The sequence below is a fragment of the Rhinatrema bivittatum genome, chromosome 2, assembly GCF_901001135.1.
Source record: "Rhinatrema bivittatum chromosome 2, aRhiBiv1.1, whole genome shotgun sequence".
Lineage (NCBI taxonomy): Eukaryota > Metazoa > Chordata > Amphibia > Gymnophiona > Rhinatrematidae > Rhinatrema > Rhinatrema bivittatum.
In genome coordinates this window covers 246,070,537-246,182,230 of record NC_042616.1, presented here as the reverse complement: position 1 = coordinate 246,182,230, position 111,694 = coordinate 246,070,537, and the positions used below count along the sequence as shown (strand labels likewise).

The following is a 111,694-nucleotide window of genomic DNA, read 5'->3' as shown; positions in this document are numbered from 1 at the left end:
CCGACTGTTGCGTTCATGCCTGTTCTCGCCCTCGCTCCACCCTCTCTACCTTTGTGGTGACTCCCTTCGGCTCTGATGGACAGATACTGCCGCGGCTTCTCCTCACCGTTTCTCCCCGGAATCCCCGGGCTGGCCTGACGCTGCGTATCCGCCATGTTCCTGATGACGTAAGGGTGTGCGCGCGCTCCAGAGTTTGTACCGGCAAGGGCACGAACCTCGGGGGCATCCCCCTGTAGTGACGTCATCCGCTTCCAACTTTAAAGGTCGTCGTTTGCTACTATGAATCGAGTTAGCAAGGAGGAAACTTCTCTGCTGCTCTGCCTCCACAAACTTACCAAGGGGTACCCGCTCCTCGGGTGCCCCGCGCTCTCTTCTTGATTTCAGACTGCTAGACGGGATCCGGTACTCGCTCCTCGAGGGCCTACATCCCTGAATGCTCAGAAGACTCCTTACTGCCTGGAAGCAATTGCAGACGTGAACACTGTGAGTTCTATTGCAGAAAGGAATCGGTACTCACTCCACGAAGGCCTATGTTCCTAATCTCTGTAGACTCCCTTCTGTCTAAGACATTATCGCAGGTACGGAGATCGTGAGTTACTATTGCAGATAGGAACCGGTACTCGCTCCACGAGGGCCCATGTTCCTAAAACCCTTCATAGACTCTCTTCTATCTCAGAAGCTATCGCATACCTATTTCTGGTACATTACTATTTCATATTGCAGATAGGAACCGGTACTCGCTCCACGAGGGCCTATATTCCTAAAACTCTCCAAAGACTTTCTTCTATTCCAGAAGCCATCTCATACACAGATATTGTGAGTTATTTCAGACTGCATATAGGAACCAGTACTTGCCTACGGCTCCTGTTCCTGAATATACTGAAGACTCTCTGTTGCATAGAAGCCATTACAGATATCTACAATTGTGAGTGTATCATCTACTACTGGTTATGTATCCAGCATACCCTGTCTGCTCACTACCTATAGTTTCTCTCTACAGCTCAGCAACCCAGAGATCGCAGTTCCAGTATCTGAGGGACTTCAGCCCTGCCGGGCACATCAACTCACTACTGCCACCTCTGGTGGTTCTTCTTCCTGTCTAATAAAGAACTATCTGTGCTTGTCTCCATACTCCAGCCTAGCCGGTGGTCCCCTCTCAGGATATCCTCTTGGGGGCGCTGTCATCTGCCATCGGCCCAAGGATTCACCAGTTTCCACTAAGTGTTTATTCCTTACACTACTAGAGCCAAAAGGTCGCAAGGCTAGACCTTTTGGTGTCATTAGACTGTCACACTGTGGGAGCCAACCCACAACAGATCATTGACCCCACCTACCGAGTATTATAGATTGCTAGCTCCTCCCCTTGAGGGAGCAGCATTGATCAGATTACTCACTCCTCCCCTCTGGAGGAGGTGATCCATAACAGATTGCTAACTCCTTAGCAGATCAACAACAGATTGCTAACTCCGCCCCCCTGGCGGCGTGATCACTAACACCGACCAGCATCGACGACTCCACGGCTGTCGACCCCCTCCGTTCCTCCTCAGGAAAAGGACCGAGGAGATCGTTGAGGAAAACATCGATATCGACACCGAAAACCTCAGGCCACTGAATGGGGCAAGCCCTTGACGTCGCCATCGTCTGAGCTGCCGCCGAAGAAAGCCTGTCCAGAGAAGGCACCATCCCTCTCTGAGTCTGGGTCACAGAGGGAACCCTCACCTGGACAGATGATGGGAGCCGCGATTCCACCTTCAATGGTGGTCCCTCCGGCTATGCCGCCGCCGCCTCCTCCTCCTCCAGCATCGGGGCTTCACATTCCAGGCTTCACACTCATGGATTACATGATTCAAGAGGCTATCAGCAGAGCGATGCAAGGCTTCAAGATTCCTCTGATACCGGTGCCGATTCCTGAACCGGCCACCAATCCAATTCCTGTAGCGCTGGCACCGCTACTAACAAGGATGGAAGCGCTACTTGCCGCTTTTCCTCCGATGGATCCGGGGGCACAGATGGCCCTGGTGCCCTCCTCCCCAATTCCTCTCATCGACAGAAGAAGGGGAAACACCGTTATTACTTCCTCCATCGGGAGTCCTACCAATGCCTCAGCCATCGATGTCACCGATGGCATCTTTGCTGCCATCGGTGCCTCCAATCTGTCCATCGATGCCCTCAGTGCCTCCAGTGACTCCCTCGCTGCCTTCGGTGCCTAAACCAGGACCTTCACGGATGCCTACATTCCGTCCTTCTGAGGATCCTAGGGGAGCCGGTGATGAACCCTATGATCCATGGACCGATGACTCATCCCAGGATACCGATGAATTGCCATCACCACCCTCTCCTACTGAAAGCAGGAAGCGTTCTCCTCCAGAGGACTTGTCCTTCATTAATTTTGTGAAGGAAATGTCTGAATTGGTTCCATTCCAACTTCAGACAGAACAGGATGCTAGACACCAGATGATGGAACTTCTACAATTTCTGAATGCTCCTAAAGAAATCACATCTATCCCTATCTATGATGTCCTCTTGGATCTTCTAAAGAGGAATTGGGAGCATCCTGGTTCGGTAGCACCAGTCAACCGAAAAGCAGACACCACATACCTAGTCCAGTCAACTCCAGGTTTCCAGAAAACTCAATTGGATCACCATTCAGTGATTGTTGAGTCAGCCCAAAAGAAGGCCCGACGCTCCCAGCCTCATTCCTCTTTCCCTCCAGGGAAGGAGCAAAAGTTTCTGGATGCAATAGGTCTGTGTGTCTTTCACGGTTCAATGCTTATCTCCCGCATTGCCTCTTACTAACTCTATATGACCCAGTACAACAGGGTCCTCTTTAAGCAAATGCAGGACTTTGCTGAGTCTCTACCTCAGCAGTTCCAAGAGCAATTACATGCCCTGGCTCAAAAAGGATTAGAAGAGGGCAAACATGAAATAAGATCAGCATATGACATTTTTGACACCGCTTCCAGGGTATCAGCAGCAGCTATTTCTGTGAGGAGGTGGGCCTGGCTAAAGTCTTCGGACCTATGACCTGAGGTCCAGGACAGACTATCCGACTTGCCTTGCACTGGTGACAATCTTTTTGATGAACAGATACAGCAAGCAGTGGCACAGCTCAAAGATCACCATTAGACTCTTCGCCAACTCTCCTTGTTGCCTTCTGAATATTCTGCTAAGCAAACATTCAGAAAGGATTCCAAAACGTCTTTCTACCACTAAAGGAAGTCATATCCTCCACCATCCAAAGGTTGCTCTACTAAGCCTTACCAGAAAGGCCAGTCCAGGCAACCTCGTAGGCAAAAAACACAGACAACCCCTCAGCCAGGTTCAGCATCTGGTTTTTGACTCTTTCCTAGAGAGCAGCATTCAGCCTCCACTATTGCATGTACCAGTGGGAGGTTGATTGTGCCACTTCAGGAACATATGGCACACAATCACCTCAGACGAGTGGGTGCTTACCATAGTCACTCAAGGTTATCATCTCAACTTTTTCTCCATCCCGCTGGACTCCCCACCTCGGCTGATGTGGGGAACATCCGATCACTCACCACTCCTGGATCAAGAAGTCTCCCTCCTCCTCCGATCCAGAGCAATTGAACCAGTGCCCTACTCCCAACAGGGCCTCAGATTCTATTCTCGGTACTTTCTAATCCCAAAAAAGTTAGGTGGCGTTCGCCCTATACTAGACCTTCGCGCCTTAAACAAGTACCTACAAAGAGAAAGGTTCAAGATGGTAACCTTCTGTAAAGGGAAGACTGGCTCTGCTCTCTAGCCCTCCAGGACACTTACACACACATCACAATAACTCTGTTTCATCGCAAATTTCTGTGATTCCTGGTAGGCCCAAAGCACTATCAATACAGAGTGCTACCATTTGGCCTGGCATCTGCACGAGTCTCACCAAGTGCCTTGTAGTAGTAGCAGCATTCCTCAGGACTCAAGATGTCCACGTCTACCCCTACCTCGATGATTGGTTGATCAGGGCTCCCACCCAGCAAGCAGCTCTGACGTCCCTAAGTCTCACCTTGCATACCCTGATCTCCCTAGGGTCTCTCATCAATTACCCAAAGTCCAGCTTAGTCCCATCACAAACCCTGTCATTCATAGGAGCAGACTTGGACACCTTCAAAGCAAAAGCATTTCTTCCTCGAGAACAAGCTCTCACTCCTCTTGCCCATCAACTGCAGTCTCGACAAGGCTCAACTGCACATCACTTCCTAATTTGGCTGGGACACATGGCATCCTCGGTACATGTCACTCCAATGGCTCGTCTCGCCATGAGAGTCATGCAGTGGACTCTAAGGTCATAGTGGCTTCAATCATCTCAACCACTGTCAGCCGTTGTCCACATCACCAACCCACTTCGCCTGTCTCTGGATTGGTGGAAAAATCAGTCCAATCTTCTCCAAGGCCTTCCTTTCCAGGCTCCAGATCCTCAAATAACCCTTACAACCGATGCCTCCAACCTCAGCTGGGGAGCACATGTTGCCAATCTACAAACTCAAGGGACCTAGTCTCCAGAGGAAGCCAAACACCAAATAAATTTCTTGGAACTATGAGCAATCAAATATGCTCTCAGGGTGTTTCAGGATTGCCTTTCCAACCAGGTCATCCTGATTCAGACAGACAACCAGGTGGCCATGTAGTACATCAACAAGCAAAGGGGAACGGGCTCCTACCTTCTGTGTCAGGAAGCTGCGCAGATATGGGCGGAGGCCCTTTCCCATTCAATGTACCTCAAGGCCACCTACTTGCCGGGAGTGGACAATGTGTTGGCAGACAAGCTGAGTCGCACCTTTCAGCCGCACAAGTGGTCCCTCAACCCCACAGTAGCGGACTCACTATTCCAACGTTGGGGTTACCCCTCACATAGACCTCTTTGCGTCACCTCAAAACTGCAAAGTAGAGAACTTTTGCTCTCTTACTCGCAGCCAACACTCACTACCAAGAGATGCGTTCTCCCTCTCATGGGCCACTGGTCTCCTATATGCATTCCCTCCACTTCCACTTATCTCAAAGATTCTTGTGAAGTTACGTCAGGACAAGGGAAACATGATCCTAATAGCCCCTCACTGGCCAAGCCAAGTGTGGTTTCTGATTCTTCAGGACCTCTCCATTCGCAGGCACATTCCCCTGGGGAAGGACCCGCTTCTGATCACTCAGAACGACGGTTGCCTACGCCACCCCAATCTTCAGGCCTTGTCCCTGACTGCCTGGATGTTGAAAGGTTAATTCTTCAGCCACTCAACCCTTTGGAGCCAGTTTCCCGTATCTTGATTACTTCACGAAAGCCTTCCACAAGAAAATCTTATTATTACAAATGGAACAGGTTTAAGTTATGGTGTTCTTCCCTGTCCCTTGATCCTTTCAGTTATTCCACCACGAAATTTCTAGAATATCTCTGGCACTTGTCAGAATCAGGTCTAAAAACTTCTTCCATCAGGGTGCATGTCAGTGCGGTAACTGCCTTCCATAAAGGTGTTGGGGATGTTCCCATTTCAGTACAACCCCTTGTAACACGCTTTCTGAAGGGCTTGCTCCACCTCAAGCCTCCACTGCGCCCTCCGGCCCCTTCTTGGGACCTCAACCTGGTTTTGGATCGGCTCATGAAACCACCATTTGAGCTTCTCCAATCCTGTGATCTTCGCTATCTCACATGGAAAGTGATTTTTTTTTTTTGGCAATCAAATCCGCTCGCAGAGTTAGTGAGTTACAGGCCCTAGTCACCTTCCCGCCTTACACTAAACTTCTGCACGACTGGGTAGTACTCCGCATTCACCCTAGGTTTTTGCCTAAGGTAGTATCGGAGTTTCACATTAATCAATCCATTATACTACCCACCTTCTTTCCCAGGCCCCAATCCAATCCAGAACAGGCTCTGCATACCCTTGACTGTAAACGAGCTCTAGCATTTTATCTAGACCATACAGCTGCCCACAGGAAAGGCATTCAATTGTTTGTTTCTTTCGATTCCATCAGACTGGGTCAACCAGTGGGTTAGCGGATTGCATTTCCTTTTGCTATCAGCAAGCAGGCATTCCACTTCAAGACCGTGTTAAAGCACACTCTGTCAGGGCCATGGCAACTTCAGTAGCACACCTACGCTTGGTGCCTCTTCATATTTGTGGGGCTGCTACCTGGAGTTCTCTCCATACCTTTGCAGCCCATTATTGTTTAGACAAGGCTGGAAGACAAGATTCCATCTTCGGCCAGTCTGTCTTGCGCAACCTGTTTGCAACTTGATGTACCAACACCCTTCCACCTCCCTGTTAGAGTTCAGGATGCCCTTTACCAAATTCCGCCCCAGTTTTTGTGCCTGTTGCACATCTTGGGTACAGTTGGTGCATTCCTCGGACATCCTCAGCTCGGTACTTACCCATATGTGATGACTACCATCTTGCTTGTCCTGTGAGAAAGCAGAAGTTGCTTACCTGTAACAGGTGTTCTCACAGGACAGCAGGCTGTTAGTCCTCACGAAACCCACCTGCCACCCTGCGGTGTTGGGTTCGTTATGTTTTCTTATTTTATTTTTCGCACTTACTTTAGCTTTTAAACAAGATTGAAGGGGGACCCCTGCTGGCTGCAGGGTTAGTGTTCCGTGATTGGGCTCCATCCTGTGATGTCACCTATATGTGAGGACTAATATCCTGCTGTCCTGTGAGAACACCTGTTTATAGGTAAGCAACTTCTGCTTTCAGCTTGCACACGCACCAGTTGCAGAGAGGTGAAGGGAGGTAACCCATGCAGATTTAGGAAATGGTGAGGTTTGAGTGTCCCTAAAGGTAGGCAAGCACCCTGAAGCCTGACATGCCCTGAGTGAGCAAGTGTATGAGTCAGTGAGCAAATGAGTGAGAATGAACGTGTGTGTTGTGGCCCAGCCACGCGTGTATCTGCCAGTAAATACACGCACAGGCCTTTTAAAATCGGGCCGTATGCGAGTAGATTTTGTATAGGGGTCTATAGCAGCTTGGCTTATTTTGTTTTGCTAATAGGACGGGCAAAATTTGATTTGGTGTACCACAAGGTTTGAGCAAACTTGAAAGTGTGCCATGAAATAAAAAAGGTTGAGCCACATCATTACTTTGTCTGTTTTGAGTTGGTCAGTGTTAATTTCATTGGCAGTGCCTAAGGGCAGCGCCAGAGCATCCCAATAGGTGAATTAGACAGTTGCCTAGGGCATCAGCCATTAGGGGGTGTCAAAGAGCAGCCATATGCCCACCCCACTCATAGGCCAGAGAAGTAGAGACTCTTCACGCCTCTTGTGTGTGAGAAGAGAGACAGCCTATGTAAGAGTGCCTGCGTGAGAGAGACAAGGAACCTCAGTGTGTGGGTGAGAAGGGGGTCTGTCTGAGAGAATGAGGCCGGGGCAGGCGCAAGGTAGAAGGATCGCCTAGGCCGCCTAATTTTCTTGCCCCAGCCCTGCCTGGAGGTGACAAAAACCCTAACTCGGTCCCTGGGCTCTGTTTTAAAAAAAAAGTTTGCCCACCCATGCTGTAGTGAGGCAAGGCACAAGAAAAGACAACCCGTGCACAGACAACAGAAGAAGCTCGGCGGACTCGAAAAGGGAATTGCCTTCATCTCCCGGCCAAATAAAAGTGGTGCAAAAACATTTTTTTTTAGAAAGATTCCTCCGAAAAGTCGAACGCTTGCGGGCAGAAAAGAGGAAGTCTCCTAAAGAAGCGAGGGGTGTGGACCTTTTCGCTGCCGGCGCCGCGTTTCCGAGAGAGAAGGCCGGACGAGCGCTAAAGCCTGGCCGGGGGGCGGGGGGGGGGTTGCTGCACTTGACTTTTTCCCCAGAAGCGGTGGGCGGACTCCTCCTCCCCGCCTCCACAAGTGCAGAGCGGGCGGGCGCCTTTGCAGGGTATCGGGAGGGCGATAGGGCAGCTTTCCTCCGGCGAGAATGCGGTGAGTACGGCAAGGAGCAGGGCGGGGTGAGCGCAGGGCAGCGCTCCCTCCTCTTCTGCATCTTAAGAGGCAGGTCGCCGATGTACTAAGAGGTTGCGCCCACCTCCCTGGCCATGGGAAAGCGCTCGGTGCCTGTGGTCAGCAGAACTAAAGTTCGGTTCTGGCGCCCTTTCTCAGGACGGGAGGTTTGTGTGCGTCAGTCCGGCCCTGCAGGCGAGCAGAGGCGGCGGGCCCGCTCACACTTGGTGTGAGAGCAGGGAGGGATAACTGCGGCACCCGTCCGGCCGGCTCTGCCGAAAAAGAAGCAGTACTGTTTTATTTTGTAAACTCACGTTGCTTTGCTTTGGATTACGGGAATCCGAATTTATTTTTTTTTGTAGCAAAACGGGGCGATTGCTCTTTTAGTAGAATGCAGGGCTTTCCTCCAAGGGAAGAGCTAGGATTTCGTGGGCGGGGAAAGGAAGGAGCGCATCCTCATGCCCCTGTGGACTTCTACCCCCTTTCATTCGCCCTCTCGTTACAAGGGATCTGCCCAGCTGAATGCGTTTGCTGACTTCTGGCTTGGCTCCAGGTGGGCCCCCGGAATCCAGACCCCATAGGAGCTCGGTCCTGCTGCAATCTGGGTGGGGGTCCTTTGATTTTTACTTTAGTCTTTACTAAATATAGTAATAGACTTTATATAGGAGAGATCGTCTGGTGTCACGTTACTTAAACAAGAACAAAGTGCACAATTGGCCTATTTTCCAATCTGGTTAAAAAAAAAATTAATTCTTGACATGTGGACAAATGATGCCATATACATCATCATTCCCCTATTCTTTCCCCTCTCTGGCTCTACTTTTTTGTTCATTCTCTCCCTGTCTTCTGCTGCTTCCAGGTTCTTTCCTAACTACTCCCCCCCAGCTTCCTCTCCACCCCTGCGCCAGATTCTTCACCATCTTACCCTCTGGCATGTCTTCATCCCCCCCCCCCCCCTGTCCTTGGACTCCTCCCCCCTCCCCAGGTTCCCATCCATCACACCCCCCCCCCCCCCTTTTTTTTTTTCCTCAGATTTTCTGTCATCCCACTCTCAAGATTCCTCTCCTACAGGTTCCTCTCAGTTTCTTGGAGCAGAATAGAAGCAGGCCTTAAGATTGGGGACAAGTAAGTGGGTGTTCCCTCAGCTGATCTTCCCCCATGGTTTGTACTTTCTTTGGGGCTGATGCAATAAAGTGCACCCTGCCTAGCGCACAGGTTTATACGTGGTTGGGTGTGTGTTTTGGATGTGCTAGACTAGCACCCGATGCAATGAGATTAGCGCGTCCAAAACGTGCACCCAAACAAATGCTTAGCTGATAGCGCTTGGCACGTGTAAATTCCATGTAGTTGAGGCTGTTACCTATAACCCCCCCCCCCCCAATGCAGAAAATCACCGAGTGCCCAATGCACATTTTTTAACATAGCAAATTTAACTCCAGCCCCGGAGGAGACGTAAACTCGATCTGTGAGTCAAGGGCTCATGAGAAATTTAAAAATACAGTCCTCTGTGGTTCCTTCTACTTAGTATCATTGGGACACTTAAATTTGCTGCTTGCGGCATTGAAAAATAAATGGATATTGGCTTGATTTAAAAAAATAAATAATTCTTCTGGACACACAATTTAGACGCCCTTAGCAAGGGGCGCTTAGCTATGGGTGTATTCAGCAACTTCAGCAAAATTGGCCAGAAGAAGAGGGATAAAAATGGATGCTCGTATTGATCGCCTGTTGCAATTGTGGGCACCGATGCATTTGAGCACTAGGGACACACAATTCTTCCCTAGTGCATCACACAAAGGGTATTACCTGTAAGTACTTAATAAGAGCTACACCTGATTCATCAATTGTTTATACTCTTTGTTTACTGCCTTCTTAGGCCTTTCTTTCCAGCTGTCTATGCTTCCAAGTTTACTATCCTTGTTGAATGTAACTTTGCTCTTCCTGTTCAAACAATTGTTTTTTGTTACAGTTCCCCAATTCGATGTAAACCGATCTGATATGGTCATTTAACCATGAAGGTCGGTATAGAAAAGTGTTAAATAAAATAAATAAATAAACCATTCTTCCCTAGTGCCTCCTTTTTTATGCAGCCCCTCTTTTAACTACTGCTTCGGTCTCCCAGGGGATGTGGCTGTGTGAGCATTAGGAAAACGGTCGCTCAATACGAGCACCCATTTTCAATGCATGTCTTATTGCATCAGCCCTTTTGGGATCAGGAAGCATAGAAGAGGAGGAGGAGCAGCAACTGCAGAGACCAGGAAGGCTGCTAGTTTGCCATCACTGCCACATATCAGATGCAGGGGAAAAGGGGCTGCAGTTCCCCAGAAGCTAACCATGTCAGTGGTGGTGGGTTGTTGGTGGCCAGATACCCTCCAGTTGAGTAAGTCCATGTGGACCTAGAAGGCCAGATTTAGGGCAACAGATGTGCTAGTTTTAGCAGTTTTTTAAATTATTACAAAGTTTGCTGATAAGACATTTGGGGTGAGGGAGAGGCAGGGGGTTGAATGTGGGATTAAGCATGGGATCTTGTATTCCCATTTAACAAGGATGGTAGAGAACACAGCGATAACTTGCATGGAGCAGTGGTTACAAGCTTAAACTGCAGTGGAACCACCACGTCAGTAACCTGCATGGAGTGACCAGGGTAAAAATCCAAACAAATGAGCATAGGGAGGCTGGATGCTTGGGATGCTGGCCTCAATATGGATTATTGGTAAAAAGATAGGGAAGGGGGAGCTGGATATTGCCTTAAGTACTGGTCTTGTAAGAATTGCAGAGAAAGATATAAAACTTGTGGTGCTGGATTTTAAACATGCTTAGGTCAGATGTGGAGGGCAGTGGTGAGAGAAGGATTGAGGGCTCAGATGGAAGACATTGGTGGTGGGGGTGAATTTATATGTGAATTTATATGCTCATCTACCCAGCACAATAGAAAACCAGAGATAGAATCTCAGCTGGGCAGACTGGTTGGGCCAATTGCTCTTTGTCTGCCATCATTTATTATATTACTGGGAGAGGAATTGGAGGAGGTCAGTCTTCTAAGTATGGTATTGTTTGGTACAGCTTTTACTAAGGGGACATCCTGTATTGGATGTGTTGTGCTCCTCTTGCTGTTTCAGTGGATGTGCTCGATAAAACACGAGCCGTCAGAGTTAGGACATCATTATATCTCAGTCTAACCACAGTGCCCAGCAGGTAACATAAATTTAAATTCAGAGATCCTCCTCCAAAGATATAGCATGGTGCCTGAATCAAACAATCAGCTGTTCTGTGCCCCTTTCTTCCTTAGGCCATAATAATATGCAAGGTAACATAGTATTGATGGCAGAAAAAGACCAAATGGTTCATTCGGTCTACCCAGCAAGTTTCTTATGGTAGTAACTGCCGCTCCATGCAGGTTACCCCCATGTTACTGTTAAGGGTACTAACTGCTGTGCCCTGCAGGTTACCCCCATGTTACTGTTAACATAGAAACATAGAAATGACGGCAGAAGAAGACCAAATGGCCCATCCAGTCTGCCCAGCAAGTTTCTCACTTTTTTTTCCCCTCATACTTATCTGTTACTCTTGGCTCTTAGTGACCTTTTGGTTCTGTTTCCCTTCCACCTCCACCATTAATGTAGAGAGCAGTGTTGGAACTGCATCTAAGTGAAATATCTAGCTTAATTAGTTAGGGGTAGTAACCGCTGCAATAAGCAAGCTACACCCTTGCTTATTTGTTTACCCAGACTATGTAATTCAGTCCTTGTTGGTTGTTGTCTGTATATAATCCACTTTTCTTCATTCCCCCTGCCGTTGAAGCAGAGAGCTATGCTGGATATGCATTGAAAGTGAAGTAGGCTTATTTGGTTTGGGGTAGTAACCACCGTAACAAGCAAGCTACTCCACGCTTTTTTGTGAATGCAAATCCTTTTTTCCACATTTCCTCTTGCCGTTGAAGCTTAGAGCAATGGAGTTGCATTAACAGTGTGTATGTTTATTGAATAAGGGTATTATCTCCATGTAGTTTTCATTCCCGCGAGCCACCCACTCTTCATTCACATCCTCTAGACTTTATGGATCCACAGTGTTTATCCCACACCCCTTTGAAGTCCTTCACAGTTCTGGTCTTCACCACTTCCTCCAGAAGGGCATTCCAGGCATCCATCATCCTCTCTGTGAAGAAATACTTCCTGACATTGGTTCTGAGTCTTCCTCCCTGGAGCTTCAAATCGTGACCCCTGGTTCTGCTGATTTTTTTTCCGAAGGAAAAGGTTTGTCATTGTCTTTGGATCATTAAAACCTTTCAAGTATCTGAAAGTCTGTATCATATCACTCCTGCTCCTCCTTCTTCAATCTCTCTTCATAAGTCATTTGATGAAGACCCTTCACCTTTTTGGTCGCCCTTCTCTGGACTGCCTCCATCTTGTCTCTGTCTCTTCGGAGATACGGTCTCCAGAACTGAACACAGTACTCCAGGTGAGGCCTCACCAAGGACCTGTACAAGGGGATAATTACTTCCCTTTTCTTACTTGATATTCCTCTCTCTATGCAGCCCAGCATTCTTCTGGCTTTAGCTATCGCCTTGTCACATTGTTTTGCCGACTTCAGATCATTAGACACTCACCCCAAGGTCTCTCTCCTGCTCCGTGCACATCAGCCTTTCTCCCCCCATGGAATACAGTTCATTCGGATTTCCACTCCCCATATGCATGACTCTGCACTTCTTGGCATTGAATCTCAGCTGCCATATCTTCGACCACTCTTCCAGCTTCCTTAAATCCCATCTCATTCTCTCCACTCCTTCCGGCGTGTCCACTCTGTTGCAGATCTTAGTGTCATCCGCAAAAAGACAAACCTTATCTTCTATCCCGTCCGCATTGTCACTCACAAAGATATTGAACAGGACCGCTCCCAACACCGATCCTTGCGGTACACCGCTTAAAACCGCTCTCTCGTCAGAGAGAGTTCCATTTACCATCACACATTTGTCATCTGTCCGTCAACCAGTTTGCAATCCAGGCCACCACCTCGGCACTCACTCCTAAGCTTCTCATTTTATTCACCAGTCTCCTGTGCGGGACTGTATCAAAAGCTTTGCTGAAATCCAAGTAGATGACATCGAGTGTTCTTCCTTGATCCAATTCCTTGGTTACCCAGTGAAAAAAGTCAATCAGATTTGTCTGACAGGATCTTCCCCTGGTGAATCCATGCTGCCTCTGGTCCATCAATTCTCCCGACTGTAGATAGTTCACTATTCTCTCTTTCAACAGTGACTCCATTACTTTTCCCACCACCGAAGTGAGGCTAACTGGTCTGTAGTTACCAGCCTCTTCTCTGTTCCTACTCTTGTGAAGCGGGACCACCACCTCTCTTCTCCAATCACTCGGACCACTCCCGTTTCTAGGGATCTATTGAACATGTCATACAGTGGACCCGCCAGCACATCTCTGAGCTCCCTCAGTATCCTGGGATGAACTTCATCAGGCCCCATGGCTTTGTCCACTTTCAGTTTCTCCAGCTCTTCCCATACATTTTCTACTGTAAATGGAGTTCCCTGTACGTACCCGGATCAGTCCAGACACCTGGGTTGTGACTCCGCACCAGCAGGTGGAGACAGAGCAAAACTTGTGAGGCTTCCCTACATATAGTAAGGTGCCACCCACAGCCCCTCAGTCTTACTCTGTCTCCAGCAGGTGGTGCAGGGTCAATAGCCTCTGGGATCCCTGGGTTTTTTGGTATAGATAGTCAGGGATTAGTTGTTTTGTTTGGAGTTTTGGTGTTCAAAAAAAAAAGAAAAAGAAAGAAGATTTCAAGAAGTCAGTCAGCAGTCTCCCGAGTCCGGTCGCCTCCCAGGGGGGTTCCGAGGTTCTGAGGGGACCATCTCCCCTGGTCGAGGCCGCTGCTGGGGTCCTCGGTCACAGGCAGCAGCGTCGGGGGTGACACCGGGGAGCCCGGTTCACTCACCCCCGCGGGAGCAACACCTCAGGACCCGGGACAGCGCAAGTAAAAAAAAAAAAAAAAATTGACAAACACACTGTTTGATTTTTGAGCCGGCTCTCCGTTGTCTGCGTGTGCCGCCGTGGTCGTCTGCGATATTTTGTTTTTTTTTTTTTTGGCTGCTGCCGCGGGCGGGACACGGTCGGGGATGCCGAGGGCTGCCTCTTGCCGCGCGTGCGGTTCCGGGCGCGCGCGACGGTCTCTGTTCCTCCTGCGTTCCCGGGGGCGAGGGGTCGTCCGGAGGTCAGGGGGCCCGATTCCGGCCGGAGCGATCGCCGCCGCGGGACAGCCAGAGGCAGGAGGTGGGGGCTGACCCGTTCCCGCTCAGCGCGGGAACGGTGGCCATTTTGGAGACAGTGCAGGAAGCCACGAGGAGGGCTCTCAGTAATGGCGCCCAGCCTCCTGCACTGTCTCCACAGCAGCGCCCACCCGGGGGAAGCCCGCAGAGAGGGGGCGAGTCCCCGGATGAGGAGAGCGTAGGGATGACGTCATCGGGGTCGGGGGCGTCTTTTTCGGCGGATTTTGCTCTTCTTTTGAGAAAAGTCCTCAAATGTAAAACGGCTCGGAAAAGAAGTAAGGCAGTGGGAAAGACGGCTCATAGGCCTACTTCCCGGAAGAGGAAGGCTGCGGAGGGGTCCAAAAGTACTTCGGAGCCCCCGGCAGGGAAGCGCCCAGTACGGGGCGTCCCTCAGGATACAGACAGTGAGTCCACGGGCTCGGAGGACGAGGACCAGCTTCCTGAGCCCCTGGGGGGGCCGGAGGACCCGGATGCCGCGGGTCAGAAGCCGCCGGCTGCCGGTAAAGGGACACCGGCAGGTGAGGGGGATGATCCGAAGGTAGTCCGGTTGTTTCAGAAGGAGGAGCTGGCCCCTCTGATTCCCGCCATCCTAAAGGAGCTGGGGATAGAGGCTCCGCCGGTGGAATCCAGGCAGGGAGCCAACATGGACCCGGTGCTGTTGGGCCTTGCGGGGCCGGCCGTCGCTTTTCCTTTTCATTTTTCTGCGTCGGACATCCTCTTCAGAGAGTGGGATACCCCGGAATTGGGCCTGAAGGTCAGCAAGACCATGGACAAGCTTTACCCGCTCCCTGAGGACACGCTGGAACTTCTCCGTCTTCCTAAGGTGGACGCAGCGGTCTCGGCGGTGATGAAGAGATCCACGATCCCAGTCACAGGAGCCACGGCCCTTCGGGATATCCAGGATAGGAAGCTGGAGATGCAGCTCAAGAAGGTGTTTGAAGTTTCCGCGCTGGGAGTGCGTGCAGCGATCTGTACTAATTTTGCCCTGCGGGCAGGTCTACGCTGGGCACAGGTGCTTCAGGCTAATGCTGGTCTCTCGGCGGAGGAATCAGCGCAGGCGGACCAGCTGGAAGCGGTCATTGCTTATGGGGCAGATGCGTTACATGATCTGCTGCGCACATCGGCCAGGGCCATGGTCTCGGCGGTTTCGGCGCGCCGCCTCTGGCTGAGGAACTGGGCGGCGGATGGCTCCTCTAAGGCTCACCTGGGGGCACTGCCCTTTAAAGGCAGGCTGCTGTTTGGCAAACAGTTGGACGACCTGATGCAGTCCATCGGTGAGAACAAGGCTTTTCGGCTACCGGAGGACAGGCACAGGGCCCGATCGTCCTTTTCCAATCGGTCTCGTTTTCGTGGGCCTAGAAGAGCGCGACCACAGAGATCATCTGGTTCCTCCTACCGGCCTGCCTCCTCTGCCAGGTCTGCCTCCTGGACCCCGTCGTTTCGAGGGAAACGCTTTGGCAGGCAGAGTGGATCCACGGCGGGGGCAGGGTCCAAGGGCCCACAATGAAACGAGGTCGGTCCATCCCTCGGGGCAGCATTTCGCGGGCGTACCTCACGTGGGCGCCCGATTAACACTGTTTGCCGAGGAGTGGGCCAAGATAACGTCGGACCAGTGGGTCCTCAGCGTGATAAGACACGGTTACGGTTTAGATTTTGCAAGAGTTCCCTTCGACAAGTTTCTGGTGTCTCCGTGCAAGGGGAAGCTCAAACGCGCAGCGGTCTGGGACACAGTGCGACGGCTGGAGGCCCTGGGCGCCATCCGTCCCGTGCCGCGAGGACAACAACGGCAGGGTCGGTACTCCATTTACTTCATCGTACCAAAGAAAGAAGGCACCTTCCGTCCCATTCTGGACTTGAAAGGGGTAAACAGGTGCCTTCGCATTCCCCGCTTCAAAATGGAGATGATCCGGTCGGTGGTAGCGGCGGTGAGACCAGGCGAGTTCCTCGCGTCCTTAGATCTCACCGAGGCTTATCTGCACATAGGCATTCAGCCAGCTTATCAGCAGTTCCTCAGATTTTGCGTACTGGGCAGACACTACCAATTCCGAGCCCTTCCCTTCGGTCTGGCTACTGCTCCCCGGACGTTTACCAAGGAGATGGTAGTCGTGGCGGCCCAGCTCAGGAGGGAGGGGTTGCTGGTGCACCCCTACTTGGACGATTGGCTCATTCGGGCGAAGTCAGCAATACAATGTCAGCGAGCGGTCGACAGAGTCCTACAGCTCTTACGCTCCCTGGGATGGGAGGTCAATCTAGCCAAGAGTCGCTTGGTTCCCTCTCAGTCCTTGGAGTATCTGGGGGCACTGTTCGATACCAAACGCGGCAGAGTCTATCTCTCCGAAGAGCGAGTCTGCAAGCTGCAGGGCCAGGTGCGACGTTTACTGGCCCTCCGTACGCCTTTGGTACGCGATTACCTAATGGTCCTGGGCTCGATGGCGTCGACCCTGGCTTTGGTCCCCTGGTCTTTTGCACATCTACGGCCATTACAATCGGCGTTACTATCCCGCTGGAAGCCGGTGTCGGAGGCGTTTCTGCTTCTGCTTCCTCTTACAGACATTGCGAGGGACAGCCTTCGCTGGTGGTTACATCCCGACCATCTCCGGTGTGGAGTGTCTCTGCTCACGCCCGACTGGACAGTGGTCACGACGGATGCAAGTCTCTCCGGCTGGGAAGCAGTCTGTCTGGGGCGCTCGGTGCAGGGACTGTGGTCCAGGGAGCAGTCACGGTGGTCCATCAATTGTCTGGAAACCAGGGCGGTAACGCTAGCACTGCAAGCTTTCCTTCCGCTGATCCGGGGAAAGGCGGTCCGGGTGTTGTCGGACAATGCAACGACAGTGGCGTATATCAACCGCCAAGGAGGAACGAGAAGCCGACTGGTGGCGGAAGAGGCCCGCCGCTTGATGTGCTGGTCGGAGCGGCACCTCTCCAACATTGCGGCATCGCACATCGCCGGGGTGGACAACGTACAGGCAGACTTCCTCAGTCGCCATCATCTGGATCCCGGAGAATGGGAGTTGGCGGAGGAAGCTTATCAACTCTTCTGCAGGACGTGGGGTCAGCCACGCATGGATCTGATGGCGACCGCGCAGAATGCGAAGGCTCCACGTTTTTACAGCCGGAGGCGAGAGCGCGGAGCCGAAGGGGTCGATGTGTTAGTGCTTCCGTGGCCGACGAGCGTGTTGCTGTACGTGTTTCCTCCGTGGCCACTGATCGGCAAGGTCCTTCGCCGGATCGAGTTGCACCCGACGCCCGTCATCCTGGTGGCGCCAGAGTGGCCAAGGAGACCTTGGTTTGCGGATCTTCTGCTCCTGGCGGACGGTCCGCCTCTCCGATTTCAGGGATCCGCGGCGCTCCTCCGTCAAGGCCCCGTTTGTTTGGCAGAGGCGGATCACTTCTGTCTCGCGGCATGGCGTTTGAGAGGCGTCACTTATTAAAGAAGGGTTACTCTGCTGCGGTGGTGGCTACCTTGTTGAGGTCCAGAAAGCAGTCGACGTCTTTGGCCTATGTGCGCGTGTGGACAGTTTTTGAGAACTGGTGTCGGGACCGCAGGGTAGATACTATGCTAGCTCCGGTGTCAGAAGTCCTTGCTTTTCTTCAGGCTGGCCTCTCATCCGGGCTCTCTTGCAGTACCCTTCGGGTCCAAGTAGCGGCGCTCTGGTGTCTTCGGGGCAAGGTTCATGGGATGTCTTTGGCCCTTCACCCGGATATCGCCCGTTTTCTTCGGGGCGCCAAACATTTACGTCCTCCTTTGCGTCACCCTTGTCCGTCCTGGAACCTCAATTGGGTCCTTTCCGCTTTGTGTTCGCCTCCGTTTGAACCTCTGAAGCGGATTACGCTAAAGGACCTTACCTTGAAGACGGTTTTCCTTGTTGCGATAGCCTCGGCGAGACGAGTCTCGGAGTTGCAGGCGTTGTCGTGTAGGGAGCCGTTCTTACGCTTCTCGGATTCGGGTGTGTCCTTGAGAACTGTCCCCTCCTTCTTGCCGAAGGTGGTGTCCAGTTTTCATTTGAATCAATCTGTGGAGCTTCCGGCTTTTCCGGAGGCGCGAGGTTCGCAGGAGTTGCGAAAGCTAGATGTTCGTAGAGTGCTTCTCCGCTACCTAGAGGTTACGAACCCTTTCCGTTCCTCAGATCACCTCTTTGTGTTGTACGCTGGTCGCAAAAGAGGTGGGGCAGCGTCCAGAGCTTCGATTGCTCGGTGGCTCAAGGAAGCTATTGCTTCGGCCTATCTTTTGCGGGGTAAGCCGGTCCCGGTGGGGCTTCGAGCTCATTCCACGCGGTCGCACGCTGCGTCTTGGGCAGAGTCCTCTCTGGTCTCTCCTCAGGAGATTTGCAGGGCGGCGACTTGGAAGTCGCTGCACACTTTCACGAGAAATTACCGGGTGGATGTCCAGGCGGCAGACTCGGGGGGTTTTGGAGGGAGAGTACTCCGAGCGGGACTCTCCGGGTCCCACCCGTAGTTTGTGGCTCTGGTACATCCCAGGTGTCTGGACTGATCCGGGTACGTACAGGGAAAGGAAAATTAGTATCTTACCTGATAATTTTCGTTCCTGTAGTACCACGGATCAGTCCAGGGACCCGCCCAGGAAATACAGCGTTGTAAATACGGAATGTTTTTCGGTTTTTCTGCAGAACGGAGAGTCCGCTCGGTTCCTTCAGTTGCGGTTCAGTTTGTTTTCCATTGATTAGCCTCCGGTTCCGGATGTGGTGTTCCGGCTGGGGGGGTTTTTTGTGGAACCGGCCCGGTTTCGGGCAATCTAGTTATGTAGTATGGTTGCAGTTTTGCTTGGACATTACGTAAGACTGAGGGGCTGTGGGTGGCACCTTACTATATGTAGGGAAGCCTCACAAGTTTTGCTCTGTCTCCACCTGCTGGTGCGGAGTCACAACCCAGGTGTCTGGACTGATCCGTGGTACTACAGGAACGAAAATTATCAGGTAAGATACTAATTTTCCTTTATATCTACTCCACTCCCCTCCAGTTTCTTGTTAACTAGCGACGGTCCTTCTCCAGGGTCCTCTTTAGTGAACACAGAACTGAAGTATTCATTTAATATTTCTGCCATTTCTTCGTCTCTCTCCACACATTGATCCTTTCCACCTTTCAATTTCACTATACCACTTTGAACTTTTCTCTTTTCACTGATGTATCTGAAAAATGTTTTGTCACCTCTCTTACCTCCTTGGCAATCCTCTCTTCCGCTTGACTTTTTGCCGTCTTGATTAATTTCTTCGTCTCCCTCAGTTCTACCAGATATTCTTCTTTGTGCTCCTCCCTTTGGGATCTTTTATATTTCTTGAACGCTGTTCTTTCAGCCTTTATTTTGTCAGCCACCTCCTTTGAGAACCAGATAGGTTTCATTTTTCTTTTGCTTTTCTTTACTTTTCTAACATATAGATTAGTTGCCTTGGTAATTGCTCCTTTTAGATTGGTCCACTGTTGATCCACATCTCTCTTTCTCCCAGCCTTTTAGTTCTTCCTCCAGGTACTTCCCCATTTCATCAAAGTCCGTGTTTTTGAACTGCAAAACTTGGGTCTTTCTGCTTTTTTTCCGTATCCTTTTTGTGATATTAAACTATACCGTTTGATGACCACTTGTGCTGAGGTGGGCGCCCACCTGGACATCAGATACATTATCTCCATTAGTGAGCACTAAGTCGAGTATAGCTCCTTCTCTCTTGGGTTCCATTACCATTTGTTTGAACAAAGCTACTTGCAGGGCATCCACTATTTCTCTACTATTATTAGATTCTGCAGATGGGATTCTCCAGTCTACATCTGGCATATTAAAGTCTCCAACGATCACCACTTCTTCCTTCTTTCCTATCTTTTGGATGTCTTCAACCAGATCTCTGACCAGTTCTTCCTTATGGTTTGGAGGCCTGTAAACCACTCCAATAAAAATGGATGCCCCATCTTTTTTTAGGTCGGCCCATAGTGCTTCTTCATTGCCCCATCTTCCTTGCAGCTCAGATGCTTGGATATTGTTTCTGACATAAAGAGTATATACGTATCTGTTTCACCAACCACCAATTTCAGGGCTCTTGTTGGTAACCGTTTGATTCAGGTTTCCTGCCATCCCCTGCCATTGATGCAGAAAGTAATGTTGGAGTTGCATCAAAGGCGATCATAAGGCTGAATGGTTAAGGGTAGTAACCGCCGCATCAAGCAAGTTACCCCAATGCTTGTTTACCTAGACTGCACAGATCATTGCCTTGTTGGATGTTGTCTGAATGTAAATCCTCTTTTCCACATTTCCCCTTGCCGTAGAAGCAGAGAGCAATGTTGGAGTTACATTAACCTTGCGAAAGCTTATTGAGTAAGGGTAGTAATCACCAAGTAGCCTCCACTCCAGTAATCCACCCCCATTGGTTCTGAGTCTTCCTCCCTGGAGCTTCAAGTCATGGCCCCTTGTTCTACTGATTTTTTTTTTCCAACGGAAAAGGTTTGTTGTTGACCATGGATCATTAAAAACTTTCAAGTATCTGAAAGTCTGTATCATATCACCCCTGCTCATCCTCTCCTCCAGGGTATATATATTTAGGTTCTTCAATCTCTCCTCATAAGTCATTTTATGAAGACCATTCACCTTTTTGGTCACCCTTCTCTGGACCGCCTCCATCCTGTCTCTTTGGAGATACGGTCTCCAGAACTGAACACAGTACTCCAAGTGAGGCCTCACCAAGGGCCCTGTACAAGGGGATCATCACTTCCTTTCTCTTACTACTTAAGGGTAATAATTTCCACTCCCTGCAGGTTACCCCCATTTACTATTAAGGGTAGTAACTGCTGCTCCCTGTAGGTTACCCCCATGTTACTGTTAAGGGTAGTAACTGCCGCTCCATGCAGGTTACCCCCATGTTACTGTTAAGGGTAGTAACTGCCGCTCCCTGCAGGTTACGCCCATGTTTCTGTTAAGGGTAGTAACTGCCGCTCCCTGCAGGTTACCCCCATGTGTCTGTTAAGGGTAGTAACTGCCGCTCCCTGCAGGTTACCCCCATGTTTCTGTTAAGGGTAATAACTGCCCTCCCTGCAGGTTACCCCCATGTTTCTGTTAAGGGTAGTAACTGCCGCTCCCTGCAGGTTACCCCCATGTTTCTGTTAAGGGTAGTAACTGCCGCTCCCTGCAGGTTACCCCCATGTTTCTGTTAAGGGTACTAACTGCCCTCCCTGCAGGTTACTCCCATGTTACTGTTAAGGGTAATAACTGCCGCTCCCTGCAGGTTACCCCCATGTTTCTGTTAAGGGTAATAACTGTCCTCCCTGAGCTCGGTGCAGTGCAGGGGCTGCTTGAGCAGAACTTACCCCACTGTGCACAGCCTTGCTGGAAGTACTGTTGGGCAGTCTCCACACAGGTCACCAGCTGGGTAAGGATTTTGAGCTCCTGTCAGGAGAAAATTCACTGCTCATTTCCTGGCCCATCCTTGCCTTGTACCTCCAGGAGCGGGCAAGCTGCTCTTTTCATGCATCTGGGGTCCTGGGTGTTGAAGAACCACTGCTGTTAGTCTTCTTTTAGGGGCAGGACAGACCATGTCATCCCTCTCCCTATCTCACGTCCCCACTGCTCTCCAGCTTTGCCCTAAATCTCTCAGCTTTCCCAGCCCTCCATTAACTCCTTCTCAGCACCATCTCCCCTTTTTTTTTTTCTTTCCTCTTTTTTTTTTTCTCTCCTCTCTAGTCTTTGTGTTGCCCTCTCCTGCCCTTTCCTTCTCTGCTGTCTTTCCTCTTCCCTTTGTCATTTTTTCTCTCCTTCCCCTGTTTAATGTCAGCCCTCTTCTCCACACAGTTTTTGTTCTTTCCTTCCATTTCCCTCCAGCATTGATTAATTAATGCCGCTGTGGTGCTGGAATAGCATTTGTGTTCAGGTCGCTGCTCCCGCTTTTTATCCTCAGCCTATTACTTAGTGTTCACCCACTGAAAACCAAAGGGCCTCAGGAGCGGCAGCGCTGGACACACAAGCCTCTACCTGTGAGCCGATGGCTGTGCGGCACTAGAGAGGTTAAGGAGTCGCTGTCTGCGCCAAAGTGTATGTATGCGTTTGGGGGGGAGGGGGGGTTGTGTCAAGTACAGCATTGTAAGCCTCCGGATCTGCTATTTGTTTCCCCCCAAAATAAGGACAGCTGGCAAAGTGAATTGGATTAATGAATTGTTAGGTAGTTCTGTGCATGCCAAATTAACCTGAGAAACACAAAACCATGAATCATTTATTTAGTAAATGATCAAACCAGTAGGTCTTAATTCTGACTCTGTGCTTGTATCATCGCCAGTAGAAGTCAAGATGTGTACAGCTGCTCTGCATTTTTTAGCCTGATGTACAGAAAATGTGTTCTGCTGTCATGCAGGATATGGACGTTTTGTTAAAACAAATGGTACAAATACTTTTCTGTTGAGTCGGGGGCTTCCTAAACTTCTCCTGGGGACCCCATAGCCAATTGGTTGTCAGGATTTCCACAAAGAATATGGATGAGATAAATTTGCATACACTGAGTCTCCATGATGTGCAACTTTATCTCGTGCATATTCATTGTGGATATCCTGAAAACCCGACTGGCTTAGGGACCCAGGAGAGGTTTGGGAAGCCCTGGCTTAATGTGCATGAGTGTAAATACTTGCCACAGGAATATTAATGTATGTGAATTTGGATATTTTAGTCTCAGAAAGAAAATAACTTCTATTGCATTGTTTTACAACTAGATGATTATATTCTAGCATTTTTCTTTCTTAATTGAGGAATTTAGCTAATGCCTAAGGTCAGGGGTGGCCAACTCCAGTCCTCAAGAGCCACAAACAGGCCTGATTTTCAGGATATCCACAATGAATAAGAACATAAGAACATGCCATACTGGGTCAGACCAAGGGTCCATCAAGCCCAGCATCCTGTTTCCAACAGTGGCCAATCCAGGCCTTAAGAACCTGGCAAGGACCCAAAAGCATGAGAGATATTTGCATACAGTAGAGGTAGTGCATGCAGATATTTCTCAAGCATATTCATGATGTATGTTCTGAAAACCAGGCCTGTTGTGGCTTTTGAGGACTGGAGTTGGCCACCCCTGCCTTAAATAGAAGAGCCTTATTAAAAAAAAGACTTTAATCTCCATTCCATGCTTTTTGGGGAGGCAGGGAAACTTTTGTTGAAAGACCCCAAATCATCACCATCTGATACCTATTCTGTGTTTTTTGATGAAAAGAGCTGCTGGTCTTGATTAGGTTTCTAGTGCACATGCATTCACATCCCAAAAGTCAACATCCCCATTCAGTCCTCTCTCTTAAAAGGTGACAACTGATGAACACTAAATTGCCCTTCTATCTTTTCTTTCATCGGCAACACATGAACTTTCTTAATTTGATACCTATGGCCAATGCTGCTTCATTTTACGTAGGAAGTCTCATACTAAAGGAGTATGTAGCAAATTTCAAATGCAGAAATACATTACAGAGTTGGCCACACCCACCATGTGAACATTCTCTTAGGAGCCAACATGCAAGCAGAATGAAACAGCAATTCAGTATCTGAACACCACAACGTAAGGCAGCTTGCAGTTCGTCTGAATGTTTCTTCAGGTTACCCAGTCAAGTGCTGTGCATTAGACCTTCTCAAGCAAGCCATGGTCATTAGTTATGAAACAAGTCTGTTTCTTTGAAGTACTTTTTCTTCATGATTTCATATGGCACTCACTCAAATGGTTTTAGAAGCCGATTTCATTACAGATACATCTGACATGTATTCAATGTCTTTTTTTTTTTTTTTTTTTTTTTAAAGAGTCCCTACTGTATTTCCTAAGAGAGATTTCTTAAATCTTAGCTGATTGATCTGTATGACACAGGATCACCTGTATCTTCTGTTTTAAAACCTGATGCTATTTGACAATCAACAAGAATGAGGTGTGTTATGAAGTCTGGTGACTTTATTGATCCACGGCATGGGGCCACTATTCTACAAAATTTCCCAAACCCCCAAGTGGTTCATTACTGTAACTTTTGACAGACTGATCAAGGACAGAACCTAATATGTGATATTTCTGGTTTGAAAACTACTGCTAGGAATAAGAGGGACTTCTGAAATGTTACACAAAAATAAATGGTGTGCGTGCTTTTCCTGCAGTAGAACTCCTCTCCATAATCAGTAAAACTATATTTTCATCATTTTGCCAACTGGAAATTGTCTAGCTTGATTAGGAATAACTGTATATTTCCCCAAAGTAATTCTTTATTAAACTTAGTAACTGAGGAGGTGAAGACCAATTCATCCATCCTGTCTGCCCGGTTTTTCTGGTCTGCACTGTCAGCTATTGGAAGCTTGACTGCATGTGGGATATTGTTTTTTATTCAAGCCAGCTTTTGTTTTCTTCCTGTTTGGCTTGCTACCAACCTGGATGGTTGAGCTCGCAAGTTCTTATACTTAATCCAACACCCAAGCCTTCCTGGCCCCAATTTCTTACCACCAAGCTTTTGTAATGATTTAAATGGCTACTAAAACTGAGGCTGCTGATTCAAAGGAACTGAAAAATCTCAGTAAACCTAGAAGATGTATTAGGGCAAATTGACAAACTAAAGAATAGCAAATTACCTGGACCAGATGGTATACATTCCAGAGTACTGAAAGAACTGAAAAATGAAATTGCAGAATAGCCTCTTGCACCTCATCTTTTAACCATGCCAGCAGTTGTCTAGCCTTCCTTCCAACTTTTTTAATGCATGGCACATATCTGGTCTGGCTTCCAAGATGGTATTTTTAAACAAGGTCCATGTCTGATGTAAACTTTTAACCTTTGCAGTTGCTCCTTTCAGTTATTTTCTAATCATGTTCCTCATTTTATCATACTTTTCCTTTTTAAAGTTAAATGCTGTCATAGTAGATTTCCATAATATCCTCCCGCCAGTTACCAAGTCAAATTTGATCAGTTGTGATCACTGTTGCCAAGTGGCCCCAACACCATTACCTCTCACACCAAATTCTGTGTTCCACTAAGGATTAGGTCTAAATTAGCTCCCCTTCTTCTCAGTTATTGTACCAGCTGCTCCATGAAGCAGTCATTTCTTTCCTTAAAAACTTTACCTGTTTAGCATGTCCTGAAGTGACATTTACCCAGTCAGTACCATTGGAATTGAAATCATCCATTGTTACTGTTTTGCTAATTTTGTTAGCTTCCCTAATTTCTGTTGGCATTTCATTCTCTGTCTATTTTGGCCAGGTGGATGGTAGTGCACCCCCACTGCTATTCCATTCCCCTTCTTAGATGGAATTTCTATCCATAAAGATTCTACAGTGCATTTTGCTTCCTACAGAACTACTATCTTGTTTGACTCTATGCCCTCTTTAAAACACAGTGACATCCTCCAATTTGATCTATCCTATCATTTCGATATGTTGTACCCTGGTATCATGAGTGTCCCATTGGTTATCGTCCTTCAACAAAGTCTCTGAGATGCTATCTACCTCTTCATTCAGTGCTATGAATTCTAATTCTCCCATCTTATTTACTGGACTTCTAGCATTTGTATATATACATTTCAAAAAATGCATTTTGTTTGAATTAACAACATGCTTATCAGTTGATTAGGAGTAATTTGGAATCTCTATTTGTTTTTTACTTAAAGGCACCTGGGCTACTTTAGCATTTATTGCAACCTTTCTATCAGGATGCCCTAACTTCCCTGCTTTTTTAGTATCTTTCAAAGAAACATCATTCCAGACCATGCACTTCTTACTGACTATCTGCTTTTCCTACATTGTCTAGTTTAAAAGCTGCTCTGTCTCCTTTTTAAAGTTTAGTGCCAGCAGCCTGGTTCCATGCTGGTTAAAATGGAGCCCATCCCACTGGAATAGGCTCCCCCTTTCTGTTCCCTGGTTCTTAACAAACCTTAAACCCTTTTGCTTGCACTGTCATCTCATCCATGCATTGAGACTCTAGAGCTTGGCCTGCTTTTGAAGTCCTAAGCATAGAATGGGAATTAGGCAGATGCGAAAAACATGTCTTGGTTATTACTGCTGCATTTGCAAGAAGAAATTCACCACACCCAGTCAGCATATTCCAAAACCAGGATACATTCATTTATACTGGTGTCATTTAAAGCAGCAGGAATGGCTAGATTCTGTAAAATATTAATTTGCCTGTTTCTTGGCACTGGACATTTGGTACTATTCTTGTATCACATTAGGAGTCACCACTCCGAAAAAAGATCTAGGTGTTATGATTGAAAATATGTTGAAATCTTCTGCTCAGTCTGCAACATCAGCCAAGAAAGTAAATAGAATGTTGGGGATTATTAGCAAAGGCATGGAGAATAAAACAGAGAACATCATAATGCCTTTGTATCACTCCATGGTGTGACCTCATCTTGAGTACTGTGTGCGGTTCTGGTCACCACATCTCAAGAAAGATATAGCAGAATTAGAAAAGGTACAGAGAAGGATGACCAAGATGATAAAGAGGATGGAACAATTCCCCCTATAAGGAAAGGCTAAAGAGGTTAGGGCTCTTCAGCTTGCAGAAGAGATGGCTGAGGGGAGATATGATAGAGATCTATAAAATAATGAGTGGAGTGGAACAAGTAAACGTTAATCAGTTGTTTACTCTTTCGAAAAGTACAAAGATTAGGGGACACACAAGTTATTAGGTAATACATTTAAAACTAATAAGAGAAAAATAACATCTTTATAAAAAAAATGGAAATGGGATCTGAATGAAGAAAACAGAAAACAGCATAAGCACTGGCAAGTCAGATGCAAAGCATTGATAAGGAAGGCAAAAAATTTGAAAAGAAACTTGCTGTGGAAGCAAAAACTCATAATAAAAATGTTAATGTATATTCAAAGCAAAAAGTCTGCAGAGGAGTCAGTTGGATCATTAGATGATCGAGGGGTGAAAGGGTCATTGAGGAAAATGTAAGGTAGATTCCCATCCTCAGCACATAATAAAGCTATGGAATACGATGCCAAAGGATGTGGTGAAAGTTATTAGTATAGCTGCGTTTAAAAAAAAAAAGGTTTAGACAAGTTCTTGGAGGAAAAATCCATTAACCATTATTAAGGTGGAGTTGCAGATATTTGCTGCTTATTCTTGGGATAAGCAGCTTGGAATCTATCTACCTCTTGGGATCCTGCCAGGTACTTGTGACTTGGATTGGCCACTGTTGGAAATAGGATACTGGGTTTGATGGCCCCTTGGTCTGACCAAGTATGGCAAGCCTTCTGTTCTTATATTCTGTCATATCTTAGTATATTTTGTCTTCACATTGGTTTTTGTGTAATAAAAGCCTTCATATTTTTATTATGGTGCCCTCTTTTTTTTTTTTTCTTTCTTTTTTTCCCTCCTGCTTGCTCCAAGAACATGTGCTCTGGTAGCCATGCACGCTTTCAGCTATATTGCAGGAGGGCAGCTTTATCTGAGTAAATATCTTTGAAACATATCCTCTGTATAGTTCCATGCGAGGCCTCCATCATTTAGATAAGGATCAGCAGAGCAGTACCCTCATTAAATTCCTTCTAATGGTGGGAGCGGTTAGGTAGAACCTTTTATTAAAAAAAAAAAATGCTAATCTAAATAAAACCCAAAACAAAAATGTTCTAGTAGATTCAGTTTCTATTAATTGACAGCTGTAGTATCAGGCTTTACCCCCAATAATACTGCTTTTATTTTTTCCAACTCCTCTCTCCGCTCCAACCCAAGAGAAATTTGGCCAAATGTCTGACCTGATAAAATAAAGTTAATGTAAAACCCTAAATCAACAAATCTGGTCATACCCACCCACCTAGACAGGAGTGTCTGCGAAGGATGATGTAATCGGTATATCATTCTGCATGCACATTTGTGTACTTGGGGAAAATTGGTTTTTAACCTCTTCCAGGATGAATATTTATGATGTATCCTCTTTGTCTACAGCTTCCTAAGCAGTAGCAATATGGAGATGGATATAATTTGACTTATCTTGATATTCGATGTGTACCTCTCTCTGTTTCAATGTTCTTATGCACTTTGATTTTCACGTCCTTTAAATTCTGTTTTTCATATAGTTGCTGGGAAGAACAAGTCACGTCACTGAAGTAAAAGTTGAATTCTGTCTGGTAAACCTACCAAGAATGCAGATGCCCAGTGAATAATTGGAAAGGAGGATAAATTTACTGCTTTGACAATGGAAGACCAGTGTTCTAGTAATACAGGGAGCATCCAGACAGCATCCGTTAAACCAGAACTTGGATCCTTCATTACACTGCTCAGAAGGAATCGAGAAATTTTAGTTAGCAAAATCAGAAACACCCAGTCATTAATTGACAACTTGGTTCAGAATGACTACTTCTCCAGTGAGGATGTAGACATTGCTTCCCAGTTTTGTACTCGAGCAGATAAGGTACGGTATTTTGACTTCTTAACTCAGCAACTAGTGTACAGCTTACTCCCTCACATCTACACAACGCACCTCTGTATTGCTTCCCTTATGGCTTCCAGTAGAGAGTTGTCATCTGCAGCCTCCAGTATTTGGTCTTTTCTCCCTTCCCCCATGTATAGAGCCTTATATACAATGACCTTCTATAGCTGAAGATGCGGAAAGTGACTCCAGATTTCCTTTCATTACTCTGCTCCTCCTGGTTACCGGATATTCTTGTGAGTGCATTGCTAGAGTCCCCTCTCACTCTGATGGCTACCTCTGTATTATTGCTAGGCCAAAAGAGCAGGAGGTGGAAAGTGAGTCAAGCCTCTTGCTTAACAGTACTTAAACCCTGACTGTTAGGCCATCTAGCGGGCATCAAGCACAGCTTTTCTTACACATGGAAGAATGTGATATAAGTGAGTAACATATGTTTAAATAAATAAATGTGTAAAAGAGGGAGCAAACCATAAAACGGATCCCTATTTTATTTCTACTGTGATTACAGTACCATACAAACATGAAGCTTTATATAGAATTATTTTTTTTTTGGAAGAGAAAATATTTTCTTTTTTTCCTCTTGTGTATAGATGTTAAATCAGATTCACAAAAAAAATTTCAAATTCTACAATGTATACATTTTACTAGGGATGTGCATTCGTTTCATACGTTTCCTATACAAGCATGTAATATGAAACGTATGAAACAAATGCACATCTGATTGGCATGTAATGGGAAGCGTATGAAACGAATGCACATCCCTACATTTTACAGCTGACATTTCCTTTCTGCAGCCATACGTATACAAACGAATCACCTCATTGTAAAATTAAAAGATCTGTCTCTGAGGCTTTATTTCCTTTTATAAGTTTCTATTCTTTGCACACCTTTCTTTTTTAGCCTACTTTCCCAAGGGTAAGAAGGCTAATGAGATCACTGATTGTGTGTGTGTCCCTAATAACTTCTGTATTTGTTGCGCTATCCCACAGTAAACTTTCAGGACATCAGGAAGGTTATGAGGCTTGTGACAGGGGCTGCTTTTTTTTTTTTTTTTTTTATAATCTAAGCATATCTGTGTGCATGCATCCTGGAAATTAGGATGATTTTTTTTTGGTTTTGGATGGAACTGCTTATCTAGTTGCATTGGTTTTGTAAAGTGCTCATTTGCTCCTTAAGCCTGTGATATTGCTGCTACCTTGACATGTTACTTGGAGGACTGGTACAATTTTTACAAGAAAATAGCCTGACTGTGCATTACAGGTTTCCAAGTTTTAAATGTGGTATTTAGTAGAGAAGTTATTTTAGTAAGGGTGTACTATGTACAGCTCCTTTTGATTCAAACAGTATCCCAATAGGCTTTTCAGACACAGCGTTCCAGGAGCATTCCTCTGTGCAGTCGCTTCTTGTTAATGGCTGGTAACATGGGTTTTGGTGCCTGACAGTAATGGCTGTCAGAGGGGAGAAGAAAGTGTTGTTACTACTCAGGAACAATTGGTTAAATAAAGGCACTGGAAATTTAAAATTACTTAAGGTCAGGGATTCAGATGAGCCTGGCAGGAGTGCCCCCTGACTCTCTTAAACCTGTCCTCTGACCAATAAAGCACTGTCAGTTTTAACTGAATGTTTTCTTAGTTCTCATTAGTTTTAATTAAATCTGCCACCATGAGTTTACATAGCATTGTACAGGAAAAGTAAGACAAAACGAGGTACAGCAGTTGTACGCTGTAAATGAATTATGAATGGGGACAGGTCACTATCTCCCGAAGAGTTTTTACAACCTGAGTATAAGCAGATTAAAAAAAAAAAAAAAAGACGACTTCACAAACGTACGTGTGTGTGTTAACCAAGTGTAAAATTGTATTAATTCTCTTGATAGGGAATGGAGCTGCGACACTAAACAGCGGATTTCTTTCTCTTTCTCCTTTTTGCAAGTAAGCTGTCTGCAGCAGATTTTGAGAAGTGTTAACTACCCAGTCCATAACTAAAGGTTATGCCAGTTTTGGAGACATTCTTTATTTTCTCAGTTTCACGCGGCACTTTCAGTGTTTCCTGCAGATCTGCCGACATGAGAGAACGCCCACACAGGCATTCCTGATTCTCCGCTGTGCTTGTGGGTTAGAGTTCTGCTTTCAGATTAAACAAAAAAAAAAAAGAATTGAACCGTGACTCAGATGACTCAGTTCAGTAATTGCACTAGCATAAATAATTGTATATTTTTTTGCTTTTGTGATGACGACTGATATCTAATTGCCAACGATTTTACCTGATTTTTTTCGGAGCGACTGTTCTCACTACAAACACTTCAAAATGCCTCCCAGACTGTCTGGTTTCAAGTTCTGCCAGTGCAGGAAAATTATGTCCGTCGCAGATGGACATGATTATTGTTACATATGCCTAGGCCTGGAGCACAATCAGGCATCCTGCAGGAATTGCGGCCGCATGCCCCCAAGGGCCCAGCCCCAGCATGCCACCAGATTAGCCCAGCTAAGAGATGAGGGGTCCTATGCCCCCTCATCTGAGCGCCTGTGGGCCTGTTCTTTGCCTGGGCTGCGTCATATCGGCCTGAAAAACCTAAGAAGGCCGCCTCCTTGGGACTGCCAGATAAGTGGCCTGGACAGGTGGGTCAGCCCCCTGCCGTGCTTCCTCGCCCCCATGCCTCATAGACGTGGAGCGCATCGGGAGATATGCTGCCAAGAAAATCTGCAGCATCCAGCATCGATGTCTCTGTAGCCGGCGAAGATGCCGCTTCCAGCCGATGCAACGCACAAACCAAGGCACCGCGCACGAGATGTGCTGTCGACTCAACGCATTGAAGCCGAAGCCCCCCCATGCAAGGAGATATCACAGCCCGGCGCACCGACGCACCATCACCTTGCGTCATTTGGCTCGACGCAGGACGACCCCTTGACACAAGGGCCGCAGCAGGGGCGAGTAGCGTCAAAGTCCACGATGCAAAAAGCGTCAGAAGTCTCACCAGGAATGTACAGATTTCAGTTCCTCAACCGGGCATCCTTCCAAGCAGCTTCGTCAGGCTGCAGACTCCCAGGTGGTCTTTACCCCAGAAGAGTTGCTTGAGCTGGGGTTTTGCGATGTGGAGGCTACCTCCTGAGTACATGTCCACCGGCTCCTCAGAGACCTCAATGCGGGTCTATTCAGATCTGTCCTCTGTATCCAAGAGGAAGAGTTCTTCGCAACAGCTGCAGGAACCCCTTCAGAAAAGACATAAGAAGTCTTCCAAGATGCAGCGGTTGCAACTGCAACCCAGAGGTCCTGACTCTGACATCCTGTTGGCAGCCTTGCCCCAAGGGATTCCTCCGGCGGGGGAGGGGGGTGGAAACGGCTTTCCACCAAGAGAGAGGAAACCTAGCCTCACAGGCAGTATCGCAGATTTCTTGGATTCTGTCACAGTTCTTCACCTCCGTTGAGGATCAAGAGAGTAGCCTGTCTAGCCTTACCCCATGTGAGGCCTCACCCCAAAGAAGCCACTTTCTCCACAGTGAGGAGACAGCAGCCCAGATCTTCAGCCTAACAGTCCAGCCCCTCACCTCTCTCCACAGCCGGACATCTCTCCGCAAATTTCACCACCTACTTTGCCAGGTTCCCGTCTAACCCACCAGAGGAGCAGCCTGAGCCATCCTCACCTCCAGAGGATCTTTCCTATTCTAAGTTTGTGGAAAAGGTGGACACTTGACTTAACATCAAAATATGGAAGCTGCCAGACCTGCGGGCTGAGGTGATGGGGATCCTGAAGATTTTTGAATCTCTGGCTGAGCCTACCACTTTGCCATCCCACGTTGTTCTGGACTCGGTAATGACGACAGCTTGGAAGTCCCCCTTTTCCAGGCAAGCAATTTCGCGGAAAACAGATCTAAAGTTTAGAATTCATGGTCCAGCTCCCGAGGCCTCAGTGGTGGTCGAATCTGCCATGAAACAAGCCAAGAAGTCTCGCCACCATTCAAATACCCCTCCGGGCTGCAACTACAAATATTTAGAAGACATTGGCAAGAGAGCATTCCAAGCAGGCATGCTGAATGCAAAAATACAACATCAGTTCTACATCACGCAATACCTGTATGAGTGCCTGTAGTCTTTGAAGCCCCACTTTGCAGCTGCTTTGCTGAATGTGGTGATCACCACCAATCATTGGGTGCTAAACATTACAAGAGAAGGGTACCCTTTGAACTTCAAGAATATCCCAGATCTTCCACACCTGGTGCAATCTCATCAGCCAAGCTTAGAGAATCAACACCTGCTGTGGGAGGACATCAACAAATTGCTCCACCAACAATCCATTCAGTGTATTCCTCACAGCCAGCTGAACCAGGGATTCTATTCCCAACAAATTCCTACAGGAGAAGTTCAAGATGACATCTCTCAAGTCCATTCTACCTTTTCTGCAACACAACGATTGGATGTGTTCACTGGACCTCAAGGATGCATATTCACCGCTCGTCCTGGTGCTGCCTTTGTTTCTAAGTCAACAGGCACCGTTATCAGTACAAGGTTCTACCCTTTGGTCTATCGTCTGCCCCGAGGGTCTTCACAAAGTGTTTAGTGGTAGCAGTCGCCCACCTCAGAAAGAAGGGAATCCAGCTATTTCCCTACCTGGACAACTGGTTGTTAGTGGCACTGCAACCAGCAACTCTGCAGAGTGGCTTAGAAGCAATGATCCATTGCCTGGAGGGCCTCTGTTTCATTATCAACTACGAGAAATCCAGTCTACAACCCACACAGAATCTGCAGTTCATTGGAGCCCGAATAAGTACCTGCTAGGAAGGGCATTCCTGCCGGCAGACAGGGTCCATACACTGCGCACCCTGACCGTCCAACTAAAAGAGTGTGCTCACACCTCGGCCCATTGGATCCTGACCCTGCTGAGCCACATGGTAGTGGCTATCCATGAGGTGCTGTGCACCCGCTTGCACATACGGCACCTGCAGTGGGGGGTTGAAGGTGCAGTACACTCAGTTCTCCCAACGGCTATCCAAACAAGTGAGTCTGACCCCCCAATCATGAAAAGGGAATTGGAGTGGTGGTTGCGCCCCAAAGTTCTTGCCCGCAAGCGCAGTTTTGCCCCCCAGCTCATCAAGTAGTCCTTACCATGGACACCTTGACAAGGAGTCAGGTGCCCATCTGGGACAGGTACAGATGCAGGAGCTCTGGTCAAGCTGGGAGAGAGACCAGCAGATAAACCTCTTGGAGCTCCGGACAATGGGGAACGCTGTACACACATTTGAGAAGTTCCTACGGGGACGGACCATCATGATCCATACGGACAATCAGGTCACCATGTTCTGCATAAACAAGGAAGGAGGGTCCGGTTCCTGGACATTGTGCAGGGAAGCAATCCGTATCCTGGAATGGGAGGAGGAACACTCCATCACCCTCCAAGTGATCTAAATACCGAGGGTGGAAAACACAACCACCCACAGACTAAGCAGGAGGGTGGGAACTTCACCAGGACATGGCGGACGAGCTCTTCATGACGTGGGGCCTTCCACAGAGTGCAATAGCAGGGTGGAGAAATTCTGCTCCATCTATCCCAGCAGGAAGTGACTTGCTCAGGATGCATTCCTCATGCCGAGGGCAGAGGGCTTCTCTACGCCTACTCCCAATCCCACTTATATTGAAACCGGTGCAGAAGTGTATTGCGGACGTCGCAGACCTCATTCTGATAGCTCCAGCTTGGCCCTGACAACTGTGGAACACCTATCTAGTGCGAGTCTCCATCACCTCGCCTATTCCCCTGGGCCAAGTGCGGATCTCTTGACACAGGACAATGACACTCTGCTTCACCCCAGGAACTCCTCACTTCATCTCACTGCATGGAGGTTGAAAGGACAGTATTAAGCCATTTACACTTGCCGACGGAGATCCAGGAAGTCTTAGTGTCGTTTAGGAAATCTTCTACCAGGAAAAATTATCAAGGCAAGTGGCACTGATATTCGGCCTAATGTAGCAGCAGGGACATAGACTACCTCCTCCTGCACCCCAGAGTTGTTGCTAGAATATCTCCATTCCCTGAATCTAGCGGCATTGACGACTGCTTCAGTGAGGGTCCATGTAAGTGCCATCGCAGCCTATTATTTATTTATAGAAGGGCAACCAAAATGATAGAGAGGATGGAACTGCTACCCTATGAGGAAAGACTAAAGAGGTTAGGGATGTTTGGCTTGGAGAAGAGGCTGCTGAGGGGGGATATGATAGAGGTCTTTAAAATCATGAGAGGTCTAGAACGGGTAAATGTAAATCGGTTATTTACTCTTTCGGATAATAGAAGGACTAGGGGGCACTCCATGAAGTTAGCAGTTAGTGTAGCTGGGTTTAAAAAAGGTTTGGATAAGTTCTTGGAGAAGTCCATTACCTGCTATTAATCAAGTTGACTTAGGGAATAGCCACTGCTATTACTGGCATCAGCAGAGTGGGGTATACTTAGTTTTTGGGTACTTGCCAGGTACTTGTAGCCTGGATTGGGCACTGTTGGAAACAGAATACTGACTGGGCTTGATGGAGCCTTGGTCTGACCCAGCATGGCAATTTCTTATGTTCTTATGATGACACCGAGCAAAGAAGATCTGCTCTGCTTTCTAATCCAACTCCTGCCCTGTGCAGGGAAGAGGAGGAAGCGGGTGAACTGGAGTTGACAGAACTGGTGAGAGCCTCTTGATAAGAAATTGGAAGCATATCACTGATCATGCAATCTCCCTAGGTAGCCCAAACCTCTGGAACTCCCTCCCAACTGAACTCAGAACTCAAGAAAACCCAAAAACCTTCAAAAAAGATCCAAAGACATGAATGTTCACCAAAGCATACCAACTCACCCAAATGAACAACACAACGCCAACCCCCTCCTATCTAACCTGAAGAGAAATGAAACTCAACACAACTATGTATTATAACACAGAATTAAAATGTAAAAACTGAACAACTAACTTCTATATGATATCCCTATGTTAACAAGTTTTTGAACTTTTTTGAAACCCTTGTTATCCTCCTTAACCTTGTAACCTTTGTATTTTTGTAAACCGTTATGATGGTGAAACCGAATGACGGTATATAAAACTCGATAGATAGATAAATAAATGAAAGAATTAACCAGTATGGTTATCCCTTTTACTCTTCAGGTGCAGTGTGTTGGCCTTCGCACACTTGTTACATTTTTCACATTCTACTGTCTAAAAAATACAAATTAAAATGCATTAAAGTAGGAGCTTGTCTCACTAATGTACATAACATACTCTCCACTTTTATCATGAAAAACAATTATAGTAATATTCCAAAAGTAACCAAGAATTAAAAAAATCAAAAAGCCTTGCTTGCATACATCTTCACACCCCTTGAGTAGTAATTGATGGAAGCCTGTTTTTGCAGCAGGACCAGCCATGAGTCATTAAGGATAGGTGTCTACCAACCTTGCACAGTGGAATGAGGCACTTTTTGCCCACCCTTCTTAGCAGAAGAGCTCAAACTCTTTTAGGTTGGCTGGGAATCGTCTGTGGACTGCAGACTTCGTCTTGTCACAGATTTTTAAATATATGTTTTTAAATATATGTTCTCTGTACAAGGTTACCCTATTTCTCCCTGATAGCTATTACTATATATTCGCCATTTCCTAGTTTATTGTAAAGCCTGTTGCTGCATTCTGTTTTATGTAAACCGATGAGATGTTCACAACGACTGTCGTATATACAAATATTTAAATAATAATAATTTTCTATTGGATTCAGGTCTGTGCTTTGGTTGCAGCCACTCAAGGATGTTCACTTTCTTCTTGTTGAGCCACTCTGTTGTTGCTTTTGCCTTCTGCTTAGGATCGTTCATCTTTCAGCAGTTCAATCTGGTCCCAGGTCTGTGGCAGAGTGCAACAGGCTTTACCTCCAGAATCTGCCTGCATTACCCATTTTTCCCCTCAATCCTCAATCTTCACCACAAGCCTCCCTGTCGCCTTTGTTTTGTTACAAAGCATCCCCACAAAATGAATGCTGCCACCACCATGATTCCCTGCAGCGATGGTGCTAGCAGAGTGGTAAACTGAGTTGCTTTACTCCCCGTATATCGCTTAGCATTGAGAGAGAAAAAAATTCTACCTTGGTCTTTCATGATAAAAGAGTAAAATATGTTGTGTATATCAGTGAAACAGATTCCTGTATTTTGATTTTGTATTTTTTAAGCAGCAGAATGTGAAAAATGTTCAAGGGTGTGAAGACTTTTTTTTTTTTCCAAGGCAGGGTACACTGTTCCGTGTTTATACAGGATTGTTCGGGGGGGGGGGGATGGGTTTATTGTGATCAGGGCTGGCTCTCTTGTTAGGCAGGCTAGGCAATAGCTTAGTGCTGCAATTTGAGGGGGGGGAGGGGGAAGCAGGTGACACCAGGGGCTTCACTAAGCATGATCACCCACACCCACACACTCATCTGCTCAATGACTCTGGCCAGCACCCAGAATCCCAGGCAACAGAGAACAGCCCTCTGCTTCCTGCTCCGGCTCCTGCCCTCTCAGGGGGGAAGTGAGGCTGAAATAGAGAAGAGCCACTAGTTCAGCACTTCCCTTCTTGTCATGCAAGGAACAGGGCAGAAAAGATTCAGATAACTTTATTGGCATGGCAATGGTTTACATGTGCTACCAAAAAATAAAAGGGAAAACAGTAAATGTACCGATAACTAAATTTAAAATTGTAGGGCACAGAAATGACGAGGACAATTCCTAGGTTTTGCTGCTGGTCTCTATTGTCCCTGATTCGATTTAAGTTTCTGGCCTGGAGGCAGGATACATATTTTGCTGCTATAAGCTGCTGTTTCTGCTCTTTCCTCCAGGATTACAAAGAGATTTTCCTGTTCATTCTGTTCTTGGAAGTCTTTGATTTTTTTGTTTGTTTGTTTGTTTGTTTGCATAGGAAAATGTGCCTCTTTTTGTAGTTTGCACAATACAGGAAGAATTGTATTTGTTTCTGTTTCTCCGTTACATTTTCATTTCAGTTTTTGTGTGCATATTTCTTTTTCTAGTTTGTGGCCATGTTTTCTGTATTTACTGGGGATCTTTGTTTTGCATGCATGATCAGGGTGAGATATTCTGCTAAGGCATTGCTTTTCAGCCACTGGTCCGCAGAGTGGCAGTTTTATTGCAGGAGGATGGAGACCTGTGCTGCAGTCACCCAGGTACTGAGACATTAGGGCAATAGATAAACTACCAGGTCCAAGTGCCCTGATAGCAGCTTCACTCCAGGCCCCACAGCGCTGTACACTCCTGCTCCCAGGTGCAGGGACAGACTGCCAGCCCTTCTCCTTGCAGTCACTCGCACTTGCACTGAACAGCTGATCGGGTCAGCAAACCAACGATGATGACTGGGTGCAGCTGAGACTGTACCCTACTCCAGCTCTGTAAATAAACAAAATCCTAACAGGTTGCTGGCTGTGCAGCTCAAAGGCTGCAGGAAGCATCCGACTTTCTCTGGCCCAATGTATTTTTAGCCCTGTATGCACTATCCCCTGGCATGCGGAGAACTAATTGTTATCCCTGCTCTGGGTGCATGAAGCACAGCTTCTTTGTCATAATTCTTGTAATTAAAACATTAGGGGGTGGCTTAGTTAAGAATGGGGAGACTCCTGAAGCGGGGGGGGGGGGGGGGGGGGGAGAAGAGTGTGCATGTTCTCCTCCCTGTTGCACTTTAGCCATGGAGGGGACCCACCATACGAAGGAACTCCTCTCCCCCTTCCCCCACCCCCCACTCTTCTGGAGTCTCTGACTCTACCTGCTATCCAGTCCACATCAGTTTAGGTGGTCAACCAACTGGTCCCTGGCATCAAAAAGGTTGAGAAACAATGTATGAAGGTGAAATTCTGCATAAGGATCTGTAGCAGTCTAACTTGTTCTGGTTTTTTTTCACCCAATCTGCACCTCTTAACAGTTTCGATATTTGCACTGATGCCCCTTTTGGAGGCTCGGTTGTTGCTGAAGAGCCATGCCACTCCTGTTTCACCTTCTCTGATGTCTTGCAGAAAACAGATGGGGTGAGGCTGGAGTGGATAAAAGTTCAGGTCTTGTCTGCATATTTCTCTGTATCAGTGGTCCCCAACCTGTGGCCTGCAGACCCCTAGGGGTTTTTCCACACCATAACAGGGACTCCGCGGGAAGTGAAATGGATCTGCTACCTCTTCTATCCTCCCTGAAAGAAGAGGCCCGATAGGCTGCCGGCGTATACAAGCCAGAGATGACTGATAGAAGCAGCAGGTCCACCGGCGCACATATCCCAACAGCAGCGATTGAAGATGGCCCGACAAGCCACTGGTGCACCCATTCCCCAGCAGCTGAAGATAAAAGGCTCAACAGGTCACCGGCACGCCTGTCCTGCCAGCGGCTGAAGATGGAAAGAGGCCCATAGGCTGCTCCCGCACCCATCCCACCGGCAGCTAAAGACAAAAATGCCATGGGGCAGCCACCACCGCATCCCAACCTGCTGGCAGCATGAGGGAGGGGGCCATGGGACACCCCCCACACGCACACACTCACAGGCTTCAGGAAATAGAGGAAGAGGCCCGGGTGAAAGTAAGGGTGTGAGGGTCTGTGTGTCTGAGAGAGCGCACGTGTGTGAGAGCGACCATGTGTGTATGAGTGAGAATGAATGTGTGGGGGTGTGAGTGAGAGTGAATGCTTGTGCCCCCCCTCCTAATGCACAACAATCTCAGGGCAACTGGAAATCAAAAGTTCCCAGGTATGGCGAGTGGGGAATTTTTAAATCCTTTTTAGTTGTAGTTGTTGGCTATTGATGTCTGATGTTTTGAAATTTGTTATTGGTGTCTGGGAAATTTTTAAAATAATTTTTCATTTTAATTATTGGATGTTATATCAGTTATTTTGAAATATTTTTATTAGTGTGGTTTTACTATTAATATTTTGTTTGATTGTATTGTTTGTTTAAGGAACACAATGTTTTTGTTTTTCCATTATTGTACTGTGGTTTTCAGTTCAATTTTTGTCTGCGTGTTTGTATTTATATTTTATGCTCTCTTTATTTTGTATTTGGCAAGGGTCTGTCTGTGTTTTGCATGTGTGACTTAGGTGAGGTATTCTGCTAACGTGGTTTCTGTATAGTTAACTACAGCAGCTGTTCCTTTTTCCTAACAGGAGGCATATTGGTGTTTTAGGGCGTGCTGTAATATTTGCAGTATTGCTTTTGCATAGGTAGGATTGTTACTGCTTGAGTCTGGCAGTTAGGGTGTTATGGTATGGCAGGCTTCCTATAGGGACCAGGACCAGGATTTTGTATTATACAATGTTCCTGGTAGTGGTAGGAGTTTCTTTTGCTGTTAATGAAGTGATGCCAGAATTTGACTTCTTTTTTTTTTTTTTATAGTGAATGGTAAGTGGAAGTTCCTTTGTTCTGCTCTGCACCCTTTGTTGGAGGAGTTTCTATGAATGCAGAGTACTGTGGAACTTGAAGTGCAGGTTTTATATTCCACTCCTATATAGAATAAGTTTTATTGATTAATGCACTTGAATAATTTTGGTGGCAGTTTTCTTAGATGACTGAAGCTGGCCAGGGGTTTATTTGTTAGAAACATAGAAATGACGGCAGAAAAGGACCAAACAGTCCATCCAGTCTGCCCAGCAAGCCCATGGCAGCATCTGCCGCTCCATACAGGTCACCCCCATTCTTATCAGCTTCCCAGACCGTAAAAGTCAGGACCCATGTTGGTTGCCATCTGAGTCCAATTCCCCGTTACCTTTTGCCGTTGAAGCAGAGAGCAATGCTGGAGTTGCATCAAAAGTATCAGGCTTATTGGTTTAAGGGTAGTAAGTGCCACATCAGCAAGTTACCCCATGCTTATTTGTTTTCCCAGACTGTAAAATTAAATGTCCTTGTTGGTTGCTGTCTGAATCTAGTTCCCCTTTTCCTCTTTTTTTTTTTTCCCTCCCTGCCATTGAATCTGAGAGCAATGCTGGAGTTGCATCAATGGTGTGAGGGCTTATTAGTTAAGGGTAAACCGCCACACCAGCAAGTTACCCCTGTAATTTAAAAGGTTCTTCTGTCTAGGGATGCCACATTGCAACAATGGTGCTAAATGTTTGTAGTGGTGCCTCTTGCTTGAGGGGTGGAGGTGTCCTCTCTCTGCATGCATTGAATTTGGTAACAGACAGGTGTGGAGAGAGGCATTGGAACCCTGCCAAGATCGAACTGGAAGGTTTCTCTATCATAGATATAATTTTCTTTAAAAAAAAAAAAAAATATATATATATATATATACCATGTTGGGGGGGGGAGAATTGTTAGGAGGGATATGTGCACCAAACCTCACTCCTCCCTTTTAGTGATGTGGACCTGTCTCAAACATCCCTCCTTCCCCACCAGTCTCTCACTCTGTCTCTGCTTCATGGTCCATCCCAACCAGAGCCCCCTCCCTCTCTTCCTTCACCAATCCTTTCTGCAAGTCTCTCTCTTTCCCCCCTACACAGTTCATCCCCACCAATCTCTCTCTCTTCCCCTTTACCAGTTCCTCTCTCTGTCTCCTTTCACCAGATCATCCCCACCAGTTTCTCTCTCCCTCCATGATTTCCACCAAGTTTCTCTTTCTCTCAGAACATTTCAACCAATCTGTCTCTCCTTCCATGAGTCCATCCCTACCAGTCTTTCACTCTCTTTCCTGCCACCAATATCTCTTCTTGCCAGTCTCTCTCTCTCTCTCTCCCCACCAGTCCATCCTGGTCAGTCTCTCTCTCTCTCTCTCTCTCCCCTTCCTCTAGTTCATTCTCCCCCAGCTGCTCCAGATCCAGCTATGTGGCTGCCTGGAGTTTCACTACATAATTATTGCACATTTACTGCTGTGCTTTAGAATTATGCGTATTCCATTTATACCAGTAAGCATTTTTTAATAAGTTTTATATATTATGAATGAGCCTGTTGTGTGTATATATATATAATTATCTCTGTTATAACATCAGTCACTTTTCTATATATGGCACATTTAAAACTAATCGGAGAAACTCTGGCATTTGTTGCCAGAAGATGTGGTTAGTGCAGTTTGTGTAGCTGAGTTTAAAAAAGGATTGGATAAGTTCTTGGAGGAGAAGTCCATTACCTGCTATTAATTAAGTAGACTTAGATAATAACCACCGCTATTACTAGCAACGGCAACATGGAATAGACTTAGTTTTTGGGTACTTGCCAGGTTCTTATGGCCTGGATTGGCCACTGTTGGAAACAGGATGCTGGGCTTGATGGACCTTTTGGTCTGACCCAGTATGGCATGTTCTTGTGTTCTTAACTGCAGATAAAACTGAAAGAGAAGGAGGTAGAGGGGGGGCCTTGAAAATTTTGGATGCTGAAAAGGGGTACACTGTCCCAGAAAGGTTGTGAACCCCCTGCTCTATATAACTTATGGTTACCTATTCTGTACGTGGTGAAGGTTTTCCTGTGTTCTGCATGTGTGACCAATGTGAGGTATTCTGCTAATATGTAGCGTCTGTAGACTACCTTGTTCACTTTTCCCAGTAGGAGGTATAGAGTTAATGATAAATGTGGATGTTTTGCCCAGCATTTTTAGAATTTAGGCACAATAAGTCTCTGTCCCAAAAACTTACAATCTAAATGGTATCTGAGGTAACAGGAGATAAATGGGCTTGCCCAAGGTTACAAGGCATGTCAATGGGGGAAATGGGATTTGAACTCTGGTTTTCAGCCTATTGCTTTAACCATTAGGCTACTCTTTTTTTTTTTTTTTTCCCTGCTGTGAAGGACAGTAATGGTGTTCTAGGGCTTGGGGTAATATTTGCAGTGCTGCCTTTTCATATGTAGAGTTGTTGCTGCTTTGAATTCCTGGAGTTAGTGCTGTTTTGGTATGGCAGGCTTGCTATATGAGTTCCAAGTGACATTTATGAAAGTTATGTGTTACTTCACAATGTGTCTGGTAGTGGAGGGAGTTTCACTCACTGTTACTGAGGTAACAAAAGAATTCAAAATGTTTTGTGTGATGAGCAGAAAGGGGAAACATTGCTTTCAGCCAATGCAGTATACATTTCTTTTACATTTTTGTTTTTCTTAATTTTTTGAAGTTTGACCCTAAAAATCACAGATGACACCTTCATTAGGCACTGCAACATTTCTGAAACACATTTGTAGTGTGTGTGTGCGCGCGCATGTATATGTATATATAGGCACACACGAAACAAAGTTTAATGTTGTAAAGTATAGGGAGGCAATTTCCAAAACTATACATTTTGGTGCAGTGTACGGGGTTACCTTTTTCTGCGGACTTTGCACTAGTTCTCAGAGGGAAAGCACGAGCATACTATCCCTTTGAACCATGCTTACGTTTAGGCACTTTTAGGATGGGAACCTGTCTGTCAGTATTTACCCTGTAATCTAACAATGTCTTGTCATCTTTTTTTTTTTTTTTCAGAATTGTTCTGGGAGGGGGTGATGAAGTGATCATCAATTTTGAGTTTAATTATCAGAATTCAGGGTGGGGTGACCTAGGGGCCAGAAGGCTAATTGGAAGGGATGGCAGGCGGGGGGGGGGGGGGGGGCGGAGGAGGATGCAAGGCTCACCTTTGCCTAAGGTGCCTAATACCCTTATTTTGGCCCTGACCATGATTATTAAGTTTACTTATGAAAATCTTAGGGCAGGCCCATAAGGGCTCGAGCCTGGAGTCCTTTTAAGTACCTAGCAGAGCCTCTGCTGGCGCTGCCACCTCCCTCTCTTGATATGTCGAGAGGGGATCCAAAGCCTCACTCCTTTCCTCCAATAGTGGCTCATGGAGGCTGAACACCTAAGTCTTTGTGCCTCGGGCCCACTTCCTTCTCCTCTGCTGCCTGGGGCCTGACAGCCACTTTGAACCACACAGGAGTCGGTGAGTGGGTTTCCGGTAGAATGTGGTTCTGTGTGTCCCTCTTGTAGTTGCACATCGGTATGGAGGAACTGAAAAGAACACCATTTTTCTCCTCCTCCTGCCTGCCCAGATCATCAGCGGTGACTTGAGATGTGTGCTGGGGTTGGGAGGGGAGGGGGGGTGATTGTGGCAGGGGGATGGGATGAGAGGAAGGTCCGCGGTGGGGCTAAGGAGTTGTTGAGGATGCAAAGGAGGATCATTTTGGGGAGGTTGGAAGGGGGGCTGAGAGGGGGAATCATTGGAGGTAAGGAGGGGCTGAGGGATTAAAGGGGATTGTCTGGAGGGCATGTATCTGTGTATAAGAGTGAGGGAAATGGGGGAGCAGTGTAAGTGTGTGAGAGAGAAAAGGGATCAGCAAATCCTACCTCCTTTAATCTCCTCCCTCCCAAGTCCTTTATCCATCTCTCTCTCTCTCCTCATGCCATTCCCGGTCCTCACCCTCACCCTCTCCTTCTCCTCATCCCCATCCCTGAGATTTCCTCACTATGCTGATACTTATCCTTTTCTCCTCACCCAATAAAAATAAGATAAATTATACAGATTCTCAAGCAAGATTAGAAAATGATTCATAATATAATATAGAAGATAGTGCCATTGTGCGTCAGAATTTTCTAATTCTTGCCACAGAATCTACTTTGGAGCAGCTGCAGGAAGCTGGGGCTCTGTGCCTTAGAACTTCTGCTTCCTCTTATTGGATCTTCTGGCAGTGGGAGGTGACAGCACCTAGAGATGGCAAAAACCTAAATCTGTCACTGAAAACTAGACTATAGTTTATAGCCAAGATCTCGTTTATAGCCAAGATCATGGAGAAAATCATAAATAAGCAACTTTCAAATTACCTGGAAGACAATAATATTCTACACCTGTCACAATACGGGTTCCGAAGACAATAATATTCTACACCCGTCACAATACGGGTTCCGAAGACAATAATATTCTACACCCGTCACAATACGGGTTCCGAAAAGAACACAACACCGAAACCCTCCTCATCTCACTCCTTGATCAAATATACATCGACTTTGACAAAGGACAATCATTCCTCCTACCCCTTCTTGACATCTCTGCAGCTTTCGATACTGTAAACCATAATACCCTTCTAAACCGGCTATCAGATATAGGTATTGCAGGATCAGCTCACAGATGGTTCGACTCCTTCCTTAGCAATAGAGGCTATAAGGTTAAAATCAACAACAAGGAATCCTCTCACACTAACGCCCCATTCGGAGTCCCCCAGGGCTCCTCCTTATCGCCCACCCTGTTTAACATCTACATACTCCCTCTCTGCCATGTACTCTCAAATCTAAAACTTAAGTTCTTTATATATGCAGACGATGTACAAATCTTAATCCCCATATCCAAGTCACTGGACTCAACACTCAAATTATGGAACTCTCATTTGCAAACAATCAACCATCACCTTTCAAACCTCAATCTGGTGCTCAACACTTCAAAGACAGAACTATTGCTAATCACCCCAGAAGGTAATCCCTTACACCACCAACTGCAATCTGACATACAAATATCCCATGCCAGAGATCTTGGAGTCATAATTGATAGTCACCTGAATTTAAAGCAATTTATAAAATTCACAACAAAAGAGTGCTTCTACAAGCTTCAAGTACTCAAAAAACTCAAACCGCTCCTATTCCATTACGATTTCAGATCTGTCCTTCAAGCCATTCTGTTCTCCAAGATTGACTACTGCAATTCCATTCTGCAAGGTCTCCCGGCTTCTACTATAAGACCCCTCCAGCTGCTCCAAAATGCTGCGGCAAGACTTTTAACGAATACTAATCGGAGAGCGCATTTCTCCCCCATCCTAAAAGATCTTCACTGGCTCCCAGTGAACTTCAGGATTCTCCATAAATCATTGACAATTATCCACAAAAACATTCACCATCAAACCCCACTTGATCTTTTACACCCTCTCAAATTGCACTCGACGGCCAGACCCTTAAGGGATGCCTACAAGGGATCCTTACATATTCCTCCAATCAAAACTGTACAACACTCAAATATCAGAGACAGGACATTCTCTATCACAGGTCCCACCATCTGGAACGCCATGCCTCCGGACCTCAGGCAGGAAACTTGTCTACTAACTTTCAAAAAGAAACTAAAGACATGGCTGTTCTGCCGAGCCTTCCCCGTCAATAGCCCAACAGCCTGATTTAAAACTATCCCATCATTTATGTAAATAAACCAACGTTAATTATGCTCACAAGTCATCAGGAGGTCGGCTCCTTTGCCTCCCTCCTATATTCCATTGTATATAGTAATGTATCTTCGTTCTCCCTCTCTTTTTTTCCTTCTCCCAGCTGAGGCATCCTTGTTATAAAGTAACTTTATGCTCCTTTAAATTGTATCATGTTGATTGGTTGGTTACAGTTACTGCTTAGTTCGATGTAAACCGAGTTGATTTGATTTGTATCAAGAAAGTCGGTATATAAAAGCCTTAATAAATAAAATAAAATAGACTAAAAAGGCAAAGCCTACAGTTTGGAGGGGCTCCTCCTTCTTGGTTCTCAGCGTAGCATCTCCTTTTCAGCACAGAGATCATTGACTCACTGTATCATTTTTTGAGAGAGAGAAATTGTGGGTTTTCTTGTGCATCTTACACATGATGCAAATGTAAAATTCAGTGTCTGCAGGCTTTTGTGAAATTTCTTTCCCTTAAAACTGGCCCAAAGTCTGTGAATCTCAGCCTCTCCAGTTTGTTTCTGGGGGAGGCGGGAGGGGGCGGTGTGAGTAATTGCTCTTCCTTTTCCTCTCTCACCTCATCAGTGTTCTCCTCTCCCTCTATCACCTCTGTGTCCCATGCTTCATTGGGAAGGCTTACCCGTCCTTTGGTTATGGCTCCTTAACGGTTTGTTGTGAAATACTTTGAAAGTGGGAGTAAAGAAAATTGCCAGCATGCTTCTAAAAAAAAAAAAAAATACGTATAAAGGTTAAATAAGAAGATAAGAAGTGCCAGGCTGAGTCAGACCAAGGAGCCCAGCATCCTGTTTCCGACAGTGGTTAGTCTGGGTCCTGAGCAGGACTGGGCAATGTCCAGACCAAAGAGGATCTCGTTTCTGCTTGCTTTAGGACCATGTGCCGGCACAGCTTCAAGGGGGTGCTGACATGGGCTCCGCGGTCCTAAATCCAGCCCTGGCCCTAAGTACTCGTCAGATCCCCAGCTGGCCTGGCTAAAAACTGTGAAGGGCTTTTCCTTCAGGAACTCCACCGACCCCTCTTCCGAAGCCCACTTTAGATGCCCTAAGCACATCCTCTGGCAACAGATCCCATAGCTTCGTTGTGTGCTGAGTGTGGGGGGAAAAAAGACTTCCTACGATTTGCTGTAAATTTGCTGGTTGCTAGTCTCATTGAATGTCCCCCAATCCTAGTATTGCTTGAAAGGGTAAATAACTGTTCCCCATTTACCCGGTCCACCCCATTCATGATTTTACAAATCTCAGTCGTATCCCCTCTTGTCTTCTCTTTTTCCAAGTGAGCCATAACCTGTTTAGCCTTTCTCTATAAGGGAGCTTTTCCATCCCCTTTATCATTTTTGTCACTCATCTCTGTACCTTTTCCACGTCCGCTATTTGGAGTCATCTACCATAATTCCTTTTGAGTTTGATGCAGAAAAAGCTTTTGATCAGGTTAATTGGAATTTTATGTTTGAAGTGCTTAAAGTGGGGATTGAGGGGTATTTTTTATGTGTTATTGAAACTATATATATAGTAATCCTACAGCCTCCGTTTTGGTAAATGGAGCTAGATCAGAGGTGTTTCCCTTAGTCAGTGGTACTAGGCAAAGTTTCCCCCTATCACCCCTCCTTTTTAGTCTCTCTTTGGAACCATTACATCAAAAGATAAGAGAAAATGTGAATATCACTGGGATCCCATTAGCTTGTCAAAAGGATTTGTCGTCTTAATTGACTGCTTTTGCTGGTGACTTCTTAATTCATATCAGTGATCCCATTGATCCTCTTTTCTAGAGCTTCTCGCAGAATTCTCAGATTATGGCAATTTGGCAGGTCTGAAATTTTAAATTTAAATAAATCAGAGGCCATATCTATGCGAGACAAATTAGTAAGTATATGTGGACCTGATTTCCCTATGCACTGGTGTGGTGATTCCTTTAAGTATTTAGGAATTTGTTTACATAAGGATTCTACTAAATTGAAAAAGGTTAATTATCAGCTGTTATTGGGCCATACTAGGCAGAGACTACAAACTTGGATGAAGTATCCTTTATCTGTATCTGGCCAAATTGCTCTTTTTCAGGTGATACTGTTGCCTAAATGGTTATATCTTTCAAATCCTGCCCATGTGTCTCACAAAACGGGAACTATCAGGCTCAGAGACACCAATTAGCAAATTTCTTTGAAGGGGGAAAAAGCCTAGAATTGCCTTAAATTGAGGAAAAGAGAGAGAGAGGGGGATTGGATCTTTCCAGTTTGCGTTTATATAATCTAGCTTGCAATTTATGGCATCTTGTGATTGGCTGATGAGTTCCACTTTTTACACTCCCTTACACATGGAGAGTGAGTTGGTGTCACCATGGGATTTGCACACTAACAGAGCGTTTTTTTTTCCAATCCAAGCACAATGTAGTGCTATAATACTTTCCATTTGGAAGAAATGGAAGTGGTTTTGTTCTAAACGTTGCCTCAATTAGAGAATTTCTCATTATTTACCCATCAGAGAAATAGGGATTTTGTCCCGGGGTTCCAGCGTATTGTATTTTGGGACTGGAGTGCTAAACGCATACAAATTTTAGCACATTTAGGGGCGGATTTTCAGAGCCCTGCTCGCCTAAATCCGCCCAAATCCAGGCGGATTTAGGCGAGCAGGGCCCTGCAAGCCGGTGAGCCTATTTTACATAGGCCTACTGGCGCGCGCAGAGCCCCGGGACTCGCGTAAGTCCCGGGGTTCTCCGAGGGGGGCGTGTCGGGGGCAGGCCCGGTCGTCGCGGCGTTTAGGGGGCGTGTCGGCAGCGTTTTGGGGGCGGGTACGGGGGCGTGGCTACGGCCCGGGCGGTCCGGGGGCGTGGCCGCGCCCTCCGTACCCGCCCCCAGGTCGCGTCCCGGCGCGCAAGAGGCCCGCTGGCGCGCGGGGATTTACGCCTCCCGGAGGGAGGCGTAAATCCCCCGACAAAGGTAAGGGGGGGGCTTAGACAGGGCCGGGTGGGTGGGTTAGGTAGGGGAAGGGAGGGGAAGGTGAGGGGAGGGCAAAAGGAAGTTCCCTCCGAGGCCGCTCCGATTTCGGAGCGGCCTCGGAGGGAATGGGGGTAGGCTGCGCGGCTCGGCGCGCGCCGGCTATACAAAATCAATAGCCTTGCGCGCGCCGATCCAGGTTTTTAGCAGATATGAGCGGAGCCGCGCGTATCTACTAAAATCCAGCTTACTTTTGCTTGCACCTGATGCGCCAGCAAAAGTAGGCCAATTTGCGCTATTTGAAAATCTACCCCTTATTGAATGATGATGCTGAAATTCTTTCCTTTCAGCAACGTCAATGATCTTACGAGTTAGGCAAAAAAATGCCTATTATCTATCTTCAGATAAGACATTAGATAATGCATTACATTTTCAAGATCTTGGGGTAGATTTTCAAATAGCGCGAATTGCGCCGAGCCACGCAGCCTACCCCCGTTCCCTCCGAGGCCGCTCCAAAATCGGAGCGGCCTCGGAGGGAACTTCCTTTTGCCCTCCCCTCACCTTCCCCACCCACCCGGCCCTGTCTAAGCCCCCCCTTTACCTTTGTCGGGGGATTTACGCCTCCCGGAGGGAGGCAATCCCCGCGCGCCAGCGGGCCTCTTGCGCGCCGGGACGCGACCTGGGGGCGGGTACGGAGGGCGAAGCCACGCCCCCGGGCCGTAGCCACGCCCCCGTACCCGCCCCCAAAACGCTGCCGACACGCCCCCTAAACGCCGCGACGACCGGGCCCGCCCCCCGACACGCCCCCCTCGGAGAACCCCGGGACTTACGCGAGTCCCGGGGCTCTGCGCGCGCCGGTAGGCCTATGTAAAATAGGCTCACCGGCGCGCAGGGCCCTGCTCGCCTAAATCCGCCCGGATTTGGGCGAGCAGGGCTCTGAAAATCCGCCCCCTTGTGTGTGAGAATCGTGAGGAGTTATCTGAGGTTTTCGATTGTAAGATCCCTTTGCGCATAAGATTTCTTATTTTTATAAGAACTTATTGAAAAAAGAGCCCTCCATAGAGTATGATGGTATATATAGTGCATGGGTGGAACCAGGAGTTGGGGTTCAATTTTTCTTGTGGCAATTATGCAAAAGGTTTTCCTAAAGTTAGCTTGCTTACCACTAATGTGGGACTTTGTGAAGTTCAATATGTTTTGGGTTTTTTGTTTTTTTTATGCGATCGCATATATCGGCCACCCATGCATAGGCAATGAACATTTCCCAATCTGACATGTGCCATACAGCTAGAGGTACTTTGGGGCATTTATTTTGGTTCTGTCCTCACATACAGGCGTTCTGGGGTGCAGTTCAGAGATATGTTCAGGAGATGACAGGGACTGCGATCCCATTAGAAGCTAAAGTTTTTCTGTTTGATGAAATTCAAAATCTCACTTTTGTGTAAATGCATACATTAAAATATGGTTGCAGCAGACACTATTGTTAACAAAGAAAGTTATTTTCCAACAGTGGTTAATGATAGAAGCTCCTACACTTACTCACTTGAGAATAGCTTAACACCATCTATGTGCTATGGAATGTCATGTTGAAAGAATTGATGTGACTGTCAAGCGTGAGTCGCTTCTGAAACTATGGGAACTTTACTTACAGAAATTGCCTCATAAAGCCCGCAGTCTCTTTTTGAATGTTCTTCCATGAAAACCTTTTGACTCCCCTGGATTTTTTTTGATACATGCCATGTACATTATTTTTTTTCTGATCAACTATGTTTGCTTTGACAGGATAGGAATGGGATTGGGGAGAGGGATTTTGGTAATGTGGCTGAATTTTGTTTGTTTATAACATGGAGCATATTTTACGTGCCTGGAAGTGAGCAGATAAACCATTTCTAGGCATGTCCTTTGTTATTGTACACTGCATTTAAATTTTAATTAATAAAGAGATTTGAACTATAAATATGCTGTTAATTAGTTTCATGGAGTGTTCTAGTACTGTTTAAAGGGAAAATGTTTCCTCTTTATCTGTTCCACTTTACTCATTTTATAGATCTCTGTCATATCTCCCCTCAGCCGTCTCTTCCCAAGGCTGAAGAGTCCTAATCTCTTTAGCCTTCCCTCCTAGGGGAATCACTCCAGCCCCTTTATCATTTTGGTCGCCCATCTCTGAACCTTTTCTAATTCTGCTATATCTATTTTAAGATGTGGTGACCAGAACTGCACAAAATACTCAAGGTACAGTTGCATCATACAAATTTTAGGCATCTGAAGTTAAGGCACCTAAAGTTACATTTAGGCACTTAATTAGGCTCCTGCTTGACATCTTAAATTGGGCCATGAGCCCTCCTGAAAATTGGGCTCCTTGTTATCAACCACTAACCCATCCAGGGCTCCTCCTAACCAGTTCTTTCAACATTCATTCTTAGATTGTTGTATCTGAGGTAGAAGCAATAACACTGTTCTTTTGATGATGATGTGTATTCGTTTTTTTTTTTATTCAGGTTCGTAAAATTCTGGATCTTGTGCAGTGTAAAGGAGAAGAAGTTTCTGAATATTTTATATACATCCTCCACACAGTTATTGATGCATATTATGATCTTCAACCCTGGTTGCATGAAATAGGTTACAGGCCTTCTGAGTTTGTTCAAGTTAAACCTGTTGTAAATACAGATCCTGGTAAGGGAACCTGTTTTTCCGCTAAGAACCTCCACATATCCTTGCATGCAAGTTAAGAATATGTCTCTGCTGTAACGCAGGAGCACTTTCTGCCCATCCCAAAATGCACAGTGTTTCATAATACTGCTTTACATGGACTGTGGCACAGAGTTATTTGGGACGCTTGAGAAGGTAGTTATAGAAACACAGAAATGATGGCAGAGAAAGACTGAAACGGTCCATCCAGTCTGCCCAGCAAGGCCATGGCAGTATGTGCTGCTCTGTACAGGTCACACCCTCATACTTATCAGTTTCTCAGACTGTAAAAGTCAGGGCCCTCCTTTATTGCCGTCTGAGTCCAATTCCCTGTTATCTCTTGCCGTTTACCATGCAGATACATATCAGGCATGGTGTAAACAGGAAGGAAACTAGACAAAACATGTTCTCTCTATCCAGCAGATCTGAACCTTGTAAACAAAATTAATATTTAAAACATTGTCCCTTCTAGTGACGTGAATTATTACACCCACCGTGCAGTTAAACATAAGTAAATGAAGTTTCTCTCTGAGATAGTCTTTTATAGGGAAATATATTGTGGTTTGTACAGAGTTCTAAGACTCTTCTCAAGCACATTTAGTGTTTGATGCCTATTGTAAGTGTACCAAGACGAGTATTTATCAGAGCTTTGATGCTGTGTAGAACTGCTTCACGCTTATCAATGAAAATATTTCAGTGTGTTCAATGAGAAAAACGGTGGTAATTTGGAGTGGGTTTTTGCACTGGAACAAAACTTTGATAAATTCCTGCTTAACTGCCTTTGTGATTCTTGTGCTGTTTATGCTCAGCGCAATGCATCTGATTTGTCTTTTTCTTGCTTCCGTCAGTTAGTCAGTATACCCAGAAGCTCAGACATGAGGTGGGGAAAGACTCAAAGTTCATTATGTCTTATGCCCAAAAGGAGGAGATGTCACTTCAGGACACTTACACTGACACGCTCATGGAACTGGTCAACGAGGCCGGTGAAAGCCTAGGTGGTGTGAACTGTTTAACAGCCTTGTTTGATGAAAACGGAGTGATCAACGACGATGCAGAGGCGGTCTTTGTCTCTGGTGATGCAGGAGTTGGAAAATCCATTTTATTACAAAAGATGCAAAACATGTGGGCCAAGAGAGAATCTTTTCTTGATGTGAAATTTTTCTTTTGCTTCAGGTGCAGGACATTTAGCTGCTTCAAAAAGCATGACAGTATATGCTTGAAAGATCTCCTTTTCACTTTCAACTGCTTCCCAGATCAGGACCCAGATGAGGTGTTCCACTTCATCCTCCATTTCCCTCACACAGTCCTTTTCACATTTGATGGCTTTGATGAAATCCATTCTGACTTTGATCAAAACAGCATCCCAGAAGTCTTCTCACCGTTTGACTCTACCCACCCCCTGGGCTTGCTTATGCACCTTCTCAGTGGGAAGCTTCTTAAGGGGTCAAAAAAGGTCTTGACAGCAAGGACGGGGACCGAAGTCTCACGAAAGGTCATCAGAAAGAAAGTGCTTCTTAAGGGATTCTCCCCTGAGAACTTGCAAACATACACTAGGACGTTTTTTAAAGACCAGGTGTTTCAGAAATTAGTGTTGAACCACCTGGAAGCCAACCCAAGTCTCTGTAGTTTATGCTCCATCCCCTTGTTTTGCTGGATTATATTTAAATCCTATGAACATTTCCTCTTGATATATGACAGTCAGCAACTTCCGGATTGCTCGGTTTCGTTAACGGACATCTTTTTACTCATCACGGAAGTCTACTTGAACCGATCTGTGAAGACCAACTTGGTGAAGAGGAGCACTAAGAGCCAAGCAGAGACATTTAAGTCCAGAAAAGAGACCTTGCTGTCTTTGGGGAGAGTTGCACATCACGGTATGGAGAAGTCTTTGTTTGTGTTTGATCAGGATGAGATTACGTCCCTGGGGGTCTCAGAAAATGATTTGCAGTTGGGGTTTCTGAGGACTGGCCAGGGATGCGGCACAAGTGCCATGCTGGATTCCACGTGCGAGTTTTTCCACGTGACGCTGCAGTCTTTCTTCACAGCCCTTTTTCTCATCATCTGTGAGAACATCTGTACCGAAGAACTGCTTAAATATTTCAACATGTGTGGTGATGGCGAGATAAGCCACTTCAGCCTCTTCCCTCTGCCATGCATCAGACAGAACCGGGAGAGGGGTGGCAGCCCTTTCCAAAACAGCGAGCATTTGCAGTATATTAATCTCTTTCTCTGTGGTCTGCTGTCAAAGCCAAAGCAGAGAGTCCTACAGCCTTTGGTTGTGCCTCATATTATCAAGAGAAAAAGGAAGGCGCTTGGAGAATATCTTTCAAATAGCATGAGATCTCACTTCAGGAATCTCCCACGCTGCAAGCATGGTATTTACAAATGGGTTCAGGCCAAGCCCCAGTTCCTTTGGATACTGAGGAATATCTACGAAACCCGGAGTGAGAAGGTAGGGAGGCTCGCCGCGAAGAGCCTCTGTGCTAATTACATCAAGCTGACTTTCTGCAACGCCTTTTCTGCCGACTGCAGTGCCATGTCCTTTGTGATTTCTCATTTCCGGAAACAGCTGGCCCTGGATCTAGACAACAACAATATCAATGACTATGGCGTGAAGGAACTTGTGCCCTGTTTTAGCAAGCTCACAGTGATCAGGTGAGTGAATTCCGTTCAGGTGCTTTATTGTACAAACTCTAAAGGTGATGCCTGGGAAATTGTTTGGTGCCTCCTGTGGTGCCGTGATTTGGGTTCTGTGTATGTAATGTTGGGGCTTGTTAACAGGATGACACACATATTCCAATAGTGGAATCGCAATAGCTCAGGAACCATTGTGAAAACTAATGTGAAATGAGTGATCGGGACTTTTTTAGTTTTGGCTTGTGACCTGTTTTTTTAGGGTTACCTGCTTCCCCCCCCCCCCCCCCCCATTAAAGATTAAGGAATATACTCTTTTTAAATTGCATTTATTTTAAGGACCCTGCGATTTTTTTTTTTTATTCTGCTTCTGTTGGGTTTCCAGCTCAATCAGAATCAACCTTTACTGGGGCTGCAGCACCATGAGTCTTCAATCACAGCTATGGGGAGGGATTTCTCCCCTTAAATGCTACCCATCCTAAGCTTGTATCCCATCCATCACAGCAACAGGCCTGTGCTACAAACTGACTCTCTCAAGATCCTGGTGGGCATGCACCCTGAGTCTGGCCACTAGATATAACGGCTGAGACTCTCTCCACAATAGCCTCAGCCATCAAACTGGGCTTGTTAACCAAACCTGTATCTCCTATAAGGCAGTACACAGGATCTAACCTAACTTCAGTTGGGTCACGCCTTTTTATAGGTCACTTGTATGCAATGTGCGTTACAATAAATTATAATGGTGAAATTATGCATGGTATTTTAGGATGATGCATTATTTCACCATTATAATCACGTCAGATTACCTTAATAAAATACTAAAATAAGTGACAATTGAGTTATTAGCAACTGCTGCTACATAGAGAGAATAGCTGCATATTTTCTAGCCCCTCCTACCTAAAAAATTGATTCACACAGCAAGAAAATGCAAAGACACTTGTTTCCTCACCACCTACCCCAGAAAAAACACAGTACAAAAGATTCTTCGCCTTCTAAAGCCTAAACAAAAACCTCTGATTAAAGCCTCAATGTGGACTGAATTAGGATACTTACCTTTCTTCCACTTTTGAGTTTGTAGCCAAGTGAGATCCTGCACCACCTCTGCTCACTGTCACTTATGACAAGGGTCCAAACCCTAAGTACCATAAGACTGATACTCAAAAAAAAAACCAAAACAGAAAAAGAAAAAAGACTGAGGAGGTCGATGTTCAGCAGGCTGGTGAGTGGGAGAGTTGCGCTGAATGTACCTGGATAAAGTTATCCCGGTAATTTTATGACCGGTGTTTTTCTGGCCAGACTTACTCGGTTAATTTTACCTGGATAGTGCTGAATATCAGAGCTCGCTGGCTGAAATGTCCCCCCCAGGACTGTTTCCAGGCCCACCTCTTTTTATCCCACTAAATTTTATGCAAGTAATGAGTTACCAAACAAAATTTAGTTGGACAGCGGGGAGACCCTTAGAATATAGACCTCTTAAGTTCCTAAATTTGGAAACTTTTTGTTAGGTGCATATTTTCAAACTTGGGGGGGAAGGGAGGGTGTCCTTAAATTTTCAGCTGAAAGTTCACTTAAATTTAGTAGCCTAACACTTAGTGTGGCCCCTGTCCCCATCCTGGTTTGGCCACAGGGGTTCACTGGGACAGTCAGGTTCTGCGACTTCCTGAGGTTCCCATACAGGAGAGAAAACATTCTCTCTTGCAAGACCCTTAGGATTCCCCCCTTCTCCGCCCGCCACCAAGGCTCTTCTCATTATCCTAATCCAAGCACAAAAAAACACCAAAACTGCTCTTCAAAAATAAAAGTTTTTTGCTGGTGTTGATGGCAGACAGTAAAACACAGTCCAGAAGCACAAAACTAAATCTGTCACTTTCAGCAGTAATCTGCTGGACTCTCAAACAGGTCAGCGCTCGGAACGGGAATCTTTCTTCCTTGGGTCTTCTCAGGTACCTGGCACATGGGAGCTGAAGTACTAGAGAGACAGAGCCGGGATGTAGCAAAGTGGGGCCAGGGTTAGCTGGGTAGGCTGGGTCCTTAGAAACTGCCACTGGGGCCAAGCCCAGATTTCCTACGTGGCAGAACCAGGACCAGCCTGCAACTTTTATTTATTTACTTGCTTACATGTTCTTGTATTCCACAGCTTCCAAATAATTGTCCAGTGCAGATGCCAACAAAACACTCATCTTCACTTTAAAACATAGCAATAAAACATAGCATTTAAAACAAAATTTCATTTGAAGTTTTCCAGTGCACTGCCAAAGTAGATGTGATCAAAATCACAGAGCATATAGAAAGACATGGTTTAATGGGACACAGCCAACATGGATTTACTTGAAGGGGTTAATAAACAAACAAGTGGCTAAAAGTGAACTGGTAGATATAGTGTATTTGGGTTTTCAGAAGGTTTTTAACAAAGTTCTTCGTGAGAGGCTTCTAAGAAAAGTAAAAAGTCATGGGATAGGAGGTGATGTCCTTTCGTGGATTACAAACTGGTTAAAAGACAGGAAACAGAGAGTAGGATTAAAAGGTCTGTTTTCTCAATGGAAAAAGGTAAACAGTGGAATGTCTCAGAGATCTGTACTTTTCAATCTATTAGATAAATGAGGCTTGACCGACATGCCGCAAATGCGCAGTAGAGAGCAGCTCTACTGCGCATGTGCAGGCGAACACGTCGGTCAGAGCAGAACGTCAGCTCTTTGAAAACATGGCGACGGCGGCAAGGAGCGGTAGTGGCAGCGTGCGCGAGGGAGGGAGGAGGGACCTCCCCCGGAGATCTTCATTTTGTGCCATCCCGAAGGGGTGTGAATGAGCTGAGAGAGGGGGAGGACTGAGGGGGGAGTGACTGGGGGAAGGGGGGAGGGAGTGACTGAGGGAAGGAGGGGAGGAGGGGGTGATGGAGGGGGAAGAGAGAGGGAGGGAGACTAGAGGTGGGGGGGAGAGAATGAGGAGGAGGGAGGAGAATGAGGGGAGGGGGGAAGGAAATGGACAGAAACATTTTTTTTAATGTAGCCTGTTGTTACGGGCTTAACGGCTAGTATATTTATAAATGATCTTGAAAGGGTTATGAGTGAGGTGATCAAATATGCAGATGACACAAAATTATCCAAATTAGTTAAATCACATGCAGATTGTGATAAATTACAGGAGGGCCTTGCAAGACTGGAATATTGGGCATTCAAATGGCAGATGAAATTTATGTTTAAATCTTTTTTTTATTAGTAATATCAACAAAATGAGAATAACATCCACAAAAATCCATTTACACGTATTGTAAAGAATCAAAATTGCAATCTGTAGGATTGGACTCTGATCCCAACAGGAGCATAACATACAAAGAAAAGCTGGAACACTTAAAAGAACATTGGACATAAAAACCCCTGTCCCCCCATCCTCCCCACCAACCACAGATGAGTCCTTTATTCAACAAAGTTCCATCAATAAGTATTCAATAATAAACTCAGCCCAGATAGGTAATGAATCCAAATAAGGGATAGAATTTTCCGCTTCTTGATAAGATGACTATGGTTAACAGACTATGAATAGTATTTCTTTAAAAGTTAAAATAAGGGTCCACTTCCTGCCTCCAATAATGCAAGATGGTGTTGCGGGCAACCAACAAAACCTTTGAAATCCACAGCCGTTGCTCTTCAGTATAAACTCTAGCCAGAGGAAAAAGCCCCAAAACAGTAAGTTGTACAGAAAAAGACAATTATAATCACACAATTTTTTCCATATAGATAAAATCCTGCTTCCAAAAGACCTGAACATTAGGAGAGAACCAGAAGGAGTGCCCTAAGGTTCTCTCTTTGATCACTCATTTAGTACATAAATCAGTCAGTCAGTCCCATAAGAAAAGCTTGTCTTTGAGAAACATATGCTCTAGACAACAATTTCAATTGCATCTGTTATAATTGCGCATTTTGTGTGAGACCAGGGATACGTAGAAAGCAAGCCTGAAAATCAGTTAAAGGGATCGAGGTGAGAGAGTCTTGGTTCTATTTAGACCATAGAGTTTCTAAGGAAATGACTCCAAATGAGAGTTTCAAAGATTTCTGAAAAATTGATACCGAATGTCTAGACAGATCCTCTATATCAAACCAGTCTTGGAACAGCTCCCATCCCTTAGCTGCAAGGGCATTTGCGTACAAGGATCTTATACAGTGTAATTGTAAACAACTAAACATAGGAATAGTAAGATCCGGAAATTTACGTCTTAAAGAGTCACAGTCCAACAAGCGCCCCTCATCGTCAATAATACTTTTTCTGCTCACTTTTCTGAATCAAGCCTTATAATGAATGTCACTTATGCATTCGGACCACCAAAGCCTACAAGTTGTTAGATCTAAAATGTATTTCTTACTTAATGTCGCATATTGTATGCTCACACAAGCTGGAAGCTTATAGTTTCTTGTATCATTTAAAATGTAGTAGAAAACGGGTAGGAGGGGGGTGGGCAGGGGTGGATGCTAAATGCTTTCTTATGTAACTAGTTTATTACATTTTGGCTGTAAAAGCGTTGTAATGTTATCAAAATCCAATAAAACGTTAATAATAATAAAGAATATGAGTCAATAAGAAAACCCCTCCCCACACCCAAATGGAAAAAACCCTATTGTCCAACCCTGGTGAAAAGGCCAAATTACCAATACAGGTAAGAAGGGAAAAACCGTAGGCATGAGACCCATCTTAGAAATAATCCTGCGCCACACTTTTCGAGCGGGTGATATAAGGACATGTGTTTTCAAATAGGGAGAGAGTTGTGATCTAGAGGCATGAAGTATAAAACGGGGTTGTGAGGGAAAAGCCAATCTCCGATATGACGAAGATGTTTGCTATAATTATAAAAGGGAATTTCTGGGAGACCCATCCCACCTTGTTTGCTAGGGGCCATCAATTGTGTCAAGGGGATCCTAGGTTTCTTCCCCCTTCACATGCACTATCTGAACTCCCCATGTAGTCTATTAATGTCTTGCTTAGAAAGAAGTAACGGGAGAATACTTAAAAGTGTAAAGCCATTTAGGAAAAAGGGTCATTTTGTACAACCGGATGCGACCTAGCAGGGATAGATTTAATGGCATCCATTTCCTCAAAGTAGCCGTAGTGGTATTCAATAAAGGAATAATATTACTAACATGTAGGGAGGAAAGATCCGCCGGAATCCAAGTACCTGAAATATTTTAACTTATGATCTGCCCATTTTAGAGGAAAGGGGCCCGTCCAATCAATCCTACTCCAATGACCAATAGCCATGGCCTCCGATTTATCTAAGTTAAGTGCCAAACCAGTGATACTACCATAGTGTGAAATAGCGTGCAGCAAGGTTGAGAGAGGGGATTGAGGATTTGTGAGATAGACCAGCAGATCATCAGCAAAGGCTGCAATTTTAAAAGCATGGTTCCTAATTGTGACCCCCGGAATTTCATCGTGTAGGAGTATATCACGTATCAGAGGGTCTAAGGACAAAAAAAAAAAAAAGCTGAGAAAGTGAGTAGCCCTGTTGTGTGCCCCGTTGTAACGGAAAGGCAGCTAAGAGGGAGCCATTAACCAAAATGCGCGCTCTAGTATTCCAATACAAAATATGAATGTATTCCGGAAAGTTTCCTTGAATCCCATATTTTTCAAATACAGCAAATACAAAATCCCAAATTACCCGGTCAAAGACTTTTTCAGCATCAAAACTGATAAACAAAGACTTCAGGTCAAATTGTACAGCATGGGCCATGGAAGCCAACACTTTATACACACTAGTCCCTGCATATCACCCTTTTATAAAACCAACCTATTCAGGAGGGATTAAAAGGGGGAGAAGGATTGGCAGTCTGTCCACTAACATTTTGGCCAACAGCTTAATCTTAAAGATTAATAAATCGACAGGAAGGCAGATGAAATTTAATATGGACAAGTACGAGGTTATGCATATAGGGAAAAATAACCCATGCTGTTACATGATATTAGGTTCCATATTAGGTGCTACAAACCAAGAAGGAGATCTAGGCATCATAGTGGATAACACATTGAAATCGTCGATTCAGTGTGCTACAGCAGTCAAAAAAGCAAACAGAATGTTGGGAATTATTAGAAAGGGAATGGTGAATAAAATGGAAAATGTCATAATACCTCTGTATCGCTCCATGGTGAGACTGCATCTTGAGTTGTGGGCAATTCTTGGTCACCGCATCTCAAAAAAAGATATAATTGCTATGAAGAAGGTACAGAGAAGGGCAACCAAAATGATAAAGGGGATGGAACAGCTCCCCAATGAGGAAAGGCTAAAGAGATTAGGGCTGTTCAACTTGGAGAAGAGACGGCTGAGGGGGGATATGATAGAGGACTATAAAATCATAAGGACTAGAACCTGTAAATGTGAATCAGTTATTTTCTCTTTCAAATAGGACTAGGGGACACACTATGATGTTAGCAAGGAGCACATTTAAAACAAATCGGAGAAAATTATTTTTCACTCAACACACAATTAAGCTCTGGAATTTGTTGCCAGAGGATGTGGTTAGTACACTTAGTGTAGCTGGGTTTAAAAAAGGTTTGGAAAGTTCCTGGAGAAGTCCATTAACTGCTATCAACTAAATTGACTTAGTGAGTTGCCATTGGTATTACTGGCATTTGTAGCATAGGATCTACTTAATCTGTGGGTACTTGCCAGGTACTTGCAATAACCTGGATTGGCTGCTGTTGGAAACAGGATGCTGGGCTTGATGGACCCTCAGTCTGACCCAATATGGCAACTTCTCATGTTCTTATCTGTTACGCCCACTGATTCAGTTATGCCATTTTTTTTCTCTGGCTGCCAATTTTGGCAGTCTATACTCAGTGTTGCCTGTCTTCATCATAGTTCATCTTCCTGCTCTAGAGGTGTGGAATAGGAATAGCAGGAGATGGAAGGGAAGCTTACATTAAGCCAAGTTGAAGGTACTGTATGTTCTGAGCAATCTCTATCTTTTGTTCTTTTATTCCATTCCAGGCTTAGTGTTAATCAGATCACAGACCATGGGGTAAAAGTACTATCTGAAGAACTAAAAAAATACAAAATCATAACCAATCTGGGGTATGTTGAAACTTTTGTTTATTCATAGTTATAAATTACACAGTTTTAGACTCTTAACTAATGTATTTTTTTTAATCATAAATAAAGCAAAATGCTGAAAATTATTTTGAGGCAACGTCTTCATTTATATCAAAGTAGTACTCTGTTTCAGACATGGTTTTGTTTTTTTCTTATTTTTCATTCATTAGCAATTTGCAATCAGTGAAGTCAGTTAAAACCTGCAGCTAACTTCTCTATTATACAGCTTTGTTCTAGCATACTAGGGATTTCCCTAGTTAGCAAATTTTGTATAATTGCATCTGTTTGCGTATGTTTCTAGTCTCATTTTGGAAACAAAGGTTTGCAGGTGGAATATTTAGAAGGGATCATAAGCTGTATAGATTGCACTTTGGCAGCAGCAGCTGTATATGTTGTTCTTACTCCTCACTGTCCGACACATGCAACATGGTTAGGCATGCTGGAGCTTTCAAGTGATCTGCTGGAAACCTTATTTTTTGTATCCTTTCTTTACATAGTTATAGGCCAAATGTTTTTGCCATCATGGAAGGAAATTGAAGTTTTGGGAGTTTAGTGAAGAGAAGTTGTTTTTAGAAATCGTATTATAATCGAGAACCTTTTACCTTATATCTGTATGCATTTTGTTGATCCTCCTCTCAAAAACTGATGTAAGATTGCATTTAATTGCTTCTGTATTATACATGTGTGGTAATATATTACATATATATGAGAGCCATTTACAACTGGATGATTTCTCACTAAGCTTATACAGAAACCAAATTACGGATGAGGGAGCCAAATATGTCGCTAGTATCATTGAAGACTGCTCGAGCCTCACACATCTTAAGTAAGTAATGTTAACTTATTTGTGTTTTTTTTACCCTCACATCATTTGGGGCCAATATTCAAAGGCATTTAGTTGGATAACTTGTGAGTTCTCCAGCTAAATGCCATCTCTTGACTTGGAATATTTGGGGTGAATATGCAGCTACATTTTAGCTGGATAAGTTGATATCTGAATAAATTATAGTTGGATAAAAAAAAGAGGCATTCCTGGGAGGAGCTTAAGTTACCCGGCCAACAGCCAATTTTCAGCTTTATCCAGCTAAATTAGCTGGATAAAGTTAGTCCTGCCTTAGAGCGGACGTAAAGTTATCCAGCCTCCTGTGGTCGGATAACTTAAATCTCTTAACTGGCTGTATTCAAAAGAAGTGGCATCTGTATTAAAAAAAAAAAAAAAAAAAAAAGTCCTGCTTCGCTCCCCTCCCCAGTTATGCAATCTGTGTAATCAATGGTTCCCCCCCCCCCCCCCCCCTCGAGATATCTTTAGAAACTACTTTCTGCACTCGCATCGTGGTATGCTGCGGTTCTGGCAGTTTCCAACATTGCTCTGACATGAGTGTTGTTTTCTGGATCCACATACCCCATGAATACACAGGCACAGTGGTCTTCCCTCAACTTTTTTCTTGTGCATCTGTTCTGCAACTGACCCACACCGAAATTGTTTCCACGTCAGGGGGTGCAAGAGGATCATGAGGGTGGTATCTCTGCAGGGTTCCACATATTCCACAAATGCATGCACACACCAAATACACAAGCTAATAACTTTTTTTTTAGTTTTTCGTCCAATCCACACCAAGTTTTCAGGACATTTATCAGGGGGATTTTAATCAATTGTAGAGATGAAAGTATTCCCATCTTCCACACAAGGATCACGCATGTTATAAAATCTGGTGGCCGTGCGCACGTATGCGCCGGATTTTACAATCTGCGCGCGCACGTGCGGGGTGGTGAATTTTTGCAAATGACGAGCGGCGGCGCAATCGCACCTTCCCCAGTTCCCTCCCAGTCCGGAACAGGAAGTAAGTTACATGTGCCAGCCAACTACCGGCGCGCACTTCCTCCAGGACAGCGGCTAAAAGCCTCCGTCCCGCCACTATTTCAGGGCCCGGCGCTTGTGCGCGTATCAGTATTTATGCACGTGACCAAGCCCTTTAGAAAATGCAACACGACGTGCATAAGGCCTGGCCGCGCACTAAACACTGACATTTAAATGCGCCGGGCTTGTAAAATCCGGGCTTAAGTTTCTTCTAAATAATCATATTAGCCTAGGCAATCCTAGCAATCATCCTTCATCCACCCATCCCTGAAAATCATGAAATGGAATGCTGAGTTGAGATACGTTTAAAGTTTGAGATCCTTTTGAATATTTGAAAATGTTGTCCTTTCATCCTTCTTTCCTGTCAGTCAGTGATTTTTTTTTTATTTCTTTTGAAGTCATAAACATTTGTATCAGTAGTTCTGCTTTAAAATATAGAGAGTGATACCTTATCAAATTGTTTAGCGTACCAGGTATAATCTTCAAATTATTCACCCAAATGCATGCCGCTAATTCTCAGAAGAAAAAAAAAATAGATTTGGTCACCTCCTTTTGAACATTATCACCGCATCTTTGAAAAATGGTCCATTGTTACTGTGAATGATTTTCTGTGCAGAATCGGATGTAACAGGATAACAACGGTGGGAGGGAAGAGCCTAGCACTGGCTATTCAGAAGAGCAGAACTATTTTCGATGTGGGGTAAGTCAGATCTTCCAAAACAGCCCACTGTATTGCAATTGTGAAGCCAATGTGATAACTGTGCAGTAAAAAAATTTACAGAGCGAGACCCTACCTGTTTATCTAAGTTAGCCAGATAGCCATATCCGGCTAACTTACGGGCCGATACAGTACATTGGACGTACGTTTTCCCTTACCCCTTATTCAGAAAGGGGCCGAAAACGCGTGTCCAACCCGCCGAACCTAATAGCGCCCTCAACATGCAAATGCATGTTGATAGCCCTATTAGGTATTCCCATGTGATTCAGAAAACAAAATGTGCAACCATGCGCTAGGGACACGCTAGTGTCCCTAGCGCCTCCTTTTGCCTGTTTCTACCGCCAGGCCTCATTTATAACTATGAATAAAGTGGCCTGTGCGCGCGCCGGGAGAGCGGGTGTTCGCCTGCTCTCCCGCAGACTTTATTGAATCGGCCCGTTAGATGGGATATTCAGCAGCACAGCTATGCTGCTGACCTGCTATTGAGCAAGCTAAGTAGCGCTGCTCCAATCTGCCCATTGCCTACGCACATCTCAACTATGTAGCCATATAAGTGACTTATCCAGCTGTCTAACAGCCGCTGAGTATAACCAGATATTCAATGGGTGCTAGATAGCCAGATAAGTTCTATTTATCTGGCTATCTGCAGTTTAAATATTCACTTCGAAGATTTTAGCATTGTTTTTTTTTTTGTTGTTGTTTTTTGTTTTTGTTTTTTAACTCATGATAAAATTATTTACTTCCAATAAAAGATGATGATATACACTGTACCCAGTAGTTAAAAACCATCTAACGACTATAAATATTAAAGTAAATTGGAAGTTAACTTTTTACTTTGCTGCCATTTTAATTTGAGTAGTTAGAGATGGGAGTTAAGTTTAATTTACACCTTTAACCAGTGAATTCCAAAAATATTAGAGGTCCTTTGGTCTGGGGAACTCAAATCTGGGATCCTGGCACCTGGACTCCCTTGGATCTCCCAGAACCAGAAACCCTCTAATTTGTTTGTAATTCATTGGTTAGAGGTGTGAATTAAACTTAATTCTCCTCTTTAACTGTGAAGTTAAAGTGGTAGTAAAAAGCTAACTATCATTTTAGCTTACTCTTTTACTTTACAATCATGGCTAAGTTGGTTTATTTTTTTTATTTTTATGTTTTACTTTTTCATACTTCCCATTGAAGTACATTGACATTAAAGCTGTAGTTCATTCATATTAGGTGGTGAGATTAACAAATCAGCACTAAAATGGAAAATAAAATGTGATCTAATTTTTAATGCACACTGCGTTTTGTTTGCAGGTCATTAGCATGCATTTATATGGGAAGTGTGCTAAATTTAGCTCACTTTTTTTTTTTACTTCCCATTTTAGCACATATTTTATGCGCTAAAATCCTTATTACATGGAAAGTAATTTTAGCGTACAAAAACTATTCTCTAAAGCCAAAGTAAAGCAGTGCGCTAAGCCCTGCACACTTTATTACAGTAGCCCCTAAGTAACCAATGCCAGCCTGGAAGCATTGAAAGGGGCTGGTCTCCATAGCTGAGTTGTAGCAATGCATGCTGCGGTGCAGGACGCTTGAGGTCAAGTCTGATCTCTGATGGGGCCAGTAGGGCTCTGGCACATCACAGAGGGGAATGCAAATGCCATTTCTGTGCGTTATCTCTGCTGGCAGAAGAGCAGCGCTGTTGGATTTGCTGTAGGCGAGCAGAGCCGGGACCAGCTTTTTCTGCTCCCGTGGCAGATAACACAGAATTATACTCCTCACTCCCATCCCCTGTCTGCTCTGACACAGCTCTTCCTCCTTTAGCACCAAATGCACAGCTGTCTTTATAGTGATGGCAGCTTCAGCAAAGCACCGCACTCTCTCTCTCTCTCTCTCCTCCTACCCAGCATTCCCCTCTTTCTCTCCCATCCCCCTCTCCCATCCCCCTCTCCCCCCCTCCACTCTGTTTTCTGAATCCTATTTCTCCCCCACTCCTTGCCCTGTACCCCTCCCCTACAACTTGCCCTAGGTTTTCCTCTTAATCCCCCCCTCCCACTCACAACTTGTCTTGCATACACCCACTCTCTGCCCAGCAGCAGGAGTCCCTCTCCACCACTCTGCCCAGCAGCAGCAGCCTCCTCTCCCCCCCTTCTTTGTCTCCCCTCTTTACCCCCTCCCTCTTTTTGTCTCTCCTCCCTCCTAGGAAGCTTGGACTGTAATGCTGTAGATCTTTCTGTAGTGGCAGCAGCAATAGCTGAAAAACTTAAAATCAACACAGGGCCAGAGAGCCGTGAGGCAGCCCCTACCTTTCTCCTGCTCAAGCTGATTCACTGCACTATCCTGAAAACGTGGCTGGCTGGGGAGCCTCCAGAAAAGATTTGGGAACCACTTCCCTAGGTCCTTCAGCTTTGCACAACCCCCCTCAATTAATTTTCAGACTCATAGGGTCCCCTTGAGTTTTTATAATTAAACTCAGCTGTCATCATGTCCCCACCTCAACCCCTTCCCAGACCAAGCCTGTAGAATTACATAATTGGAGATCAAACTTTAAATGTTAAGCTTTGATTTGCAAAATATGTTTCAGAGATCATGTCACAGTGTCTGATGAATGTGTGTTCTGATTTTTGGAAATAGACTGCAAAAAAAAAATAAATCCCAAGAAATATCTAAATTTAACGATTAAAAAGGTATTCATACTACATTGGTTGGAGGTAATCTCTGAAATGGCTGGCCAGGCTGAACTGGAATTTTTTCCCTTTACTACTCACCATAGAAAAAAAACATTCAAATCACACTGACACTTACAATGACACAAAGTCCCTCGATTACCAGGCACTTTGTGAAATAACACAAAACCCTGCAAAAAGGCACTCAGAACCTGTATAGCAAACCCGCCAGACCAACACAGTATTAATTCCCAGATCTCAAACAGCAACAACCCTGCATGAAAATGCAACCCTGCAAATATTCGACCTGGGCCTAAAGTCACCTTCTAATAGGAAAACAGAACAAGCAGGATACTACAGATCCTTGCGCAGAACCTATACGCACACTAGCAGAATACTTCCCCTCCATCATACATAGAGAACACAGCCAGACTCTCATCATATACAGAATAAGGGATCACAAATTAGAAACAGAAATATGCTAAAAACTGAAGGTGTATTTGTTCTGCTACCCTCTCCAGTCTCTCCGCCCCCCCCCCCCCCCCAGTACACACTTTCTGTTCCCTGTAGATTAGTAGGAGAGGAGAAGGGGCTACATTAGAGAGAGTTCTTTGCTTTGCACTGTGCTCTGTCTCACATCTGCTCCCATCCAGTTCCTTGCATGCTGCCTGGGAGGGGAGGGTCTCGAGAAGGAAGCAGAGAGATGATCTTTGATGCCTGAGATTTGGGGCACTGGCCAGCAGAGTCATCTGGTTAGTCTTGTGTGCTCATGCCCATCAGTAAAGCAGCCTTGCACATGACGCCCCCTTGGACGTGACACCCAGGGCAGCCACCTCCTTGTCTCCCCCCCTAGGTCCAGCTCGGTAGGTGAAGACCTTCCCCTTTCTAGCCCTTGTCCAGTGAGGGAGCTGTGTTGTGCCAGCAGACCATTTGCCGTCTGGGAAGAGCTTCTTAGTAGAGGAAAATGGTGCGTGACGCAGAGAAAATAATAGTCCAGTGAGGTTTATGAAGATTGTATTCTGATTTTTTTTCTTTTTTTAAAGAGAGAAATAAAGACAGAGAAACAAAAATTTAAGTCTGACTTGAGCTCCAGTGTCCCCAGTTTATTCTGCAGCTCATTTGAAGGGTCGGCCAACCACTTAGTGCTAACATCAGACTTCTTAGTCTAGTTTTTTGCTGATTTAAAAAAAAAAAAAAAAAAAAAGCAGTTTTAATGTTTGCAGCGTCCGCACAAAGGAGACCTTAATCGTTTTATGTTAAGACCTCTGCCAGTTGTTTAACAGTGTCAGGTACTGTATGAAGCAAGCTCGGCTCCCATTTGCCTCTTTATTTTGTGTTTTTCAGGATGTGGGGTAACAAGATTGGAGATGAAGGAGCAAAAGTCTTTGCAGATGCCCTGAGAAACCACCCCAGCTTATCACATTTAAGGTAAGGGGAATTTGGGGGGGGGGGGGCATACCCTCATTTTCTTCTGATTTTCTTCAAAAAAAATGTTAACTGCTTCTATGAAGGCAATTTTTTTTCCCCTGTCTTTCAGTTCAACTTGTTATCAAAAAGCTAAAGTTTGGGTGAAACCAACATGAGAGAAAGCTATGTGGGTAAATGTAGATCTTGTGTGATTAAATATGCTGCGTCAGGCCGCCACTTATGATGCTCAGAATATCAACGGTCAAATGGGGAGGCAGACTGTCAGATGTTTTATGCAGGTAAACATGCAGTTTGAAATGCACCCCTGCCCCCTTCCGCAGTAGGAATAAGAGTTTGCACGCTGTAAGATTAAAAGGATAGGATTAGATTGGGGGAGGGAAGCACATGGGCGAAAAGTGCCTGCATTTCCTCCACCGCCCCAAACTTGCAAAGGGGAAAAACCACCCGACAGTGTTTGCCTTGGGGAAATTAGCTTGCAAGCCCTGCAGGCTGTTTTAGAAATGCCCTCCCCTGCCTCCCCCATGGGCAGTTCTTCAACATTAGAGCACGTTGGGGGTTCTGGGTAATGTGAATTATTCCTTCTGCTTCTCCACCCCACACAAAATGATGCATGAAGACCGTGTTGGAGGACACTTTCAGGAAAGCAGCCTGGAGTTAAGATTTGGTGCATTGGGTGCCACACAGCAAGCAATCACATGCGGATTAATTTTGTGGGAGGTTTTTCCCTTTCTTTTTTTGAAAAGTGGGCACATTGTTTAGAAGAGTACACATTTTTCCTCAAAGGATTATATTAAGATATGTTTTGAGGGGTTTTTCAGTACATTTTCTGGTGCCACTGTATTTATACGTAGTTCATTCGGGGGGGGGGGGGGGGAGAATACCAGAAAACCGTTCGAATGCTAAATTTAAAAATAATGAGGAGTTGGCCCCCAATGGCTCGGCGCTGATTGCTGATGATTAGAAGGCTTAGGTTCAGTTTCCAGTCCTGACTTCTGCTTCCTGGAGATGTAACAGAGGGCAGCACTCGCAGCCCCTTGAGAGAGGGAGGGAGTCTCAGCTATCACTCGGTAGTGACCTTTCCTAACTGGATGCATGAATATTGGATTTCAGAGGGAGTCACAGTCAGTGGCTCCTGGCCAAGAGTCATCACTGCAATGAAGGCTCGTAGCACCCAGTTCTGACTGAGCCGGAAGACCATAGGAGTAGGGGGGCCAAAACCATAATTATATTCAGGTTCTGAAAGTTTAGACCAGGGCATCAAAGGCGCTGCAGGTCTTCTCTTGCTTTGCATGGTACTTTGTGGTATCTGTGTAAGTGCTGGCATGGTCTCTCGCTGCTGATGAGATGTGAGCGTTAAGAACATAAAGAAGGATCGGGGCATAGAGGAGGAGAGTGAGTGATGGTCTGATAGATGATCTGTGGGATTTGATATTTAGGGAAATAAATATGGCAGAAGGGAGATAGTCAAAGGATTGGGAGAGGAAACTGTGTATGGGGAAACAAAAAGGCGCTGAAACTTTGGAAGGAGAAAGTGATGGTGCACTTTGGAAAAAGTGGAGGTGTTAGGGGAATTAATGGGAATAAAAGAACTTTGAGAAGGGAACTTTTACCCATGGGTAGAAGAAAATTGAATATTAGGGGTAGGTGTTAAGGTTAGGAAGGGCCAGATGAAAAAGTAAATCAGGTAGGGTAAGGCACTTTAACATTACCATTCTACACATGTGCTTGCAAATGGAGGAAGAGGACCAGGAAAGTAGATGATTTGAAATGAACTTTGGGAAAGAGAAGGGGAGAAGAAGGAAGCAAAAATTGAGTAATCCCATGCTAATTCCTGACAACCAGTTTCTGTGGATTTAAAAAAAAAAAAAATCACAAAAATGCTCAAGCAGATAGTAAAATGGACCTGGGCTAGAGACAAAAAACCGTATTCTCTTATGCTGGATAGGGAAATGTACAAACTCCTCTTTTTCCCCTCTGTGACCATCTACCCGCACCCCTAAGAACATAAGAACATGCCATGCTGGGTCAGACCAAGGGTCCATCAAGCCCAGCATCCTGTTTCCAACAGTGGCCAATCCAGGCCACAAGAACCTGGCAAGTACCCAAACCCCTATTGAAACAATCCCTCACGCTTCTCTTCTTTTACCTGGCAGACTCTCACACTTCAAGCCTACACCCTGGATGGAAGTATTAAAAACCCAACCCTTTTCTTCTTCTTGGGTTACCAGTAGTCAGATTCACAATAGTAAAAATTACCAAAAGGATGAATCACAGGAATCTACAGCAGAGATAAGCAGTACAAAAAATAATCAAATATACTTTTACATTTCCTGTTTCTCTAATAATACTACTTCAAGAACTTAATCATATTCTCAAACATCCTAAGGTCTTAATCATTCTTCCAGCAAACCATATCATTATTTACATGGGTTCACAAAATTCTCTCCAGCATTAGTTTCAGCATCAGCGCCCGGAGAATGGCATGGCTCCGAGCATTGAATCTCCAGCCGCAGGTCCAAGAGAAGCTCGCAGAACTGCCCTGTACTGGCGAGAATCTGTTTTGAGACAAGATAAAGGATGCTGTGGCTCAGATGAAGGATCACCATGAGATCCTCCAGCATCTCTCAGCCAGTACATCAGACCCACCGTCCTCCACCAGAAAGTCTTTACATCAGAGTGCCAGGAGATCTTTCTATCTCCAAAGGAAATATTACCCTCTGGCCTTGAGTGCCTGTATGCCACGAGTGGGTTCTAGGGGTCGCTCTAGACAGCAGCGGACCCCCAGACCTCAGCCGGCTCCCTGCTACGGGTTTTGACTGGCTGCAAAGGGGCATAAACCCCCATACCCTCAACTAGGGATGTGCATTTGTTTTGAACGAATGTGCAATCTGCAATGTATAGGTCCCTATTCGTTGCATTCGTGGGTCCATGAAACGTATGGCAAACCCCCATGAATACAACGTATCATTAACGAATAAAACCCCCACCCTCCTAACCCCCCCAAAGACTTGCCAAAAGTCCCTAGTGGTCCAGCGGGGGTCCTGGAGCGATCTGCACTCGGGCCGTCGGCTGCCAGTATTCAAAATGGACGAATCAAGTTTCCCCGAAAACAGATGCAACGGATTTGGGTCCCGACGCAATGAATACCGAATAGCAACGAATATTTTCCTTCTGCACATCCCTACCCTCGACGTTGGGGCCCCTAGTCGGAGGTTGGGTACAGTTCTTTTTGGACTGCTGGCCACAAGTCACCTCAGACCAGTGTGGGCCCTGTCCATCATTTGTCAAAGATATCAGCTGAACTTCCTGGGTGTCCCCACGGACTCTCCACCCTGCCCATTGTGGGGCCAGTCCTCGCTTTAGGAAATACTTTTGACCAGAGCTCTCCACCCCAGAAATGGCCAGAGCAGTCAAACCTATTCCGTTGCGGCAGTAAGGGCGGGGTTTCTACTCTTGCTATTTCCTGATTCCAAAGAGAACAGGGGGACTCCGTCCTATTTTGGACCTGAGAGCCTTGAACAAGTTTCTAAGAAAGGAAAAGTTCAAAATGGTCTCTCTGGGCACCCTGACTCCCCTCCTACAAAGAGGAGAGGGGCTTTGCTCCCTTGATCTGAACGACGCATACGCCCACATCAAGATCTTCCCTGGTCACAGGATGTATCTACAGCTCCTTGCGGGTGACAGCCACTTCTAGTACAGGGTGTTGCCCTTCAGACTGGCTTCAACCCCATGGGTCTTCACCAAATGCCTGGTAGTAATGGGTGAGCACCTCTTCCGGCTGAGGGTGCACGTGTCCCCCTACTTGGATGATTGGCTGATCAAGACCACCACTCAGGAGGGGGTGCTTCGCTCCCTATGCTTGACCATTCAGGTGCTGGAGTCCCTCGGGTTTGTCATCAACTACCCGAAGTCCCATCTCACCCCATCGCCTCAGTTGGACTTTATCGGTGCCAGGCTAGACACTGCTGAGGGCTGGGCCTTTCTTCCTTGCGATCGGGTGCTTGCTCTGGTGTCTTAGGCCAGTCTAGTCCGCCTAGGGTGACAAATGTTGGCCAGGCTTCTGCTTCACTTGCTGTGTCACACGGTCGCATCTGTCCATGTTACTCCTTTGGCTTGCTTACATATGCGGAGGGCTCAGTGGACCCTGCCGTCTCAGTGGCAGTAAGCCACCCAGGACCTCAATGTACGCATTCGCGTCGCGCCATCTCTCCAGACCTCCCCTGTCATGGTATGAGAGTATGCCCAATCTGGAGTAGGGGGTTCTCTTTCAGCACCCCTCCCCCACCCCCAACCCAGGTTGTGCTTACCACATATGCTTCCACCTTGGGTTGGGGTGCGCATGTGGTCGGCCTCCGCACGCAAGGTCTTTGGTCTGCTTAGGAAGCTCAATGCCAGATCAACTTCCTGGAGCTTTGGGAGATCAGGTACGTGCTCTGGGCATTCCGAGATTGCTTGTCCAACCAGGTGGTCCTGGTATAGACCGACCACCAAGTGGCGATGTGGTACATCAAAAGCAGAGAGGTACTGGATCATTCCTCCTGTGTCAGGAGGCTATCCAGATTTGGTCCTGGGCTCAGTCCAAGGGCATGCTCCTCTGGGCCATTTACCTGGCTGGGATGGAGAATGTGGTGGCGGACTGGTTGAGTCAAGCGTTCCAACCCCACAAGTGATCCCTGGATCAAGCAGTGGCAGATCACATCTTCTGCCTCTGAGGGATCCAGGACGTAGACCTCTTCACCTCCCCCTGCAACAACAAGGTGAACCACTTCTGCTTCCTCTACAGGGGGATAGAAAGCCAGCCTCGAACGGCTTTACCCGTCATTGGGGCAAGGGCCTTCTGTATGTTTATCCTCCGCTTCCTCTGATGATGAAGACTCTCCTGAAGCTCCGGCAGGATGGGGGACCATGATTCTCATTGCCCCTCGTTGACCTAGACAGGTCTGGTTCCTACTCCTGCGGGATCTCTCTGTCAGAGAACCGATCAGTCTGGGGACCTCCCCCGACCTGATCTCGCAAGATCAGGGCAGGCTGCACCATCCCAACCTCAGGGAGATGTCTCTGAGATGTTGAAAGGCTAGTTTTGCAGCCCCTTGACCTCTCTGACATCGGGTCTCGGGTCCTTGTAGCTTCCAGGAAACTTTCCACCAGGAAGTCTTATAACTTGAAGTGGAAGAGGTTTTCTGTCTGGTGTGAGTCACAGCTTGGATCCGTTCTCTTGCCCAACTTCGAGGTTGCTTGACTACTTGCTATACCTTTCGGACGCTGGTCTGAAGACCAACTTGGTCAGAGTACACCTGAGTGCCATCGGGGCCTGTCTCCATGCAGCCCATAGTGGGCCAGTTCATGGGGGTCTGCTTCAGCTGAAGCCTCCCCTGCGGCCTCCTGTTGTGTCCTGGGACCTCAACGTGGTGTTGGCTCGACACGTGCGAGACCCTTTCAAACCACTGCTCTCCTGGTGTCTGAAATACCTGACCTGGAAGGTCGTCTTCTTGGTTGCAGTCACTTCAGTGCACAGGGTAAGTGAGATTCAGGTGTTGGTGACATGTCCACCTTACACTAAGTTCTTCCATGATGGGTGTTTCTGCGTATGCACCCTAAGTTTCTGCCTAAGGTGGTGATTGATTTTCATCTTAACCAGTCAATCGTCCTGCCCACCTTTTTTTCCAGGCCTCATTTGCACCAGGGCGAATGGACTCTGCACAGTTTGGATTGCAAGAGGGCCTTGGCTTTCTACCTCAAATGGACAACAGGCCACAGGTAGTCTACAAAGCTCTTCATCTCTTTCGATAAGAATAGATTGGGAGTTGTGGTTACCAAGCATACACTGTCAAACTGGCTGGCTGATTGTATTTCCTTCTGCTATGTGTAGGCAGTCCTTCAGCTTAGAGGCCACATCAAGGATCACTCCGTCAGAGCCATGGTGTCTTCGGTGGTCCACTTGCAAGTGGTTCCCGTGGCCGAGATGTGCAAGGCTGCGAAGTGGAGTTCACGCCACACGTTCGCTGCCCATTACTGTTTGGACGGAGATGGCCGACATGACAGCAGCTTTGGCCAATCTGTTCTTCAGAATCTTTCAGCTGTAAAACCCAACTCTTCCTGCCTAGGGCCCTTTTTTCGGGTTCAGGCTGTCTCCCTCTGTTCTCCACAGCACCACAGTTGTGCCCATTGGCACCAGGTTAGGTGCCTGTGGATTTACTAAAGTTCGGGAGCAGCCTGTAGCTACATATTCACCAATGTGTAAGGACTACCATCCTGCTTGTCCTAGGAGAAAACAGAGTTTCTTACTTGTAATAGGTGTTCTCCTAGGTCAGCAGGATGTTAGTCCTCATGAAACCAGACACCACCCCACAGAGTAGGGTTTCTCCTATTTTTGTTTTCTTTTTTCGTAATTCTATGTCATGAGACTAATGGAGACCCCCGTTTGGACACTTGGATACTGGCATGCTGGGCTTGCTCAGCGTGCCAGTTTTCCATGCCGGGCTCCATCTGATGATGGCATCCATGTGTGAGGACTAACATCCTGCTGTCCTAGGAGAACACCTGTTACAGGTAAGCAACTCTACTATCTGGACAAAATTCAGCCAGGGATCAAGGGGGATAATTTCAAATCTTGGCTTTTGTCTAAGTAACTTCAAATTTTCTGGAGAAAGCTTTTGACTATTGACCTTTTGTATATTTTATCATTTTTTAAAAAGTGCATTGCTCCCTCTTGTGGGGAAAGAGAATATTAGATCTTTATTTCCCTTCTGTTCATTGTAATTCTTTCCTTTTATCAGTTTATGCATCTCTTGTACAAATTACCATGTCATCAAAGTTTCCTGAATCTTGGTTTTTTTGACAAGGAAATTTTAAAAAGCCATTTTCCTGGGTCAACAATGCACATAGCCTCTACCCTCATTGGGAGTAAGCACTTTTGATGGTGGGTGTTTAGATTTCGAGAGGGAAGTAATGTGAATAGATTACATTTTCACATCTGTGCAGGTTATTTGGAATGGAAATAATATCTGCAGAAAAAGCCAGGGCAAATCTCTGCAGGTTCTTGTTTCCCAGGGCATTTTTCAAAGGGACAATATACCCGTGTAGCTTCCTCTGAAAACTAGTGCAGTACCCACAGAGTAAATCTGTACAAACACTTTTTTTGAAAATACCCTCCAAAATTAAAAGGTTGTACTGTTCCTTATTAGAACAGCATGTGCGAGTGAGGTGGGCAGGAGGGAAAAGGATGCCTCTAGATGGAATCTGAATGGGGAGGTGGGGCAAGCTTCCGGCTTTCAGGCAGGGGGAGCACATATCATCCCTTAAAAGTTTAAACAGATTGATCCTTTGCTGTCACTGACCTTAGGACTGTGTGCTTTTCCTGAGCAGCAGCCATCTCTCCTGCTGAGTTCTGAGAGGGAGGAGATGATTTAAAAGATCATGCCGTTATGTTGGACCCAGTGACCTAAGAGCAGGGCTGGCCATTGTCAGGTGGGAGACTCAACACCTGCTCACAGGGACAGCAAGAGATGGGGATGTTGAAGAAGCAACGTTCACATCTCCAGGAGGCGGGAACCCTAGCTGTCATGCTCATCACAAGTGCACCAGGTTCCAAAGGGAGATGAGGTGTGTGATCTCTGGCCCAAGGATTATCACTGTTGGCCAGGGTACAAAGGGAAGAGAGTGGACCCAATCATGGAGAAACACCTGGTGGTCACAAATGAAGACCTAGGGACTTTTCAGCTTCGGCGTTGTTTTGCAACGAATGGGGTCGAGGCTTGATCCGACTGAACTGAAAGCTATGGAGGAAGGTGAGCCAGGTTACAGCCAAAAAAGAGCCTGGCGTTAACTGTCCTTCGTTTAATGCTAGTGTGTGTGCTCTCTAACCAGACATTTCAGCAGTGGAGTGTCATGCAGACGGAACTGTATTCAGATTTAGAAACATAGAAGTCTCTATTCAGCACCTCATAGCCAGTTAAGTTACGACTTAGCCAGCCGAGTGGCATAGTCTGAAAATTTGCCCACTTTGGCCAGCTGCAGCTTACCTGGCTAACTGTTCACTGCTAAACAGCTGGGTAGGTGAGGGGTGGGAAGGGGGGCATTCCAGTGAGGAGGTACTTACCAGGTAACTCAGCCGAATAAGTGCCAGTTCTCAGCCTTTTCCAGCTTAGCTAGCTGGACAAGACTAGGACTGCTATTTGGCTACTCTTTAGTTAACTGGATAAACTAACTATCAGATAGCCACGTATATTCAGTGGCGCAGCTGCACCACTGAATATCTCAGCCAGTTACCTGGAAACGTTTATCTGGCTAACTTCCTCAGTTGGATAGTTGAGGCCTCAATGTTGAGAGCACAGAGAGCCTAAACTCACTTTTTTTTTTTTTTTTTTTAACCATAGATATAAAATTGGAAGATGGTTTTTAGTCAGAGGTACATACTGAGCAACAGTGAGTGAGGTGCCGGGATCCCCTTGTTAAATTATGTCTTACAGAGTGGAACAGGGCTGGTGAGGTTCCCTTGATATGAAATTGGTGGCACCTCGCTGGCAGCAGTGACTGTTCTTTAAAGGAAAGGGTTCATTTTGCAGCAGGAAGCTGACCAACAGGTTTTGTGTTTAGATAATTTCCTTTCACTCCAACACTAGCATTTACTGCTCTCCCTCAAAGCATTACACAGGAGATTTCACAGGTATTTTAACAGAAGAGCAGATCTACCATGTGCTCCAGTTTATGTATGTATGTATATATGTATTTATTTGTTTAAAATTTTTAGCTTGCGCCCTCCAAGCTTTGAGGTGGGTTACAAAAAAACATACATATTAAAATACCTCTGTTTCATTAGACACCTCTGTCATACCTAATTCTATTTTCAGAGCAAAGGATGTTAACTTTTTTTTTTCCTTTTCCTCATTCCTATGCTTTTTGCAGTCTTTCCTGTAATGGCATCTGTACAGATGGAGGTAAAAGCATTGCAGAGGCCCTTCAGCAAAACACTTCTGTGAGGATATTGTGGTAATCATTACAATTATTACAGACAAGCTCTGGCAATTCATTGGCTGTATTGTTGAGTGTTTGTGTCTGCTTCAAGCTGTTGTTTCATCTTTTTAATGCTAAATGTAACTGTCATTGTTTTTTTTAATTGTTCAGCACTTTGCCAGGTCCTTGGACCAAGCTCTGACTACCTCAAGACTTGAGGAATTGTCTCCCTGCTAACAGTTTTCTTCTCCCCGTGGGTCGTCTTTGCCTTTTATAAGTTAATGGAAGAGTGCCCTCACTGAGCTCCTTCCAGCTCTTTGGAGCCGATGCAATAAATGAGCTTGGAAAACGGGTGCTCAGTATTGAGTGCCTGCTTTCCTAACGCGTGCCCAGCCACCTCTCCTGGGTGCGCGATTGAATATTTAAATGAGGGGTCGTGCTGCCAAGGAGATGCTAGGGACAAATGTGCGCCCCTAGCGCCTCCTTCATAGCGGGCGCCCAGGAGAGGTGGCTGTCAGCAGGTTAGGAAAATGGACGCTCAATTTTTCGAGGGATTGGTTTCTAAGCAGCCCAAAAAAATGTACAGAAAAGCAGAAAATACTGCTTTTCTGTACAACCTCCAACTTAATATTGTGGCGATATTAAGTCAGAGGAGCCAAAAGGTTAAAAAAATAAATAAATAAGAGAATACCGGCAGTCAGGTTAGGGAAACGGATGCTTAATTAATGAGCGTCCATTTTCCTAACCCGCTGACAGCCACCTCTCCTGGGTGCCCGCTGCCAAGGAGGCGCTAGGGGCGCACATTTCTCCCTAGCGCCTCCTTGGCAGCGCGACCCCCTCATTTAAATATTGAATCGCACACCCAGGAGAGGTGGCTGGGCGAGCGTTAAGAAAGCGGGCACTCAATAGTGAGCGCCCATTTTCCACGCTTGTTTTATTGCATTTGCATGTGATGAACGCTATTAGTTTCACGGGGGGGGGGGGGGGGGGGTTGGACGCGCGATTAGGACACGCCAATCCCCTTGTAGCATAAGGGGCTATGGATGCGCGTCCAACCGCGTGTTAAACAGTGCACTCACTGAGCGCACTGTTTTGCATCAGCCCCTTTATTTGTAAAGAAGTTGGTTCCATTGCAATGCTCCCCAAAGTTATGAACTTATGTCCAATATGACCCCTTTTTAATACTTGACAACCTAAACAAAATAGCATACCTACGCTCCCTGCATCCTGCTTCCTGCTCACTCACCCAAAATGGGAAAGTAGCAGTGGAAGTAGCAAACGGCCCGTGCTGACCACTGCTGCAAGTTGCAGGTCAGAGTGAAGGACTGGAGGAAGGGGGTCACACGCACAGTTTGGGGAAACTCTGTTGTATTGTGAGGGTATTCACTTCCAGTCCGTCATGTTCTAGCCAGTCACATGCTGGTTATTTAGGTATAACCAGGCCCCATCCCAGAAGAGCTCAAACACAATCTGCACAGTAACAGTGAGCCTCTATTATTTTCCAGGGTGTCCTCTGATGCCCCAGAACCCTTGATGATAACTTTAATAGCACAGCCTAACTGAACATTATGAGCAGCACCACACACTCCTCGTTCTTCCAGCATCTATGAAAGAGATAATCATGTACTTTGGTTTAAGAATCGGTTTAATTTGTATCATTTTTTTCCCCTGAAAACCAGACCTGTTTTACAACCCTTGTATTAAGCAGTATTGACTAATGTAACTCACTTTACGTAGGCCTCCCCAGTTACAGATTACTACTCTTGCAGCTAGTTCAGAATTCTGCAGCTCGCAATCTTGCTAATAATTGGGCCGATACAGTACTCCACCGGAGCGCACTGTTAGCCCGCATTTGAACGTGCGTTTTCGACACGCTAGCTTTACCCCTTATACAGTAAGGGTTAATAGCGCGTCAAAAATGCTCATCCAACCCCCCCAAAACTAATAGCGCCCGCAACATGCAAATGCATGATGATGGCCCTATTAGTTATTCCCGCGCGATCCAGAAAGCAAAATGTGCAGCCAAGCCGCACATTTACTTTCAGAAATTAACGCCTGTCGGCACTGGGAAAGTGTACAGAAAAGCAGAAAAAAACTGCTTTCTGTACACCCTCAGACTTAATATCATAGCGATATTAAGTCAGAGGCCCCAAAAATAAAAAAAAATAAAAAATTTTAGAATCGGCCCGCGGGTCGGAAGATGGACCCTCAATTATGCCAGCGTCTGTTTTCCGAACCCGAGGCTGTCAGCGGATTTGAGAACAGACACTGGCAAAATTGAGCGTCTGCTGTCAAACTCGCTGACAGCCGCCGCTCCCCTCAAAAAAGAGGCGCTAGGGACGCACTAGTGTCCCTAGCACCTCTTTTTACTGCGGGCCCTAATTTGCATAGGCCACCCTCCTGAATCCTGCACCCAGGAGAGTGGCCTGTGCGTGCGCCGGGATCGCCGGCTGTCCCCCGCGTTTTTCTTTATAGGCCTGAATGTCCCTCCATGACCATATCTGAAATGACATATACATTTTCATAATTTCCCCTCTTCCCATCCCCCCCCCCCCCCCCCCATTACCAGCTGCTAAATAATTACATTCGAGAGGAAAGGGCATTTGAGATGCACACAAAATAAATAACTTACAGCATAGAAGACATCAAATTGGAGCACTATCAATAACACTCTTTTATATGGCAAACCTCATTCCCCAATTTCATATAGCTGCAAAGCTGACTCATAAAAACACATCATTTAACTCTGCACTTTGGACCTTAACCGGTAAGTTTGAACATATGCATCCCAAATCTCCAAAAAGGTCCATTGGCGTTTAAGTAACAAACCAGTCACAATTTTTACCATTAACATTAAACTATGAAAGGCATTCCTCCATCTTCAAAAAGAAGGGACTTCCTCATCTTTCCACTCCATGAGAATACTCTTTCTCCTTAACAGACAAGCTTTTCACTTTAGTCGCCTATTAAATTTACTTTGAATTTAGAATGATGCGGTCATCAAATAAGACTCCCTCTGGTAGGAAAGAGATATTTTGCCCAAGAATTTGCTCAAAGAAAGCTTTAATTCCATCCCAAAATTTGAAAATTACTTCACATAACCAGAAAACATGATCTAACGTCCCTCGATCCTTCTTGCATTTTTGACACACATCGGTGCCTACAAAGCCAGCTCTATAAGCGCTAGCAGGAGATATATAGGCCGTGTAAAAATTTGGAATTGCATTTCTCTCAATCCCATGTTGGATATCAATATCTTAATATGTTTAAGACTAGCATTCAACTGACCCGCTGTTAGTGCCATTGATAACTCATGATTCCATTTAGCAAGCAGAAAATCCAACATCAAAGGTTAGCGAATACCCAGCAAAGCCTTATATAACATAGCAATCTGTGTTCTCTTGTAAATTTCAATCTGAAAGAAATCTTTCATTCGGTTACAAAAAGTCTCCTGTAGAGATTTCAGTCCTAAACTATGGGCATAGTGATGAAGCTGCAAATATTCCTTCATCAGAACTTTCAAGTACTCGACAGGACTAGTAATATTATGTACCAACATATCATCTGCAGAAGCAGCAATCTTAAACTCCGTTTCTCCCGTTTTTAATCCCCTTCACGTCTGGCATAAAATGAATCTGCCGTAGCAGAGATTATAATGAAAGAAGAAACAAAAGGGGAGCTAATGGGCATCTCTTGAGTTCCTCCCTGAAGTGCCAATTACTCTGTTCGCACTCCATTTATCAAAGAGGGGCAGCTCTAGGGGCCTAATCAACACCCGAAGTATCTTGTGTCTTTTAACCGGGGAACCAAGGCCTGCCACATTCTAAGAGATAACTCTAAGATCCGTATTACTCCTCCTTAAGTAATAAAGGATATTTTGTTAACAAAAATAAACAACCTCATAGCAGGGGAATCCCCCCAGCCTAGGACTCCCCCCCCCATGATGGTAATACCATATCGAACGCTCCATAAGTACTGAATACAAATCCCATATATCCCAACCTTTATTTCTAGTAATGAAAATAAGTTCCCCACACCTCCCATTCTCTTTTTGCTCCCTTCCCCTTCCAACCAGTATCCCCCCCCCCCCCAATAAACCCCATTACTCAACCCCTGCTTAAATCAAACACCCTCGCTGCTGAAGGTCTGAGATCACTCTACCCACTATGGGAAAACCACCTCCCCCATTCCTGAACACCTTAAACTCACAATATGCTTTCTAAACTCCCAGGCCACTATAAGCTGATAATGCCAAATCCATAGGAAAAGAATATAAAGAAAAAAAAGTAAAAAAAACATTATATTAAATATTCTAGTGTCTCAAAAAATGATCTTTGAAAACCCCAAAGAAAGGGGAAAATCTGGATTAGTTGGGCACATGACTCTCCAAGTGGCCACACATTTCCAATGCTGCATACTTGACCAGAAAAAGTACCAAAACTGGGTCACTAGATTGTACATGAAGTTGTGTATCCTCTCTTCTTGCTTAGATCACTGATCATAGATCTGACCAGCCACACAGTTCCAAAAAAATAAATATGCCAATTGGCACAGGAGCACCATAATAGAGAATATAAAAAAGAAAAGAGAAAAAAACATCCCTTTGACCCCTTTCATTCATTGTGTGGCATGATCCTTGCAGTACCGACTGGATACATCTTGTAATTCCAAAACAATTGAAAACCACCCACACAATCTTTTTAAGGCACATAGTGGGAATGAAGAAATTGCCACAGCTGAACGTCGATTTATTCCACCAGGATCATAGCTTCAGCTAAAATAATGTCTAACTTCCACTCCTGTTGTTGGGCAAATCTTCTGATGCAGAGCAAATCCCATGTGAAATGATCACAGCAATGAAGAGTCATTAAAAGTTGGAGGTTCACTGCAATAACAGCGTTCCAACTGACTTGGAGACACCCATTGGGAAGCACTCACATACACACACACACGCACACCTCTCATGTTCCCTTTGACTCGCAGATAAGGGGCAGAGGTAAAATCAAATGAAAATGTTTAATCAGAAAGCTCCATAAAGAGAAAAAAAAATTATATATATTTGGTCAGAAATTTCGACCCGCTTTCTTGCCGTTCTTTCTCTTCTTCCCTACCTACAACCGAAACCCTGCATTGAAACATTGAATTGTAGAAGCTTTAACATTTTAATTACAACAGGAGAAAGTTAAGAACGCATGATTTCCAACATACGGGGTTTTTTTCGAATGCCCAGGCAAACTTCTCTGCTCACCATATATTCAATCACCCAGCCTCCTTTGCTGCTTCCAGGCTCCAATCAAAAGCTTGAGCCTCCGACACCACTGAGAACCACTTTATGTCCCCATTATGCAACACCCTTAATTTGGCCAGATAGAGCAGCGAACATTTTACTTTCAGGCCATACAATGCGGAGCACCCTGGGGCAAACTCATGTCACAAAGCCGAAAGGTTTGTTGAGTAATCCTGGAAAACCAGGATCTTCTTTTCTTTATAACACAAATGTTTACCTTGGCACACTGCTTGTAAAATTAGTTCCTTGTGCAAATAATTTAGGAAAAGGACTATGAAAACATGGGATTTCGTATTTTCAGTCGCCCCGAGCTGGTGTGCTTTCTCCACCAGCATGCCTCCGCTTGTTCCCTCGAGGTGCAGCTCGGGTGGTATCCATTTTTTCAAGGAACCTGCAAAGCTCACTGTCTAGCAGACTCTGGTAGCCCAACCAACTGAAGATTATTGCGTTGGGATCTGCTCTCCAAATCTTCCAGTCTCGTTTCACAAATCTGCAGTGCGGCCTGCATCAAAGTAAGGTCATCTGTAGTCTCGCTTATCTCATCTTGCACATCAAAAATACGCTGCTCCACCTCATTCATTCTCTTAGTAATTTCCCCAAAGGGAAATTCGTTTCTAACTTATAGATTTTATCTATTTTTTTTCAAACCTGGGCTCTAGAGCTTTAATCACCACCTGGAACATTTCAGTCACAGCCTCACTCACAGCGGGAGCCTCCAGGTTCACAGTCCCAGTAGCCATCTTGGGATCTTGCAAGGATGACTTTTTTTTTCTTTTTTCTCTGTCCTTCTTGGCAGCGCTAGTACTCATAGCTCAATAGACCATTGATTTGTGCTGAAGAGAAGATGATCTTGCTAATCACATCTTTTAGGCTATTGTCAGTATGGGTATAAGCCAGATGGATGTAGATAGCCCCCAGAGCAGAACTTCCCTACATCTTGCCTTGCCCACAACATCACATGAATAAGATTTTGAACTTAATTCACAAGATGGTGCATGATGACATAAAATGTTGGACCAGCTCTGTACTGAGAATTTATAGACCTGCATGTTCCTTGAGAACAGAAGGAAAATGCCTGCTTGAAATTCCCTCTGTCAAAATAACAAGGCTTGAATTGACAAGAGACTGAGCCTTTTCATTGGCAGGTCCATCTCTTTGGACTCTGCCGGACATCAGGACAATTGTCAATACAAATCAGTTTAAAAAGGCATTAAAAACACATTTACTTAGGCAAGCCTATAATCTGGATTCCCCAGCTAATTTAAATAACTTGCTGATCTGTGAGCTATTAATAATGTAACCTTAAAGGCCTTTAGTCTCAATTTGTTAACAGCAGCATTACGTGTGTATAGATATTTTTTTGTCTTGAAATTATTGGTATTCTGTTTTTATTATTATGAATGATGTAATTAAAGCTGCCTTGTAATGGTCCTTCTGTGAAACTGTGGAATATAAGTTTTAATAAATTCAAATTCTCTTAAGGACTGGAAGTGAAACCCCCCCCCCCCCCCCCCCGGTCTATTACCAGGTATTTTTTCTTAGGATGGTCTAATTTGGTGGAATCAGTTGCCATTCACAGTCCATGCTACTCTGTGAATATTTAAGAGTTAAAACTGTTTCAACACTGACATGTCCACCTTGCTTTACTGATTGCCTGGTTTCTCTGCCTGCTTTGCATCCTTTAACCACTGTTCCATAGCCCTGTTTATATTTTGTATCCACCAAAAAGAACAGCCTCTAGACATGGCTGAATGTGACAATCTTAGCAGCAGTGGCTGCAATTCTTTACACTGATACAGCTGGCAGTTGCCCTGTGGTGGTGCCACGCAACTTTATCAGCACTTTATAGAATCCCTAAATTTACAGTGCAGATTCTGATTTCGTATGACAGCTGATATTCTCAGAGGGAGGGAGGGTTTGAGAAGTAAAACAAGCTTTCATTACTGATTTCATTATCCAACTGCTGGCTTTATCCATATCATAAATACATACACCGTAAATGATAAAGCAAAGTTTCTTACCTGTAACAGGTGTTCTCCAAGGACAGCAGGATGTCAGTCCTCATACACATGGGTGACATCGGATAGAGCCCAGCAAGGACAACTTATTTCAACATTTCTAGAACTTTGACTGAGCCTCATTGAGCGTGCTCAGGCATGTATTATACCATGTGTCCATGTGGGGGTCCCATCCAGTCTTATAATATAGAATTCAAGAGAATAAAATAATAAAGTAGAAAAAAACTCATGTAGTAGAAACCCAACTCCGTAGGGTTAAGGATGGGTTTCGTGAGGACTGACATCCTGCTGTCCTTGGAGAACACCTGTTACAGGTAAGCAACTCTGCAATCTGGAAAGAACACATGCAGTTTTGAGATACAGAGATCCATATAATTTCCTTTCCCTACAGTTTTTATGTAGAATACATCCTGCAGCGTTTGTGATGGTGACTGTTGACAATGTCCATCTAGGTGGAAATAAATGATGATGATGGTGATGGTGATTGTTGATAATGCCCAGCTAAGTGGAAGTAAATGGTTGGAAGGCAGAACAAAGTGGGAGATATGGAAATTAAAATCAGGAACTACTCTGTGAAAATCTCCCTATGAGCGGACCATAGATGTTTCACTATGTTGTCCACTACCTTTTCAGCAAGTTTAGTTTAATCATTTTAATATGACCGCTTTTTTATTGGTAAAACAAAACAGTTTACATAAAAATTATATAGCATGGCTACAATGAATTCAATGACAAAAAAAAACCTAACATAATAAAAGCAAACTCACAAACGCATAATAAAAGAAAATTACAATCCACACATCTCAATCGCAGATCAAAAATCACCTCCCATTAAGCGCATAGATCAAGATCACAAATAAAAGCAAGGACCACACTGGCCAGCTCTCTTTCCCCTGGAAGTGTGGGATACTGTTTGCATGTGTTCCCTCATCGTCTGCCTACATCAGTCAGCATGTGATGATATATGGTGTGTCAAGGTGACTCTTATTTTGAAAGTTATCTTGATCAGAAATTGAAGTCAGTCACTCTCCTAGAATTTTAGGTCATTTTTACTTTGCAAAACAAAAAAAAGGATACTTTTTTTTGTAAAATAATTTTTCCTTAATCCTATTCCCTAAAACCAGGTTGACTGAAAATGAATTGAATGATGAAACTGCAGAGAGTTTTGCAGAAATGCTGAAAGTCAACCGCACACTGGAACATTTATGGTGAGTTGCATGTCCACAAAATAATGTGCTTTCATTTCTCAGCCACTGTCATATTGGATCTTGCAGATAATGCTAAGTTCTGCATCCAGAAGTTGCTTTGAAGCTGGGACACTGAACTTTATGCGCTTGCTCTTGACCCCATACTTTTATGCGTGAAAATGTCCATATTAGAAGGAAATGGCTTAGGAGTTCAGTCCATGGCTGGGCCACTGTACTAAATCCCCTAGGCTCTGGCTCTGCTGCCCATCAAAGTTAGGGCGCATCAGAAAAGCGATTCCTCCAGTCTTGGGGAGGATCATTTTCGGATGAAGTGTCTATTCCAGCCCTCAGCCAGATGGTGACCTCAGATTACCTGGCCAATGATAGCAAGGGAGATAAACAGAGGAAAAGCTGATCAGAATTAAGGACCTAAGAACTATATTATTTTTGAACACTATATTTAATTTTAGCAACTTGTGCGTTCGTAGCATTCAGACAGGTTAATCCACGAACAGTGGGTTATGCACCTCTACCAGCAAATGGAGACAGAGCAAAGCTGATGTCACAGTATATATACCCTTACACTGACATCAGCCCGCCAGTATTCTCCGTCTCCAGTAGATGGTGGGTGTGCATCTCCATACTGGGGATTGCTTTAAAAAAAACAAAAACCCTGATAGATCTGGAGGAGTAGGTGGACTGTTACTTGCCAGCTTGGAAAATTAATATATTTTGTTTGTTCAGCTCAGTTTTATTATATAGCCCATCTCTGTTCATCTGAAATACTTTTAAATAAAAACAGAGTGCCAAAGAAAGATGCCTGTCTTGGTCAAGACAGTACATAACATTCTGGCCGATACAGTAAAATTCGCAGGAGAGCCGGTGCTCCAAGGCAAGCGCCCGCTCTCCCAACGCGTGCCCAGGCCACTCTCCTGGGCGCGCAATCTAATATGCAAATGAGGGCCCGCGGTAAAAGGAGACATTGGGGACACTAGCGCGTGCCTAGCGCCTCCTTTTTGACAGAAGCGGCGGCTGACAGTGGGTTTGACAGCCAATACTCAATTTTACCGACATCGATTCTTGACCCACCGACAGCCACGGGTTCGGAAAACGGACATAATTGAGCGTCCGTCTTTCAACCCGCGAGCCGCCGGCTGATTTAAAAAATTATTATTTTGTTTTTAATTTTGGGGCCTCCGACTTAATATCACTATGATATTAAGTCGGAGGGTGTACAGAAAAGCAGTTTTTTCTGCTTTTCTGTACACTTTCCCGGTGCCGGCAGAAATTAATGCCAGCCTTTGGGCAGGCGTTAATTTCTGAAAGTAAAATGTGTGGCTTGGCTGCACATTTTACTTTCTGTATCACGCGGGAATAACTAATAGGGCCATCAACGCGCTATTACCCCTTACTGTATAAGGGGTAAAAATAGCGCGTCGAAAACGCGCAGCCAAATGCACTGTACTGTATCTGCCTGTTTGTTTTAAAATTTATAATCTGCCTTTCATGACACTTGAAAGCAGATTGCATTCGGGTACTGTCAGTATTTCCCTATCCCCAGAGAGCTTACAACTTAAGAGGACAACTTTCAGAGATCTCCATGTGGCCCCACATCCATGAGCATATGGCTGCATGGAGTGCTACTACAGTATTTTATAACCTGTGGTACCAGGTTTAGATAGGTTCTAAAATATGCCTATGTCTGGTTACACACAAATACGTGCAATGCATTGAAAGCATGTACTTTTCCTACCTATTTCATAAATAATCCGCATGTATATATTACATAGGAAAAAAATATAACTTGCTCATGTGAAACCATGATTTATACGCAGAAGAAGGTATATTGTAAAACATGTGCTCATAACTGAAATCACCAGTTTGCCATTCGGCCAGTTTGCCGATAGCCTCTACCGGTTTTCCCAGTCCATCTCCAGTTCATTGAAACCCTTCTAGTTCTCCCCGCAGTTCACTCAGGCAGACAACAGACGAGTCTGATAGCGATTGTGCTAGATAATTAGCAGCTGTAAAATTGTGCGAATAAGTTGCCTAATCTGTTCGTGGAAATTTCTTATAAAATAGCAACTTATGCATGTTTCTCTTGGAATGCCCCTTTTTTGCGCAGGTGAAATGTGTGCGCAAAACAAAAAACGTAACTACTTTGAAAAATTATCTCCTAAGTCTTTGTACCTGAGGCAGTGGAGGATAAACGTGACTTTGTCACAGGTCAGGAGGAGGATCGGCAGGATTTGAACCGTGGCTTCCCTGGTTCACAGCCTGCTGTTCTAACCACTGTGTCAGCCAGTTACCTGAAAGGCATCAGAAATAAAGTTCCTTAGGATCTCTGAAGCAGCAGTTAGGGAGAGTAAGTGTAACATAAGCATCTTAATGTTAAGAATACTTCAGAGCCTTTTATCTAAGTAACAATCCCAATGTATTTCAGAATTGTAATGCCTTAGGAGCATACAGAGTGCCACCCTGGGAGTAGGAAGTCTGATGCTGAATTCATGAAGGCTTCCAAAGGAAAGACGGGAGAGGGAACAATTCTTATTAATACTCATGTATGGCTAATTAAACTGAGGCAGAAATGATAGTTACATGAAAGCTTTACTAGGAAGTAAAAAAAATGTTCCTTAAGTGTTTTATTATAAGGACATCTTGTTCATAATATTATATTATGTTTCCGGCGGACTTTTCTCCCTTCTCCACAGGGCAGGGGAGGAGGGAGGGCGCACTGCAAGGCTGCTGTCCTCCTGTTTGGCCAATCAGAGCCGGTGAATGAGGGGATCCAGGGGGGAAAGAGTAGATTTGCTGTCCACTGCCACCAATATGTCTCTTCCAGGATGGGAAAGGCTTAGAGGTGAATTTTAAAAGCTGGGCACGGGCCAAAATCAAGAGATGTGCGCGCATGTAGGACATGCGCAAGTCCACCCAATATTAATAGCTACCTACATGCGCGCGAATCTCACTTCGAACGGAAAAGGGGAGTGGTGTGGGTGGGGCATGGGATGGGCATTCCAGGGCAGGGCCAAGAGATGTGCATGCAAGCACTTATGCTGTAGATGTAGTGTACTTGGATTTTCAGAAGGCGTTTGACGAAGTTCCTCATGAGAGGCTTCTAGGAAAAGTAAAAAGTCATGGGATAGGTGGCGATGTCCTTTCGTGGATTACAAACTGGCTAAAAGACAGGAAACAGAGACTAGGATTAAATAGACAATTTTTTCAGTGGAAGAGAGTGGGCAGTGGAGTCTCAGATCTGTATTGGTACCCTTACTTTTCATTATATTTATAAATGATCTGGAAAGAAATACGAGTGAGGTAATCAAATTTGCAGATGATACAAAATTGTTCAGAGTAGTTAAATCACAAGCAGATTGTGATAAATTGCAGGAAGACCTTGTGAGACTGGAAAATTGGGCATCGAAATGGCAGATGAAATTTAATGTGGACAAGTGCAAGGTGATGCATATAGGGAAAAATAACCCATGCTATAATTACACAATGTTGGGTTCCATATTAGGAGCTACCACCCAAGAAAGAGATCTAGGCGTCATAGTGAACAACACATTGAAATCGTCGGCTCAGTGTGCTGCGACAGTCAAAAAAGCAAACAGAATGTTGGGAATTATTAGAAAGGGAATGGTGAATAAAACGGAAAATGTCATAATGCCTCTGTATTGCTCCATGGTGAGACCGCACCTTGAATACTGTGTACAATTCTGGTTGCTGCATCCCAAAAAAGATATTTTATTTATTTATTTGTTGAGTTTTATATACCGTCATTCGGTAGAGCCATCATAACGATATAGTTGTGATGGAGAAGGTACAGAGAAGGGCAACCAAAATAATGGGAATGGAACAGTTCCCCTATGAGGAAAGACTAAAGAGGTTAGGACTTTTCAGCATGGAGAAGAGACTGCTGAGGGGGGATATGATAGAGGTGTTTAAAATCATGAGAGGTCTAGAACAGGTAGATGTGAATCAGTTATTTACTCTTTCTGATAATAGAAAGACTAGGGGGCACTCCATGAAGTTAGCATGTGGCACATTTAAAACTATTCGGAGAAAGTTCTTTTTCACTCAACGCACAATTAAACTCTGGAATTTGTTGCCAGAGGATGTGGTTAGTGCAGTTAGGGGCGGATTTTAAAAGGAGCGCGAATAGCCTACTTTTGTTTGCGCTCCAGGCGCAAACAAAAGTACGCTGGATTTTAGTAGATACGCGCGGAGCCGCGCGTATCTGCTAAAAACCTGGATCGGCGCGAGCCGCGCAGCCTATCCCCGTTCCCTCCAAGGCCGCTCCGAAATCGGAGCGGCCTCGGAGGGAACTTTCCTTTGCCCTCCCCTCACCTTCCCCTCCCTTCCCCTACCTAACCCACCCGCCTGGCCCTGTCTAAACCCCCCCCTTACCTTTGTCGGGGGATTTACGCCTCCCGGAGGGAGGCGTAAATCCCGCGCGCCAGCGGGCCTCTTGCGCGCCGGGCCGCGACCTGGGGGCGGGTACAGAGGGCGCGGCCACGCTCCCGGACCGCCCGGACCGTAGCCACGCCCCCATACCCGCCCCCAAAACGCTGCCGACATGCCCCCGAAATGCCGCGACGACCGGGCCCGCCCCCCGATACGCCCCCGACACACCCCCCTCGGAGAACCCCGGGACTTACGCGAGTCCCGGGGCTCTGCGCGCGCCGGTAGGCCTATGTAAAATAGGCTTCCCGGCGCGCAGGGCCCTGCTCGCCTAAATCCACCCGGTTTTGGGCGGATTTAGGCGAGCAGGGCTCTGAAAATCCGCCCCTTAGTGTAGCTGTGTTTAAAAAAAGGATTGGATAAGTTCTTGGAGGAGAAGTCCATTACCTGCTATTAATTAAGTTGACTTAGAAAATAGCCACTGCTATTACTAGCAACAGTAACATGGAATAGACTGTTTTTGGGTACTTGCCAGGATCTTATGGCCTGGATTGGCCACTGTTAGAAACTGGATGCTGGGCTTGATGGACCCTTGGTCTGACCCAGTATGACATGTTCTTATGTTCTTTATGATTTTGAGAGTTCACCTGTTTATCTTTCTTTTTTTTTTTGTAGTATTTCTTTATTAGGAATACTGTATATAATTGCAAACATTGAACCTATTTATCTTTAATCACTAAGATATGAGGGCTATGGTGGTGCAGTGAAAGAATACTGGTAGGAATGAGGCATGGTACAAAGTAGAGTTAAAATAGTCACAGCCCGTTTCTTCTCTTTTCTCATTTTATGTTATTTATGTTATTTCTTCAAGGACAAGCAGGATGTTAGTCCTCACACATGGGTGACAACATCAGATGGACCCCCGATGTGGAAAACTTATGACAAAGTTTCTAGAACTTTGACCTGGCACACTGAGCATGCCCTATTCCACACATCCTCTTCAGTGTCTCCTTTTCCGCAGAGCTGTAAGCCTGTCTGAGTGAGCTCATTTTGGCTGTTTCTGGCCTAGTGGAAAGATTTTCTTTCAACATGTTTTTTCATGGTTTTTTGTATCATTCCATAGCTGGGTGCCTCTCAGTGCCTCCCTGTATTTTATTTATTTATTTATTTTATAATGTTTCTATACCAACGTTCGAGACCAACCTCACATCGGTTTACAAAGTATCGTCAAATGTGAATTAAAACATTTGACTTCCAAAAAGCTAAGAGAAATAAATTACATAAGATACATAATAAAACAAATAAAGATACTATCATGTCAATACAATAAAAGATAAAAATTAATAAAAAATAAAACATCTAAGAGCATCTATTAAATGAGTAAGTTTCCTTTCACAGTCAATTCCCCCCGCAACAGCAGTGTCTCGGTGCCTGCTGGCCATCAACGACTGCAGCCATTGTTTAGTGTCTACGGTCTCTTTTCTTTTGTTGCCGTCGTGGCCATGTCTGGTTTTTGTCAATGCCCCCGATGCCCGAGGGCCATGTCCATCACTGATGCACATGAGATACGTGTCCTCTGCCTGGGGCCATCGCATGATGTCTGAGGTTGTTGCTTATGTGCCCAAATGATCCCGAAGGGATGTCAGCTTCAACTCGACAAGATGGATCAGCTCTTCGGGTTGAGGAAGTCCGAGTCATCAGCATCGATGGACCTTGGAGCCACACCAATGGACACCACGCCATCGACATCGGCAGTGCCGGAGAACATCCACTGTTGTTCTCCTCCAGGCCGATGATGCTAGGTTCATCGTCTTTGGCTTCTGCATTGGGGAAAGACTGGGCCGATCGAGGGAAGCCTAAGAAGCATAGTCACCGGTCCCCGGGGATGCACCAGCTTATGCTGCAATACCCTCAAAGTGACCCCACATCAAGGAGGGCCCATCCTCTATCTATGCCAGGGATCCGTGACTGTTTCCACTGGTCCGGGTGCCACTCACCGATCCACCTCACGGATCCAAAGAAGATCTGGCCACCCCTTCTTCCTCCTAGTTGGTGTTGGCATTGGCAATGTTTGAGGAGGAGCTGGACCATCGTGGCCAACTGGCAGTGGATGGGGCACTGCAGGGAGTCAAACCGGAACTGGTGCTGCCTGTCATCTTACCACTGCTGGAGAAGCTCAATGTGTTCATCGGTGCATTACTGACCCAGCTGGCACAGGTGCCCGGCAGGGAACAGAGGCCTCCCCCTACCAATACAGTGGTCATTGCCACTTCCTCCTCTGAGGAACTCCACCGAAGTCGGCAGAGATGCCGAGGCCTGTAGACCCTGTCCAGTTTTACCAGTGCCTGCACCTCTGGGCGAAGGCAGAGCACCTAGGGCCCCATCCCCTATAGCAGTGGTTCTCAACCTTTTTTCTGTCGGGACACACCTGACAGATGGTTCTCACATGCGTGACACACTGACCCATGATCGTCACAGGGCTAGATGTAAATGTACAGTTTGCATCCACGGGAACCCCCCTGATCCACAATAATGGATGTAAAGCAGAATTATGACATTCCCCGTTCAACTCACTCTACAAAAAAGATATTCTGGTTCTGGTGTCATCTCAGTAACAGCAACTCAAACTCCTTCTACTTTCAGGCTCAATAGCCCTACTTATGAAAAGACAGCAGTTTACCACCAATGCATGTCCTCTTGAGAAAACGCAACAAATAAAACTGATAAAACACTTACATGCTAGTAAAATATCTCTGTAACAGACACAGAACCGACCTAACATACTCCCAGGATCTGTAGTAATGCACATAAACTAATCCACACACAGTTACACCTGTATTATGGAATACACTCAAACAGGAGCAACCCTATCTATGAAAAGGCAACACTACAAATATTAAATCAGGCCCTAAAAACCAATACACCTCTTATTAGGAAAACAGAACTAGCAAGCAGCTATAGATCCCCACACAGAAATAATTGTAAAACTATACTAATAAGCAGAATAAATGTTTCACAACAACTATGAACAGAATAACATCCAACAATTAAAAACTCATAAAAACTATTAAAAATTCTCCAAACACCAATAAAATATTTCAAAAAAAGCAGACACATCACATAATATTAAATAATTAAAATAGCAGTCAATCAAGAAAAATAAACTTAAAAAGCCACCTTTACTTACCCCCTCCAGCAGCTTTCCTACTCCTCTTCCATGCAGGCTGTAGCACACACCAGAAGCAGCAGTAGTGGCTAAGCTCTATACTCATGGTCCTCTTCCTTAGGGCCCATGTCTCTCACACACACACACACCATACCAGTCATGCCCCCATGACCAGTTTCTGTCTCTCACACACCAATCATCTCCCAGTCTTTGACAAACACACCAGTCACCTTCCTGAACAGTTTCTCTCATGCCATACACACACACACAGGCTTCCCACTCCCGTGTTCCACTTACATATATGGGCTTCTCACTCTCATAATCACTTTCTCTTTCTCACATACACTCACCAGTCTCTCACTCCCATGCTTGTTCTCTCCACATGCACAGGCTTCTCATTCCCATAATCACTTTCTTTCTCTCCCACATACACACATACCAGTCACCTGATCTCTCTCATGCATACACACACAGGCTTCCCACTCCCATGTTCTCTTTCAGATATACAGGCTTCTCACTCCCATGCTGTATCTCACACACTCCCAGCTTTCTCACTCCCATGCTCACTCTTCACATGTACAGGCTTCTTATTCCCATAATCACTTTCTTTCTCTCTCTCACATACACGCAAACACACACCAGTCACCTGATCTCTCTCATGCATACACACACACACATAGGCTTCCCACTCTCATGTTCTCTTTCAGATATACAGGCTTCTCACTCCCATGCTGTGTCTCACACACACACAGGTTTCTCACTCCCATGCCCACTCTTCACCTGCACAGGCTTCTCATTCCCATAATCACTTTCTCTCTCTCTCTCACTCACACACACCCGTCACCTGATCTCTCTCATGCATACACACACACACAGGCTTCCCACTTCCATGTTCTGTCTTACATACACAGGCTTCTCCCTCCCATGCTGTGTCTCACACACACCCAGGTTCTCACTCCCATGCTCACTCTCTTCACATGCACAGGCTTCTCATTCCCATAATCACTTTCTCTGTTACACACACACACACCCAGTCTCTCTCTCATTTCCATGCTCGCTCTCCACGTGCACAGGCTTCTCATTCCCTGAATCACATTCTCTCTCTCACATTCACATACACACCAGTCACACCGTCACCTTACCAACCAGTCTCTCTCATATACATGCACACACCCAGGCTTCCCACTCCCATGCTCTCTCTCACATAATCAGGCTTCTCACTCCCATGCTTTCTTTCACATACACCCCCACAACACCAGGCTTCTTACTCCCATGCTTTCTCACATACCCAGATTTCTCACTTCCATGCTTTTTCTCTCTCTCTCACACTCTCACATACACATCAGTCATCTCCTTGAGCAGTCACTTTCATTGTCTCTCACATATACACATACATCAGCTCTCTGACCAGTTTCTCTCAATCACACACATACTCTCGATCAAATACATTATCTCACTTACACACAGGCTCTCAATCACACACATTCTCTCACTTACACACAGGCTGGCTGGCTGCTTCTCTCTCTTTCTGTCACTCACTTCCTCTCCCCCCCCCCCCCACCCCCAGCACAAACGGTAGCTGCTCCTCCAGCCCCCGCAGGCCAAGAAGGAAGAATTCCATCGATCGCAGGAGGCTCATGCTGCTCTCTCCTTTCCCTTCCGCTTTCTCCCCCAGAGCAGGAAGATCAGCTGCCTCTCCTGCTGCCACCGGCCTCTTGCTATCTTCGGGCGTCCGAACTTCCTGTCGGGGGGGGGGGGGTAGCGGAAGCGCAGCGCACAACGTCCGCTTCCTCCCTCCCTCCCCCCCCGCAGGAAGATCGGCGGGCTGTACGGCCCGACGCCCGAAGATAGCAGGAGGCCGGTGGCAGCAGGAGAGGCAGCTGATCTTCCTGCTTTGGGGGAGGAAAGCGGAAGCTGTGCGCGACGCTTCCGCTCCCCCACCCCAAGCAGGAAGATCGGTGGACCATACGGCCCGACGCCCGAAGATAGCAGGAGAACGGGTGGCAGCAGGAGAGGCAGCTGATCTTCCTGCATTGGGGGGAGGAAGCGGAAGCTGCACGCGGCGCCTCCGCTCCCCCCCCCCCCCCCCGAACAGGAAGACCGGTTGGCCATACGGCCGCAGCAGCGCTTCCCCATGTGGGCCGTGACGGCGCACGAGGCGTGGGTTCTCTTGCGGCACGGCCTTTCTTCTTCCCGCGCACCACTTCCTGTTCCGGGTCCGGGGGGGGGGGGAATGCAGGCACGGGAAGAAGAAAAGGCCAGCCGCGGATGCCACAGCTTTTTTTTTTTTTCCACCGCTGCCGTTCCCGCTGGGCTTGAACGTGCTGATAGCCCGGCGGCAACGGCAGCAGGGAAGAACGAGCAGCGGGAGGGACCGGGAGCCACGCGACACACCTGCCGGTGCTTGGCGACACACTGGTGTGTCGCGACGCACCGGTTGAGAACCGCTGCCCTATAGCATACAGTGAGGATGAGGGTCCCTATGACACCTGGGGGGGATGATCCAACAGAGTCCTCCTCAGAGGGCTCTGATGGTCTCCCATCAGACCCTTCTCCTCCAGATGAGCGAAGGAAGTCCCCGTTTTCAGACACCCTCATGTAGCAACATGAGGGTGTCTTGCTGCTGTTAAGGCAGTTGCTCTTCCACCTCCTGCACCTGCTTCCAGATGTCCTGTGAGTACTGGTTCATGGAGAGAAGTTAATTACTCTGTGGTCCTTTCCCTGGGGTGCAGAGGAGTGGGTCCAAGAGCGCTTTTCCCTCTTGAGAGCAGATTTGATCACCACAGACTGATGGGGCATCTGACGCTTATCGAATCCAGTAGCCGCCTGGACAAGGCAGACCCCCATCCGCCTTCTTATTAACAGGAGGCATTGTTACGGGGTGTTCCCGTACCCTCTGCAGCAACTCCTTAAGGATGTTGTGTACAGGGACTGCTATAATCTCCTGAGGAGACTCCACGATCTGGAGGATCTCCAACATTTTGTGCCTGGCATCCTCCTCTATTAAAAGCTGAAATGGGATGACCTCTGTCACTACCCTGACAAACCCTGCAAAGGTCAAGTCTTCAGACGGAGACTTCCTTGGCTCATCTGGAGGAGAAGGGTCTGATGGGAGACCATCAGAGCCCTCTGAGGAGGACTCTGTCGGATCATTCTCCCAGGTGTCATAGGGACCCTCATCCTCACTGTATGCTACAGGGGATGGGGCCCTAGGTGCTCTGCCGTCGTCCAGAGGTGCAGGCACTGGTAAAACTGGACAGGGGATTACAGGCCTCGGTGTCTCTGCCGACTTTGGTGGAGTTCCTCAGAGGAGTGCAGAAAACATGAGGTCCGTGCGACCTACTATGTTTTTGAGACTGCATCAAGAGTCTCTGCAGCGGGAATTGGCATCCATAGAATGGCAAAGCTGTGGGCCTTGGATCTCCGACCAGAGGTACAGGAATGACTATCCGCCAGTACTCTGGACCCATCCTCCTCCTCCAGAAGACCAGTGAGACTGGGGCAAAGGAAGTGTTTCTTTCACCAAAGGAAATACTATCCCCTTCCTCCTCGCTCCTGTCAACACCATCAGGGCTCCTGCGGCCGGCCCAGGCAACAGAGAGCCCCAAGCCCCAGCCTGTTCCTCAGTCAACTCCAGGAATGAGGTTTTGACTGGGCCACAGGGAGCATAAACAGTAGTCTGTACCCAGACCGATGGACTCTCCAGTCAGGGGCAGGCTGCAGTTCTTTGCGAACCAGTGGCCCAGTGTAACCTCAAACCAGTGGGTTCCGTCCATCATCCACTAGGGGTACCAATTGAATTTATCGGGTGTCCTGCCAAATTGCCTTTCGTGCCCATATTGGGGGCTGTTAGCACATCAGGAGGTACTACTAGCAGAGTTTTCCTCCCTCTTAACAACCAGAGTGGTCGAGCCCATACCTCCAGGGCAAAGAAGGCGGGGATTCTACTCCAGGTACTTCCTGATTCCAAAGAGAACAGGAAGATTCTGTCCCATCTTAGACCTAAGGGCCTTGAACAAGTTTCTAAAAAAAGAAAAGTTTTAAGATGGTTTCCCTGGGCACCTTGGTCCCCTACTTGCAAAAAGGGGATTGGCTATGCTCCCTCGATCTAAAAGGATGCATACACCCTATCAAGATTTGCCCTGGTCACAGGAAGTATCTCCGATTTGTTGTAGGAAAATAGCTCTTTCAGTCCTGGGTGTTGCCGTTCAGCCTCGTGTCCACCCCATGGGTCTTCACAAAATGTCTTCCCGTATCTGGACGATTAGCTGGTCAAGAGCACGTCTAGGTAGGAGCTGTCACGTCCATGTGCTTGACCATTCAGGTGTTGGAGTCACTAGAGTTCGTTCTTAACTACCCAAAGTCCCATCTCAGCCCGTCACCTCAGTTGGACTTCATAGGAGCCCTGCTAGACTCTGCTCAGGGCAAGGCCTTTCTGCCTCGCCAGAGGTTGTTGCCTTGGCAACCATTGCGGCAGAGATTCAGCAAAGCCAGCAGGTGTCAGCCTGGCACATATTAAGGCTGATGGGCCATATGGCCGCAACCATACATGTTACTTCCTTGGCACGTTTACACACGCACAGAGCCCAATGGACTCTGAGATCACAGTGGCGCCAGACCACTCAGAGACTCCAGGATTGCATCTGAGTCACCCCATCTCTCCGGGAATTTTTGTCCTGGTGGCGGGTACTTTCCAATCTGGAACAAGGGATCTCTATTCAGAGTCTCCCTACTCAAATTGTACTAACCACGGATGCATCTGCCCTGGGATGAGGAGCTTATGTACATGGGCTCGGCACCCAGGGTTTGTGGTCCAAAAAGAAACGTTCTTGTCAAATCAACTACCTGGAGCTTTGGGCGATCAGGTACGCACTATGGGCTTTCAGAGATCAGCTGTCCAACAAAGTTGTCATGATCCAAACTAACAACCAAGTAGCAATGTGGTATGTCAACAAGCAGTGAGGCACGGGATCATACTTCCTGTGTCAGGAAGCAGTCCACATCTGGTCATGGGCTATGTACCTGGCCGGGACGGAAAATGTGGTAGTGGACAAGCTGAATTGAGCCTTCAGACCCCACGAATGGTCCCTGAACCAGGGGGTAGCAAATCGGATATTTCACCTCTGGGGGAGCCCGGACATAAATCTGTTTGCATCCCCCTGCAACAGGATGGTGCCTCAGTTCTGCTCCCTGTACAAGTCAGATGGCAAACCAGCCTGGGACGCCCTCGCCCGTCATTGGGGGAAGGGTCTTCTGTACGCATATCCTCAGATTCCCTTAGTTGTGAAGACTCTCAAAGGTTTACAAGGCAGAGGGACTATGATCCTTATAACCCCTCATTGACCGAGACAGGTATGGTTTCCACTTCTACAGGAATTGTCCTTCGGAGACCAATCAGTCTGGGGATTTCCCCAAATCTCGACACGCAAGATCAGGGCAGGCTGTGGCATCCCAAGCTCCAGGCCCTAGCAGTCACAGCCTGGGTGTTGAGAGGTTAATTCTGCAGCCGCTTGATCTTTCAGAGGATGTGTCTCGGTTCCTGATGGCTTCCAGAAAGCTGTCCACTATAAAGTCCTATGGACTGAAGTGGAGGAGGCTTTCCGTGTGGTGTGAGCAGAAGGCCCTAGATCCATTCTCTTGCCCCAGACAAAATGCTTGATTACCTTCTATACCTATCAGAAGCTGGCTTAAAAATCAACTCTGTTAGAATTCATCTTAGTGCAATTGGTGCACACCTCCAAGGTGTAGATTGTACCCCCATCTCTGTACAGCCTATAGTTGTACGTTTCATGCGGGATTTTCTTCAATTGAAGCCTCACTTAAGGCCTCCCGCTGTGTCTTGGGACCCCTCATTGTGGTGTTAGCTCAGCTGATGAAAGCTTCTTTTGAACAACTGCGCACCTGTGACCTGAACTACCTGACCTGGTCGCAGTCACTTCAGGGTGCAGGATCAGTGAGCTCCAGGCCTTAATGACTTATCAGCCTTACACTACGTTTTATCATGACAGGGTGGTCTTGTGTGTACTCCCTAAGTTTCTGCCTAAGGTGGTGACAAATTTCCATTGTAACCAGTCAGACATCCTGCCAGTATTCTTCCCCAGGCCCCATTAAACCAGGCGAATGAGCACTGCACAGTTTGGACTGCATGCGAGCCTTAGCCTTCTATTTGGAGCGGACAGAAGCCCAGAGACAGACCACCCAACTTTTTATTTCTTTTGATAAGAATAGGTTGGGCATTGCCATTGCCAAACAGCCAATATCCAGTTGGTTAGCAGGCTCCATCTCCTTCTGTTATGCCCAAGCGGGATTGCATCTTGGGGGTCATGTCAAGGGTCATTCTGTCAGAGCCATGCCAGCGTCTGTGGCCCACTTGCGAGCAGTTCCCTTGGAGGAGATCTGCAAGGCTGCGACGTGGAGTTTCCTCCACACATTCACATCTAATTACCGTCTGGATAGGGATGGCCAGTGCAACAGTAGGTTCAGCCAGTCTGTCCTTCGGTTATTTGAGGTGTAGAACCCAACTCTCCTGCCTAGGGCCTATGTTTGGGTTCAGGCTCTATCCCCCTCTATTATCAATAGCATTGGAGGTGTTGTGCCCATTGGAACCTGGTTGGGTGTCTGTTGGTCCCCTTTTGTGTTGGGTAGCAGCCTGTAGCTAGGGCTTCACCCATGGGTGAGGACTACCATCCTGCTTGTCCTTGGAGAAAGCAGAATTGCTTACCTGTAAAAGATGTTTTCTGAGGACAGCAGGATGTTAATCCTCATGAAACTCGGCCGCCCCCCCCTCAGAGTTTGGTTTCTCCTATTTTTTATTTTAATCATAATTCTATGTTACGAGACTGAAGAGGGACCTCGCATGGATGCGAGGTATAGAGCATGCTGGGCATACTCAGTGTGCCTAGTCAACTTTGATTTAATTTTTCTGCATCGGGGCTCCATCTGATGAATGTCACCCATGCGTGAGGACCAACATCCTGCTGTTCTTGGAGAGCACCTGTTACAGGTAAGCAACTCTGCTATAGCTGCATATCTGATGTACAATGATGTGAAAATTTATGAACTCAAGCTTTAAAACTCTTTGAAACAAAGCATTCACAATTTTGTAATGCCAAGAGATGGAAAATAATTGTATATTGAAACGCTTAATTATTCTTTTTTTTCTAGGCTAATAAAGAATAAAATCACGATCAAAGGTGCCATTCAACTTAGGGAAGCTCTTAGGGAAAACACACATATAAAAGAAATTTGGTAAGAGCTTGCATCTCAGACATTGGTGGGCATTTGTGCATTTGCATGCTTTCTAGTCAGCCTGACAGTCATGTGTTATTTGCAGAAAAATGTTTTTGCCTTCTTTCATTAGAAAAAACATTTATTTTCTTTTTGGCAAGATTCAGATTTTAATCTAGTTTCCACACTGTCTTCAGTAGTTATGCATTCTTCACTATCTCCATGGAATAATCATGACTGCTCATTGGTTAGCAAGTGAATCTGAAAATAACTAAGCACTTGATCCACCCAATAGAGCTTTCATGTCTGAAAGGAAAATATCAGCAAAATGCTAAATAGCAGCTGTTGTAAAAGCAGATACATTGCCAAAAGGAAAAAAGACTTGGAACAGCCCAAAGAAAGAGATTTGGAGCACACAAGAAGCAACCACCTAGATGCTTCATTAATGCCCTTCACTCCATCCACAGACCTGCTTATTAAAAAAAAAAAAAAATTACCAAAATACATATGTGCCTTGGGACCCTGAGACCTGAAAATTATTTTTTTCTGCTTAAGAAGTAGCTGTGTAGCACCCATTCATTTTATGAGATGATTTTGACTCTCTAGCTCATATTTTTGCTTGAGTGAAAAATCATATTCCTTTCTTATCATACCCTTACTGTTCACACTAACCAAAAGTCCTTATAAATATGTTTTGAAAAGTATTTTCCTATTTCCTCTACATTCCCTTTAATAAGGTTAGTGTTATTTTTCTCAGCCAGCACTGCTGAACTCACCGTTTTAAAAGCTGCTCTGTTCTTCTCTAATACCTACAACATGCATGCTATCTCTTACGCTTAGATTAGAATAATATTCCTTGCATTCATAACTTGACACCCCTCTCATACTCATTTAGTCACTCCTCTCTCACACATGCAGTCTGTATACTTCAACATATGTGCAAATGACCTAGCATCTATCAATCTCATCTGTTCAAGCACAGAGCATACCTGCATAGAACTATATGGACATCCAAAAGACACATGAAACTGTGAGAATGCACTGTTATATAAAAAAAAACAAACAAAAAAAAAAAACACTATTCAGCCACACTGACTACTTATAGCACTAGTACCACTACAACATACATTCATTTTTCTAACATACAGGCTAATGGACATACATATTTGCAACTTTGCTTAACACCACATATAGAAAGGGCCGAATTTTAAAAGCTCTACGCGCGCCGGGCCTATTTTAGTAAAGTCCCGGGGCTTTACTAAAGGGGTGGTCCGGGGGCGGGGCAGGGCCAGAGGCCTCCGAGCACAGCGGCCATTGCCGCTGTGTCAGAGGATCACGTGCCAGCAGGCTGCCAGCTCGCACAACTTGCGCCTGCCCAGAGGCAGGCACAAAAGGTAAGATAAAAGACAGGGGGGGTGGGGGTTAGCATAGGGCTAGGGGGGGAAGGGGTGGGAAGGTCAGGCTAGGGGGAACGGGGGAAGGCAGCGTGCGCATGTTATAAAATCGCATGTCCATGTGTGTGAGCCGGGTAGCGCGTGCACATGGACGCGTAGCTTTTAAAATCTACCCCAAAATGTGCACTTACTATTTATGGTTCATATTTGTTCCAGTGTTTACAACACAAAACAGGTCATACAGAAACTGGCACAACTTACTAAATATGCTACACATATTTATAATTTATTTTCTGAAAATAAAAATCACCTGCATCCTCAGCCTCTTTCTTGAGGACTGAGAAAAATGGTAGTTTGGATGGGGTATGATTGGACCACTTTAGCCTTTTTGTCTACTGATGCTGCGTGAGCTGGGGGCCCTTTACTCTTCTGCCTCTTGGGGCTGCAGCTACTGCTAACCAAACTTGTGTGAAGCTCCATGCGATTACTGTATTTGAGAGAGATAAATGCACTTAGTGATTTATATATGGCCCAGAATTCTAAGAGTGCTTCTTATAGTGCAATATACCATGCTGTATGTATGATAAGTGAGGAGTTTCTTTCAGATTAGTCCTAGAATCCTATATTCCAAAAAATGTTTTATAAGTCCTAAATTTGCATTCATATTTGAACCATGGAAGGAATTTCTGTGTTCCAATGAGCAGAAATACTGTACAGGCTCTACTGCAGAGAGGGGCTGTATTCTGAAAAAATGGTATATGCCTGTTACATATGTCATATGGTAGTGTGTAAAAACCATCCATAAAAACATAAGAACAAACATAAAAACATAAGAGCAAAGGTCCATCAAGCCCAATATCGTTGTTCCAACAGTGGCCAATTCAGATCACAAGAATCTGGCAGGATCCCAAAAGTTCGATAGATTCCTTGCTGCTTATCCAAAGGATGAGTAGTGGATTTCCCCCAAGTCCACCTTAATAATGATTTATGAATGTTTCCTCCAGGAACTTGTCCAAACTTTTTTTTAAATCCAACTACACTAACTGCTTTCACCACATCCGGCAATGAATTCCAGAGTTTAATTATGTGTTGAGTAAAAAAAAAATATATTTTCTCCTGGGACAAGCAGGATGGTAGTCCTTACACATGGGTGACATCATCAGATTGAGCCCAGCACGGAAAACTTTTGTCACTTATCCACTGTCTATGTGGGGGTCCTCTTCAGTCTCTTCTTTTCCGCAGAGCCTTTGCTCGCGGATGTGGAGCTTGCCCTTTTTGTTGGAAAATGAACACGGTCGAGGCTTCTCTTCCCACACCGGGGTCCCTTGTCTTTTGTCCTGGCCTTAGTTAGGGGGCGTCGCAGTGAATGGTGCCTTTTGGTACGTTCTATGCGGTCAATCTCCAACTGTGCCTTCCCCCGGTGGCCACTGGCCTTCGACTGCTCATCGGGTACTTTTTTCAAATGGAGTCATCGGGGTTTCGCCAGCGCCCCCCCAGACCATGTCCATTACAGACTGCCACAAGGTCTGTATCTTGTGTCTGGGGGCATCTCATGATGTCAGGGGGTGCCCTTTTTGTGCCCAGATGACCCTCAAGGGTCGCTGCGCATGTGCCTCGATAAAATGTAAAAACTGTTTGGCCCCAGGACGTCTGGTCCCTCGCATTGACATCGGGGGCGTCAACGCCCCTAGGGAAAGGGGAGCCGGTGGTCCCGTACTACCCTCCCCTCCACCGGGTCCCCTAGACGAATTGGGCACAGGGAGCCGGCCTGTTTCCATTTCCTTTCGCTCCAAGTCGAGATCATCTCCATCTCCCTCAGCGGCGGAGAAAGACCAGGCCGAGCATCATTGGAGATCAAAGAAGCACAGTCATCAGTCTCCGTCATTGCATGAAGCCAGGCTGAGTAAAGAACTGGATCAGTCTGAGGTGCCCCCGAAGTGACCCTGGCCTGAGGAAGCATCGCCTTCCATCAAGGCCAGTGGCCCGAGGCAGTCTCTACCGGTTTCGGTGCCAGGCATTTCTCTCTGCTTCAATGTAAGGGGGAAATGTGGAAAAGAGAATTTACTTTCAGACAACATCCAACAAGGTATTGATCTGTGCAGTCTGGGTAAACAAGCATCAGGGTAACTTGCTTGATGCAGCAGTTACTACCCTTAACTATTAAACCTAATGCTCACCCTTGATGCAACTCCAACATTACTCTCTGCATCAATGGCAGGGGGTGGCAGGAAATTCGAATCGAACAGTTACCAACAAGGGCCCTGAACTTGGTGGTCGGTGAAACAGATAAGTATGGGAAGATAAGTGTGGGAGCTTGCTGGGCAGACTCGATTGGCCGATTGGTCTTTTTCTGCTGTCATTTCTATGTTTCTATGTTCCTTGGGGTTCCAAGGGGGTCCAGATTATGCCTCCCTCTCCTCCTCTTGCTGTCCTTTCTTCAGCAGCATTTGAAGAGGAGTCAGAATGCGGATGGCGATTGACCATGCCTTGCAAGGCATCGAGCCACAGGCCCCATTGGGACCAGAGCCTGTGCAGTCTGTGCTTGCGCCTTTATTGGAGCACCTGGATTTGTTCCTTGGTGAACAAATCCAGTGGCACCAACTGCGTCAGTTGGGCAGTGGCACCAACTGACGCAGTTGGTGCCACTGCCCCGGGAGCCTTCGATGCCCTGGGGAGCACCGATGCTGCCTCCAGCGGAACCAATCCCAGTCACCGATTCCTTGGATGAGGGCGGACCACCAGGTCTGATGGTGCCTCGGCCAGCATTGCCCGAGCCTTTGCTGAGCCCCTCAAAGCCCTCAAGGATGTCTGTGCCACTGATGCCTTGGGCCACTGACGTAGTCTTGCCACCCCCACCAGTTTCCCCGGAGATCCTAAATGAAGAGGATGCCCCATACAACCTATGGGGTGATGATACATCCAAGTCCTCATTGGAGGACTCCAAGGATCTGACTTCTGAGCTGTCACCTCCAGAGGAAAGACGTCGGTCTCTGCCAAAGGACTTGACATTTGTGGGCCATGGCAGAGTCCATCCCTTTTCAGCTCCTGATGGAGGAGGACTCTCACCACAAAATGTTGGAGATTCTCCAATTTATAGATGCACCGAAAGAGGTGGTGGCCATCCCAGTCCATGACATCTTTAAAGATCTCTTTGCCCAGCTCTGGGAACACCCAATCTCGGTATCACCAGTGAACAGGAAGACAGATGCAGTGTACCTGGTTTGGCCCACCAAGGGGTTTGAGAGGCATCAGTTCCCACACCAGTCTGTTGTGGTGGAGTCTGCCATCAAAAAGGCGATGCGTTCTCAGACCCATGCCTGGCGCCCCCAGGCTGATAACATACAGCTCTGGATTCCCTGTGGAGACAATTCTTCCAAGAGTCCATGCTGGGGTGCATATCGCTTTCTATCAACTATACATGAGCCAGTATTCCAGGAATCTCTAGAAGCAAGTCCAAGATCTGATTGAGCACCTGCACCAGCAATTGCAGGAGGATTTCCTGAAGGTGCTCCAGCAGGGGTTGGAATGTGATAAACAAAGTGCACTCTGCCTATGATGTCTTTGAGACATCGGTGAGAGTGGTGACTGCTGGCATCTGTGCCCGCCGCAGAAGCTTCCAGAAGGTATTTTTAAACCACATCCATACCTGATGTATTGCAGCTACTCCTTTGTTTCTTCCTAAACATTTTATTTATCAGTCAACCTTTTCAAAGTTAAATGTTATTATAGTAGATTTCTTTAGGGTTCTCCCTCCAGTTATCAAGTCAGATTTGATAATGTTATGATCACTATTGTCAAGTGGCCCTAACACCCTTACCTCTTGTACCAAATGATGTGTTCCACTAATGATTAGGTGTAAAATAGCCCCTCCCCCTCTTGCAGTCATTTATTTCATCTAGGAGCTTTATCTCCTTAGCATGTCCTTAAGTGACATTTTACTCAGTCAGTACTGTAGTAATTGAAATCACCCATTATTACTGTGTTTCTAATTTTGTTAGCTTCCTCTAATTTTTGTTGGCATTTCATCATCTATCTGTGCATTCTGTTCAGGTGAATGGTAGTACATCATCCGGGTTATTCTATTCCTCTTCTCACATTGAATTTCTACCCATAAAGATTCTACAGTGCATTTTGTTTCCTGTAGAACTTTTATTCTGTTTGACTCTATGACCTCTTTAACTCACAGCGCCACCCCTCCACCAATTTGATATATCCTATCATTGTAATATAATTTGTATCCTGGTATCACAGTGTCCCATTAGTTGTTAACCATCTTCCACTGGGTCTCAGAGAAGCCAATTATATCTACCTCTTCTTCAGTGCTATGTAATCAAACTCTCCCATCTTATTTTTTAGACTTCTAGCATTTGTATACAGACTTTTCATAGTCTGTGTTTTGTTTGTATTAACAACCTGCTTATTAGTTGATAAGGGTAATTTGGAATCTGTCTGCTCTTTACTTATAGGCAGGCACCTGGCCTATTTTAGCATCGAGATGCCCTAACTTCCCTGTTTTGTTATTTGGTCAACAGCAGACTTTTGATAATTGGAGCACTACATATTAGTACATTTCTAATGCATTTGGAGTGCAAGAGGGGTGTGTATAATGGGAATCACTAAAATAATAAAATGCACATCTCTGGTGTATCTCAATAGAAACATAAAGGGGGGGAAGGTAGAAGTGTAATACATTTTAGGTGAGTAGAAAACTGGAATTTGGTTGCCTTTTATTTAAGATACAAGATCTTTATCATAAGAAGCATTCCTACGTACAATGATAGGTTCTTGGTTTCTGGCCATCAAAAAGTATAAATAATAGCAACAGATGATTTTAGTAGAGACAGTGGAACACAGATTGGCTTGATTAAGAATTTCCCACAAGAAAACATTGTCTACAGCAGCGGTTCTCAACCGGTGCGTCGCGACACACTAGTGTGTCGCCAAGCACCGGCAGGTGTGTCGCGTGGCTCCCGGTCCCTCCCGCTGCTCGTTCTTCCCTGCTGCCGTTGCCGCCGGGCTATCAGCACGTTCAAGCCTAGCGGGAACGGCAGCGGTGCAAAAAAAAAAAAAGCTGTGGCGTCCGCGGCTGGCCTCTTCTTCTTCCCGCGCCTGCATCCCCCCCCCGGACCCGGAACAGGAAGTGGTGCGCGGGAAGAAGAAAGGCCGTGCCGCAAGAGAACCCACGCCTCGCGCGCCGTCACGGCACACGTGGGGAAGCGCTGCTGCGGCCGTATGGCCAACCGGTCTTCCTGTTCGGGGGGGGGGGGGGGAGCGGAAGCGCCGCGTGCAGCTTCCGCTTCCTCCCCCCAATGCAGGAAGATCAGCTGCCTCTCCTGCTGCCACCCGTTCTCCTGCTATCTTCGGGCGTCGGGCCGTATGGTCCGCCGATCTTCCTGCTTGGGGGGGGGGAGGGAGGAAGCGGACGTTGTGCGCTGCGCTTCCGCTACCCCCCCCCCTGACAGGAAGTTCGGACGCCCGAAGATAGCAGGAGTCCGGTGGCAGCAGGAGAGGCAGCTGATCTTCCTGCTCTGGGGGAGAAAGCGGAAGGGAAAGGAGAGAGCAGCATGAGCCTCCCGCGATCGATGGAATTCTTCCTTCTTGGCCTGCGGGGGCTGGAGGAGCAGCTACCGTTTGTGCTGGGGGGGGGGGAGAGGAAGTGAGTGACAGAAAGAGAGAGAAGCAGCCAGCCAGCCTGTGTGTAAGTGAGAGAATGTGTGTGATTGAGAGCCTGTGTGTAAGTGAGAGAATGTATTTGATCGAGAGTATGTGTGTGATTGAGAGAAACTGGTCAGAGAGCTGATGTATGTGTATATGTGAGAGACAATGAAAGTGACTGCTCAAGGAGATGACTGATGTGTATGTGAGAGTGTGAGACAGTCAGGGATGTGTGTGTGTGAGAGAGAGAGAGAGAAAAAGCATGGAAGTGAGAAATCTGGGTATGTGAGAAAGCATGGGAGTAAGAAGCCTGGTGGTGTGGGGGTGTATGTGAAAGAAAGCATGGGAGTAAGAAGCCTGATTATGTGAGAGAGAGCATGGGAGTGGGAAGCCTGTGTGTGTGCATGTATATGAGAGAGACTGGTTGGTAAGGTGACGGTGTGACAGGTGTGTATGTGAATGTGAGAGAGAGAATGTGATTCAGGGAATGAGAAGCCTGTGCACGTGGAGAGCGAGCATGGAAATGAGAGAGAGACTGGGTGTGTGTGTGTGTAACAGAGAAAGTGATTATGGGAATGAGAAGCCTGTGCATGTGAAGAGAGTGAGCATGGGAGTGAGAACCTGGGTGTGTGTGAGACACAGCATGGGAGGGAGAAGCCTTTGTATGTAAGACAGAACATGGAAGTGGGAAGCCTGTGTGTGTGTGTATGCATGAGAGAGATCAGGTGACTGGTGTGTGTTTGCGTGTATGTGAGAGAGAGAAAGAAAGTGATTATGGGAATAAGAAGCCTGTACATGTGAAGAGTGAGCATGGGAGTGAGAAAGCTGGGAGTGTGTGAGATACAGCATGGGAGTGAGAAGCCTGTATATCTGAAAGAGAACATGGGAGTGGGAAGCCTGTGTGTGTATGCATGAGAGAGATCAGGTGACTGGTGTGTGTGTATGTGGGAGAGAAAGAAAGTGATTATGGGAATGAGAAGCCTGTGCATGTGGAGAGAACAAGCATGGGAGTGAGAGACTGGTGAGTGTATGTGAGAAAGAGAAAGTGATTATGAGAGTGAGAAGCCCATATATGTAAGTGGAACACGGGAGTGGGAAGCCTTTGTGTGTGTGTATGGCATGAGAGAAACTGTTCAGGAAGGTGACTGGTGTGTTTGTCAAAGACTGGGAGATGATTGGTGTGTGAGAGACAGAAACTGGTCATGGGGGCATGACTGGTATGGTGTGTGTGTGTGTGTGTGTGAGACATGGGCCCTAAGGAAGAGGACCATGAGTATAGAGCTTAGCCACTACTGCTGCTTCTGGTGTGTGCTACAGCCTGCATGGAAGAGGAGTAGGAAAGCTGCTGGAGGGGATAAGTAAAGGTGGCTTTTTAAGTTTATTTTTCTTGATTGACTGCTATTTTAATTATTTAATATTATGTGATGTGTCTGCTTTTTTTTGAAATATTTTATTGGTGTTTGGAGAATTTTTAATAGTTTTTATGAGTTTTTAATTGTTGGATGTTATTCTGTTCATAGTTGTTGTGAAACATTTATTCTGCTTATTAGTATAGTTTTACAATTATTTCTGTGTGGGGATCTATAGCTGCTTGCTAGTTCTGTTTTCCTAATAAGAGGTGTATTGGTTTTTAGGGCCTGATTTAATATTTGTAGTGTTGCCTTTTCATAGATAGGGTTGCTCCTGTTGGAGTGTATTCCATAATACAGGTGTAACTGTGTGTGGATTAGTTTATGTGCATTACTACAGATCCTGGGAGTATGTTAGGTCAGTTCTGTGTCTGTTACAGAGATATTTTACTAGCATGTAAGTGTTTTATCAGTCTTATTTGTTGCGTTTTCTCAAGAGGACATGCATTGGTGGTAAACTGCTGTCTTTTCATAAGTAGGGCTATTGAGCCTGAAAGTAGAAGGAGTTTGAGTTGCTGTTACTGAGATGACACCAGAACCAGAATATCTTTTTTGTAGAGTGAGTTGAACGGGGAATGTCATAATTCTGCTTTACATCCATTATTGTGGATCAGGGGGGTTCCCGTGGATGCAAACTGTACATTTACATCTAGCCCTGTGACGATCATGGGTCAGTGTGTCACGCATGTGAGAACCATCTGTCAGGTGTGTCCCGACAGAAAAAAGGTTGAGAACCACTGGTCTACAGTATGGGCAAGTGTGAGCATTGTGGCATAACTGGTGCTGCAGTGGGCAGGGTGGACTTATGCTCCCAAGGTGCCGTGGTTGTAGAGGATGAGTGACACGCTGTAAAATACAGGGGTCATCTGGGACTGCTACGCAGAGCTGCCAGTTCTATACTGTGAAGAGGAATAACGGTTTATCCAGCTGATGCTATGCATTACTTGCAGAATATTCTTGGAAGTACTTACCCAAGGATTGTATTTCTGTAATTTATAGCACTAAAGGCGATATGTGATTTACCCCACTGGTTTCTAAGGTGAACGTTGTATTTATGTGACTTTGTGATATGGAATGCTGTATCCCACCTTGAATGGTGGAATGTGCAGGTGAAAAATAGTTTTACATAAATAAAATAAACCAGGTGGACATTTTCCAAGCTAAGAAAAACAGTTCCTCCAAGTCTGGAGGTAGCTTCTATACAGTTACTTTATATACCAGATCATTCTCTGTACATGGGCAACATTTTCTGTTTCCTTTTACAAGCTTTGAAAAAAGGAACCTTGCAAAATGCACATATATAACATATTCTTTTTATTTTCTCTCCCTTCCTCAGTTTAAATGGTAATCTGCTAGAAGAAGCACAGTTCAAACTCTTGGAAGATGATGCAAGGATTATTTGCTTTTGAGCAACTTCTTTCTACTTCTCAAATGCAAGGAACCTTACCAGAGCGTGAGCAGCTATTGTAGACTGTAAAAAAAACCCCTTCAAAACCCAAATGTCGGCTGTGTGTTTTCAGTTCTCTGATCGTAGAGATACTTAGGCGAATTAGTTTTGATGTTTACTTTTTTTTCTGAATATTATTTATTGGATTTTAAATACCCAGACATAGTAAGAAAGCCTATTTCTATTGCAGTATTTACAATTCAGAACTCATGTAAAGCCATGCTCTTTTAAAATTAAAATTGAAAAACAATACTGTTTTTGCTGGATTCGGAAACCCCCTTTCCATCCTGCAGCAATCTAAACTTTCTGGAGGAACTGTAAGGTGTCAGCAGTTTGCTTCAGCTGCCATTCCTTAAAACCCTATAGTGCAACCTTATCACCGCAAGTAAAAAAACAAGCAGCACCACTAAACTTTGAAAAATTGCATTTCCGCATTGGTCAGTTTTTAAAATCAGTACTCTCGTTTGCTACTGACATACGTGCCCCCAATAAGAAAGCAGTTTGTGTTGAATATTGTGATGTTGGACACTGGACTGACTCACCATCCCCCACCCAAAGAAAAATTAAATGTGACCGGAATTGGAGTCAAAGCTAAAGTGATGATGCGAGCTAAAAATGTCTGAATTGAGCTGTCTGTGGAATTTTTGAGCATGAAGATATATAACAGAACTGTTACAAAGTGCTGAACTGATTCTCTGGGATGGAAGTCTGATTTCTATAAGAGAATGACTAAAGCAAAAAATGCATTGGATGTGACACTTCCCAGTTCAGATAGCAGTTTAGATTACTTGACTAGATAGGAGTACAGCATAATACTGTACAGTTAGTGTTTTTTTATTTTGACATGGAATAAATGTGTTAGTAAATCTAAACATACATGCATTTATTTTTCAGTACACCAAATACGGTAAATCTTTTGACAATGTCTACATATATTTTGAAAAGTTTCAAATGGACTCTTAAGTCCCAACAGACAAATATACTTTACATACATAAAACAGATAACTATAGTATATAATATGCATTTATGTATTTATTGCCTTTTCTTTCTGTATCTGTATGTAAATATATATATCAATTTGCATATACAGTATATTACTTTTATTATATTTAAAATGTATATAATAAATAGCCAGAAATAACTGTCTTTATTCCTATAGATACTATTTTCTTGGTATCATTTTCATCTAGTAAGCCTTTGTCATCTGCATTATCTCTGGCTGTATCTTCTACTCTAGTTTCTGCACCATCTTCCTCAACAGTTCCTTCAGTCTAAATCACTGAGCTCTTTTCATGACCTCCATGCTGTACCTCTTCTCCCTGTATCATCGACCCCCCTATTCACCACTCACTGGACTCTTCTTACTGCCTCTTGAACCTTCTGAATTTTATCACCTGACTTTCTTCTCTTTCAGTTCTGTCTTCATATTTGCTTTCACTTAATCAAAATGTTTCAAGTGTTGATGTTCCAGTAAGGTTCCTTGAACATCCTTTTTCAAAGATTGAGTATGGTGAGATGTTACCTCCCATACATATATTTTTTGACAGTAGTGATTGCAATTTCAGAAAGCTTGTTGCAAAATGCACAGCTGTAATCTGTGTCAGAACAGGACTCAAATGACCATTCTTGACATTGTATCCCATACTAAGGGCCAATAATGAATCAGTTGATGTTTCTCTTCTAACACATATATCAGTGTCTGGGTCAGCAGGTGGAAAGCATACAAGTTATGAACTTTGACCAGTCCTTTGCTTTGAATTTCTAGTACTCTGGAAATAATGACAAATACCTAGAGCCCTTCATTTTTTCTGTTGATAAGCAGGTTGAATTAGCCATGATGTGGATGATATCATCCAGTGACACCGAATGCACTCGTCTTTCCTGGCTAGTAGAGCTTTGAGCATGTGT

At 45.6% G+C, this 111,694-nt stretch overlaps 1 protein-coding gene across 3 annotated transcripts; it reads left to right on the top strand.

Moving 5' to 3' along the window:
• Positions 1 to 7,522: 7,522 nt before the first annotated feature.
• On the top strand, positions 7,523 to 110,894 carry NOD1 (nucleotide binding oligomerization domain containing 1). 3 transcript variants are annotated; one of them, XM_029589366.1, is made up of 13 exons: positions 7,528 to 7,899; positions 22,084 to 22,217; positions 28,206 to 28,540; positions 51,086 to 51,260; positions 52,124 to 53,930; positions 60,883 to 60,966; positions 61,727 to 61,810; positions 63,459 to 63,542; positions 67,556 to 67,639; positions 76,544 to 76,627; positions 85,021 to 85,104; positions 99,818 to 99,901; positions 109,675 to 110,894. In XM_029589366.1, exons 3-13 carry the CDS (start codon positions 28,325 to 28,327, stop codon positions 109,745 to 109,747), a joined length of 2,859 nt encoding a protein of 952 aa, XP_029445226.1. In that variant the 5' UTR covers positions 7,528 to 7,899; positions 22,084 to 22,217; positions 28,206 to 28,324; the 3' UTR covers positions 109,748 to 110,894. The 3 variants fall into 3 exon arrangements, 2 of the variants coding, with proteins under 2 accessions (XP_029445226.1, XP_029445225.1); XM_029589365.1 differs by lacking the exon at positions 22,084 to 22,217; XR_003854563.1 differs by lacking the exons at positions 22,084 to 22,217; positions 109,675 to 110,894 and having other exon boundaries at positions 7,523 to 7,899; positions 76,544 to 76,613; positions 99,818 to 99,873.
• Positions 110,895 to 111,694: the final 800 nt, after the last annotated feature.

Coding starts and splice junctions, on each gene's coding strand:
- NOD1 (XM_029589365.1), top strand. CDS start 28,325: ATGGAAGACCAGTGTTCTAGTAATACAGGGAGCATCCAGACAGCATCC. Junction 53,931..60,882: donor AGCAAGCTCACAGTGATCAG/GTGAGTGAATTC, acceptor ATTCCATTCCAG/GCTTAGTGTTAATCAGATCA. Junction 60,967..61,726: donor AAAATCATAACCAATCTGGG/GTATGTTGAAAC, acceptor TTTCTCACTAAG/CTTATACAGAAACCAAATTA.